Genomic DNA, 124,530 nt, shown 5'->3' on the forward strand with positions numbered 1-124,530 from the left:
AAATATTTTTGGGGAATATTGGGTTATTCTGTGAAGAAGGCAGTGTATCTGTGAGTGCCTGTCTGTGTGTGTGTAAATGATTTAATTAAGGAGAAAAGTTACTAGAGTGTTATGACATAGCAGTTGATAAAGGTTGAGTTGTTTAAATACCAAAGGGAAATTAGGACAACTGTCATAACCTATATTTTCAACTGCCATCTTTGATTTGCACTCTGAATTCAGGAATAAGACCACCAAGCCTCAAGAGGTTTTTTTATATAGAACTAAATTAAACAATTATTAATTTACCAACAAATTAAACACATTCATGTGTCTACAAATTACTACCATAATAACTTTTAAACAAATCCCCAAATTAATCACTCCTAGGTAAATCTTCACCAAGGCAACAATAACCCGTAGACTTTAAACGGACACTAGGCAAAGCACATTTGACCTTACGAATTCAAGATGAGGTTCCTTTTAATGTGGCTCCTTTGCAGACACAGGTGTAGGCTTACAGGCTGGTTAGATCTTAAATCCCTCTGACTCAGAAACAAACTCCTTTCCCAATTTATACCTAGCTTCCCCTTTGAATGTAAATTTTCCATTGTATAATTAAGCTTTTAATTTTAACAATAACATCCTTTGATTCCACCAATTTTATTAGAAAAGAATAAACATATTGCTTGGCATCCTCTAGCTAGGTACAAGATTTCACCCATTCTTTTGAATGGTTTAATTTAAAAATGAAAATTGCCCCTTGACATCTATGTTTCTAAACTTCTCCATGTTTATCTAATTACCACTTCAAACCTACTTCTTTCTATACATGAAAGCACCCAGACTAGCTGGCTTTAATCACATTAAGACACACATTGTCCAACACATAGACGCATACCCCACTACAATTCCATTTTTAAAATAATTTCCAATAACATTATCGACATTAATACCTCTTCGTGACAAGAGACAGGTTGTCTAGGAGGCTTAAGGCATGAAAGGATAAAGGCGGTAGGTTTGCATTTTTAATGAGATATTATGGTGGGTTTGAGATACAAGTAAATAGGTTGGAGCTAACATTTACACTTTTAGGTAAGTTGAGAATTTGTCTGAATATCAAAGGGAGGCCAGAGGTGGAAAGAAACATTTTTACATCTTACAGTAGTTCCATCTGTAAATAGAAGAGGGTTTATTATATTTTACAGACCCAAAAGCAGGGACAAAATAGAAACATGGAAGGTTTTATATTTGGAAGGGTTTGAGTTTCAAAGAGGTGTGAGAACAATTGAACCTGAGATGAAAGGGGGGAAAAACGGTATTTTAGGGATGTTTTATTTTATTTTGTTGTTGGCTGGCTGTGTTAGGAAGATCTCCTGGAAGCAGCTCTAGGCTGGGAGAAGATGCAGTTTGAATCAGCCATCCAGTTAAGCCAGAAATCTCTTGGGTTGCAAAAAGCTGTCTTGTTCTGAAGTCTTGAATTTCCACAGCCAAGTGGAAGAGGGTTTAACAGGTTGCATGGTATGCAACCTGTTAAACTATCCACATGATTGGGATCCAGGGATTCCATTCTTATTATCTGCTATTAGGGGTGCCCCTAATGAGCCAACAGGGTTCAGTCCATTTGAATTAATTTATGGTCATGAAGTAAGGGGACCATCAAACTGATTCAGGAGAAATTAGTGACTCAAAGTTCTGAAACAACTTACCCTGGATTATGTGATGAAATTCAGGGAAGGATTAAATAAGGCATGTGAGTTAGCTAGGAGACATTCAAAGGTATCTCAACAAGTGATGAAGGCAAATGCAAATAAAAAGACAAAGGCTCGCAGTTTTGTGGCTGAGGAAGAGGTATTAGTGTTGTTGCCGGTGGCAGATGAACTCTTGAAGCAAGGTTTAGTGGACCTTACCAAATCGAAAAGAGATTGTGGAGTAAACTATGTAGTGAATACCGCAGATAAACGAAAGGGTCAACGAGTGTGCCATATAAATATGCTCAAAAAATACTTTGATAGAGAGGATAAACAGGAGGAGGTACTGGTAGTTGTAAGTAAGGAAAAGGGGTTAGAGATTATGGATTGTAAAATTACTTGACCTTCCTCTGACTAAATTGGACAATGAGGAGGTGCTTAAGAATCTAAATGTGTTGTTAGGTTACCTTCCAGAAAATTGTCCAAGTGATTTGAAAGAGTTATTGCAATTACACAAAGCAATTTGCGGAAATAAATTGAGGATAACAGGTTTAGCCGTGCATAACGTTAATATGGGGATTTATGTTCAATAAGGCAACACCCATATAGATTAAATCCAGTAAAATTAGCTCAAGTGCGGAAATAAATTGAATTTGTGCTTCAAAATGACATCATTAAGTCCAGTCACAGTAATTGGAGTTCACTCATTGTAATGGTGCCGAGCAGTAAACTCGAACAGGGGACTGATAGGCTGAGGTCAAGCATGCCCCATTCTTGCCCTGGTTCATTAGTTGGACCACACTGGGACTCCAATGCTATAGATGTATACACCTACCTCTGATTTAAATGTGACTTTTGGGCAGTGCAATGGACACAAATTTAAGCTGGCAGCCTTACCTCTATGGGAACAGGACTGGTGTTTAATCTGCAAGTACACATTTCACTGGCTGAAAAAATATCCATTTCCAAAATGAAAATCCATTTGAGGTGCATGCATGTTCGTTGTTCCATTTCTCTCTGTTATTTGTGTAAAATGAAATAACACAGGTGACATCACTGCCAATATGTGGAGAATTCCTATGTGTTAAACTGTACAGAGACACAAGAAATAGGGAGGGATGTGACTGTCACCACAGCCGCCTGGATCCCTAATATGGGTGCACGCCTGCTGCAAGATGCCTGGGTTGCCAATCGGTTTTGCTGTTGTCTTCCCTTCCAGCCCTGTCAGTCTGCCAATTTGCACACTGGCAGGGGTTTCTCAATGAAAGGTCAGTGATCCACACTGCTGCCTGACTTTACACAGCCAGTATTACTGAGAGCTGGAGAATGTGGAGAATTGGGACAAGATCGATGGAGAGGAAGAGGGAGAGATGGAGGTGACGGAGCTGAATGGAGGAGACCCCAGCCCAACTGTGGACAACCGGAAAACTGAGCTTGAGCAGAAATCATCCGGAGAATCATTGTCTTGATGAGCCTGCTGCCTGGGCACCCTCAATCACCCACCCTCACTCACTCACCCTCACTCACTCACTCACTCAGCCACCCTCACTCACTCACCCACTCACTCACCCTCACAAACCCTCACTTACTCACTCACCTACTCTCACACACACCCTCACCCACCCACCCTCACTCATTCACCCACACTCACTTGCTCACTCACCCACTCTCATTCACTCACCCTCAATCACTCACCCTCACTCATCCACTCTCACTCACTCATTCACCCTCACTCACTCACCCACCTTCACTCACTCAACCACCCTCACTCAGCCACCCTCACTCACTCACCCACTCTCACTCACCCTCACAAACCCTCACTTACTCACTCACCTACTCTCACACACACCCTCACCCACCCACCCTCACTCACTCAACCAACCTTCCTCATTCACCCTCACTCACTCACCCACATTCACTCACTCAACCACCCTCATTCACTCAACCACCCTCCCTCATTCACCCACACTCACTTGCTCACTCACCCACACTCATTCACTCACCCTCAATCACTCACCCTCACTCATCCACTCACCCTCACTCACCCACCCTCACTCATTCACCCTCACTCACTCACCCACCCTCACTCATTCACCCACCCTCACTCATTCACCCACCCTCACTCATTCACCCTCACTCACTCACCCACCCTCACTCATTCACCCTCACTCACTCACCCACCCTCACTCATTCACCCACCCTCACTCACCCACCCTCACTCACTCACCCACCCTCACTCATTCACCCTCACTCACTCACCCATCCTCACTCATTCACCCTCAATTACTCACCCACCCTCACTCACTCACCCACCCTCACTCATTCACCCACTCTCACTCACCCACCCTCACTCAGTCACCCACCCTCACTCACCCACCCTCACTCATTCACCCACTCTCACTCACCCACCCTCACTCATTCACCCACCCTCACTCACCCACCCTCACTCACTCACCCACCCTCACTCATTCACCCTCAATTACTCACCCACCCTCACTCACCCACCCTCACTCATTCACCCACTCTCACTCACCCACCCTCACTCAGTCACCCACCCTCACTCACCCACCCTCACTCATTCACCCACTCTCACTCACCCACCCTCACTCATTCACCCACCCTCACTCACCCACCCTCACTCACTCACCCACCCTCACTCATTCACCCTCAATTACTCACCCACCTTCACTCACACAGCCACCCTCCCTCATTCACCCACATTCACTTGCTCATTCACCCACTCTCACTCACCCACCCTCACTCACTCATTCTCACTCACCCACCCACCCCCATCCACACTCATTCACTCACCCACACTCTCTCATCCTCACTCGCCTTCTCACTTGCCCTCACTCACTCACTCACCCAACCTCGCCCTCACTCAGCCACCCACCCTCACCCACACTCATTCACTCACTCACCCTCACTCACCCTCTCACTTACTCTCACTCACTCACCCAGTCTCACTCACTCACCTACACTCACTCACCCACCCACCAGTCTCACTCACCCACTCACACTCTCCCATCCTTATTCACTCACCCTTCACCCATCCTCATTCATTCGTCCAGGTTATTATTGAGCAAGGAAACTGTCATTAACTCTGACCGTTCATGATTACCAACCTCTGCTCCCCACCGAACTGGGCCAAAGTGTACAGAAATCAGTTAGCAATCTCCTCTATGGATTACCAGTACAAATGCACTAATGCAGACATTGTGAGAGAACAGGGTTGGTAAATTCATGTCTGTAAGTAATTCAGGGCTGTGATCCACTGACATGACACCAGCAATGCCTAAAACCCATGAATGACTAAAAAAAAACCGTGTAGTCACTATTAGAGGACCTATAAACTACACCCAAACCTCCAAGTGATATCTTACCTCTGCTATGCCTTATCTCCACCCACACTGATTCCATATCTCGATCTTCTGAACTAAGTTCACATCTCACTATTGTACTAATGTCCTCCTTAATTAGCAGAGCTACTCCACTATAGGATGATGTAAATATGATGCGGATAAAGACTTGGGGAGGGATGTAGCGTAAAGAGTAACATCAAAAGCATACATTATGCTGAAGTAATAATGATGTCAGGTCACATGACTGAGAAGTAAGAGGGACCTGTCAACCGTAATCATGCAACTTAACGGCTGCAATGTTTTGCCATCTATTCCTCATGGGCAAGCCAAAGACTGATTCAAATTTCTTCTTTAACTTTTACTTTTGGACTCAACTTCTCAGTTCTGATCAGCGTGTATGTGTGTTGTGTTTTTATTATTTTTTTCTTGGGGTTTTAGTGTCTAATAAAGTTACTCTTTCTTTGACTCAAGAAAGCCTGGTTAAATTGGCTCCTTCTAAAATATAAATACATTTGGACTGGGAAAAGGTATCCATGGGGGAAGGGGTCCCTTTCAAATTAACCTTGTTGTGGCCAATTGAGGGGGTTGAATAAAGAATGTGAGCCAATTCATTCCTCTTTACCAGGGAGCATAACAAAATTGGGGTCCCATTCTGGAAATTAATAATTTGGGGTGCCTCTTCTGGGATTGTAACAAATTGGAGGACTTTGCCTGTGGACCGGTCATAATATTGGTTAGGCCAGCATTTATTGCTCATCGCTGGAGGACAGAATGCACAAGAAACAATGGAGACTTCTGAGAAAGATATTACAATAATCATGGGTGAATTTAATGTTCATACAGATTGGACAAATCAGATTGTTAGGTAGCCTGGAAGTTGAGTTTATACAGTGTTTTTGGGACAATTTCTTAGAGCAGTATGTTCTAGTGCCAACCAGAGAGCAGGTTATTCTGAACCTGATAATATGCAATGAGATGGGAGTAATTAATTACCTCATGGTAAAGGAGCCTCCAGGTTTGAGGATGAGAAATGTAGGTTCTTAGGAAATGGAGACAATTTAAGTAAGTTATTTTAGTATTTGTGGGTGTTAGGAATGAGTTTTAGCTTTAATGTTTAAGTTTGATTTGTATTTCTGCATCTGTGTGTTAAAAAAAAGTCAAATTGAGTTTTAATTTCACTTTAAAAGATGCCTGCATTTCTAATGAGAGGTTTATGACTGTTGCAACTAAGGTAAATAAGCAAGAGTAGAAGAACTGGGCTGTTGCCTAGCAACAGGGGTCCAGAGAGGCAGGTCCCTCCCACAGACAAACACAGAAAAGGTAGAAACAGAAGTTTGATTCTGGAAGCTGTTTGAGTTCAACTGGTTTTGAAAGTAGCTGCTAGGACATACAGGAGTGAAGGAGACAGATAGCCAGTCACAAGCTAAAGAAAAACCCCAAAAATCCAGGAGAGTTGAACAGGAGAAAGTCCCAAGAAGAAAAGAGCATTCAAGAAAGGGAGTGAAATCTGACACCTAGCTAGTAGAGACCAATCAATCCTTATATTACTAATAAAATTGGTACTATGAAAGGGGTTTTATTGTTAGAAAAGGTGGAGTTCAAAGGGGCTAGTGATACATTGAGAAGTTACATTCAATGAGATGTGCTGGGTATAACTTAGGGCAGTTTTATGTGTGCAGGGCAGAGGCATTTAACAGCAAAGCCTGTAAGCACTGTGTCTGCAAAGGAACCAAAGTGAAAAGGACCTTATTTTGAAATTGTAAGGTGAAAACGCCTTGTCTGGTGTCTGCTTGAAGTCTATGGGTTGATGTTGCCTTAACGGAAATTAGTTTTGGAGTTTGTTAAAACTTATGGTGGTAGTACTTTGTAGCCATGTGTACCTACTTAACTTGTGTAAATTAATAAATGTCTCATGTAGTTTGATATACAAACCTCCCAAGAACTGGTGGTCTGATTCTTGAACTTAGAGCTGCATCTCAAACATACCACTTAAAAATATAAGTTATGACAACTGTTTAAAGTTTCCCTCTGGGATTTTTAAATAACTCTGCTTTACCAACTGCTGTGTCATAACATTAGATATTCATTTGATTTGCTGTAGCCTCCAGGGCTGTGGGCCAAATGCTGGAAAATGGGATTAGTGTGGTCAGATCTTTGTTGTCTGGCACGGACACAATGGGCTCCTCCTGTGCTGTAGATGTCTATGAGTCCATAAGATAGTTTTTGTAACTTGTGTTATCCTTACAAATCTGTATATATTTGTAAAGGTATAGATGTGGGTGAAGGAGCATTGTAATGTAATTCATCTTTCCTTGTTTAATAAATGTTTTATTCTTTTGTTAAAAGTTCATCAGTTGACTCCTGCGACTCTGTTCAGTAGCTATTCTCTATGTATCTAAACATCAAATAAAAGTTAAGACCTATCAAGCTGGGTTCCACTCTGGGATCAGACTTGCCCAGGGGTAACCTCAGCTGGGATCATAACAAGGCCTAAGATCTTAAACTTCAATAAACACAATCACAAGGGTATGGAGACTCAGTGGCCTAAAGTGAACTGGGAAATGGGTTAAAAGGTAGGCCAGTAGAGAAACAGTAACAGACACTCGCAGCAAAAAAATATTCCATTAGGAAAGACAGATATTATGAGAAGGATACACCATCCATGGTGAGATAAGAAAGTTAAGGACAGTATCAAATTGAAGGAGACAGCATACGGTAGCACAAAGATTATTGTTAGGCCAGGAGATCGGATAGGTTTCAGAAACCAGATTTTAAAAAATAGGAGGGAGAAATTAGGGCATGAAAGAAAGCTATTCATGGATATAAAAACAGATAGTAAGAGCTTCTATGGCCAGAATTCTCTGGCTGCATTGGCATTGGGCACAATCTGCTGAAAAGACCAAAAATCGGTTTCATGTCGGTGTGAAATCACAGCGGGATCAGCCAATGGTGTCTACCATGGCAAAACGCCAATCCCGCTGGAGGCTGGCGAGAACCCCATTTGCATCTTGGTAATAGGAGGTAAAGTAAGGCCCGAATGGAGTCGTCCCCCCATGTCAGGTTTACCATTACACTGGCAGGAAAACACACCGGCCCAGAACACCTCTGGACAAGCGTGATGTGCAGGAGTCGGGCCTCACCTTTATGGCCTTGCTCAGATCACGGACATCCAAGGAGCAGAAGATGCTGGAGCCCTACAGGAGGAACACAGGTATCGCATGCTGGGTGGATCCTTATGCACATGGTTCCATGGCAAAGCAGCACACGGAAGGTGGGAGGTCTCCGTTGATGTCTCAGGCCTGCTTCAGAACATCACAGTCTTGGCCATGGGCTGCTACGGATGATCAGCGAGGAGGGGAGAGGAAGGTCCAGCTGTGAGTGGGAGATGAAGGTGAACCAGGGGTTGGGGAGGTGGTGAGTTTGCGAGGAAGCTTTAGGTGTGACTGGAACAGAAAGGTGTACAGGGGATGCTGAGATTGGGAGGTGGGGGTCAAAGGCATTAGGGGTGGGTGAGGTTGGAGTGGGGGGCTGAAGAAGGTGCCGGGGGGTAAGGTTGGGAGGGGGAGGAGAGAGTATGGAGGGAGGAGCATGTAACGGGGAGAATGTGACAAGTGGGGAGATAGGTACAAAGGGAGGGTCGTGAGGTATAAAGGAAGGATTTCAGAGGGGGGAAGGAGTTTGGAGGAGGGAAGGAGTCTTGGGGGGAGGTGTCAGAGGGGAGGAGGGAATAAGGGTGGAGGAGAGGGTAAGGGTGGAGGAGGGAGTAAGGGTAGAGGAGGGAGTAAGGGTGGAGGAGGGAGTAAGGGTAGAGGAGGGAGTAAGGATGGAGAAGGGAGTAAGGGTGGAGGAGGGAGTAAGGGTAGAGGAGGGAGTAGGGGTGGAGGACGGAGTAAGGGTGGGGGATATGCAGGTGAATGTGCAAGAGAGGTGTCTGTGGAGTCAATGACTGCCTCCTGGGGGGCAAAGAGGGTGGGTGTGGTAGAAGGGAATGGTGAGTATGAGAGGGGGCAGAGGGAGCCAGTTGGGTGGGAGGGTGAGGGTGTGGTGATAGGGGTAGAAAGGACGTCAAGGGTGGGTCTCGGAGGTAGACACTAACCCTGGAGGTGGGAAGGAGGAGGTTGGAAAGGTCAATGTGGATGGGGGTGGGATTCTCAGGAAGGTAGGGAATGTAAACGTTCACCTGGACATCCTGGAAAGACAAGGGTTCAGGTCGGTAGGTGATGATGGGGAAATGGAAGGTGATGCCGGGGGGTCAATGTGATGGGGGAAGGGACGTGGGTGTCTGGGAGTAAGGAAAGGACAGGGGAGCTGATCAGAAACTTAACAACTACCATGGCTGTAGAAATCAAAAGTGGGCAGAGCCTCATGTTGGATGGACACAGGTGCTGCATGGGAGTGAGGTCAGTGGGTGGGCGGAGATGCAGGTCGGCTCAGATGGCCAACTGAAAGAGAACCCCAGCCGGCAGCATTGAAAATGTTCAAGACATTGATGAGTATAATGGAGGAAGGCTCCTTGTGTGTGGGAGAGGCTCACACGAGGCTTCGAAAGGCCCTGCCACACGTACACTTCTCCGTCCAGAATCATTCGTGGTGCGGCTGCTGCAGCTGAACAGCTCGTGGGGGTTGGGTGTTGGGGAGGACGGGAGGCAGCAGGAGGACTCGCGGAGTCTGGCAATGAAACTGAAAGACAGCATTACACATTGTTCAGTGAAAATGTGTATATTTTCAGTTTATAAAGTGACAAAATGTGTTCACTTGTGATCAAAATTTCTTAACTTTTCTAACCCTACCACTTCTTCTAGGTGCTGCCCTGACATCCGCAGCAGGGGTGGAGACAGCCTGTGCAGTGGTTGGCCCTGTTGCCTCTGATGACTTCAGGGTGGGTCCTCTGGAGAGCCGAGGCCTTGAGGGACCCGGCTTGATTTGGCCGTCCTCCTGTGGGCCAGCTGATCCCTCTGAGGTGACAGAAGACGGGGTTGAGGGGGTCACAGGCAAAGGGGACTCGGAGAAAGAAGACAGCCTGTGAGATTCCTAAGTGGCTGACCCAGAAGGGTCCAGCTGCTGCTCTTCCTCGCTTCGATTGCCTGAGGGCCCCAGCTTGACTCCTTGAGGGTAAGGAGCATCCTGAGGGACATTGAGGTGCTCCATTTCCCCTTTGTATTGCAACTGCAGGAAATCATCCTTGGCTACCGCGATAGAGCGCTTGTCTACGCGCATTTCCATGTTCTGCTGGACCAGGGTCTCCGTGGCATCTGCTATCCTTCCCGTGGAAATTTCAGTTTGTTCATATGTGGGTGCCCCTTCATCAGACAGCAGGGGGACATACTCCTCTGACCCGTGAGCCACTCTGTTGAGGGCTTCCAACAGCTCTGCGTGATGTTCCCCCGCCTTCTGCTGACTCTCCATGATGAATTGGGAGGCCGAATTCAGAGGCTTGCCATCTGACTTGGACCTCACAGGTGCCTCTTTTTCAGCAGTCCCTTCGAGTTCCAGGGAGCACGGCTGAACCTGTCTCTTCCTGCTGTGGACACGTGTCCGTGCGGTGACCACCAGATTGTGAACCTGAGCCTGCTCTAGATCTAGGTCCCACTGAGCTGTGTGTGTTTCTGCACTGGTGGAGGGTGTGGGTGAGAGCTGTGATGGGTCTTCAATGAGGGTGTCATCAGTTTCTTCTTCTGGGGTGTATTTGGGGCTTGACTTGAGGACCTGGCTTATGGACACCCTTGGCTGCTACCCAGATGTGCTTGCGAAAGCAAGTAGAGATAATTAGTGTATGGCAGGGGGCTGCGGAACAGGGGAACTGACTCACAGCACGGGTACCTGATGGATATTGCACTGCTGCATCCTCTGTTGGTTAAGCACCGCCGACCTTACCATCAGCACAGGAACGGTCCAGATCGTCACCAGCTAGCTGGATGGCTCTGTTTTCAAAGTCTGTGAGGACCTTGATGTCAGGCATTCCTCCACCAGCCTGTGACCTCTCCCTTTTGTTGTGTGCCAACTTATCCTGCATAAATACCGATGGAGAGGGTGTAAGCAGGATGCCCGCCAGGCCAGGTCATAAGGATGCTTGGCATGTGTGTGTGGATGGTGGGTGGTGCCATGGATGGGATGAGGACACAATCCACAGGGCAGATGAAGGTATGTGAGAGAGAGTGAATGGTGATGTCCCTTGAACCGGCAGTGAGTGAGATCCCTGTGGATGTGTGATGGGCTTGTGAGTGTGCGAGTTGAGGGAGATGAGAAGGGTGACTTACCCTGGTGGAATGGAGGAGATCATTCATCCTCTTTCAGCACTGGGTGGCTGTCCTCTTTTGCAGGGTGTTGGCGCTGACCACTGCGCCACCATCTCCCATGCTGGATTGGTGACCTTGCTGGCTGGTCATCACCCAGAGCGTGGGTAGAGGACTTCACGCCGGGCCCTCACTGGGCCCAAGGGAGGCCTCACTAAATTTGGGGGCAGCTTGTTTCCTCCCTTTGGCTTTGCAGCAGCTTCCAATCTCTTAGAGAGAGTTAGCTCTGTGCAGGTGCACCATTTAAATATAGCACCTGGACTACTGAAGGCCTGGGGTGACAGCAAGGCGGATGAAAGAGAAGCCTCCCTGCCAGCGATCCAGCATGTTTCCCGGGAATGCATTATTATTGAGGCAGGGCACATCGGGAATGGGATGGTATGGCGTGCAAAGCCGCCATTGTGGTTGGCGAGTAAAATGTGCTTTTTCCCGCTCACTACTGAACTTTGTGCAACTCTGGGATGATTCCGTCCTTTAAGTATTTAAGAATGAATAGAGTAATTAAAGTGAGTGTTAGTCCCTTAGAGAGTGAGAATAGGGAATTAATAATGGGAAATGAGGAAATGGTGGAAGGGTTGAACAGATATTATGTGTCGGTCTGTAAAAGACACAAAAATCATCCCATGAATTCTTGAAAGTCAAGAGGTAAAAGGAAGGGAGGAACTTACAACAATCACAATCACCAGGGAAAAGTTACAGGGAAACCATCTGGAATAAAGGAAGCCAATTCCTCCTGACCAGAAGGCCTGCACCTTAGGGTCTTAAAAGGAATGATTGCAGACATAATAGCTACATTGGTTGTAATCTTCCAAAATAGACTAGATTCTGGAAACATCCCAGCAGATTGGAAAATCACTAATATGATACCTCTATTCAAGAAAGAAGGGAGACAGGAAGCAGCAAACTATATGCCAATTAGCCTAAGATCTGTCACAGGGAAAATGCTGCAATCTATTATTAGGAATATAATCAGTGTCATGCACAGAATGATGTGTTTTATTATTGTCTGTGATCAAAGTTGTTTTTATTTTTTCATGCGATTTGGCTATCGCTGGCTAGTACAGCATTTATTATCCACCCCTAATTGCCCTTGAGAAGGTGGTGGTGAGCTGCCTTCTTGAGTCGCTGCAGTCCATCTGGTGTAGGCACACCCACTGTGCTGTTAGGGAGGGAGATCCGGGATTTTGACTCAAAGCAGATCAAAGCATTGTTATTGCAAGGGGAATTGAGTATAAAAGTAGGGAAGTATTGCTACAAGTGTAAAGGGCCTTAGTGAGACGACATCTGGACTACTGTGTACAGTTTTGATCTCCTTAAAAAAGGATATAACTCCATATTGCTGAAAAAAGAGACATGTCTAAGCTTATTAGGGCACTTTGTAAGAATACTGATATAAGGGGAAAACAACTATTTATACTGCATGTGAAGAGTATGCTGATTGGTTGGCAAGTGGTGTTGCCATGGAGAATGCACCACTGATGGTGACAGACAGTAACTGCCAAACATTGTTTGAAATTTAAACCACCCAGCTTGATCCTGATTGGTCAAGGCATTTCCCTGAGGAATGAGTTAGTGAATGGCTGTCACTTATTTTGTTTAGCTGAAACAGGTACAATGTATGTACATGTTCTTTCTGTCTGCAAAGAACTGGGCCCTGTGTATTAATATTTGTAGCTTCAGTGTACGCAAATGCGCCATTCTGAGCCCGACTGACAATCTTAAATTGGTTGTCAGCGTAATCCTTAGAACACTGAGGATTATTTAGCAAATGCTGTCAAATCGCAGAATCACATCGAATGTTGGAGACTTGTATTTTGAGTTTTGCAAACATGGGCTGGTTAGATACAGTTCATACTCTCCCATTCCAAACTTCGGCTGGGACAGGCTGTTTACAATGATCCGCCAGTCTTTGGAATGTATGGCCTACATGCCTGGCATCACTGGCACTGAAATTCATATACCACATTACTCATTTGTGTGCTAGGCGGAACATCTTTTTGGCTTGATGGCAGCTTCCTGTTAGTGGTGAATACCACTCGTATTGCTACTGCATAGTAGCAGAGTGAAACAGCTAGCTTCGCCTGTTGCTCAAATGTTTGAGATTCCTTGCCCTTCCAGGGTAATTTGAGGTAGGCTGGGCACTTTTCAGGATCAAAAGTGACAGCCTTAAGCCCATTCATGAGTTTGAACAATGTACAGGTGATAAAAACACAATCATTTTCATAATATTTTTCTGCTTTATTGTGAAGTAAGTTTATGAAGGTCAGTGTAGTTGGGTCTCTGTGATTTAATTACATTTGGAGTCAAGTAGATTGCAAGTTTGAAATCATCAAAAGGAGCTAGGTGCTTGACATGCTAATGAGTAAATGTAGATGCTGGCTTTGCATGTAAGTTATAGGTCATAGAGGTCTACAGCACAGAAAAAGGCCCTTCGGCCCATCGAGTCTGCGCCGGTCAAACAAGTACCCAACTATTCTAATCCCATTTTCCAGCACAAGGCCCATAACCTTGTATGCCATGGCATCGCAAGTGCACATCCAAATACTTCTTAAATGTTAAGAGGGTTTTTGCTATACAACCCTTTCGGGCAGTGAGTTCCAGATTCCCACCACCCTCTGGGTGAGAAATTCTTCCTCACTTCCCCTCTAAAACTCCTGCCCCTTATCTTAAATCTATGCCCCCTGGTTATTGGTCCCTCCACCAAGGGGAAAAATTCCTTCCTGTTTACCCTATGCCCCTCATAATTTTATACACCTCAAACATGTCCCCCCTCAATCTCTTCTGCTCCAAGGAAAATAACCCCAGTCTATCCAATCTCTCCTCATAACTTAAACTTTCCAGCCTTGGTAGATCTCCTCTGCACTCTTTCTAGTGCAATCACATCCTTCCTATAATGCAGATTCCAGAACTGCATGCAATACTCTAGCTCTGCACGCAACACTCTAGCTGGGTGGAAGGTATGAAGGGAATTTGCATTTTTAGATAAATGAAGAGATTTGGATTTCAAAGGGATCTTAGTCTGTTTACAACTAGCCAGATAAGCAAGGCTAAGGAATGTGTTTATTTTCCCCAAAGGTTAGTGGCAATATTGGCAACATGAAAGATTTTACATTATGAGGAAGATACAGTTTCAAAGACACATGGAACAACAGGATTTATGTATTATAAAGAGAGCAACATATATAAAGGAGAATGAAAGATCTAATAGGAGTGTGTGAAAAGCCTTAATGAAGCTTCCAGCATTTGTGCATAAGTCTGCTATATAACAAAACTGAAGTTGGGGAAAAGCCATGGGCATTCCACTGTCAAGTGAGTATTGTTTTAGCTTGCTCGTTCTTTTTAAAATCTAAGATCTATTTTGGACCATTGCCTTAAAGAGAATATAACTAGGAGTTAGGTTAATTAAGAATTTTAGGAGTAATTATAATAGTAAGTTTTGTAGTTTTATGTATGTGCTTGAAATCTTTTATATTTTGTTAATAAATACTTTAATTTAATTTTTAAAATCTCTAAATTTTTCAAATCTTGGTGGACTTATTACTTCTGAATTCAGTGCACGCATCTTGTAATAAATACAAATTGCAAAACCATTGTGAAAGCATGACCAGGTTTCCCTTGTGGATTTGGTCTGCCTGACACACATCATCTACATGTCATAACAACAGCGCAAAATGATCTGACCAGGGTAGCCATTATCCTGCAGGATGCCTTTAATGCACCGTTTCAGCATCAAGCTTGCATGGTGAGCAAATGTCTCAGGCCCTATGTACAAGGTTGCTGATAAGACCAATCTTATAGCGTGTGGAACTGTAAGAATTCCAGTGTGTGTATTGACCAGTGAAGGTAGGCTTGTGATAGACCAGAGGCCCCCCTGGCAGATTTCTTAACTAATACGTCAAGGAAAGGGAGCCCATTTGACTGCTCCATTTCAAAGGTGAGTTTGAGTGCAGGATGCAGCCCATTAAGACACGTAAGGAAATTATTACATGTAGCTGCAGATTTAAATATAGCAAACGTATCATCCACATATCGGAAAGTAGGAGGTTATGTGTCATTCCATCGAAGACACGTTTCTCATGGAACCCAACAATGATGATTGCAAGATTTGGTCCTAGAGGGGATCCCATGGCAACCATTTATTTGGATCACGTCTATTTGGGCATACATGGTGTGATTAAAACTGAACTCAACTGCGCGAGTTGCCGAGTTCATATGTTTGATGAACACTGATTCTTGCAATGGTGGCGGATCTAGATTGCCATACTATGGTGCTCCAGCGCGAATATCTTTAGCTTCCTTAAGTGGAACATTGGTGAATAGGCTAGCAATGTCAAGTGAGCACATGTACAAAGCACTGCTATCGATACGCAAGCCCTGTATGGCCTTCGCAAATGTGAAGGAGTCCATCCCCGCATATGTGGAAAACTTGGTCAAAACTGGTTGCAACAATTCACCCAACCATTTGGACAGTTCATGTTGTGCAGAATCAGTCACTGATAAGATGGGGCATGAAGGGAAATTTCCCAACTCCCACTACCTGCCTCTAACATGAAAATCAAGCCGATTAATTCTATTTCCCTCCAAAGATGCTGTTTGACCTGCTAGGTATTTGCCGCATTTTTCTGCTCTGATGTTACTGCCAGTGCTAATCTGGTCTTACTCCATTTAAAATACATTGACTTTATTTCATGTTGGAAACTCCTCTGACTGATGCACGACTTTCCATCATGACCTCCTGGAGACCTTCCATTCCTAATCCGACCTTTGCAGATTCACTTCCTATCAATCAGAGAACCTTTCCTTTATTCCTAACCTCTGACTCCTAGTTACCGACCAATTACCAGTCCACATCACAAGGTTACTTCAAATTCCATGAGTTTTCATTTTTCCTAATAATGTCTTGCGTGGAACCTCAGTAGATGCCTACTTAACTACTATTCATAAATGCTCTGTACCATGCTAATGACCTACTCAAAAAAAAATATTAACTAAGTTAGTCAGCTGTGATCTGCTCTTCACAAATCCATACTGGCTTTCTTTAGTCAGCTGATACTTGTCCAAGTGCTTGATCAACAATGAAACCTGACTAAATAAAACATGCGTCACATATTTGTTGTCCCAACAGAGACTACAAACAGGTCATTATAACCTGTGCATTTATACTTAATCTATGTCAGGTCAATGGTCTTTTATATCTCATAATACTGTTCCAAAAAGAATTTGACTTTGGGATCCATAGAAGTCCAATTATTCCACAAAAGAACATAGTCATGTGGTATTGAATTAACTACTATATATCACTAGCCAGACTTCAGCCAGTCTCATTTGATTGTCAATATGAGGGCTATCATTTTCATGTTGATTGTATCCCTTGTGGGTGAGTTCAAAGAAAATGTTTGTGGTACACATAGCAATTGTATTTTTATCCTCATTTTAACATTTGATATTCAATATTAAATTATGCTCACTCTTTTTCATTTATTCTTCTAGGTGGCCAAAAGTTAAAGTATGGTAAGTGTCATTTTTCTAGGTTAAACAGAACATCACCTTGAATACCAGCTTCACTTAGGAGGTTTTGCATGTCAGTATCTTACTGTTATTTTAACTTGCCTGTAGAACCCAGTTTCAGCGAAGGTATGATGAATGTTTACACATATGAGGGTGTTATTCTGACTGGGCTTCCAGAAAGTGGCTTGAACAGAGCTGGTGTGAGAATTAACTGTGGACTGAACATTATTCCAATGGGGCAGAACACCTACCTCCTTAAGGTAAACCAATCTAGGAATATATTTGTAAATGTCATATCATTAAAAAAAATTTGTATGGGCATTTCACAGATGGAAGCAGGCAAGGTATTAGGGTTTATAATGTTACAATCAGGTGAGGATGGGTGCCTTGACCTTTCTTTCTTACTCCTCGATTGATCGTAACAGATTTTTAGACACTTATAAGGGTGAAATGCCAATTCAGCGTATATACTTAACTATTTATGTGCCGATTGCAAAGAATTCATTCCAACAGGCATTCTTGAGTTTAAGTACAAAAAGGGTTAGTTTTATTGTGCAAAAAAATCTATCCAGGCAAATATATTAAAACATTTTTAAAAAGTAAACACATGTCTCAGCTGCTACAACAATCACTTTTACAGACACACACAAAGATGCACACATATGGAGACACATACACAAATGCAAACACACATGTACACATGTAAAAACACACACGCAAACACACACACACAAACACACATAAAAACATGCAAAATTATGTTATACAGTAGAGGAAGTTAACCTTTTGCCAAAGTAAGATGCAATGATAAGAGACAAAAAATAGAGCTCACTGTTTATGAGTCCTTCACTGTTGTTCGTGGTTGAGGCAGTTCTTTAGATGATGGTTCTGATTTTTTTCTCTGGAAATGCTGCTTTGGAATTTTGAAGTGTCCTTCAGAATTTCTCTCTCTGTTGACCCCAGTTTGATATAAGCCGGCAGAGTTCCTTTTGACTCAAATTCTCTATCTCTGTGATGTATTCCAAAAATATAACAGAGATAGGGCTCTAAAGTTGAGAACAATAGGGAGAAAGAGAAATGGTGTTAATGGTCCATTCTGAAGACTTCCTCAAGGTATCACAGAATCACAGTGTTTTTACAGTGCAGAAGGAGGCCGTTTGGCCCATCAAGTCTACACTGGCTCTCTGAAAGAGCATTCCACCTAGTCCCACTCTCCTGCCTTACCCCCATAACCTTGCACATTCTCTCTTTTCAGGTCTCGATCGAACCTGCCTCCACCACAATTTCAGGAAGTTTGTTCCAGATTCCAACCACCCTCTGGTTGAAAAAATTTTTCCTCACATCATATTTAGTCCTTTTGCCAATTATTTTGAATTTGTGCCCTCTAGCACTTAATGTTCTCTTGAGTGGGAACAGTTCCCCACTATTTACTCTGTCTATACCCTTCAGACCCTATCAAATCTCCTTTCAGCCTTCTTTTCTCCAAAAGAAACAGTCTCAACCTCTCCAATCGACCCTCATAGCTACAGTTTCTCATCCCTGGAATCATTCTTGTGAATCTCCTCTGTACTCTCTCCAATACCTTCACATCCTTCCTCAAGTATGGTGCCCAGAACTGGATGCAGTGCTCCTGATGAGGCCTAACTAGTGTCTTATACAAAAACAGAGACAGAAATACCTGGAAAAACTCGGCAGATCTGGCAGCATCGGCAGAGAAGAGTACAGTTGATGTTTCGAGTTCTTATGACCCTTCAACAGAACTAAGTAAAAATAGGAAAGGGGTGAAATATAAGCTGGTTTAAGGGGAGGGGGTGGGTGGGGAAGGGGAGGGAAGTTTTGTTGGGAGAAGCAGCCAGTGATAGGAGGAGATAATCAAAAGATGTCACAGACAAAAGAACAAAGAGGTGATGAAGGTGGTGATATTATCTAAAGGAATGTGCTAATTAAGAGTAGCAACTTTTCATTTCTTCCCCCTCTTTTTTGCTTTTTCCAATTATTTATATAGATTTTTCTTTTCCCACCTATTTCCATTATTTTTAAATGTATTTCCACTTATCTTTTATGCCCTTTTAGTATTATTTCACCCCACCCTCACTTGAGCTATCTGTACCTTGTTTGTCCTGCTTCCTGCTCTCTACTCTTAATTAGCACATTCCTTTAGATAATATCACCACCTTCAACACCTCTTTGTTCTTTTGTCTGTGAACTTTTGGTTATCTCCTCCTATCACTGGCTGCTTGTCCCAACAAACCACCGCACCCCCCCCACTTAAACCAGCTTATATTTCACCCCTTTCCTATTTTTACTTAGTTCTGTTGAAGGGTCATGAGGACTCGAAACATCAACTGTGCTCTTCTCCACCAATGCTGCCAGACCTGCTGAGTTTTTCCAGGTATTTCTGTTTCTGTTTTTGTTTTGGATTTCCAGCATCAGCAGTTTTTTGTTTTTATCTCTGCGTTTAATTGACTGCCACTTCTCTTCAAGAAATGCCTACCTTGAAGAAGTTTTGTTCTACTCTCCGTCAGGATTTTCGAATCTCTCTTTTGCCTTGTTCACCTTCATTGCGTTCCATTTCTCTCCTGGTGTTTGACAAGGTGTTTACTAAAATCCGCTTTCACAGCCATATCTCCTTTCTCAGTGACTGTCTCCATCTCCAGCTCACCCAACGTGGATTTCAACTGAAATTCCACCCCTCATGATTCGAACCCACCCAGGATAACAGATATCTCGGGGACATACAACGTTCCTCATATTGCTGTTCCCGTCACATTCTGGGATCCACACTCAGTGCCATGCACCGCCATATAAACACGTTCGACCTCTCCCTCCAGCAGCACTGCCACACCCTATTTCTAAGCTGCGCATGCCCCAACTTTCATTTTATTCTTCGTCTCATCCGAGACCTCAACAAGAAACTTTTTCTCTTTCTCTCAAGTGCTAATGAACGCAAGCTGCAACAACTCATCGACACCAACCCCCATCCATGACCCTCCACCCCTGCCCGTCCCTCCGTCCCCACCCCATCTTCCAATCCCAGCCCCGGCCGTATATTCACTAAACCCCCTAACCTTTCCCTCTCCGACACTGGACGTACAGTGCTCAGCAAAGGACTTAGTTTCATACCCTTACGCCCTCATCTCAATGCATTTCGGGCTCGGCATGATGCTGAACTCTTCTTCTGCCGCCTTCTTTGCTCACTTCTTTGGGCAGGAGTCATCTGCCCGTTCAACGGATCCTTTTACCCACCTCCAATATTCTCCCTCTACCTGAACCCCTTCCTCTGGATTCTTACCTTCTCTTGATCATTTCATTGAGAACTGTCGGCGTGACATTAGTCATCTCAATTTCTCTGCTCCTCTCACCCACTCTAACCTGTCTCTCTCTGAACTTACTGCACTCCATTCTCTCAGGTCCAACCCTGACATTGTCATCAAACCCGCTGACAAGGGTGGTGCTGTTGTTGTCTGGCGCACTGACCTCTGCCTCGCAGAGGCTGAGCGTCAACTCGCAGACACTTCCTCCTACCTCTCCCTGGACCATGACCCCACCGCTGAACATCAAGCCATTGTTTCCAGGACTGTCACTGACCTCATCTCCTCTGGAGATCTCCCTTCCACAGCTTTCAACCTGATAGTCGCCCAACCTTGGACGGCCCGCTTCTATTTCCTACCCAAAATCCACAAACAGGACTGTCCCGGTAGACTGATCGTGTCAGCTTGCTCCTGCCCCACGGAATTCATTTCTTGTTATCTTGACTCCCTTCTCTCTCCCCTTGTCCAGTCCCTTCCCACCTACATCCGTAATTCCTCTGACACCTTACGTCACGTCAAAATTTCAGTTCCCTGGCCACAACCGCCTCCTCTTCACCATGGACGTCCAATCCCTCTACACCTCCATCCCCCACTGGGAGGCCCGAACAATCCCCATCCACCAATACTCTCCTCCGTCTGGCTGAACTTGTTCTCATACTGAACAATTTCTCCTTTAACTCCTCTCACTTCCTCCAAATAAAAGGTGTGGCTATGGGTACCCACATGGGCCCCAGTTATGCCTGTCTCTTTATGGGGTATGTGGAACATTTCCTTGCTCCAGTCCTACTCAGGGCCCCTCCCACAACTCTTTCTCCAGTACATCGATGATTACTTTGGTGCTGCTTCATGCTCTTGCTTGGACTTGGAAAAATTTATTAATTTTGCTTCCAATTTCCACCCCTCCATCATTTTCACATGGTCTATCTCTGACATTTCCCTTCCCTTCCTTGACCTCTCTGTCTCAATCTCTGGTGATAGACTGTCCACCAATATCCATTACAAGCCTACTGACTCCCACAGCTACCTCGACTACAGCTCCTCACACCCAGCTTCCTGAAAGGACTCCATCCCATTCTCTCAGTTCCTTCACCTCCGTCGCATCTGTTCTGATGATGCTACTTTCAAAAACAGTTCCTCTGACATGTCCTCCTTCTTCCTTAACCGAGGTTTTCCACCCACGGTAGTTGACAGGGCCCGCAACTGTGTCCGGCCTATCTCCCGATCATCCGCCCTCACGCCTTCTCCTCCCTCCCAGAAACATGATAGGGTCCCCCTTGTCCTCACTTGTCACCCCACCAGCCTCCGCATTCAAAGGATCATCCTCCACCATTTCCGTCAACTCCAGCATGATGCCACTACCAAACACATCTTCCCTTCACCCCCCCCCGGTGGCATTCTGTAGGGATCGTTCCCTCTGTTACACCCTGGTCTACTCCTCCATCACCCCCTTCTCCTCAACCCCCTCCCACGGCACCTCTCCATGCAAACGCAGAAGATGCAACACCTGCCCCTTCACTTCCTCTCTCCTCACCGTCCAAGGACCCAAACACTCCTTTCAAGTGAAGCAGCATTTCACTTGCACTTCCCTCAACTACTGCATTCATTGCTCCCAATGCGGTTTCCTCTATATTGGAGAGACCAAATGCAGACAGGGTGACCACTTTGCAGAACACCTTTGGTCTGTCCACAAACATTACCCAAACCTCCCTGTCGCTTGCTATTTTAACACTCCACCCTGCTCTCTTGCCCACATGTCTGTCCTTGGCTTGCTGCACTGTTCCAGTGAAGCTCAACGCAAACTGGAGGAACAACACCTCATCTTCCGACTAGGCACTTTACAGCCTTCCGGACTGAATATTGAGTTCAACAACTTTAGATCTTGAATTCTCTCCTCCATCCCCACCCCCTTTCCATTTCTTCCCCTTCCTTTTTGCTTTTTTCCAATAATTTATATAGTTTATTCTTTTCCCACCTATTTCCATTATTTTTAAATGTATTTCCACACATTATCTATACCTTTTATGCCCTTTTAGTATTATTTCACCCCACCCCCACTAGAGCTATCTGTACCTTGTTTGTCCTGCTTCCTGCTCTCTACTCTTAATTAGCACATTCCTTTAGATAATATCACCACCTTCAACACCTCTTTGTTCTTTTGTCTGTGACATCTTTTGGTTATCTCCTCCTATCACTGGCTGCTTGTCCCAACAACCATCACCCCCCCCCCTCCACCCCTTAAACCAGCTTATATTTTACCCCTTTCCTATTTTTACTTAATTCTGTTGAAGGGTCATGAGGACTCAAAACGCCAACTGTGCTCTTCTCCACCGATGCTGCCAGACCTGCTGAGTTTTACCAGGTATTTCTGTTTCTGTTCTTGTTTTGGATTTCCAACATCTGCAGTTTTTTGGTTTTTATCTTAGTGCCTTATACAAGTCTGTTTCCATCTGTTTCAAAAAGACAAGCTTTTCATCATAGCTTTTCACAAGGGGGTTTCAGTTATGTGACAACTACTATTGGTATACAATGGAGGGTGATCCATGTTATTAAAGGAGCTTTTATCTCCATTCTCAAAGCAATCAAGACGCTAACAAAACAGATAGGGATCCTTAACACTCTCGTTGCATCATGGCTGTGTTAGTCTTTTCTCATTCCTGGTAGTTTCTGTGGCCAGGAAATTGAGAGGTCCATTGTCCTTACGTTTTGTAGAGAGTTTAGAAAATGGCAGGTGTGAAGTCCATCAGGGGAACTGCCTGCAGCCATGTCTCCTGGAAAATCCACATTCCAAGTTTCCAGACCTAGCCAATACGTAGGTCAGGTGACCTCTACAACCATTTTAAAGTCAGTGTCTATGCTTAGCAAAAGTCTTTTAAAAGTAGTTCAAGATTTATCTAATCAGCTGATGAAACTAAAGGTTAACAGTCCACATCACACATGACACATCGCCATGACAATAGGGCCTTGAGGATGGAAGGAAGGAAATGGTTAACTCATCTCATTATAGACACAACATTTCCTTCTGCTGTGGCACAGGCCCATATTTCCAATGCCAAACAAACAGGCGTGTTTGAGGCCAGTTACTGCATTTTCCCCGCATCACATAACTTTACCTTTTCAAGAAGATTGTTGATTGGGTGGGATGAAGAGGCGTTGGATGAGGCTTTTGTGCAGCATAGAACGATTGGATCAAATAGCCTGTTTCTGTGCTGTATCATTAACTCCATGCGAGATTGGCTGATGACTGAGAGGGTTCAATTTCATAGACCTGAAAAATAGACGTGGGTGATTTCAATGCGGAATTAACCTGAAAAATAGACGTGGGGGATCTCAATGTGGGATTCACCTGAAAAATAGATGTGGGGGATCTCAATGCGAGATTAGCCGACACCCATGTCTTGTGATTCTGGCATCGTGCCAATTTTGTGCAATCTTCTAATGACCCTGATTGCAGTGTGCAGCCAGTGCTAAACATGTCATTGAGTGACTGCATGCTTCAACAGTGAACAAAGATCAGGGGAGACTAGTGATAGCTCAACCTCTGTTGTATCTCTCAAAGGAGATGTGTTTTGTGGCTGTATCAGGTTTCTTTTATTAATTTACAGGATGTGGGTGTCACTGGCTGGGCCAGCATTTATTGCCCATCCCTTATTGCCCTTGCGAAGGTGGTGGTGAGCTGCTGTCTTGAACCGCTGCAGTCCCTTTGGTGTCGGTACACCCACAGTGCTGTTAGGGAGGAGGTTCCATGATTTTCACCCAAGGAATTACTCTAGATGATTTTGACCCGGTGACAGTGAAGGAACGGTGATACATTTCCAAGTCAGGATGGGGAGTGGCCTGGAGGGGAACTTCCAGGTGGTGGTGTTCCCATGTGTCTGCTGCCCTTGTACTTCTAGATGGTAGCGGTTGTGGGTTTGGAAGGTGCTGCCTAAGGGGCCTTGGTGAGTTTCTGCAGTGCATCTAGTAGATGCTGTGATTGGGAAATTGAAAACAGTGAGAGGAGAGGCAGTCGAGAGATTGAAAACAGCGCGAGAGGAGAGGTGATTGGGAGATTGAAAACAGGACGAGAGGAGAGGTGATTGGGAGATTGAAAACAGGATGAGAGGAGAGGTGATTGGGAGATTGAAAACAGCGCGAGAGGTGAGGTGATTGGGAGATTGAAAATAAAAGGAGGGGAAGCTGAAGAGGAGCGGTCAGCGTGTGATCAGTCCAGTGAAGGAATGGATCTTTGAGGCTTTGGCTCAAGCAGAGCAGAGGCTGAGGAGGAGCTTGCTCCCAGTGGGGTAGGGCCGGGTAAGTTCCTTTAATTACATTAGGAGTAGGTAATGGAGGCAGCAGTTAGGGCAGTCGAGTGCTCCGAATGCAGCATGTGGGAAGTCTGGGACAGCACAATTGTCCATGATGAACCCACCTGTAAAAGGTGTATCCAGTTGCAGCTCCTGAGAAACCGAGTTAGGGAACTGGAGCTGGAGCTGGATGAACTTCGGATCATATGGGAGGCAGAGGCAGTAATAGACAGGAGTTTCAGGGAGACAGTCAACCCTAAGAGACAGGAGGCAGGCAGCTGGGTGACTGTCAGGAGAGGGAAGGGGAATAGACAGAAAGAGCAGATCACCCCTGTGGCCGTTCCCTTCAACAATAGGTATACCGTTTTGGATACTGTTGGTGGGGACGACCTACCAGGGACAAGTTGTATTGGTCGCGTCTCTGGCACCGAGGCTGGACCCTCAGCTCAGAAAGGAGGGAGGGAAAAGAGGAGAGCAGTAGCGATAGGGGATTCAATAGTTAGGGGGATGGATAGGAGGTTCTGTGGGAGAGATCCCGGATGGTCTGTTGCCTCCCTGGTGCCAGGGTCCGCGATATCTTGGATCGAGTTCTCAGTTTTTTCAGGAGGGAGGGTGAGCAGCCAGATGTCATGGTCCATGTAGGGACCAATGAGGTGGATAGGAAGGAGGAGGAGGTCCTGTAAAGAGAGTTTAGGGAGTTAGGTGCAAAGTTGAAGGACAGGACCTCCAGGGTTGTGATTTCAGGAGTGCTACCCGTGCCACGTGCTAGTGAGGCTAGAAATAGGAAGATAATGCAGCTAAATACATGGCTAAGGAGATGGTGCAGGAGGGAGGGCTTCATGTTTCTGGACAATTGGGCTCTGTTCCAGGGAAGGTGGGATCTGTTCTGATGGGACGGTTTGCACCTGAACTGGAGGGGGATTAACATCCTTGCAGGTAGGTTTGCTGCTCTGGGGGGTTTAAACTAGATTTGCAGGGGGAGGGGAACCAGAGTGTTAGAGCAGATAGTGAGGTGGAGGAGGATAAAGGTCAAGCGGGGAATGCATGTATAGACAGAAATCAAAGGTTTGTACGTGATAGAAATGTTCTCAGGTGCATCTATTTCAATGCAAGAAGTATTGGCGGAAAGGCAGTTGAGCTTAGGGCGTGGATTGGCACGTGGGATTACGACATTATTGCTATTAGTGAGACTTGGTTGCAGGAGGGGCAGAACTGGCAGCTCAATGTTCCAGGGTTCCGTTGTTTCAGACTTGATAGAGGGTGAGGGATGAAAGGGGGAGGAGTGGCATTACTAGTCAGGGAAAATATCAAAGCTGTGCATAAACAGGACAGCCCGGAGGGCTCGTCTACAGAGGCCATATGGGTGGAGCTGAGGAACAGGAAATGTGTGACCACACTAATAGGGGTGTATTATAGACCGCCCAATGGTCAAAGAGAATTGGAGGAGCAAATCTGTAGAGAGACTGATTTAAGAAACAGAAAGTTGTGATGGTAGGAGATTTTAACTTTCCACATATTGACTGGGACTCCCATACTGTAAAAGGGCTGGATGGCTTGGAGTTTGTCAAATGTGTTCAGGAAAGTTTTCTAAATCAATATATAGAGGTACCAACGAGAGAGGATGCAATTCTTGATCTCCTATTAGGGAACCGGACAGGTCAGGAGACAGAAGTATGTGTAGGCGAACATTTTGGGTCCAGTGACCACAATGTCATTAGTTTTAAGCTAATTATGAATAAGGATAGGTCTGGTCCTCGAGTTGAGATTCTAAATTGGAGAAAGGCCAATTTTGTGGAAATGAGAAAGGACCTAGGAAGAGTGGATTGGGATAAGTTGTTCTCTGGCAAGGATGTGTTCAGTAAGTAGAAGGCATTCAAAGGCGAAATTTTGAGAGTGTAGAGTTTGCATGTTCCTGTAAGGATTAAAGGCAAAGTTAACAGGCATAGGGAACCTTGGTTTTCAAGGGATATTTGCGATCTGGTTAAGAAGAAGAGAGAGGTGTATAGCAGGTATAGGCAACAAGGAGCAAATAAGGTACTTGTAGAGTATAGAAAATATAAGAAAACACTAAAGAAGGAAATCAGGAGGGCAAAAAGAAGACATGAGTTTGCTTTGGCAGATAATGTGAAGGGTTTCTACAAGTATATTAAGAGTAAAAGGATAGTAAGGGACACAATTGGTCCCTTTGAAGATCAGAGTGGTCGTCTATGTGTGGAGCCTCATGAGATGGAGGAGATCTTAAACAGTTTTTTTGCATCAGTATTTACTCAGGAACCTGACATAGTGTATAAGGAAGGAAGGGAAACAAGCAGTAGTGTCATGGAACATATAGAGATTAAAGAGGAGGAGGTGCTTGCTGCCTTACAGCAAATAATGGCAGATAAGTTCCCTGGGCCTGACATGATATTCCCTCGGACCTTGAGGGAGACTAATGTAGAAATTGCAGGGGCCCTGGCAGAAATATATAAAATGTCCTCAGCCATGGGTGAGGTGCCAGAGGATTGGAGGGTAGCTCATGTTGTTCCGTTGTTTAAAAAATGCTCCAAAAGTAAACCAGATAATTACAGGCCAGTGAGCCTGACATCAGTAGTAGGTAAATTATTGGAGGGTGTTCTGAGAGATCAGATATACAATTATTTAGACAGTCAAGGGCTGATTAAGGATAGTCAGCATGGCTTTGTGCGTGGTAGGTCGTGTTTAACGAACCTTGTAGAGTTTTTCGAGGAGGTTACTAAGAAAGTAGATGAAGGAAAGGCTGTGGATGTTGTCTACATGGACTTTAGTAAGGCCTTTGACAAGGTCCCAAATGGGAGGTTAGTTCAGAAGGTTCAGAAACTTGGTATCCATGGAGAGGTTGTAAACTGGATTTGAAATTGGCTGTGTGGGAGAAGACAGAGAGAGGGAGTGGAAGATTGCTTCTCAGACTGGACGCCTGTGACTAGTGGTGTGCCTCAGGGATCTGTGCTGGGACCATTGTTGTTTGTTGTGTACATCAATGATCTGGATGAAAATGTGGTAAATTGGATCAGCAAGCTTGCTGATGACACTATGATTGGTGGCGTTGTGTACAGCGAGGAAGGCTTTCAAAGCTTGCAGAGGGATCTGGACCAACTGGAAAAATGGGCCAGAAAATGACAGATGAAATTTAATGCAGAAAAGTGTGAGGTGTTGCATTTTGGAAGGACAAACCAAGGTAGCACATACACAGTAAATGGTAGGGCACTGAGGAGTGCGGAGGAACAAAGGGATCTGGGAGTTCAGATACATAATTCCCTGAAAGTGGCGTCACAGGTAGACAGGGTTGTAAAGAAAGCTTTTGGCATACTGGCCTTCATAAATCAAAGTATTGAGTATAGGAGTTGGGATGTTATGGTAAGGTTGTATAAGACATTGGTGAGGCCAACTTTGGAGTATTGCATGCAGTTCTGGTCACCTAACTACAGGAAGGATATCAGTAAGATTGAGAGAGTGCAGAGAAGATTTACTAGGATGTTGCCGGATCTTCAGGAGTTGAGTTACAGGGAAAGATTAAACAGGTTAGGACTTTATTCCTTGGAGCGTAGAAGAATGAGGGGAGATTTGATAGAAGTTTACAAAATTATGAGGGGTATAGACAGACTAAATGCGAGTAGTCTCTTTCCACTTAGATTTGGAGAGATAAACATGAGAGGACATGGCTTTAGGGTGAAAGGGGAAAGGTTTAGGGGGAACTTTAGGGGGAACTTCTTCACTCAGAGAGTGGTGAGAGTGTGGAACGAGCTACCATCTGACGTGGTAAATGCGGGCTCACTCTTAAGTTTTAAGAGTAAATTGGATAGATACATGGATGGGAGAGGTCTGGAGGGTTATGGACTGGGTGCAGGTCAATGGGACTAGTGGAATAATATTTTGGCACAGACTAGAAGGGCCGAATGGTCTGTTTTTCTGTGCTGTAGTGTTCTATGGTTCTATGGATCGACACACTATGGTTACTGTGCATCAGTGGTGGAGGGAATGAATGATTGTGGAAGGGGTGCCAATAAAGTGGGCTACTTTGTCCTGGATGATGTCAAGCTTCTTCAGTGTTGTTGGAGCTGCACTCATCCATGGAAGTAGAGAGTATTTCATCACACCCCTGACATGTGCCTTGTAGATGGCGGACAGGCAATGGGGAGTCATGAGATGTGTTACTTACCATAGGATCCTAGCCTCTGATCAGTGTTTACATGGCTAGTCCAGTTCAGTTTCTGGTCAATGTTAACCCCCAGATGCTGATAGCGGGGGATTCAGCGATGGTAATGCCATTGAATGTCATGGGGCGATGGTTACATTCTCTCTTCTAGGACATGGTCATTGCCTGGCACATGTGTGGCATGAATATTATTTGCCACATGTTCGCCAAACCCCGGACATTGTCCAGGTCTTGCTACATTTGGACATGAACTGCTTCAGAATCTGAGGAGTCACAAATGGTGCTGAACCTTGTGCAGTCATCAGCAAACATGCCCACTTCTGACCTTATGATGGAGGGAAGGTCATTGATGAAGCAGCTGAAGGTGGTTGGGCCTAAAGAACTCCTGCAGTGATGTCCTGGAGCTGAGATGATTGACCTCCAACAAATTCAACCGTCTTCCTTTGTGCTTGGTATGACTCCAACCAGCGGAGATTTTTCCCCCTGATTCCCATTGACTCCAGTTTTGCTAGGGCTCCTTGAAGCCACACTCGATCAAATGCTGCCTTGATGTCAAGGACAATCATTCTCATCTCACCTCTTGTGTTCAGCTGTTTTGCCTATGTTTGAACCAAGGCTGTTATGAGATCAGAAGTTGAGTGTTCCTGGTGGAACCCAAACTGGGCATCAGCGAGCAGGTTATTGCTAAGCAAGTGCCACTTGATAGCACTGTTGATGGCCCCTTCCATCACTACTTCAGTGAGATAATTGAACTTTTTTTGTGCACTGCATCCAATTACTGATGTTGGAGAGTAAACTGATGGGGCGTTAATTGGCCGGTTTGGATTTGTCCTGCTTTTTGTGTACAGGACATACCTGGGCAATTTTCCACATAGCCAGGTAGATGTCAGTGTTGTAGCTGTACTAGAACAGATGACTAGGGCAGCGGCAAGTTCTGGAGCACACATCTTGAATACTATTGCCGGAATATTTTCAGGGCCCATAGCCTTTGTAGTTTCCAGTGCCTTCTTGATATTGCATGGAATGAATTGAATTGGCTGAAGGTTGGCATCTGAGATGCTGGCGACCTCCAGAGGTGGCTGAGATGGATCATCCACTCAGCACATCTGGCTGAAGACTGCCGCGAATGCTACAGTCTTGTCTTTTGCACTGATGTGCTGGGCTCCTCCATCATTGAGGATGGAGATATTTGTGGAGCCTCTTCCTCCAGTGAGTTGATTAATTGTCCACCACCATTCACGAATGAATGTGGCAGAACAGCAGATCTGATCCGTTGGTTGTGGAATCGCTTATCTCTGTCTATCACTTGCTGCTTATGTTGTTTGGTACGCAAGTAGTCCTGTGTTATATCTTCCCCAGGTTGACACTTCATTTTTAGGTGTGCCTGGTGCTGCTCCTGGCATCCCCTCCTGCACTCTTCATTGAACCAGGGTTGATTCGCTGGCTTGGTGGTAATGGTAGAGTGGGGGATATCCCAGACTATGAGGTTATAGGTTGTGGTGAAAGACACAGTAGATGATGTGGAAAAAGATGTAATAATGGCACAACATGGGAGATCCAGTCAGGCCCTTGCTCGAAGAGGTGCAGGAGAGAGCTACCAGAAAGAAAAAAAACAGTTCGGACCAGTACTCTTATTTCCCAGTTTTTACTGGTGTTCCATTTTAAGGTATACAAGACCAGTTCGGACCAGTACTCTTATTTCCTAAATTTGACTATTTTCGTGTTTAGGTAGGACACCCTCCAAACAAACTCTCAGAAGGCATTAGGACCAGATAATCATGGCACTCAATGCCAGAAGTGCAGTCTGTAGGCCTGGATACAGCGGCGCAAAGAAATTTCAATGATCTCACTGAAATAATGAAAGTCAATGAAAATATCTTCAAATGCCATATCCTAACAACTGCCTCACACACTGCTCAAGGAACTACCCACCCCAATCGCTCAGCTACCAACAACGTCTATCAGTTAGGACCCATACCACACATCCATATGCTCGACCACATCCTCACACACTTCGCAGGTGGGATTTTCAGGTCCCACCCAACCCAGGACTGGAATTTCCTGCCCAAAGTCAACAGACCTTTTCCTGGTTTGTAAAATGTTCTGTCCTGCCTGTGACAACTCCCACGGCGGGTGGGACTGGAAAATCCTGGCCAGCATTTGCTCAAAATCTCACGCCCACACCTCACAGCCAGGGCATATTTCAACCAAGACAATCACATCAACCAAACAGACTGTATGCTGCTCACTCACACACTTCCCTTTCTCTCTCAGGGTGATGTGGCAATCAACCAGAAGCAGCAGGCGCTTAACTGGCAGGGAGCAGGCAGGGCCTGTTCTTAACCCCATGGAGGAGATGCAACTGACTCGCCATCCCTGGGCTGGCTATTGCTGAGGCCATGATCAGAGGGACTGAAATTCTAGAAGATGATGGTATCCTCATACCTAATCCTTCTTCCCACAGCCCACTTACCTCTCAACACAGAGTCTCTTCTGCTTTACAAGCTGCAGCTGGTGTAAATATGTGCCTCTTACTTTCATACATATGAATTAGGATCAGGAGTAGGCTACTCGGACCTTTGAGCCTGCTCCATCATTCCATAAGATCATGGCTGATCTGATTTGCAGGAGTTCATCAGGGTAGTCTCCTCGGCCCAACCATCTTCAGCTGCTTCATCAATGACCTTCCTTCCAAAATAAGGTCAGAAGTGGGGATGTTCGCTGATGATTGTGCAATGTTCAGCACCACTCGTGGCTCCTCAGATACTGAAGCAGTCCATGTCCAAATGCAGCAAGACCTGGACAATATCCAGGCTTGGACTGACAAGCGGCAAGTAACATTCACACCACACAAGTGTCAGGCAATGACCATCTCCAACAAGAGAAAATCTAACCATCTCCCCTTGACATTCAATAGCATTACCATCACTGAATCCCCCACTATCAACATCCTGAGGGTTACCATTGACCCGAATTGGAACTGAAATAGTCATATAAATACTGTGGTTACAAGAGCAGGTCAGAGGCTAGGAATCATGCGATGAGTAACTCACCTCCTGACTCCCCAAAGCCTGTCCACCATCTACAAGGCACAAGTCAGGAGTGTGATGGAATACTCCCCACTTGCCTGGATGAGTGCAGCTCCCACAACATTCAAGAAGCTCGACACCATCCAGGACAAAGCAGCCGCTTGATTACCACCACATCCACAAACGTTCACTCCCTCCACCACCAATGCATAGTAGCCACAGTGTGTACCATCTACAATATGCGCTGCAGGAATTCACCAAGGCTCCTTCGACAGCACCTTCCAAACCCACGACCACTACCATCTAGAAGGACAAGGGCAGCAGATAGGTGGGAACACCACCACCTGGAAGTTCCCCTCCAAGTCACTCACCATCCTGACTTGGAGGGGAACTTCCAACACTATTGCTGGTGGATTGAGATGTGGAGATAAAGCCAGTAGTGCCTCATACTGGCCTGTGACAGGGTCCTACCTGTAATACATTTGCACTCCACGATTAGCCATTAGCATAAAGCTTTTGTCAATTGCATCCTACCTTCAAGGTAAAGTCAGAGGTGCACAAGAATCTCCTGTCACCTGTTTCATGTTTGTTTAAAGGTGGTGAACATAAAGGTTGTGTGTAAGGCCAGCAGTTTTACTTGTTGAAATTTACAGCACGAGGAAAGGGAGGATGATAGCCTGCATGGAGGCTCAGGACCAGCAATGGTGAGTCAGTGGTGAGGGGCAAATGGAATGGGATGGGGAGGATGAAGGAGAGGAAGAGGGGTCTGGGGCAGGTCAGAGGGTGGGGTCAGGGGCATGTAGGATTGAAATGGGAAGGGCTTGGAATCCTGGGTGCGGTGGGGAGAAGGGTGGTGGGAACAGTCAGCCAAGGTCAGAAAATGAGGGGCCTGGAAGGCGGTGTCAGTACTGTCCATGTGTGTGTCCAGCTCAGAATGTTGGCTGGCAGAGTCCTCACAGGGCTTTAAGTTCACCGACAACATTTCAGTTATCCCGGCTGGGAGGGATCTCAGACAATCTCCTTTACGATGAATAGAAGGGAGGGCCAGCTGAACCTTCAAGTTCAGCCACATCCTAGATGGTGAGTACAACATTGGACACCAGTGAGAACATTCAATAAAGAGTGAATAAAAAACACAACATTGTTTCTTCTACAATAAAGGAAATGTCCCTAACTCCCCTGCAATCATCAATGTGTGCAACCCTGATGTGTGTCAATACATTTAGCTCTCTGACTAAGTTAGTCTCATGATACATGCATGAATAAAGCGAAACCAACGTAAAGTGAAATATTTACAGTATGAAATATTTACATTCAATTTTGAGATACATCCTTGTGCTCCCAATAATTCTTATGTTAATGGCAATGGAGTGGGGAGAAAGCTTTAGCCATGATCTAGACCCTCCCTGTTTGACCAGGAGGCTCTTTTCTAGCCCACCAATAGCTGCTGCATTGTCAGCTGGCAGTGGATTTCACCTCTGGAAAGCTCCCCTGGCCGCGTGATTGCACATGTTTCTCCTGTGTGCCTGTGGCCCTTTACATTTCAATTATAATCATGGGGGAAACGACAAAAAGCAAGAGCAGGAGTAGTGAACACTTCCAGCTACACCATCAGGAACGACACGCTGTTGACAAAATCCCCCCCCCCTCCAACTATCGTCACTGAGTTTCAGGTCGTGGAACTGCTCCTTGAGCGCCCTGAGTGGATATGTCTTCCTGTTGAGAGAGCTTCTTCTCCTCCTCCCTCTTCCAGCAGCTTGTCCTATTCTGCATGTCCTTGGCTCATTCTCCAGGTCATACTATATTTCAAGGGGAAAGTCTACAAGTGTATCCATGGCTGGGAGCAACTAGTTTGTGCACAAGCCTCAAAGTCGGGACCAAGTCCTTAAATACCTGTCACTTCCATCATTTTTTTGCGTTAGCAAAATTAATCAGCTGAAGAACATTTGTAGAATCACTGCAACAACAAGTGGAAATCAATCAACAACTAATCTGGGAGTAGATGGTGATTCCCTTATCAAGCTCAGTGGTTCTCAAACTGTGGGTTTGGGGCTGCGAGATCCTCCCACTCCGAGACTGTGCCCTGCTCTATTTTTTTGTGCCTCGACCCCTGCCGACACATGACAGGGCCCTGAATTTGTTCCAGGAAGGATTACTTTGTGTGATTGGCATTAAACAAGGTGGTAAATATTTAAATGGTCCTTCACTACTGAATGTAACAGTAAAGTAAGCGTCAGGTACACACAAGCCAACTGGCTATAATGCTTCCATGTTAAGCAGTACAATTTATTGTGATTCAAATTGTTGAACAAATTTTAGATCTCTTTGTATTTGTGAATCTGGGGCTGGTGGGGTGCAGCCAGTTTGGGGGAATGGTGGGGTAAAGAGGGGTGCTTGATCGCTGGCAGCAGTTCCCATGAATGTAATCTTGATTGCACTCACAAAATGCTGGAAGTATATTAGGTGTGTGTGATCAAGAGTTCATTGGCTGGAGTAATGAGTACCCAAATGCCAATGCTGTCATCAAATACAAGCATTGCATAATGATTAATGTCATGATCTAAGTTCCCTGCATACTTCTGGCAGATACTCTCTGCGTACCATAACACTCTTAACAATATGGTGCCTGGAGTGACTCACACTAGAAGCATGTGCTCATGCCACAGACAAAGTTATGACTTGTAACATCAATTTCTTGGAGGTGCAGATCTGAATTTTATGCCAAATGTGTTCAGTACAGGACATGATAGTCATCGGTGGAACTGATTATCATTAACTACTTATAAATGCTGTCTACTAGATACAACAAAAACAGAAAATGCTGGAAAAACTCAGCAGGTCTAGCGGCATCTGTGGAGAGAGAAACAGAGTTAACGTCTCGAGTCTGTATGACCCTGAGGGTTCCAGTATCCGTAGTAATGTGCTTATATCTTACTGTCTACTAAAAAGTTAGCTTTCAAGCAAATATATATTGGTTTCACTTTATTTCATGTTTTCTTCCTAAAGACCATAATTAATCAGGAACAGAAACATTTTTGCCTGTTCTGTTCTTTGTACCGAGTGTCCTACTATTGTTGTGAACACTGAACTTTGCGAGACACTTATGTTCCGAAATATGCCTTTAAATTCAAAGTGAAAGAGAAGTATGGAAAGGGGGTAATTTGAATTCCTGGTAAACGCCTCAGTTTGGAGAAGTGGCCATGTGACTTCAGGCTGCCATGTGGCTGAGAGTTGAGAAGGTATAGAAACTCAAAATAGAAACTCATGAAAGTGTTGAGGCAATTTATAGCACCTCTCACAGGAAGGACACAGCTCACAGAACAAAATAAATCTGCTGCTGAGAGACAGGCAGGAAAGAATTGGAACACTCCCAGGAACAGGTTTTCACTGTTCTGGAGGAAATGATGGGAAGCAGAAGTAAAACTCTCTTTGGGGAAAACAGTTTTACCAGAGCTGACTAAACAGTTCAAAGGGGTCAGATGTAGAAATCTCTGGAATTCTGGATTGTCAGGTCTGTTATGACCTGAGGGAGAGGGGGATTCATTGAGGTGTGCCTTGCTGGTGATAATCGGATCCGGAAAACTCAAGCAGAGTGGAATAATTGCCAAAGGACACTGGAATTTTTGATCTGGCATAGTGGGGAGTGGTGAACCTCTGCTGGAGAGCTAGGAGCGAATTTGTAGAATGCTACATATATGCCAGAAGTGTGGTATATCATAAGGCAGACTCTGGTTGTGTTAGTTAGTTAATGTAAAATGTGTTTTTTTCTTTAGTTTGATGTATCAGTTGCCTCTTAAATAAAGTTTGGCCTTTATTGATTTTAATTTGTTTGTTACAGTAAAAGCCTTAAAAAGTTAAATCTTGTCCTTTGGTTCTTTCTGTTGGTATTGTGGGAAATTCATCTCTTTTTACAAGTTAAAAGCAAAATACTGTGGATGCTGGAAATCTGAACTAAAAACAAAAAATACTGGAAACACTCAGCAGGTCTGGCAGCATTTTTGCTCCCTGACCTGCTGATTATTTGCAGCATTTGTCTTTTAATTGTTAAAAGTTACCAGTCTCTAGGGGGATTGTAACACTATTGGCTGCTTTGGTTGCAGTAACCTGGATGTTGCTGCCATTTGTGAGGTTAGAAGCCCATTATCTGATGATCTCATCATTGTCTACTTCATTCACCATACACGTTGTGCCATTGAATTGGTTATTTTGGGGAGAAATGCTGGTTTTGCAGGTAATAATACAAAGTACAGTTATGGGTGAATTACAATAGCATTAATAGAGATTTCTTGTTGCATTGGAGTTCTATATGCATGCAATGTCTCACTGTTTATCATGTATCCTGTGGTACCCTATTCCATATATTTTGTGACTGTGATCAGGATTAAACTCATGGAGAACGCAAATTGGCCTGTAGAAGTTAGCTTTATCACAGAGCAAAATTAAAAATTATTGGGAAGTGGCCCAATTGTAAAAGAAACATCGGAATTTGTATAGTATGTTTTCAGTCAATATTGTCCCTCCACGTGTTATAAAGCAGAATTCAGAGAATCACAGAATTGTTATGGTGCCGAAGGTGGCCATTCAGTCCATCGTGCCTGCACTCTCTGAATGAGCAATTCACCTCGTGTTATTCTCCCACCTTCTCCCCATACCCCTGCACATTCTTCCTTTTCCGATAACAGTCTAATTCCCTCTTGAATGCTTCAATCAAACCTACCCCCACCACAATCTCAGGCAGTGCATTCCAGACCTTCGCCAGTTGCTGCGCAGACATGTTTTTTCTCACATCGCTTTTGCTTCTCTTGCCAATTACTTTAAGTCAGCGCCCCCTCATTCTCGATCCTTAAATCCCATCTCTGAGCCCACCTTTGATTATATCCCGCCCCCCCCCTGCCGATTTCTGAATGGGGTTCATTTCCCTCTGCCCAACCCTGTGCAAAATACCTTGGGAGGTTTTGCAGCATTGAAAGATCCTGTTCTTCACTGACCCTAAAGCAACCTTTGAGTCTGTCCGCGCCGCACAGCTTTCGGCACCTGTCATAAACACACAGCTTCTCAATTTGTTTTCTCAGATCACACGCCCTCAGATTCTGGAGTACAATGGCATTTGGCCGAGTCATTCCTTCTTCTCGGCCCACAAACTCACGCAGAGACTGGCTCCAGAGCTGTTGAAGCCTGTGACATTTGAGTACAACAAGGGCCAAGTGGGAAAGATCCAAGCCCCTGCGGACTTGCTTGAAGATATCCTGAACATCCACAGGGGAATCCTCAACATTTTTCAAATCACCATGAAGAAGTCGCAAAATTTCTATGGGTTGCAAGAGGTACCGTTTTATCCCATTACGTCGGCAGCCCTTGCTCCGGTACTACTTTGCATATTACATAAAAGTGACACAAAAACATATGAAACAGGAACAGGTGCAGACTGTCCAACCCCTTGAGCTGGCTGCACCATTCAATATGATCATGGCTGATCTTCCCTCTCAACTTCGTTTTCCCATCCTCTTCCTTGATTCCCTGAGAGACCCAAAATCTGTCCATCTCAGCCTTAACTCTATTCAACGATGGAGCATTCACAATCCTCTAGGGTAGAAAATTCTGATTCACAACCCCCTGACTGAAGAAATTTCTCCTCATCTCAGTCCTAAGTGATAGACACCTTATATTAGGACTGTGCCCTCATGTTTTAGATTTCCCAGCCGGATGAAGTGACCTCTCAGTGTCTACCCCATCAGGCCCCTTCAGAATCTTGTATGTGTCAATGACATCATCACCTTTCTATGTTCTGAACCCTGGGAACTATAGGCCCAATTTACTCAACCTCTCATCCCAGGGACCAATCTAGTGAACCTTCGCTGTACCGCCTGCAATGCAAGTATATCCTTCCTTAAACATGAAGACCAAAACTGCTCACAGTATTTTGGAGGTGGCCTCACAAAAGCCCGATAGAATTTTAACAAGACTTCCTTGTTCTTATACTTCGATCCTCTTGAAATAACAACATTTCTTTTCCGAACAACAGGCCGGAATTGAAGGTGTTTGCCTCACAAATTACATCATTCAGGAAAACAAGAAAGCTCACCGAATTACTATCACCAAGTCAAAAGACTTGAACAACTGTCAGGAGAAGGTTATGATATTCACTGGTGCAGCCTACGCGGATCCTGTCTGCCAACAGGTAAACCTCATCAATTAAGTTTCCTGCTCTCCTGATAAAGCCAGTTATCTACAAACCTCATAATAATGACAAGGGATAGAGCTTCCGATTGGTTACAGCCAGGAAACTATGCCCAAAGTTTGTTCAATATGGTGCTGGTTAAGTTGGGCTTCAAGCTTTCGTTAAAATTAATTTTCAAAATCTGAAAAAACTTGCATGAACTAGCAAAACTGGGCATCATAATAAAGTATAAGTATTTCTTTTTGCTTTTTATAACGTACTCCTTAATGCATCTGGGAGTCGTAATCTGATGCAGTTTTATTCATACACTTGAAAACGGGCTTATCTTCAACAATGAGCGTTTTCATTAAGGATGTCCTATCCTTCGCCTTTAAGTGACTTGATTTAAAATCATTGAAACTACTTTAGGAAACACTGTTACAATCCATTTAGTAGTTTCCCAAGCATGCAATAGTCGGTTTGTTAGTAAATGGAATACCTTTTGATATGACGTGCCAACCAATGTCAGCACACTTAACAAAGTGAGCGTAGTTTGCAGAGGCTTTCAAACCAGTACAATTGGCAGAATCTGGGAATTTCAACATGAGGGTACGGCCAGTTTGTAGGCACTGCCTGATTTGTGCAAACTGAATTTGAACTAGGTGGAAAAGATTGCAGTAAACACAAGTGCAGGTGCTTTTTGTGTGTAACTCACTTACGTTTATAATCCTCCAATCTTTAGTCCTGATTCAGCCACTACTACCCAGACTGCACTGATGTTACTGATGTAAATGAGTGGAAAATCTATCCCAGGATCATTATATATCCTGACATATTTCTGTAGTGAAAACAACGCTGTTTCATCTCTAGGGTATGTTGAAGCAGTTAAACATCTGACCTTTTCTGACTCTGCCCCTGCCTCAGCACATCTACAGCTGAAACCCTTATCCATGCATTCTTTACCTCTAGATCTGACTATTCCAATGCCCCTCTGGCTGGCCTCCCATATTATACCCTCCATAAACTTGAGGTCATTCAGAATTCTACTATCTTGTTCTAAGTCACACCAAGTCCTGTTCACCCCTCACTCCTGTAATCACTGATCTATGTTTGGTCCCAGACAAGCAATGCCTTGATTTTAAAATTCACATCCTTGCCTTCAAATCCCTCCACTGCCTCAACCTTCCCTGTCTTTTTAATCCCCTCGAACCCCAGAACCCTCTGAGATATCTGCGCTCCTTTAATTCTAGCCTCTTAAGCATCCCTGGTTTCAATCACTCCACCAATGCTGGATGTGCATCAGCTGCCAAGGACGTAAGTTCTGTAATTCCCTTACTAAATCTCTCTGCCCCCCTACCTTGCTTTCCTCCTTTAAGACTCTCCTTCAAACTACTGACCAGGCTTTTAGCACCTGTCCTAATATCTCTTTATGTGAAACACCTTGGATCATTTTATTACACTAAAGTTGCAATATATTTACAAATTGTTGCTGAAGCTATTATTAGAGGTGCACAGAATGGTAACATGATATTATTTCCTACCTTCAGAGAAGCAGGAATATACGTGCATCTGCTACTTTCACCCATGTCCTGAAACCTACAGCAACTGGGGCAATCCTTCAGGAAGCCAGGGTTCGGGAAGTGCATCAGTTTACCCCATTCCATGAAGGTGAGGGAACCGCTATATTGGAAGCAAGGTTAGTCTTTGGATATGGCCCCATTAACCCATTTGCTCTCATTCCTTCACTTCAGACAGTGGTGTAGTGATAATGTCACTGGACTAGTAACCAAGAGACCCAGCCTAATGCTCTGGGGACATGGTTTCAAATCCCACCATAGCAGTTGGTGGAATTTGAATTCAATTAATAAAACACCTGGAATCAGCAAAGCTGATGGTGATAGTGACAATAATCATCGATTTTTGTGAAAGCCCATCTGGTTCATGCAGGTCTGGCCTACATGTGACTCCAGACCCACAGCAATGTGGTTGACTCTTAACTGCCCCTCTGAAATGGCCCAGCAAGCCACTCAGTTCAAGGCCAATTAAGGATGGGCAGCAAATGCTGGCCTTGCCAGTGAAACCCACATCCCATGAAAAAATAAAGTATTCTTCCTTCTGTTTTGAAATTCAATCAGAATGTAAGGTGTACTCAAAGCTCAGAATGGGTTCTGCTAAAAGCTTTGCAGCATTTCCCACCTCTGAAAATCTAATCCTGATGTTTTCCCCTGTATAATATTATTTGAATTTCACCTCTTGCCACGTTGCCTATAACTTCCCTTCATTTGATTTACAGGCAACACCTCACACTTGTTAATATCAAGGCTGCAGTAATGCGTGAGCTGCATGTTAAGTTTGTGGACCGAGGAACATTGAAATATCACTTTGACGAGAATGTACTTCGCAAGCCCATGAAATTAATGAAAGCCCAGAGTGTGGAAAAAGTGGTAAATGTCACCAAAGATATTATTTGTGTCTTACTCCATCTGGGGAAGCTATGAAGACCATGGCCAGGGTTTTCCCGCTGGCTGGTCACAGAGCTGCCTCAGGGAGCTGAAGATTTTAGTAAATAAAGAATTTAAAAATGTTAATACCATGTCCCCTCATGTGACTCTGTCACATGATCAGGGACATGTTAGAAATTGTTTTGAAACATTTTTATATTTCTTTTAGTCACCGAACGAAACCTCATCCCGCCCGTGGGTGAGGTTTTGCAAAATATCCAAAGGCCGCTTGGCCTTTTTTGCCTGCCAACTGTAAGGCAGTGAAAGGTTTAATTTAATTAGAGGTTTAATGGCCTTAACAGGCTTGTTAATAGTGGGTGGGCGCGCTGCCAACTCCCATGCGCACCCACCCACTGAAATATCCCGCGTCATTTTACGCTTGTTCGGGTCGGGTACGCGCCTGCCCAATGAGCGCAATATTCTGCCCCACAGGAACATATGAATCAGGAGCAGAAGTAGCTCATACAACCCCTCGAGCCTGCTCTGCCATTCCAGAGAATCACCACGGAGCTACATGAACAACTCCATCTTCCCCGTATACTTTGATTCCTTTAGCACTCATGAACCTATCAGTCTCAGTCTTGAATATACTGAATGACTAAGCAAACACAGCCCTCCAGGGCAGAGGATCCCAAAGATTCGCTACCCTCTGAGTGAAGATTTTTTTCTTCTTAGCTCAGTCCTAATTCCCCGCGAACCCCGCCCCCCCCACCTCCCTTATTCTAAGACCATGGGCAGGATTTTCCGGCCCTGTCAGCAGCGGCCATCGTCACGGGCAGGATGGGAAAATTTGGAGAGTTGACTTTTGGTTGCTCTCCGAATTTTTCTGTCCCACCAGTGATGCTGCCCACTGCTGGTGGGACTAGAAAATCCAGGCCTATGATTGTTAGTTGCAGGCTCTCCAGGCAGGGAACACATCTTAGCAACTAGCTTGCCAAAGAATTTCACCTCTCATTCTGTAGGAAAAATAAGCCTATTCTACTCAATCTCGCCTCGTCGGACAACCCCCTTAGCCCTGAGATCAATCACATGAATCTCATTGCACCCTGTCTAAGGCAAGCATATCCTTCCTTAGGTTTGGGAGATCAAAAGTTGTATCCAGTATTCCAGGTACGGTCTCACCAGCACCCTATATAATTGCAGCAAGACTTCCTTACCTTTACTCCAACTGTACCCCGCCAACCCCCCCCCCAACCCCTGCATCCCCCTTGTAACATTTCACTTACCTTCTTAATTGTTTGCTATACTGGCATATTAACTTTCTGTGATCCATCTACAGGATCACCCAATCCCTCTGAATACCAACATTTACTTTTTAAAAATATTCTACCTTCCCGTTCTCCCTAACAAAGTGGAAAACCAGCACTTGGAAGTTCCGCTCCAAGCCACTCACCATCCTGACTTGGAAATATATCGCCGTTCCTTCACTGTCGCTGGGTCAAAATCCTGGAACTCCCTCCCTAACAGCACTGTGGGTGTACCTACACCACATGGACTGCAGCAGTTCAAGAAGGCAGCTCACCACCACCTTCTCAAGGGCAATTAGGGATGGGCAATAAATGCTGGCTGAGTCACACCCCATAAATTAATTTTTTTTAAATAATTTCACACTTCCCCACATTACGCTCCATCTGCCACCTTCTTATCTAATCACTTAAGCGGTCTGTTTACAGTGTCATGACACTAACATATTTTTTTTCATTATATTATTGTGGTTTGTTATAAAGTAGGTATATGGGTGTGAGTGTAGATGGTTCTGTCTGTGTGATTTACTTGAATTAGAGTCAGATAGGCTGAAAGCTTGAAATTATCAAAAGGAGTTAGGGGGTAAAAGGCATTTGAAATGCTAATGAGTAAACACGGATGAGGGCTTAGTGTTTAAGGTAGGAAGGAAATTTGCATTTTTAGAATATGTGAAAGAGTTGTTTAGGTTTCAAAGGCATGATAGGGTGTTTACAACTAACAAGATAAGCAAGGCCAAGCAGTATGTTTATTTTTCCCAAAGGTATTGACCACATTGGCAACATGAAAGATTTTTATATTATGGGAAAAGTAAATTTCCAAAGACATATAGAACAACGGAACTTACAGATTGAAGAGAGAGAAACATGTATAAAGAGAATGGAAGATTATGTTGTGGGGCCATGTAAGACCTTAAACGATTGTGTAAAACAGCCTTGGGGAAGCCTCCAGCCACTTTTACAGAAGTTTGCAGTGTACTATAACCAAAGGTGGAAGAAAGCCTTTGGAATTCCACTGTCAAGTGGGTGCTGTGGTAAACTTGCTGGTTTGCTATTAAAATTTAAAATCTATTTTGGACCGTTGCCTTAAAGGGATGTATAGATGGAATTCAAGTTAATTAGGAATTTTGGGATTTGTTATAATATTAAGTAACTGCATTATTTATGTGTTTGAATTTTTTTTTGCTAATAAATGTTTTCATTTAGTTTTTAAAATCTCTAAAGATGTTAGTGGACTCATACTTTTGAATTCAGTGCACAAATCATCTCGTTATAAATACAAATTGCAAAACTGTTGTGATAGCATGGCCGAGCTTTCCTTGTGGATTTGTTCCGCCTGGCACACATCATCTTCCATGTCATAACAGCAGCTTAACAGCTTGTGACATATGAAAAAGGCTGAAGTGTGCCCTGATAAAAGTCTTTAAAATTATGAAGTGAGTTGAAAGTGCAGATATAGGGATACTTCCACATGTGTGGAAACCAATGTTTGGCATTATTATTGTAAGGCAATCCCTCATAATGCCAAAGGGGAATTTAGTACCAACTAAGGGAATGGTGGGAATGTGGTATTCACTACCCCATGGAACAGCTGAGTTAATAGCATAGATGCATTCAAGGTGAAGCAAGGTGTGTACGTGAGAAAGAAAGGGATAGAAGGATATGCTGATGGGAAGGGATAAAGAAACTGTTGGTGGAGGCTTGTGTGGAGCATAAACCAGTTGGACTAAATGGCCTGTTTCTGTGTTGCAAAATTCTAAGTAATTCTCTGTAACTTTCCGATTTTTGTAGATTCTAGAAACCCTGAAAAACTTGGAACTGCACAACCAGGAGAAAGTCAATTCTGACACACCCGCTAAATTTCTGCAGCTTGTGCAGCTTCTTCGTTCCACAACAGAAGGAACCATCGCGTCCGTGTGGCAAGGTTCCCACAGCAACCAGTTCCGGTAAATAACTCACTCTGACACTGCTAAGTGACTGCTGCTTCACACAGAAAATGGGAATATTTATTGAACAGCATGCTGTTCTTCCCTTCAATAAAATCCTGGCTGATCTGTATCTTAACTCCATTTACCTACCTTGATTCCTAATAGTATTGGTTTAACAAAAATGCATCAGAGGTTTAAATTTGCAATTGACCACATTTTTTGTGGTGGGGGGGTGGATGGTGTGGGAGAGTTACAGATTTCCATTGCCCTTTGTGTGAAGTATTCTTCCCTACAGCCCCTCAATGACTAGCTCTAGTTTTCGGTTCCCCCAGCTGTGGAAGTATCTATTTTACCAAAGCATACAAACTCACAAATTAGGGGCAGGAGTAGGCCATTTGACCTCTTGAGCCTGCTCTGCCATTCAATAAGATCATCAAGGGGAAACATCCTGTCAGCATCCACCCTGTCAAGTCCCCTCATGATCTTATATGTTTCAATAAGATCACCTCTCATTCTTCCAAACTCCAATGGATACGGGCCCAGTCTGTTCAACCATTCTTCATAAGATAAAACACCAGCCTTTAATCATTTTTAATATCTCAATTTGTTCAGCCTTTAATCTTCCACAGTCAGGGGAATACCAGCCTAATCTATGTAACCAATCCAATCCAATCCTTTTGGCCTGGGCGTCATTCCAGCGAATCTGAGCTGCAGCCCTTCCAATGCCAATTTATCATTCCTGCGGTACTCAGACAGAACACAGTGCTTGAAATGGTGCCTAGCTCCATGGGACTGTGACAAGCACAGGAAGATAATTGCCAATGGAAAGAAAATGAATTATTTTTCACTTGCTTAAGCAAGGAGCCAACATAGACACAGTGAAGCCAAGCAACCACCTCGTGTTCCAGAGGTGGCTATGGTTCCAGCAGTCTGGTGGGATCCTTGCTTGTACAGGTGAAGATGTTGCATCAGGTTAGAGGGAACTTTACTGAATTGAATTGAGAAAACACTCCCCTGGATTTACTGTTTTGTCAACATGACCATCCCTCGCGTTGATCACTGCGACATTTTCAGCAACTTAAAATGGCCTAATGCCATTTTAGTTAGTTGAACAAATGACGGCTAATTTATGAATACAGGAACAGGAGGAGGCCATTCAACCCCAACAACCTACAGCTATAGCTACAACACTGGCATCTACCCTCCAATGTGGAAAACTGCCCAGGTATATCCCATCTACAAAAACTGGAAAAACCCAATGCGGCTAATTAGCGCCCCATCAGTCTACTATCGATCATCAGCAAAGTGATGGAAAGTGTCATCGACAGTGCCATGAAGTGGCACTTACTCAGCAATAACCTGATCACTGACGCTCAGTTTGGGTTCTGCCAGAGTCACTCAGCTCCTGACCTCATTAAAGTCTTGGACAAACATGGACAAGAGCTGAACGCCAGAGGTGGGGTGAGAATGACTTCCCTTGATGTCAAGGCAGCATTTAATGGAGTGTGACATCAATGAACCCTAGCAAAACTGGAATCAATGGGAATCGGAGGGAAAATGCTCCACTGGTTCAAGTCATACGTAGCACAAAGGAAGACAGTTGTGTTTTTTTATTCATTCATGGGATGTGGGTGTCACCGGCTAGGCCAACATTAATTGCCCATCCCTAATTACCCTGGAGAAGGTGGTGGTGAGTTGCCTTTTTGAGCTGCTGCAGTCCAAGTGGTGTAGGTGCACCCACGGTGCTGTTGGTAAGGGATCTCCAGGATTTTAACCCAGTGAAGGAACAGTGATATATTTTCAAGTCTGAATGGTGGGTGACTTGGAGGGGAACTTCAGGGTGGTGGTGTTCCCATGTGTCTGCTGCCCTTGTCCTTCTTGATGGTAATGGTTGTGGGTTTGGAATGTGCTGTCTAAGGAGCCTTGGTGAATTCCTGCAGTGCACCTTGTAGATGGTACACACTGCTGACACTGTGCGTCGGTGGTGGAGGGAGTGGATGTTTGTGGAAAGAATGTCAATCAAGCGGACTACTTTGTCCTGGACGGTGTCAAGCTTGTTGAGTGTTGTTGGAGCTGCACTCATCCAGGCAAGTGGGAAGTATTCTATCACACTCCTGACTTATGCCTTGTAGATGATGGGCAGGCTTTGGGGAGTCGAGAGGTGAGTTACTCGCCGCAGGATTCCTAGCCTTTGACCTGCTCTTGTAGCCACAGTATTTGTATGGCTAGCCCAGTTCAGTTTCTGGTCAATGGTAACCTCCAGGATGTTGATTGTGGGGGAATTGACCAGGTCTAGCTGCATTTGTGCATGGACTGCTTCAGTATCTGTGGAGTTGGAAATGGTGCTGAATATTGAATGATCATCAGCAAACACCCTCACTTGTGACATTTTGATGGAAGGAAGGTCATTGTTGAAGCAGCTGAAGATTGTTGGACCTACCCTGAGGAACTCCTGCAGTGATGTCCTGGAACTGAGATGATTGACCTCCAACAACCACAACCATCTTCCTTTGTGCTCGGTATGATTCCAAGTTTGCTAGGGCTCCTTGATGCCACATTCAGTCAAATGCAACCTTGATGTCGAGGGCAGTCACTCTCACCTCACCTCTGGAGTTCAGCTCTATTTTGTTTGAACCAAGGCTGTAATGAGGTTAGGAGTTGAATGACCCTGGCAGGACCCAAACTGAGTGCCAGTGAGCAGGTTATTGCTAAGCAAGTGCTGCTTGATAGCACCGTGGATGATCCCTTCCATCACTTTGCTGAAGATCAAGAGTAGACTGATGTGGTGGTAGTTGGCTGGGTTGGATTTGAACTACTTTTGTGTGCAGGACACACCTAGGCAATTTTCCACATTGCCGGGTAGATGCCAGTGCTGTAGCTTGGCTAGGGGTGTGGCAAGTTCTGGAGAACAAGTCTTCAATATTACCGGAATATTGTCAGGGCCCATAGCCTTTGCAGTATCCAGTGCCTTCAGACATTTCTTGATATCATGTGGAGTAAATCAAATTGGCTGAAGACTGGCATCTGTGATACTGGGGACCTCTGAAGGAGGCTGAGATGGATCATCCACTCGGCACTTTTGGCTGAAGATTGTAGCGAATGCTTCAGCCTTATCCTTTGCACTTAAGTGCTGGGCTCCTCCATCATCGAGGATGGGGATATTTGTGGAGCCTCCTCCTCCAGTGAGCTGTTTAATTGTCCACCACCATTCACGACTTCATGTGGCAGGACCTCAGAGCTTAGATCTGATCCATTGGTTGTGAAATCACTTAGCTCTGTCTATCGCTTGCTACTTATGCTATTTGGCATGCAAGTAGTTCTGTGTTATAGCTTCACCAGGTTGACACCTCATTTTTAAGTGTGTCTGGTGCTGCTCCTGGCATGTCCTCCTGCACTCTTTATTGAACCAGGGTTGATCCCCTGGCTTGGTGGTAATAGTAGAGTCGGGGACATGCCAGGCCATGAGGTTACAGGTTGCAGTTGAGTACAATTCTGCTGCTGCAGGCACTTCATGGTTGTCCAAGCTTGAGTTGCTAGATCTGTTCGAAATCTATCTCATTTCTATTGTTGGAGGTCAATCATCTCAGCTCCAGGACATCACTGCAGGAGTTCCTCAGGGTAGTGTCTTAGGCTCAACCATCTTCAGCTGCTTCATCAATGATCTTCCTTCCATCATAAGGTGAAAAGTGAGGATGTTCACTGATGACTGCACAATGTTCAGCACCATTCGTGAATCCTCAGATACTGAAGCAGTCCATGTCCAAATGCAGCAAGAACTGGACAACATTCAGGCTTGGGTTAATAAGTGGCAAGTAACTTTCGCGCCACACAAGTGCCAGCCAATGACCATTTCCAACAAGAGAGAAACCACATTTTCCCTTGACATTCAATGGAATTGCCATCGCTGAATCCCCCACTATCAATATCCTGGGGGCTACCATTGACCAGAAACTGAACTGGGTTAGGCATATAAATACTGTGGCTACAAGAGCTGGTGGGAATTCTGTGGAGAGTAACTGATCTCCTGATTCCCCAAAACCTGTGCACCATCTACAAGGTACAAGTCAGAAGTGTGATGGAATACCCTCCATTTGCCTGGATGAGTGCAGCTCCAACAATGCTCAAGAAGCTGGACACCTTCCAGGACAAAGCAGTCCACTTGTTTGGCACCCCATTCACAAACATTCACTCCCTCCACCACTGACGCACAGCGGTAGCAGTGTGTACCATCTACAAAATGCACTGCAGGAACTCACCAAGTCCCCCTCGACAGCACCTTCCAAACCTGCAAACTCTACTGCCTAGAAGAACAAAGACAGAAGATACATGGGAACACCACCATCTGCAAGTTCTCCTCCAAGCCACAAACCACCCTGACTTGGAAATGTATCGCTGTTCCTTCACTGTCGCTTGGTACAAATCCCATAACTCCCTCCCTAACAGCACTGTGGGTGTACCTACACTACATGGACTGCAGCGGCTCAAGAAGGCAGCTCACCATCACCTTCTCAAGGGAATTTAGGGATGGGCAATAAATGCTGGCCCAGCAATTAGGGATGGGCAATAAATGCCTGTGACACCTACATCACAGAATCAAGAATCACAAAATCACACAGTGCAGAAGAGGCCCTTTGGCCCATCGAGTCTTCACCTGACCTGAGAAGCACCTGACCTACCCACCTAATCCCATTTACCAGCACTTGGCCCATAGCCTTGAATGTTATGACGTGCCAAGTGCTCATCCAGGTACTTTTTAAAGGATGTGAGGCAACCCTCCTCCACCACCCTCCCAGGCAGCACATTCCAGACTGTCACCACCCTCTGGGTAAAATAGTTTTTCCTCACATCCCCCTAAACCTCCTGCCCCTCACCTTGAACTTATGCTCCCTTGTGACTGGCCCTTCAACTAAGGGCAAAAGCTACTCCCTATCCACCCTGTCCATGCCCCTCATAATCTTGTACACCTTGATCAGGTCACCCCTCAGTCTTCACTGCTCCAACGAAAACAACCCAAGTTTATCCAACCTCTCTTCATAACTTAAATGTTTCATCCCAGGCAACATCCTGATGAATCTCCTCTGCACCCCCTCCAGTGCAATCACATCCTTCCTATAATGTGGTGACCAGAACTGCACACAGTTCTCCAGCTGTGGTCTCACCAAGGTTCTATACAACTCCAACATGACCTCCCTACTTTTGTAATCTATGCCTCGATTGATAAAGGCAACTGTCCCAAAAGCCTTTTTCACCACCCCACTAACATGCCCCTCTGCCTTCAGAGATCTATGGACACACACACACACCAAGGTCCCTTTGTTCCTCAGAACTTCCTAGTGCCATGTCGTTCATTGAATACTTCCTTGTTAAATCATGTGAAAGAATAAAAAAAAAACCTGTTCCATCACTGAATTAAAATCATGGCCATTCTGTATATGAATGCGACAAGAGAAATTAAGCCAAATACATAAAAGCAAGAAACTGCTCTCATTTTGTATTGAATCACTAGGCGCTGGATTCTGTTTGCACTTCCTGCTGTTGGAACACTTGATGCACTGAGATTTCTCAAAACAGCGATTCAAAATATGGACATCACAATGGCTGATGCCACTCAGGCTTTAGGTGTTGTTATGCATCAAATCACAGCCAATCTTCAAAGTCTATCGCTAGTCAAAGTGAGTATGAACACATTTACTCATAGATACATTGAAAGGTATAGCAGCGAAGGAGGCCATTCAGCCCATTGTGCCTGTGCCAGCTCTTTTAAGGAGCCATCCAATTAGTCCCGCTCCCCATTCTCCAAATTTCTTTATATCCATTCACGGGATGTGGGCTTCACTGGCTGGGCCAGAATTTATTGCCCATCCCTAGTTGACCTTGAGAATGTGGTGGTGAGCTGCCTTCTCGAACCATTGCATTCCATGTCATCCATGTCCCCTTCACATTCTGTCAAATTCCTGTTTGAAACTTTTATTAAATTTGCTGCCACTCTTTCAGAACAACTCACTACATTAAAAAATCACCTCATTTACCCTCTGGTTCTTTTGCCAATTGCCTTAAATCTGTGTCCTCAGGTTACCAGCCCCTCTGCCATTGGGAACAGTTTCTCCTTATTCAATCTATCGAAAACCTTCATGATGTTAAACACCTCTATGTCACCTCTTAACCTTCTCTGCTCTAAGGAGAAGAATCCCAATTTCTGTGGAGATAATTGAAGTCCCTGGTCCCTGATATTCTTGCATCTTTCAAAAAACAGGCAGGGCAGAAAAGGGGTTTCACTGCTCACTTTTGCCCTAAGAGGTACTAGCTAACCTGATTGCTCTCTCTGCAGGAAATACTGGAAATTCTTCCAGTGGAACAGTTCTCCATTCCTCGTCAGGTTGTTCACCTTGGATATGGCTCTATGGTTTTCAGGTATTGTGTACAGCAGGTGACATGCCCTGATAACCTACTGAAGGTGAGTTGATGTGATGCACTGACCATCAATTACTGAGCTGTGCTGATGTGACTTCTACACGTTCCTCACGGAGGCTCTCTTCTTCCAGCCTCTCCATGACTTGCTCACTTTAGCTACTGCTCAGGGCAATGAGGAGGACATCGCTCTCAGCCTCAAGTCGATCGGCAATGCGGGGCAGCCAGCGAGTACCAAGAGTGTCATAAAACTATTACCAGGATTCGGCACAGCGGCTGCCAGTCTCCCACTCAAACTCCAGGTCGATGCTATCATGACGTTGCGTAACATTGCAAAGAAAGACCCAGAAAAGGTAAAGCAAAAAGTCAAGCTGTTCCATCCAACTTAAGAACAAATGATAATGGGGTTAAAGGTGGTGGTGTTCACCTTTTCTCTTATTTTCTGTGTATGGGATGAATTCACTTGTGTCTTGGCAACTTTTTCATTTCAAGTCAAACCTGTAAAAGTTTGAAATTTGTTGTTTTTTTGTCTTTCTCAATTTTCTAATTCATTTTGTGTTTCATTCCATCTCCCCCCCTTTGCATTCCATTGTCCTTTTGACATATTGGAACATATATAAGAGCACGGTAAGGCCATTCAGCCTCTTGAGCCTGTTCTGTCATTTAATTAGATTATGGTTGACCTATCCCTCAATTTAGTTTATCCTCCTTGCAGCTTTGTCCTTTAATAAACAAATATCCATCAGCTACAGTCAGATGCATCAATTGACCCAATATCCCATGATGGGAGCTGGTGGAATTTAAATTCAGTTAATAAAATCTGGAACTGTAAGCTCATCTCAGTAATGGTGACCATGAAACTGTCGTCAACTATTACACAAGCCCATCTGGCTCGACTAATGTCCTTTAGCGAAGGAAATCTGCCATCCTTACCTGGTCTGGCCCACATGTGGCTCCAGACCCACAGCAACGTGGTTGACTCTTAACTGCCCTCTGAAATAGCCTCAGTTCAAGGGCAATTAGGGATAGGCAACAAATGCTGGCCTTGGCCAGTGACACCCACATCCCATGAAAGAATAAATGAAAAAGTCCACTGTCTTTTCGGGGAGATAATTCCAGATGTCTGTTAGCCTTTGGAATTCCTTCCCTACATATCTCTGCCTCTCTACCTCACTTTCCTGCATTAAGGGTTTCCTTAAAACCTACCTCGTTGACCAAGCTTTTGGTCATCTACCCTGGTATCTCCTTATGTGATTCGGTGTCAGAATTTGTTTCCTAATCATTCCTGTGAAGTGCCTTGGGACATTTCATTATGTTGAAGGTGCTATATAAATATACATTATTGCTTTGGCTTTTCCATGAAAAAAATAATTCTTTAATTCCCTTCTAAATGGCCTTGACCTTATTTTAAGATTATCATTGTTGTTCTTGATTCCCACACCAAGTCATATAGTATTGACTAGGCACTTTACAGCCTTCTGGACTGAATATTGAATTCAACTACTTTAGATCTTGAATTCCCTCCTCCATCCCCACCCCCTTTCCGTTTCTTCCCCCTTCCTTTCGTTTTTTTCCAATAATTTATATAGATTTTTCTTTTCCCACCTATTTCCATTATGTTTAAATCTTGTATGCCCTGCTACTTTTTCCACCCCACCCCCTCTAGAGCTGTACCTTGAGTGCTCTGCCATCCATTCTTAATTAGCACATTCATTTAGATAATATCACCACCTTCAACATCTCTTTGTTCCTTTGTCTGTGACATCTTTTGATTATCTGCTCCTATCACTGCTTGCTTGTCCCTACAACCACAACCCCCACCCCCACTTCTCTCCCCCCACCACACCCCTGCCACCTTAAACCAGCTTATATTTCACCCCTTTCCTAATATTCAATCAGTTCTGTTGAAGGATCATGAGGACTCGAAACATCAACTCTTTTCTTCTCCGCTGATGCTGCCAGACCTGCTGAGTTTTTCCAGGTAATTCTGTTTTTGTTTTGGATTTCCAGCATCCGCAGTTTTTTGTTTTTATCGTATAGTATTGAATCCTTTTATCATTTAAACACTTTATTTATATTGCACCTCAGCCTTCTAAATGCAAGAGAATTTGATGCAACCTGTCTTTGTAGCTTAGGCCTTTAAATCCCCCCTTGAGTCTCTCACTAATAATATTTTATATTGTATATTCTAACTATTTCCTATTCGGCAGTCTGCAGACCATTTAACCCATTAACTCCCGAAATGATTGGAGTATCTCCCTCTTGCTCTTTATATTTTTCAACATATTTAAAAGGCTTTCTTATCTTGCAGTCTTCAATTCTGACACTTGCGCAACAAGTCTTTACAGTTTGACTTGTTTTGTATTTTCCGACATTTTGCATTTTATTCCAGACTTCCAGCATTCACAGTTTTTTTTTTGTGTTTATTTTACTTGATATATATTTTGTTTATTGTTAATTGGCAAACATAATACACTGTTACCTACAGGAGTTTAGAAAGATGAGGTGATCTTATTGAATCATATAAGATCCTGAGGGGAAGTGGCAGGTAACTGTACTTCTCTCCGCAGATGCTGCCAGACCGGCTGAGTTTTTCCAGGTATTTTTGTTTTTGTTCAAGATCCTGAGGGGACTTGACAGGGTGGATGCTGAGAGAATGTTTCCTCTTGTGGGGAGACTAGAACTAGGGGACGCAGTTTAAAAATTAGATGGAGATGAAAGTTTTTTTTAAGATAGAGATGAGGAGAGTTTTTTTCTCTCAGAGGGTTGTTAGCCTGTGGGATTCTCTTCCCCAGCGAGCAGTGGAGGCTGGGTCAGTGAATATATTCAAGGTTGAGTTGGACAGACTTTTAATAGACAAGGGTTGGGATTTTACAGCCTCGTCGTGGCGAGACCTGCCTCACAGGAGATTCAGCGGCCCAGCAGGACTGGGTGATCCCATCGGCAGGTGGGACTGGAAAACCCCGCCCAAGGGAGTCTAGGGTGATGTAGGGAACAGAGGAAAGTAGAATTGAGACCACGACCAGATGAGCCATGATCTTAAGTGGTGGAGCAGATCTGAAGGGCCCAAATGGCCTACTCCTGCCCCTAAGTCCTGTGTTCCTATGTAACCTCTCCAGTCCAGAAATCGATTGTTCAGAAACACCAGCTGTCTGGAATTTTTTTCAGCAGATCCTAGCATTCCATCGACATCACTGGGTAAATTTTTAGTACGGTACTTTGGGAGTGGAAACATGGAATGTGGATAAGTAAAACAACTTATATTACTGCTTTTTCATGTTTAATGGCTTTTTTCCAGACAAGTATTTAAATCTACGGTGTTTATTGGTTCACACATTTGTGCTCAGCATTCTAATGTCATTCTCTAATCCAGAAAATCACTGGGACATCATACAAAATGGGACATAAAATGTCGGCACCATCCACGTTCTGCCTTGAGAACACTGGCGGTTTAATAACTATTTCTTTCTTTCTTTTGACACAGGTACAAACCATCACTATACAGGTGTTCATGAATCGAAGGAATCATCCTGAATTACGAATGTCTGCTTGTGCAATATTCCTGTGCACCAAGCCGCCTTTGAATTCGTTGCTGGTCCTAGCCAATTCACTGTTAAAAGAGCCCAGTTTGCAAGTGGCAAGCTTTGCTTATTCGCAGTTCAGATCTCTTGCAAGAAGTTCACTCCCTTCTCACAGTTCCCTGTAAGTGCACAAACTTCCCACCATTGCAAGAATTTGAACTCATTCACAGATTAATGAACATGTTATCTCTATGGTTAAAATGCATCTACTATTCATTTTAACAGGTTGGCTGGCTGTAATTTAGCTGCAAAACTCTTGAGTCCCAGATTTGACCGACTTGGCTTGAAATTCAGCCAGGTTTTTCATCCGGACTTATTCAGCTGTAAGTATGCTGCCAAGAGGCCAAAAGAAAGGTTTCTCTCTCCCACTGAAAACATTACAAGTTTAATGGAACACCCTCTTTAAAGGAAAGATCTAATAGGAAGAGAAAATAGTCCAAAGAATAGCAGAGAGAATACAGGAGCCCGAAAAGTTCCAATCAAGGGTCTTGTTACTCCAGATATTTTACCTTCCATGTTTAAGATTATGTAAAACAGCAAATAAGTCACAACGTGGAAACAAGCCACCCCAGCTCAACCAGCTCATGGAAACATTTACCCTCCGCACAACCAGTCCACTTTTAAAAACTCATTCACGGGATGTCACCAGCATTTATTGCCCATCCCTAATTGCCCTTCAGAAGGTGGTGGTGAGCTGTCTTCTTGAACCGCTGCAGTCCATGTGGAGTAGGTACACTCACAGTGCTGTTAGGGAGGGAGTTCCAGGATTTTGACTCAATGACAGAGAAGGAACGGCCGATATATTTCCAAGTCAGGATGGTGAGTGGCTTGGAGGGAAACTTCCAGGTGGTGGTGTCCCCGTCTAACTGCTGCCCTTGTCCTTCTAGATGGTAGTGGTCATGGGTTTGGAAGGTGCTGTCAAAGGAGCCAGGTGCTTCCTGCAGTGCATCTTTTAGATGGTACACACTGCTGCTAGTGTGTGTCGGTGGTGGAGGGAGTGAATGTTTGTGGATGTGTTGCCAATCATGCGGGGCTGCTTTGTCCTGGATGGTGTCAAGCTTCTTGAGTGTTGTGGGAGCTGCACTCATCCAGGCAAGTGGAGAGTATTCCATCACACTCCTGACTTGTGCCTTGTAGATGGTGGACAGGCTTTGGGAAGTCAAGAGGTGAGTTACTTGTTGCAGGATTTCTAGTGACTGACCTGCACTTGTTGTCACAGTATTGATATGGCTAGTCCAGTTCAGTTTTTGGCCAATGGTAACCCCCAGGCTGTTGATAGTGGGGGATTCAGTGATGGAAATACTATTGAATGTCAAGGGGCGATGGTTAGATTCTCTCTTGTTGGAGATGGTCATTGCCTGGCACTTGTGTGGTGCGAATGTTACTTGCCGCTTGTCAGCCCAAGCCTGGATATTATCCAGGTCTTGCTGCATTTGGACATGGACTGCTTCAGTATCTGAGGGGTCACAAATGGTGCTGAACATTGTGCAATCATCAGTGAACATCCCCACTTCTGACTTTATGATGGAAGGAAGGTCATTGATGAAGCAGCTGAAGATGGTTGGGCCTAGGACAATAACCTGAGGAACTCCTGCAGTGATGTCCTGGAGCTGAGATAACTGGCCTCCAACAACCACAACCATCTTCCTTTGTGCTAGGAATTACTCCAATCAGTGGGGAGTTTTTCCCCTGATTTCCATTGACTCCAGTATTGCTAGAGCTCCTTGATGCCACACTCGGTCAAACATGGCCTTGATCTCAAGGGCAGTCACTCTCACCTCACCTCTGGAGTTCAGCAATTTTGTCCATGTTTGAACCAAGGCTGTAATGAGGTCAGAAGCTGAGTGGCAACATTTACCCTCCATACAAATATTCTACTCACATTTAACTCCCCCTTTTGTTTCCAAGTTCCTTTGAACCCTTTCCCTTCCTTCACCTCTCCAATCTCATCTTAATGTTGGTGTGGATCCTGCCTCACTCACTATGACTGGAGCTGAATTCCACAGCCTCATGATTAGAGTCATACAGTTATAGACATAGAGGTCTACAGCACAGGAAAAGGCCTTTCAGCCCATCAAGTCTGCGCTGGTCAAACAAGTACCCAACTATTCTAATCTCATTTTCCAGCACTAGGCCCATACCCTTGTATGCCATGGCATCGCAAGTGCACATCCAAATACTTCTTAAATGTTATGAGGGTTTCTGCTTCTACCACCCTTTCAGGCAGTGAGTTCCAGGTTCCCACCACCCTCTGGATGAAAAAATTCTTCCTCACATCCCCTCTAAACCTCCTGCCCCTTACCTTAAATCTATGCCCCCTGGTTATAGATACCCTCACCAAGGGGAAAAGTTCCTTCCTGTCTACTCTATCTATGCCCCTCATAATTTTATACACCTCAATCATGTCACCCGGCAATCTCCTCTGCTCCAGGGAAAATAACCCCAGTCTATCCAATCTCTCCTCATAACTAAAGCTCTCCAGCCCAGGCAACATCCTGGTAAATCTCCTCTGCACGCTCTCTACTGCAATCACATCCTTCCTAAAATGAGTATTCCAGAACTACATGCAATACTCTACCTGTGGCCTAACCAGCACTTTAGAGTTACAGCATAACCTCCCTGCTCTTACATTCGATGCCTCGGCTAATAAAGGCAAGTATCCCATATGTCTTCTTAACCACCTTATCTACCTGTCCTGCTACCTTAAGGGACCGGTGGACATGCACACCAAGGTCCCTCTGATCCTCAGTACTTCCCAGGGTTCTACCATTCATCGTGTATTCCCATGCCTTGTTTGTCCTGCCCAAGTGCATCACCTCACACTTATCTGTATTAAATTCAATTTGCCACTGATCAGCCCATCTGACCAGCCCGTCTATATCCTCCGTAATCTAAGGCTATCCTCCTCACTATTTACCACCCCACCAATTTTTGAGTCATCCGCGAACTTACTGATCAACCCTCCTACATTCATTTATATATATCACAAATAGCAAGGGATCCAGCACTGATCCCTGTGGAACCTCACTGGACACAGGAATCCAGTCACAAGACACCCCTCGACCATCACCCTCTGCTTCCTGCCACTCAGCCAATTCTGGATCCAATTTGCCAAATTGCCTTGCATCCCATGGGCTCTTACCTTCGTTATCTGCCTCTCATGTGGTACCTTATCAAAAGCCTTGCTGAAGTCCAAGTAGACAACGTCAAGTGCATTGCCCTCATCTACACACCTGGTCACCTCTTCAAAAAATTCAATCAAATTGGTCAGACATGACCTCCCCTTAACAAAACCATGCTGACTGTCCTTGATTAATCCCTGCCTCTCCAAGTGTAGATTAATTCTGTCCCTCAGAATAGCTTCCAATAGTTTCCCCACCATTGAGGTTAGACTGACTGGCCTGTAGTTCCCTGGTTTATCCCTTCCTCCCTTCTTGAATAATGGTACCACATTGGCTGTCCGCCATTCCTCTGGCACCTCTCCTGTGGCCAGAGAGGTATTAAAAATTATTGCCAGCGCCCCTGCCATCTCCTCCTTTGCCTCACTCATCAGCCTGGGATACATTTCATCCGGGCCTGGAGATTTATCCACTTTTAAGCCTGCCAGACCACTTAGAACCTCCTCCCTTTCTATGCTAATTTTTAAAATTATATCACATTCCTCCTGCCTGATTTCCATACCCAGGTCGTCCCTCTCACCTGTGTAAAGTTGCTCTTTCAAAGTGCCAGCACAGATATGATGGGCCAAGTGTCCTCTTTCTTTGCTGTATCATTTTATGATTTATACTCTTATTACTATCATAGATGAGTCTTACTTACTTCTATAGGTAAGATTGAACTATTACCTCAACAGCACCTTCCCTGACTATGTTCAGAGGTTTTAAGAGCATGACCTAGAAAATGAACAGATAATCCTTTACTTTAGATTTATCCCACAAATCTATGTGATTCTTCTTTAACACTGACAGTTTGACATTCAAAAATAATGTTTTAAACGCTGAGACAAATGTATTAATGCACTAAATCAACAAGCGACTAATAGCAATAATCTTATATAAACAGAGAAGGAATAATAGCTTAACTCCTTCTACATGAAATCATTTCCAACATCTTTACTAGGATAGATGATCAAATGTCTTTCTACTTTTCTGGAAGAATTTGGTTAACTTTTCCCATCAGTGATTCTGTATGAAAACTTCTACTTTCTAGCGTCCAGATAAAACTCAAAGATTTCTGAGTCACACAGAGCTAATAAATGCACTTTTGCCGTTCACTGGATATTGAAGAACTGACTCCCAAATTCAAAAGGAGCTGTGGAGTGAGTCCAATATCCCCATCAATCATATAGTGTTTATGCCTGAATGGCATAGCTAAGCTCTTCCATCAAGCAATTTTGGTCATGGCCAGTTAGCAATCTCGTCACAGTATCATTCAGGCAATCTTCTTTAAATTCCATAAATATTGTGACTGAATCAATGTCATGGTGAAAATGGACAAAAAGCGTCATTTTAACTGCAAGTTGGATCTGAACTGTGCATCCATCTGTCTCTTTTTGGCACTGTCTGACTTACTGCATATTTTCATCATTCTAACTGCAGTTTAAACCACATCTTCAATCTTCAGCCACCCTGAGTATAAAAGTCTATCAATGCTTTACACAGAAAGTTGATCTAAATTCTAAAGGTCGAGGTAACTAAGAGACCCTGGCTTTGGTGGATAGATCATTGCAACTATTGATTCTGGTTTTTTTTTATTTGCTCATGGGGTGGGCACATCACTGGCTAGGCCAACATTTACTGCCCATCCTTAGTTGCCCTTGAGAACTGAGTGACTTACTGGGCCATTTCAGAGGGCACTTAGAGTCAACCACAGCTGTGGCTCTGGGGTTACATGTAGGCCAGACCAGAGAAGGACAGCGTTAGTGAATCAGAAGGGTTTTTATGACAATTGACAATGGTTTTTATTGAATTCAAATTTCACCATCTGCCGTAATGGGATTGGCACCCGGGTCCCCAGAGCGTTACCCTGGTTCTCTGGATTACTAGCCCAGTGACAATATCACCACATCACTACCAACTCCTCCAGAGGCACTTGCAGTGAAGAATTAAAATGAACTGTTGGGATTATATAACTGGGGATGTCAGTTAGAAGTTTAAGGAGATAATGGTTGAAGGTGTATCTGGCCTCACTGAGGAGGTAATGAGTTGTCTTATGTTTCCAAACTGTGGAAGATGCAGAATTTGTAGGGGGCACCAGAGGGCAGATGCTGAATGTTGACCTTGGAATAGTGAGTTATTGGAAAGGATTGTCACCTTCAGATATAAATCTTTCTCGAGAGAATAAGTAGGGACAAAGTAGAGGTCTCCAAGATTTTCATGGATATGGACAAGTGGGATCTAGGAAAATTCTTGCACCAAATGCAGGATTAATTGACACATTCTCAAATTAAGGGTGTCAAAAGTAAATAGGAAACTTTGCTCACTTGGTTTTTTTCAATGGGGTTAACGGAGCTATGAGATAGATTACCAGTAGAGTTCCAGGAATAGAAAACCACGACAGGTATTGATAAATAAATTGGTTGAATTCCAGCTGGGATAGAGGATGCAGGGTTAGTAGTTCCAGAGATATGCTAAGGAAGTTGATGATTTGGAATGGTAGGATAGATGGATCAATGGCCTTTCTCTGCTCAAAACATTACAATGTCACAAATTTTAAAATTGTCACCCTTGTTTTAAAATCCCTCCATAGCCTCATCCCTCCCTATCTCTCTTCTCTAGCCCCACATCCTCTGGGTATCTGCTGCCCTGCAATTCTGGCAGCCATGCTGTCAGCTGTGAGGCGCTAAGCTCTAGAATTCCCTCACTGAACCTCTCTCTCCTCCTTTAACTCAATGCTTAAAACCTACCACTGTGGCTTGGTGCCAAATATCGCTTGATTATGCTCCTGTGAAGTGCGTGGGAACAATATTTGCTCTAATTTTTATGTGGAATTTGCAGGCAATTTGCTTAAGTGCACGGGCCCTTTGAAATTGTTTGGCATGACCATACATGCATGGTAATCAAGGGGACTGACATGTCTGCAAAGGTTAGGTTGTGGCACAGTCAAGCTTAAAGGGAACAGTACTCCATTAAAGGCTCTGGATAAATGCAGATTGCTGTAACCATCATTTTTTTTTTTCTTGATAATACATTTGAGCAACTGGTTGGTTTTCTGTTTATTTTCATGCTGTAGATAAGCTGATGTCAGGACTATCCGCTAAAGCCATTCTAATTAACAATGTCGGTGGCCCCATCCCTACATTAGCAGCAGCCAAAGTCACGGGCCATACTTTGGGATTTTCCAGCAATCTTGCAGAGGTAATGCGACACCCAGCTGGAGCAACCCCAGTTGATGCGAATCATTATCTTTTCCAAGGATTCATTTTGCCTGTCCAAACTTCGTTTCTTAAGTACGTTTTCGTTTTAATCCACAAAGGTTGGATTACGAATGGAAGGTCTCCAGGAGGTCATGATGAAAGGCAGCGCATCAGTCAGAGGAGGTCCTGATGTGAAACAAATTCAACATATTTTGAACGGGGTAAGACCAAGTTAGCACTGGCAGTAATATTAAAGCAGAAAAACGCTCAGCAGGTCAAACAGCACGTAACAAAAGAGAAACAGGGCTAATGTTTCAGATTGGTGACTTTTTGTCAAGGCTGCGAGATGTACATACGTACATTTGAATTCGGAGCAGGAGTAGGCCACTCAGCCTCTCGAGCCTCCTCCAACACTCAATAAGATCATGGCTGATCTGATTGTAACCTCAACTTCTGCCTACTCCCGATAACCTTTCACCCCCTTGTTAATCAAGAACTTATCTAGGTCTGCCTTAAAAATATTCAGTCTCAGCTTCCACCACCCTTTGAGGAAGAGAGTTCAAAACACTCAATACCCTCAGAGAAAAAATTCTCCTAATCTCTGTCTTAAATGAATGACCCCTTATTTTAAGCAGTTCTAGATCCTCCCACAAGAGGAAACATCCTTTCCACATCCACCCTGTCAAGATCTCTCAGGATCTTAAAGGTTTCAATCAAGTTGCCTCTCACTCTTCTAAACTCCAGTGGATACAAGCCTAACCTGTCCAACCTCTCCTCATAAAACAATCCACGCATTCCTGGTATTAGTCTAGTAAACCTTCTCTGAACTGCTTCTAAAGCATTTACATCTTTCCTTAAATAAGGAGACCAGTACTGTATATAATATTCCAGATGTGGTCTCTCCAGTTCCCTGTACAACTGAAGCATAACCTGTCTACTTTTGTAATCAATTCCCCTCACAATAAATGATAACATTCTATTCACTTTCCTAATTACTTGCTGTACCTGCATACTAGCCTTTTGTGACTCATGAGTTAGGACACCCAGATCCTTCTGAATCTCAGAGATCTGCAATCTCTCACCATTTGGATAATAAATTTCATTTTTATTCTTCCTGCCAAGATGGACAATTTCACATTCCCCCACATTATACTCCATTTGCCAGATCTTTGCCTACTCACTTAACCTATCTATGGGCCCTTAATAGCCTCTACATGTCCTCTTCACAATTTATTTTCTTACATATCTTTGTGTCGTCAGAAAGTTTAGCAACATTTCCATTGTCTCTTCATCCAAGTCATTTATATAAATTGAAAAATGTTGAGGCCCCAGCACTGATCCCTGTGGTCACCTCCTGCCAACCAGAAAAAGACTCATTTATGCCAATTCTCTGCTTCCTGTTGGCTCGCCAATATTCCATCCATGCCAACGTTACCCCCTACACCAGGGGCTTTTATTTTCCACAATAACCTTTGATGTGGCACTTTGTCAAATGCCTCCTGGAAATCTAAGTACAGTACATCCACTGGTTCCCCTTTATCCACAGCACATGTGACTTCTTCAAAGAACTCCAATAAATTGGTTAAACATGATCCCCCTTTCACAAAACCATGTTGACTCTGCCCGATGGCCTTGAATTTTTCTAAGTGCCCTGTTATAATATCTTTAATAATAGCTTCTAACATTTTCCCTATGACACGTGTTAGGCTAGCTGGCCTGTAGTTTCCTGCTTTCTGTTTCCCTCCATGTTTGAATAAAGAAGTTACATTTGCCATGTTTCAATCTAATGGAACTTTCCCCCAATACAGAGGAAGATTTAATCATTTGTGAGAGATGTAATAATATTTTTTATTCCTTTCATGGGACGTGGATGTCGTTGTTAGGCTGGCATTTATTGCCCGACCCTAATTGCCTTTGAGAAGGTGGTGGTGAGCTGCTGTGCCACAGTATCCTAATGCCTTGTGAATTGTTAATACTGTGTTTTCTTCTTCAGTGTCCAGATTGGAAATCCTTGCCAGAAAAAGTACCTCTAGCCTCAGCATACATGAAACTGTTTGATCAAGAGATAACTTTTGTGGAGTTCAGAAAGGATGATATTCACAAAGCCATTCAAGTAAGACTAAACTGTGGCAAATACATGACTTGTTAAAAAAGTGCATTTGACTGAGCTGGTCTGAGGGTAATCTTGCCTGACGGGTATAAGTCCATGTGAAATGCTGTATTTTTTTCTTCATAGTCACTCACCGATGAAGGTGGAAAACACAGCACACTGAGGAAACTTGTAAACCGGCTCCAAAAGCCGATTGAACTGCAGCCTGCAGCGGCATTACTGACAGCTGAGCTACGACGTCTTGTGCCCACGTGTATGGGTCTGCCCATGGAGCTGTCCTTCCTTTCTGCCGCTGTGGCAAAAGCCAATCTCAATGGTAAGGGTTTTTGACACATTTTTCTTTATTAGAAAAGCCTCTTAACCATGTAAATCCTCCGTCAGCTCGCAGGGCATGTGTTCACGTCACCAACCTCTCAATAAAGTCTGCTTATTGTCGTCATCCCTCTGCACTCCACCATTAGGCTAGAGTTCATGCTTTGAGTTGAATGCCAGGCAAGTTCTGATCGCAGTGCTATTCTTGGGATGTTAGGCGTGTTTACCATTCCTCACGGCGCCCTGATCTCTAAAAGGCTTGCTGGACCATTTCAGGAAATGTTAACAACCTGCCATGTGTTATGGATTAGAGTTTTGGGTGGTCCTGTCTAGACGGCACTGCAAAGCTGCCTTCTCTGATGAACCAGCTGGCTTCTCGCCACAATCCATTAGCTTCATTGGTCTTTCTTTCTGATGCCAGGCCATAAATTGGCAGATTGATTGAATTGGCTTTCACATTGTACAATTCCTTATTAAATGTGGAGGCACGTGCCAACATTGGGAGAGCTGTCCCACAGACGAGCAAACACCACCCAGACATACCCACCGGCAGGATAGACCTAGCAGAGGTGGAAGCACAGTGGTATTCAGTCAGAGGGCCTACGGAGTCCTCAACATTGAATCCGGAGCTGAGGAAGTTTCATATGGTATCAGACCAAACACGGGCAAGGAAATTTCCTGCTGATTACCACCTACTGCCCTCCCTCAGCTGATGAATCAGTGCCCCTCCATGTTGAACACCACTTGGAGGAAGCACTGAAGGTGGCAAGGGCGCAGAATGTACTCTGGGTGGCGGAATTCAATGCCCAACATGAAGAGTGGCTCGGTAGCACCACTGTAGACCAAGCTGGCCAAATCCTGAAGAACACAAGGGCCAGACTGGGCCAGCAACAGGTTATGAGAGAACCAACAAGATGGAAAAACCTACTTGACCTCATCCTCACCAATCTACCTGTTGCAGATGAATCGGTCCTTGGCTGCATTGGTAGGAATGACCAACGTACAGTCATTGTGGAGACGATGTCCCATCTTCACACTGCAGATACCCTCCATCATGTTGTGTGGCCCTGCAATTGTGCTAAATGGAATAGAGTTAGAACAGATCTAGCAGCTCAAAACTGGGCATCCATGAGATGCTGTGGGCCAACAGCAGCAGCTAAATTCAACCAAAATATGTAACTTCATGGCCTGGCAAATCCCTCATTCTACTATTACATCAAGCCAGGGAATCAACCTGGTTCAATGAAGAGCGCAGGAGGGCATGCCAGGAGCAGCACCAGGCATACCTAAAAATGAGGTGTCAACCTGGGGAAGTGCCTTGCATGGCAAACAGAAAAGCAGCAAGTGATCGACTGAGCTAAGTGATCCCAGAACCAATGGATCAGATCTAACCACTGCAGTCCTGCCAAATCCAGTCATGAATGGTGGTGAACAATTAAACAACTCACTGGATGAGGAGGCTCCACAAATATCATCATCCTGAATGATGGGAGAGGCCAGTACATCAGTGGAAAAGATAAGGCTGACGTTTTGCAGCAATCTTCAGCCCGAGTGGATGATCCATCTCAGCCTTTTTTTCATTCATTCATGGGATGTGGGCGTCACTGGCTGGGCCAGCACTTATTGCCCATCCCTAGTTGCCCTTGAGAAGGTGGTGGTGAGCTGCCATCTTGAATCACTGCAGTCCATGTGCTATGGGTACACAGTACTGTTAGGAAGGGAGTTCTAGGACCCCAGAGGTCCCCAGCATCACAGATGCCAGTCTTCAGCCAATTCAAATCCCTCCACATGATATCAAGAAATGGCTGAAGACACTGGATACTGCAAAGGCCATGGTTCCTGATCCTGACAACATTCCAGCATTAGTACGGGCACCTTGTAACCAAGCCCGTAACCAAGTGGCTCTAGAATGGCTACAATGGTGACATCTACCTGACAATGTGGAAAATTGCCAGATATGTTCTGACCACGGATAGCAGGACAAATTCAATCTGACAAATTACCACTCCATCAGCCTACACTCGACTATCAGCAACGTGATGGAAGGTGTTGTTGACAATGCATTTACTCATCAATAACCTGCTCACTGGTGCCCCGTTTGGGTTCTGCCAGGGCCACTCAGCTCCTGACCTTATTACAGCCATGGTTCAAACATGGTCAAAAGAGCTGAATTCCCGAGGTGAGGTGAGAGTGACATTAGGGCTGCATTTGACAGAGTGTGGCATCAAGGAGCCCTAGCAAAACTGGAGTCAATGGGAATCAGGGACAAACTCTTCATTGGTTGGAGTCATACCTAGCAGAAAGGAAAATGGTCGTAGTTGCTGGAGGTCAGTCACCTCAGTTCCAGGGCATCATGGCAGTATTTCCTCAGGGTAGTGTCCTAGGCCCAACCATCTTCAGCTGCTTCATCAATGACCTTCCTTCCATCATAAGGTCAGAAGTGGGGATGTTCCCTGATAATTGCACAATGATCAGCATCATTCACGACTCCTCAAATACTGTGGCTACAAGACCAGGTCAGAGGTTGGGAATCCTGTGGCAAATAACTCATTGGCTGACTCCCCAAATGCTGTCCACCATCTACAAGGCATAAGTCACGAGTGTGGGGAATGCTCTCCACTTCATGATCTTGTTGAATGGCAGATCAAGCTTGAAGTGTCACATGACCCCCCTGCAGCTCTTGTTTCTGTTACGATCAGTTCCTGGGCAAGGACCTCCAATTTGTTAACTACCCAAATGGGGCCACGATGTTGTTACACTCCCAGGTGAGGACTGAGCTTGCCCCTCTTTTTTATTCAACCCCCTTGGTTGGTCACAACCAGGTGAATTTGAACAGGAATCCCCCCCACCCGCCCCCCGGCTTTGGATACCGTTTCCCAGTCCAAATTTATTTCTTTTATAGAGGGAGCCAATTTAACTGGGCTTTCTTGAGTCATAAAAAGACTAAGTTTATTAATTACTAAAACCCAAGAAAAATAATAAAAATGCAACACATACACACACAGATCAGAAATGAGAAGTTAAGAGTCCAAAAAAAGTTTTAAAAAATATAAGATTCAGTCTTCAGCTTGTCTGTGAGGGTAGATAGTGACACGTTGTGGCCGTTAAGTTGGGTATTCTGGTACAGCTGACTTTGGCAGTTTAGAAATTGGCTTGGAGACACTTGGATCTGCAGGGTAGTGAAGAAGCTGTCCTATTTCCTTTTCCATTGTGGCTTTTACTGAGCATTGCCTCCAGCAACAGACAGAAAAACTTCACCTGTACCCGTAGAGGTGACCAATTGGTCACTTTCACAGCAGCTCAGCAGCTAGCTTTTTAACCCATTTTCCCTGTGTATTCCACAAGGGGAAATAGTCATCTTGCATCTATCTTGGTACTATTTGCACATTCTGAAATATAAGTCAACACGAGATGGATTTTGTGGTGATTGCTGAGATATATAAATCTGTCTTTTGTCTCCGCAACCACAGGAGATTAAAGTTTAGTCTTTTGCATCTTTTCTGTCTCCCTTTCAAGTATCTCAGCTTGAAGAAGGTCCTGACACCTTTCCAGATGCGACATTCCCTGTTCTCTCAGAGCAGATCTGTCAGTATAACCCACGTAGGAATTTTCCAGAAAGTGGTCACTTTACATTATCAGCCATCTTTTGCTCAGCATCCTTGCTTGTATTTCTTTAAAGACTCACAAGCCTTCCTTAAGAAGTTCAATATGCCTGTAAGTAACTCGCGGCAGTAATCAGCTTTTCATAACATTCCTTCTATCCTGATGTTCTTAAAGGTGCTATATAAATGCAGTTATTTTTATAGAAGCATGTGTTTATATATCAGGAAATAAATAATGGAATTCTGATTGACATTTCTCACTCCTTTTTCTCAAATAGTTGATGCAAAAGTCCCTTCCTCCATCTCTTCCTTTTCTCAATTGCTCAATGCTGACATTCAGCTGAAGGCTCAGCTAAACCCAAGGTATGCACTTCAAAGCTTTTATTTAAAGGTATCTTAGGTTTTAAAATTGGATGTAATATAATCAAAATTACCTTAAGAATTATTGTTCACCAAAGTGATCTCAAGTTTCAGCAGTCTCCCCAAATTTCCAGTGTCCGGTCCAGTTTAATGTTTCTCTGTCTTTTTTCTTCAGTGTGGCTATGTATAGCAAAGCCATCATGGAAATAAATACACCCTTCATCCAGTCTGGTTTGGAATTCGAGGCAAAAATCCATTCTGCTTTCCCTGTGGACGTATCTGCAAAGATAAATGTTAAAGAGAGGAATTTGAAGATTGACAGTGCAGCAGCTCAGGAGGAAAATCGGATAATATCTTTCAAGTAACGAACACTGCATTTATTTTTCTCTCATTACCTTTCTTTACCCTTCTTGTACAAAAGGCAGTAGTTCATTCTAGAATATGGAAGAAGTTTGGCTTTGCTATAGCCCGGTGCTCACTGAACTACATTGGCTCCCAGTCAAGCAACACCTCAATCGTACCCTTGTTCAAAGGCACAGTTACCCAGCATCGGTAATGGGACCTGCTGAGACCCAACCCCTGCCCTTGCTGCTGACCTCCTCCCCCTCTGCAAGTCCACCCCACAAACTGCCTCCTGTCATCACCCATCTGTAGCCTGGGTCCCTTAGTGATTCTGGGCCCTGGGTAGGTGCATTACCATTAGCAGCCATTGCCTCCTTGGTGGCGCTGCCGAGCAATGGAGAGCTACCAGCCTCTGATTGGCCTGTGGCTCTCATTGGGTGGGAATTCTTCCCCCCAAAGGAATCTTGGCTCTTAATCCAGTGTGCGTTCCCGAAAAGTGGTGATGTGGGGCACTCACTGGCTCTCCAGCCAGCAAGCAAGATCACTCATCACCTACGTTAAATTCTGCTCTTTAGGTGGCTCTATTTTGCTTTATAATGCTCCTTATGTGAAAGCATTATATAAGTATACATCATTGCGCTGCTGGCTCTCCCTATGTAAGTGTGGACACTGAATATTTGTCGATGGAGTTCGACAAACCCAGGCTCAGTCCTATCGTCTCACAATGAGGAAATTGCTAATGGATTTCTTCACACTTTTGCCCAGTTCAGTGGGGTGCAGAGATTGATAATCATGAGTGGTCAAAGCTAATGACTCTTTCCTTGCTCATCAACGGCCTGGGATTAAACCTGCAACCTGCTTGCTCAGTACAGCACAGTTGATCTCAATTGATAGGGGGGGAGGTGTTTGGCTGTGGGAGCTGGTTGGAAGAGAACCTTAGTTTTCTGGTTGTTAAGCGTAAGCCCATTTTCTCATGTGGTTCACAGAAGGAGTTGACAATAACCTGGAACTCAGTTTCTGAGTGAACGCATACACAAGTGTCATCTGTATACTGAAGCTCTATGACTGAAGTTAGAGTGGTTCTGGTTTTGTATTGGAGGTCATGTAGATTGAACAGTATCCTGTCTGCATGTTGATTATCTGTGGGTAGCTTGCTAGAAGTGAGGTGCAGTATTGCAGCGAGGAAGATGGATGAGAGGGTTAGTGCTATGACACAGCATTGTTTGATCCCAGGGTTTGTAGTGGTTCCATTGGTGAGGATTATGACTTGCATGACATTGTGGCTTAGGCGAAAGATGGTAACAAATTTATGAGAGCAGCCAAGTTTGAGGAGAAGACTCCATATGCCTTCGCATGTTTGAAGGAGCCAATGACTTTTGTGAAGTCAAAAAAGGCCACATACAGTGGTTGATGATGTTCCTTTCATTTTGGATTTGCCAGTGAGATCGTGGAAAATATGGACCATTTTCCGTATCTTGGGAACCTCTTTTCGATGAAGGCAAAGACAACAAAATTCATCATCACCTCCCACGTGCCAGCTCAGCCTTCGGCCATCTGAGAAATAGAATATTTGAGAACCATCTCAAGCCCAAGATGAAGGTCATGGTTTAGAAGGGCAGCAGTGATCCTCGCTCCTCCTTAATGCTTCAGAGAGCTAAGAAACCTACAGCAGACAAATACCCCAAATTCAGTGGCAAGGATAGTCCAACAGCAGTGTCCTCTCCCAAGCCAACTGGCCCAGCATCGAGACACTAATCATTCAAAACCAGTCCCACTGGGTGGAACATGTCGTTCGTATGCCTGACATCAGACTCCTGAAGCAACTGCTCTACTCAGAACTCAGTTGCGGCAGGAGGAAGTGGAAATGCTTTAAGGATGTCCTCAAAGCATCCTTGAAGAGATCAAACATCCCCGCCAACTCACGGGAGACCCTGGTTTGTGACCAACCAAAATGGAGAAGGTTCAAGGCTCCGAACACATCGAGAGGCTTCATCAGGAATGGGCAGAGGTGAAGTCGAGGTGTCAGAGGAAGTGCACAAACCTCCAAACAATCCATCTACCCAACCCTTCGAGCACCACCTGTCCCATGTTATGACACAGGAGTTGGTAAAGGCTGAGTTATTTAAAATCCCAGAGGGAAACTTTAAACAACTATCATAACCTATATTTTCATTTGGTATGCTTGAGATGCAGCTCTAAATTCAGGAGTAAGACCACCAGTTTTCGAGGGGTTTTTAAATCAAACTACATGAGACATTTATTAATTTACACAAGTTAAATATATACCCATGGCTACAACTTACCACATCATAACTTTAACAAATTCCCAAACTAATCTCCATTAAGGCCAACAGCAACCCATAGACTTTAAGCAGAGGCCAAGCAAAGCATTTTCATCTTACAAGTTCAAAATGAGATTCTTTTCAGGTTGGTTCCTTTGCAGACACAATGGTCGGCTTACAGGCTTTGCCGTTACATGCCTCAGCACTACACAAACAAAACTGCTATTGGTTATACCCAGCACATCTCATTGAATGTAAATTCTCATTGTATCACCAGCCCCTTTGAACTCCACCCCTTCTAACAATAAAACCCCTTTCATAGTACCAGTTTTATTAGTAATATAAACGTTGCTTGGTCTCCGCTAGCTAGGTGTCGGATTTCACTCCCCTTCTTGAATGCTCTATTCAACAAAATGCAAATGTACCTCTGCCTCTCTACATCTCAAAACTAGTATTAAAAATAATTTCCAACATTATTTACATTAATAGCTTCATGACACCCACATGTAGCAGAGGCTGAAGATCACACATAGGATATATCATCCATCTCACAGCCCATCGAACCAGAGTGGAAGTGAGTAATTCTCAATCCCGAGGGACTGCCTAAGAAGAAGTAGAAGACAAAGTACCAAAATCGCCAACCAAATTTAACCTCCAAATTTCAGGGAGGCTTTTTATTTATGTGATAAGAAACCAAACATAACATTTATTGGAATGTCATGAAGCTATTAATGTATATAATACTTTGGAAAATATTTTTGTTTAAAATAGAGGTTTAATCTGCGGGTGTGTCTTAATTGGGTGTCTAGTCTGGGTGTTTTGATATGTACTAGTTTTGATATGTAAGAGAGATTGCATTTTTTGAATACAGCATTCAAGAAGTGGGGTGAAAACTTCATACCTTTCTAGCAGCTACTAAGCCATATGTTTATATTACTAATAAAATTGGTACAATGAATGGGGTTTCATTGTTAAAATGTAAAGTTCATAGAGACTGGTGAGACAATGAGAATTTGAATTTAATCAGTGGTGGTCAGTATAACTTCAGTAGTTTTTGGGTGTGCGGACAGAGGCAATATAAGCTCAAAAGGCAGCTGCAAGCCTCCAACTGGCTCCACAGTGAAAAGAGCCTCATTTTGAATTCATAATGTGAAAATGCTTTGCCTAGTGTTTAGTTAAATCTATAGGTTGCTATTGCCTTAATGGAGATTAGTTTGGGAAATTGCTAAAAGTTATGGTAGTAGTAATTTGTAGCCATGTGTATATATTTTTAACTTGTGTAAATTAATAAAATGTTTCAATTAGTTTAATGTATAATGTCAATAACTGATGGTCTGATTCCTGAATTTCAAACATAACACTTAAAATTATAGGCTATGAAAGTTGTTTAAAGTTTCCCTCTAGGAATTTTAATGAACTCTGCTTTACCAACTGCATTGGTTATAACATGAAGAAATTGCTCCTTAGAGCAGAGTGATTTAACAGAGGTGTTCAAAACTGAGAGGTGGTTTGAGAGAGTAAATAAGGAGAAACAGTTTCCACTGATAAAAGGTATATAAATCTTTAAAGGACAAGTTGAGAAGGCTTTTAAGAAGTCATATGGGTTTCTTGGATTTAAAAACAGGAGCATAGAGTACAAAAGTAGGGAAGTTATGTTAAACCTTTCTAAATCTCTGATTAGGATCCAGCTGAAGTATTGTGGCCAGTTCTGGGCACCACACTTTGGGAAGAGTGCCAATGGCTTAGAGAGGGTACAGAGGAAAGTTACTGGGATGGTACCAAGGATGAATGACTTCAGTTATGTGGAGAACCTAGAGAAATTGTGATTGTTCTCCTTGGAACAGAAAAGATTAAGAGACAATTTGACAGGGGTGTCATGGGGAGATGGTGTTAATATCACTGGACTAACAACCTAGAGGCCCAGACTAATGCTCTGGGGACATGCATTCAAATCCCATCATGGCAGCTGGTCGAATTTGAATTCAATCAATAAATCTGGAATTGAAAGCTGGTCTCAGTAATGGTGACCATGACAACGACCATCAATTGTTGTAAAAACCCATCTGGTTCAGAATCTGTTATCCTTCTCTGGTCTGGCCCACACACATGACTCCAGACCCACAGCAATGAGGTTGACCCTTAACTGCCCTCAGCAATGACCTAGCAAGCCACACAGTGCAAGGGGAAGTAGGAATGAGCAACAAATGCTGGCCTGGCCAGTAACACCCACCCTCTATGAAAGAATAGAGAAAAAAAAATCTTGAAAGGTTTAATCGAGTAAATAAGGAGAAACTGTTTCCAGTGGCAGGGGGTCTGCAGTATCCAGAGGACACAGATTGGCAAATTAATTGGTAAAAGACCCTTACACAACATGAGGAAACTGTTTTTTAACAAAGCTAGTCTTTGTGATCTGGGACGCGTCATGTGAAAAGGTAGTGGAAGTAGATTCAGTCATAACTTTCAAAAGAGAATTGAATAAATACTAGAAGGGTAGAAGTTGCAGGATCCTGAGGAAGGAGGAGGGGATTGGAGCTAATTGAATAACTCTTTCAATGAGGTAGCAGAGGCACAATGGGCCGAAAGACCCCTTCTGTTCCTGATCACCTTATGATTCTGTTGTTGATGACGAATGCAATGTTTGACCTACAGATCAGAGGTATTCGCTATTTCAAGAAATATTGAGAACCTGTCTGCAGCAAGATTGACGCCGATTGTACCTGAAGCAAAAGAGCCAAGCATTACAAATCAAAAATTCAAGCCTTCTGGGAGATACGTAAGTTTGTTTTATATTAAATAACACGAACTAAACCTTAGCAGTAGAGTCTATTGCTGTCAGCTTCTGCTCTGCATTGTCACACAAAGGTTAGTAGATATCTGGAACCCTTTCCTGCCAAAAGGCTTTGGATGCTGAAGGACATTGGAGCTTTCTAGCCTGAGAACATTAAATTTCCATTAGGTAAGAGGATTAGAAGACAATTTGAATCTGACAAAATAAATATGGTTGCAACATAATCGATTACTTGTGTTTGGCCAGGCTCAGACACGTGCAACGTCTTCCTGCAGTAGACACAGAGATATAAACACAATTATCCTATTTTCCTTGGGATAGACAGATAAATGTATTTGATCCTTTCAATTCAACCCAAACTCAACAAATTGTTAAGAAAAGCTCAAGTTCTATAAAGATTCCTAGTCATGCATGTTGCCATTGCTGATTCATTATGGCATGACAAATGTTATTGTGAACCACACCCCCCCAAAATGGGAGTCTCCAACACCAGATGTAAACGCCAGAGGAGAGTGCAAGAGGAGGACCCTGGGACAGACAGTCAGCACCACCTAGAGGAGAGTGTGAGAGGAGGACCCTGGGACAGGCAGTCAGCAGCACCTAGAGGAGAGTGTGAGAGGAGGACACTGGCACAGGCAGTCAGCAGCACCTAGATGAGATTGTGAGAGGAGGACCTGTTTCTACCTGTCAGAGCTGAACTGTGACATCAAAGGGAAACAGGTAGGTGATTGGTGGGTATCTCTTCTGGGTCTCTTTTGATTGGCCAAGTAGTTTAAATTAGAAGGCATTATTACATCAGAAGAGTGCAGTTAAGAAATTCACTTCTAAAATATTTAACATCCAAATTATTAATTAAATAGAGTAGAGGTGGCTGGTCAGGTGATGTGTTGCAGCTGCAGTATGTGGGAGCCGGTGAACACCGGTGCAATTAACGGTGACCACATCTGCAGCAAGTGTTGGCTGCTTGAGGAACTTTGGCTCAGAGTTGATGAGCTGGAGTCCGAGCTGCAGACACTGCAGCACATCAGAGATGGGGAGAGTTATCTGGACACTGTGTTTCAGGAGACAGTCACACCCCTTAGATTAATTACATCAAATTTGGACCATGGTCAGGGACAGGAGGGTGTGACCGTGAGTGATGGGGATCCAAAATTTAGCTTTGGAGGAGCCTCAGCCAGTGTTCCTGCCAATAGGTACGAGCTTCTTTCTCCCAGTGTGGACGAGGGCACAGACTGCAGGGAGGATAAGTGAACTGACCACAGCACCGTGGTACAGAGCGTCATTCAAGTAGTAGTAATAGGGGATAGCATAGTTAGGGGAATGGAGTTGTATTGCACACCTGGTGCCAAGGTTAAGAGCATCTCTTCTGGGCTGGAAAGGAACTTGGAGTGGGAGGGGAAGAATCCAGTTGTCGTGGTCCACGTAGGTGCCAATGACATATGTAGGACTAGGAAAGAGGTTCTGTCAAGGAATTACAAACAGCTCGGGGCTAAATTTAAAAAAAGAACCACAAAGGTAATAATCTCCGGATTGATAATGGGTAAATAAAATTAGAGGTAAGTGTGTGGCTCAAAGATTGGTGTGGGAGAAATGGGTTCTGATTCATGGGACACTAGCACCAGTACTGGTGAAGGAGAGAGCTGTTCCGATGGGATGAGCTTCATTTAAACCATGCTGGGACCAGTGTCCTGGCAAATCGTATAACTAGGGTTGTAGATAGTTCTTTAAACTAATTAGTGAAGGGGAGGAAAACAAAAACAGAATTACCTGGAAAAACTCAGTAGGTCTGGCAGCATCAGCAGAGAAGAAAAGGGTTGATGTTTCGAGTCCTCATGACCCTTCAACAGAACTAGGTGAATCCAAGGAGAGGGGTGAAATATAAGCTGGTTTAAGGTGGGGGTGGGGGGGAGAAGTGGAGGGGGTGGTGTGGTTGTAGGGACAAGCAAGCAGTGATAGGAGCAGATCATCAAAAGATGTCACAGACAAAAGAACAAAAGAACACAGAGGTGTTGAAGTTGGTGATATTATCTAAACGAATGTGCTAATTAAGAATGGATGGTAGTGAAGGGGAGGGTTCAATTGAGGGGAAGTTTAAATAAATCAAAAAGAAACGAGAGAGCAGAGGTGCAGGGTAGTGAAGAGGTGAACAATAATCAAAGCGTGACAGGATGGGGCAGAAAATATAATCAGTAGTGTGCAGCAGAAATCAGAACCAGAATGAGCAATAATGATAAAAAGTCAAAGCTTAAGGCTTTTTATGCACACAGCATTTGTAACAAGATAGATAAGTTGATGGCACAAGTAGAAATAAATGAATATGACTTGATAGCTATTACAGAGATATGGTTGCAGGGTGACCAAGACTGGGAACTCAATATTCAAGGGGATTTGATGTTCCGTAAAAATAGGCAAAAAGGAAAAGGAAGTGGGGTAGCTTTGTTAACAAAGGGAGGTATCAGTGTTGTGGTGAGTAGTGACATAGGTGCAAAAGATTGTGGTGTGGAATCAGTTTGGAAATAAGGAATAGCAAGGGGAAGAAGTCACAGGTGGGAGTCATCTTTAGGCCCCCAAAGAGTTGCCTCACTGTAGGACAAAGTATAAATTGGAAAATAATGGAGGCGTGTAAGAAGGATGCTACAATTGTCATGGGTGATTTTAATCCAGGACAAATCAGACTGGCTGGGGCAACATGGAAGACAAATTTGTAGAGTGCATCAGGGATTGTTTCCAAGAGCAATACATTGCAGAACCTACCCGGGAACAGTATATTTTAGATCTAGTAATGTGCAGTGGGGTGGGATTAACAAGAGATATCGTAGTTAAGGATCCTCTAGGGTGTAGCGATCATAACATGGTAGAATTCCAAATTCAATTTGAGGGTGAACAACTCGGGACTCAAACCAGTGTCCTCAACCTAAATAAGGGCAATTACAGAGGTATGAAGAAAGAGTTGTCTAAAGTGGGCTGGGAAAATAGACTAAGTAGAAAGTCAGTGGCTGAGCAGTGGCAGACATTTAAGCAGAAATTTCATAACACAGCAAAAATTTCTCCTGGTCAAAAAAAAGGACTCAGTGAGAAGGATGAACCACCTGTGGTTAACAAAGGTAGTCAAGGAGAGTATCCAATCAAAAACAAAGGCATACAAAGTAGTGAAAACTAGTGGTAGGCTGGAGGATTGGGAATTTTTTAGGAACCAGCAGCGAATTACTAAAAAGCTAATAAAGAAGGAGAAAATTGATTCCGAAAGCAAACTGGCAAGAAATATAAAAACAAACAGCAAGAGCTTCTATGGGTGTATGAAAAGAAAGAGAGTAGCTAAAGTGAGCGTGGGACCCTTGGAGGTTACGACTGGAGAATTGATAATTGGGAACAGGGAAATGACAGATAATTTAAACTAATATATTGTATCAGTCTTCACGGTGGAGGACATTATAAATATCCCAAAGATATCAGATAAGCAAGGAGCTAATGGGAGGAAAGATCTTGTAATAGTCTCTATCATGAGGGACAAAGTATTTGACAAACTAATGGGACTAAAGGCAGACAAGTCACCAGGGCCTGATGGCCTGCATCCAAGGGCTTTAAAGGAAGTGGCTACAGAGATAGTGGAGGCATTGGTCGAAATATTCCAGAATTCATTGTATTCCGGGAGGGTCCCAGCTGATTGGAAAACCACTAATTTTACCCCTGTTCAATAAGGGAGGGAGACCAAAAGCAGGAAACTATAGGCCAGTCAGCCTAACATCTGTTGTTGGGAAAATTCTAGGGTCCATTATTAAGGAAGAAATAGCAGGACATTTAGAAAAGCTTAACACAATCAAACAGAGTCAACATGGTTTTGTGAAAGGGAAATCATGTTTGACAAATTTGCTAGAGTTTTTTGAGAAAATAACAAGCAGAGTTGATAAAGGGGAACCGGTAGATGTAGTGTATTTGGATTTCCAGAAGGCATACAATAAGGTGCCACATAAAAGGTTATTGCATAAGATAGGAGCTCACAGTATTGGGGGTAATGTATTAGCATGGGTTGAGGATTGGTTAACACACAGAAGACACAGGATTAATGGGTCTTTTTTCAGGTTGGAAAGACGTAACTAGTAGAGTGCCACAAGGATCAGTCTTAGGGCCTCAATTATTTACCATCTATATTAATGACTTGGAGGAGGGGGCAGAGTTGAATGTATCCAAATTTGCTGATGATACAAAAATAGGTGGGAAGGTATGTTGTGATGAGGACACAGGGAATCTGCAAGGGGATATAGACAGGTTGATTGAGTGGGCAAAAACCTGGCAGATGGAGTTTAATGTAGGAAAGTGTGAGGTCATGCACTTTGGTAGGAAGAATCAAAAGGCAGACTATTATTTAAATGGAGAGAGACTCCAAAAAAGTGCAGTACAGAGGGATCTGGATGTCCTTGTGCATGAAACACAAAAAGTTAGCATGCAGGTACAGCAAGTAATTAAGAAAGCAAATGGAATTTTGGCTTGTATTGCTAGGGGATTGGAGTTTAAAAATAGGGAAGTCTTGTCACAACTGTACAGGGTGTTGGTGAGGCTGCACCTGGAGTACTGTCTACAGTTTTGGTTCCCGTATTTAATAAGAATATATTGACATTGGAGGCAGTTCAAAAGAGATTCACTAGGCTGATTCCAGGGATGATGGGGTTGACTTATCAAGAACGGCTAAACAGGTTAGGCCTTTATGCATTAGAGTTTAGAAGAATGAGGGGTGATCTTTTGAAATGTACAGGATTCTGAAGAGGCTTGACAGGGTAGATGTTGAGAAGATGTTTCCATTAGTGGGGGAATCTCAAACTAGGGAACATAGTTACAGAATAAGGGGACATTCATTTAAAACTGAGATGCGAAGGAATTTCTTCTCTCAGAGGGTAATGAATATCTGGAATTCTCTACCCCAGAGAGATGTGGACGCTAGATCACTGAAAGTATTTAAAGAGGAGGTAGATAGGTTTTTGAAATATCAGGGAGTTGAGGGCTGTGAGGAGCTGGCATGAAAGAGGAGTTGAGGCCTGGGGCAGATCAGCCATGATCTTATTGAATGGTAGAGCATGCTTGAGGGGCCGAATGGCCTAGTTCTTATGTTCTTATGTTTACCGTCGTGGCCTGTTGTCCCAGTTTCTGTCTTGAGACTACCTTGTTAACTTGGGCTGGATTTTACAGCACGGTATATTCCCCACTCCCCCTGATTAAAAAGTCGGGAGGGAACCAACCCACCAAAAATTCCCCGCGGCCACTTGATACCAGAAGCAGCGTTAAATGCCCCAGGTCAAGGTTTCTGCCCCCATCTGGGGAGGAAGTCCAGCCTTCAAGAGCTGTCAGCCAATCCGATTGGCTCTGCAGTCCCAGCAACACCAGATTCGGGCGGTGGCCACAGGTGGGACTACAGGCAGATGCCAAAGAATAGGAGGCTATGGAGCTGGATGTCAAAGTAAGTCCGGGGTATTGGCGGGATCTGGCTGGCAGAGTCCAGTAAGGGGAGTGAGGGGGTGGTGCAGGTTTGAGAGCCAAGGGAAAAAGGTTAAGGGGGAATGAGGGGGAGGTTGGAGCTGCTTCCAATGGGCGCAGGTGACCCCCAAAGGAGCTTACCCCCCGACACCATCCCACGCAGTAAAAGCTACCAGGTCACCCACCTGGTGTGGCCTCCCCTGCCTTGGCTAAAATAGCAGCAGGGGGCAGAATGAGGCACTTAAATGGCCATTAAATGGCCACTACAGGGCTCCATAGGGTCCAGGGCAGGCAGATTTCCCGGCTCCTTCCCCGCCCCGTAAAATGTGGGCAGGAAGCCGCAGGAAGGCCACACGCTGCACTTTACAAACCCCCCTCACCCACCTCCAAACGTGCTGGTGGGGGACCATAAAATCCAGCCCCTGGATTCACAATGTGGCAACAAAAATAAGTGAGCAGGCGTGAATCAAACATCCTGAAACTCAGCAGAAGCTAAACACTAAGCTGCCAGCTGGATTGTGTCCTGACATATTAAACTTTAAAGCAACTAGAGCATGAACAACTTCAAACATTTTCATTATGTTTACCTCCAGTACAAATCCAGATACCATGTATAACTGTGCAATTAAACCAAATCCTAACCCTACATACATATGCACATGACTAGAGTATCTCTTCATCTCTAAGGGACATGGAGTTAAAAAACAGGCTGCAGATATTTGCAGACGACTGTGTAGTTTACATATCAGGGAAAACTCAAGATCATATCAATTAACTGTAGGATGATCTTCTGCAATTGCAAAAATGGCAGGACCAAGGGGAGATGGCATTCAATGCCAAAAAATGCTGTATCATGTATATCACCCACAAAAAGGTCCCACTAACGGATAGCAGCTTTAAGTTCTATAATCAAATTCTTCAACAGGTAGATACACAACCATACCTGGGCCTCCATTTTAAAAGTAATCTTCAACGAGGATTCCACTTTCAGCAGGTACCATCCAAATCAAACAGGGTACTTGGATTTCTGAGCAGGAATCTTTGGTATTACAACAAAAATATCAGAGCTATAGCTTCCCAAACACTTGTCTGTCCAATCCTGGAAAATGTAAGTATGTGTGTGAGATCCTTATATGGAGAGTGATATAAATAAGATTGAAGTGATCCAAAGACACTATTCTGCATGAGTCCGTATGGGAAATACACCAGTGTCACTTCCTGGATTAAAGATTTGGAATGGGAATCACTACAGCAAAAGAGGGAGAAAAATAGACTGACTGTGTTCAATAAAATATGGAATGGGCTGGTGGGAATTGACACTAAGAGTACCTGCTGCCCTCCGGCAATGACAAAACACGAGGTAGCACATCCACACAAACTGCAAAGGACACTCGTTTCCAAGACAGTGTATCAACAATCTTTCTTCCCAAGGACACTCCCTCAATGGAACAAGATGCCACAGGAAATAGTCACAGCCCCGTCACGTGAAACCTTCAAGACCCATCTTTAAAAGTTTTCATCATTAGGACTACCATTTCAGCAGCTCGTTTAGCTTGTGATACCCATATAAACGTTAGCGGAATACGGATATTAGTTGGTGATGCTGACGCAATTAGAGCAGAAATCCAGATCAGCCGTGATCTGAGAGCGCTGCAGCAGGTTCAAGGGGCTGAATGGCCAATTCCTATTGTTCTTACATTAGTGGATGTATAAAAATAGGCAATTGCAGTTCTACAACCACCTTTGCCTCATGTCATGATGGTATAATACTTTTCATATTATTTTTCTGGTTTATTGTAAAGTAGGTTTATGGGGGTAAGTATAGTTGTACCTGTCTGTGTGTGATGTAATTACATTTGGAGTCAAGTAGACTGCAAGCTTTGACTCATCAAAATAAGCTAGGTGCTTGATATGCTAATGGCTGGACATGGATGTTGTCTTAGCATGTAAAGTGTGAAGGGAATTTCCATTTTTAGATAGATGAAGAGAGATTTGGATTTCAAAGGGATCTCAGTCTGTTTACAAATAGCCATATAAGCAAGGTTAAGGAATGTGTTTATTTTTTGCAAAGGTTATTGACAATAAATGGTAGCAACATGAAAGTTTTTATATTGTGAGGAGGACACAGTTTCAAAGACATATAAAACAATAGAATTTACATATTAAAAAAGAAAGAAACATAGATAAAGGAGAATGAGGCTGTGTGTCAGGAGAAGACATAGTGAGATCTAACAGAAGTGTGTGAAAAAGCCTTAATGAAGCCTCCAATATTTATGCAGAAGTCTGCTGTCTACTTGTCTACTATTTACGCAGAAGTCTGCTGTCTACTTGTCTACTATTTACGCAGAAGTCTGCTGTCTACTTGTCTACTATTTATGCAGAAGTCTGCTGTCTACTTGTCTACTATTTATGCAGAAGTCTGCTGTCTAAGTGTGTGAAATAGCCTTAATGAAGCCTGGAGTATTTGTGCAGAACTCTGGGACTACTGAAACCGAAGCTGGAAAAAGACATTTTGAATTCCACTGTCCAGGGTATTGTGTTAATTTGCTGGTTCTGTTTAAAATCTAAAATCTATGTTTGGAACATTGCCTTAAAGGGGCTGTAACTGGAAGTCAGGTTAATTCTGAGTTTTTATAGTAGTAATCTGTAGTCCTATGTATGTGCTTGAAATCTTTTCTTTTATTAACAAATATTTTAATTTAGTTTTTTTTAAAAATCTCTAAAAGTCTTAGGGGACTTATTACTTCTGAATTCAGTGCACACAGCTTGAAATAAATACAAATTGCAAAACCATTGTGATAGCGCGATCAAGTTTCCCTCGAGGATTTGACCCACCTGGCACACCATCTGCTGCATCATAACATTCAGGAATTACCAAATGCATTTCACAGCCAATGAAGTACTTTGGAATGGTAGGCTCTATTATAATTATAAGCTTTTACTTGCAGGTGCCTGAACAATTGTGATATAAAATCACAAGGCAAAATAATCTCATGCTACCCTCACCAGTGAATTTTTTTTTGCTTCCTTATCTACAGCCAGATCTTTGTTCAGGAATAGTAATGGATGAATTTGAATGTTATGATGAAGTAGAGCGACCACCACCAAGGCCCTCAGTGACTAACACTTGTTTAAGGGTGACCACATTTGGCTTTGACGTGTGTCTGGATGCAAAGATGGCAAGTGCAGTTTTTATTCGCCATGGTCCACTGCACAGGCTGATGGGAGTGCACACTGCCAAACTTTTAATCAGGCCAGGTAAAGACATGGAAAATGCTTTCGCCACTTTGTGATCATCATTGCACACAACACGCAACTGATAACAAAACCTTGCTTTTGTTTTCCAGCCCAGTCAGGCGCACACACTGAAAGGCTGCTGCTTGAAGTACAGGCAGGACCCAAAGCAGGTTCCAAAATTATACGGAGTCTGGAGGAAGAGGAACCACTACCTGAGAGAATCCATCGGCAGACAGTCCTGTTCAAGGAACATCGCTCACAGGTACCATATCGTCATCAACACATTTAGTGAATCTTCAGATAACCATTCTGGTTTAAGCAAAAAATATTCATTTCTATGGTGCCTTTCGTGATCTCAGGATGACCCAAAGTGCTTTACAGACAATGAAATATCTGTGTACATATCTGATGTGAAAATAAGAAAGGAGAACAAGTGATGTCCTTGTTGTATCTTTAAAATGTCCTTGGTGGATTGTGAAAAAGGTGCAGGTTCAAGAACATGGACTGTTCTTCCCTTTCTGGATCACAGTATTAGGGCAGAGTCTTGGTATTAAAGGGGAATGGGTGGTGGGGTAGAGGACAATTGGTACATTTCCACCACACCAATGTGGACTTCCTATAGAATGATGATCTGAAGGTAATTGACAGCAATTTGAATCTAATTCAATGTCAGATTAGAGAAATGCATGTTACGGACAGGAAAGGGGTTAATTTAAGCACTAATTTCCCCTCTCATCACCTGTCCATAAACAGAAAGATATTTTTGATTTGTTTCCCTCTTTATAAGCAGTGTTGTATTCACCAAACCCCTGGTTTTTGTGTGATTCAATTTTTAATTAATAACCCCACAGCAAACTCAAGATAGGATGAACTCAAAGGGTTAGTTTATTTTCACACACTCAAAACGGGGGAGGATGGTTTGCAACATTGTCTCGACATTCTGACAGTAAAGAGAATGATAGAGGAAAGAAGGATTTTTGCACAGGGAGCACAGTGAACATAAATATTGGCACATGTGGGTTTTAGAGTCCAGAATCAAAGTTCAATGAGATATTCCTTCAAGTAGGTCAGCAGGTTGAAAACTGATGCTGTATAATTCACTTTTCTGATGGTGTTTCCTTCACAAGATGAGATAGGCATGCAGAGATGAATCAGTCTTAGAGGCAATGGCACAGAACTTCCAATAAAAGCAGTGTAGATGGGTCCAGGTGTTCAACCTGGGCAGAGCTCCTTTCTTTGTGGCTTATAGTCAGATGTTAAAAGGCAGAATGAGACAATATTAACTTGTTCAGAAAACCAGAGGCCTAGGTCACATGGCCCCTACCCATCAACCAGATCTTGAATAAAGGATATGTATTCATTGTCTGGAAATCAGCTGGGTCCCAAAGAATGCTAAACATTCCAGCTATTATGAGCTGAAAGGAAGGTTTGAGGGGCCTTTTGTTTTAGGACACCCTCTGTCTCATGTTGGCATGCCTCAGTTATCAAATGATGATGGCCTTTGCATAGCTCTCTTCGAAGTTCGGCTGTGCAGTCCACCAGTTGATCATTATTTGCTCCTCAGAGATAACAATGTCCAAGTGGCTTATTTTGTTCTGGGGTCACAGACAAACATAGGTTCAGCCATTTTGAGGATCTTTGTTCAGCTAAGATCCAGTTTTGAAATTAAGAAATAGCAAATGAGGAAATATTTTATGAAAGCATCCAACGTGAGGTCTTAGTTCATCACATGAAGCTAATCTTACGTTTCACACAATTACCATTGTGGGGCCTATATGTCAAACCTCTAGAAGGAATTCGAACGTGCTTCAAACGTTCTTCATTTCTACTGCTTTCACCTCCGCAGTGGGACACACACACACACACACACACACACACATCTGTCCTATTTCCTAAAATAGAGACTTGTTTACAGACTGGAATCCAAAATCAGACTTGGACCAAAAGCTCCTCATCCAGTTCAATTTCCAAAAGCTCCTCAGGAAGCAGGACCACATCTCGAAGCTCTTTGTTGTCGAATGACCGATTACTCAAGGGGCACCACAACATTGACCAGAAGCAAGATCGACAGGGTCGTCCATCCAGAAAGCGAAGCAGTGGCACAAATCGTCGTTCCAGCTCCAGCTCCAGCAGATACATGTCCTCCGGCAGCACACAGGTACAGATTCTTTTACTTATCGATTTTCAGAAGCTTCAGTTTTGAACCGCTATTTTGAAATGGTTGAACAATTGTAGGGGGACATGGGTAGTAATATTTAATGTTTGAAGCAGCTTATTCCATCTTTATCTCCAGGGTTTGATTGGGTAAAGGGGTGGGGAAGGTTAAATGCTTTAGTCTCTGATCTTGATAGTTGCCTGCCTACAGCTATTGAGCTGCTACTGCCCTAACCTCCCCTTCTACTGGGATGTGGTTTAAAGTTTCTTTCTGGGAGGTTGGTGGGTTGTAGAACATTTTGGGTTATCTCAATAGGATAAAGCCAAAACAATGAGATTTAGTTGCAGCCAATCCCCATTACAATCCCGTAGTGACCAATAACTTTTACCCAGAAAAAATTGAAGAATAAGATTTCATATTTAAGGCTTTTACTCTAACAAACAAACAAACAAAAATCAACCCAGATGAAACATTACTTAACAGGCAACTAATACAGCAAACTAAAGAGTAAAATACTTCTGCATTGATTAACTAACACAAGTGAAATGTGTCTTACTAAATGCTTTCACTGAGCATTGTACTTCTGGCATGTATGTAGCATTACAGGAACCATCCCACAGTCACTACCAGGTCTCCAGCTTATTTCCTCCCACTAGAGCAAGCTGAAACTTCCAGTTTCCCCTCTCCAGTCATTCTGCTCCGTTCAGGTTTTCTGGATCCAGAGGCACACCTCGGCAACTCCCTATTCCTTAATCATTCTAGAGTCCCATCTGTTCTGTTCCCTTCATTTTGAACAGAAACCAAACTCTCACAAGCATCCTGCCTGGTTGTTAACGCTTCTTCACTGCTTCTCCACAGCAGTAGCTGCGTTTATCATGACTCCATCCCCCTTTTCAGAACATTCTGTTTCCCCTTAAGCTAAAGGGGGTATTTTACAACATAACTGTGTTGTAAAGTTCAGTGTGTGTGATAGCATATGTCTTCTATGAGTTTAATCCACGAGTTAGCTAATACTCCCCAGCAATGCAGGTGCAATTTTTTCCTATTTAATCATCTTAAATTCCATTCTGGGTGATTGCACATGCTCATAGAATTACATAGGACAGGAGGTCCATGGTGACAAATGCACACATTCTAGTCGTGTCCTATACCTAACCATGCTGTGCAGCAGTATGACAGCCTGTAAAGACCAAGAATGATCCAGCCATCTAGTCTATGCCCAATTATGGAGGCGGTGTCATTGTGGTATTGTCACTAGACTGGTAATCCAGATATCCAGGGTAATGCTCTGGGGGCCTGAGTGTGAATCCCAGCATGGCAGATAATGGAATTTGAATTCGATAAAAATCTGGAATTCAAATGACAATACATTGTCATAAAAACCCATCTGGTTCACTAATGTCCTTTTAGGGAGGGAAATCTGCTGTCCTTACCTGGTCTGGCCTACATATGACTCCAGGTTGGCCCACAGCAATGTGCTTGACTCTTAAATGCCCTCTAAATGGGGCAATTAGGGATGGGCAATAAATACTGGCCTAGCCAGCGACTCCAACATCCCATGAGCAAATATAAAAAAAAACTACAAATCGACTCAGCAAAAAAATACAAAAAAATGCTGGTAAAACTCAGCAGGTCCGGCAGCATCTGTGGAGAGAGAAACAGTGTTAACGTTTCAAGTCTGTATGACCCTTCTTCAGACTCAGCCAAAATGAGCTAGGGCTGCAGAGATTGGGAGATCAGCCACAGTCATCCTATTCCTCTACCGTATTCATGGGTCTCATTGCTAACTGCAAGATTACTGCAATTTCACCAGTTCAACGATGCATTTGTGTAACCATCTGCACCATACCACAGAGCAGTATGTAAATATGTCTTTAACTTTTTTTTTTGGAAGGTTTGTACGCGATAAAATAAGATGAAGTTTCCTTGCAGTTTATATATTGCTTAGGTTGCTGGGCAATGAATTGGAATTTTGAGTTGGCAGCCACATAACAGACATATTCATTTATCCAGTTTAACATTCACTTTTGTGGAATTTATGGCTCCTTATTACTATGCCTGAAATTGTAGGAATTATTAGGTTAAGTTAGCAATTCAGGCTGGCATTTGGGGTGGGGGTGCTATGCTCCAGGCCAGAGGCTGCGACTACATCGGAAGGATGTTCTGACTGTCTTTAGTTAGAGCTGGGACAGAGGGAAACAGCAAATTAAGTCACCGCTATTATTTGGTCAAGTGTTGTTAGTTGCGACATATAAATAAACCTTGTTTTAACATTTCAGATAACATGGGCTTCTTGAACCAGGTTATTCAGGATTGGACATCTTAGGCTGAATTTCTGCCCATTATTGGGCAGTGGCTTAAATTTTAATTTATTTTTCATGCATGGGACGCGGGCATCGCTGGCAAGGTCAGCATTTGTTGCCCATCCCTCATTGCCCCCTGAACTAAGCGGCTTACTAGGTCATTTCAGAGGGCAGTTAAGAGTCAACCACGTTGCTGTGGGTCTGGAGTCACATGTAGGCCAGACCAGGTAAGGAAATCTCAGATTCCCTCCCCTAAAAGGCATTAGTGCACGAGATTCTTTTTCACAACAATTAGCAACAGTGCCGACTAGCTTTTAATTCCAGAATTTATTGATTGAATTTTAATTCCACTGGCTGCCATGTTGGGATTTTAACCCACGTCCCCAGGTCATCAGCCTGGGCCTCTTGATTACTAGTCCAAGGACATTACCAGCGTTACACTTTCTTCCCTCTACTTGTAAAAGAGATAGCAGGAAAGTTCATGAAACCTGTTGCCACCTCGACCTTAACTTTCCTCATCCCCACTCCACATTCAGACCCCCACCGGGAAGGTTAAATGGCTAGCCGTGTTCCCCATGGACTGTCATCATTCAAAATTCAACAGCAGAGTGGGGCGTTGTTTCCTTTGCCAGCTGTAGGTGACTGGTTCTTGTAGACACTGGTATAATGGAGGCGAATACTGCCTGAGGTCTCTGGAGGGAGGAACGTGGCCCAGTAATGGCCTCCTCTCCCATTTCTACACTGGGCCACAAGTACATACTTGCTGGCAAAGGGCTCGATCCAGTTCCAAGCGGAGAGCAGAATACAATAAAATGCTCTTTAATTTCCACCCCCTTGCTTCCGGGCAGCTGTTGATACCGTCTTGGGGACTTCGCTGACAAGCCATAGTTAAAGAACTCCAACTCAGGAAACCGGGTCAGGATCATAGCTTTATCGGAGTAACAGATGGAAGTCCTGTCCCAGCTGTCTCGGGGTTATGAAAATCTAGGCCTTGGTCCCGAAGGAAGGCTTCATTTTTACCACCATTATATATCTAACAAAGTGGTGATGAATACCACGTGAGCATCTTTGGGTGGACTCTGCAGAACAGAATGGCTAACTTTTTGTAAAATGCATTTTCACAGGGAATAAACCAGGGCCTCATGGAAATTGTATTCAAGTCAACTCAAAGCAGTGAGGTAAGATGATGATCTGCCACGATATTTCACATTTACTTTTATTGCTTGTGTATTCCCATTCCAGAACACTATCTAAGCTGACACTTGAGTACTTTCGTTCGGATGTGATGCTAAAGTGAGGCCCCATCTGCCTTCTTAGATAGACATAAAAGATCTCTTGCCCACTATTTCAAAGACGAGTCCTGGTGCCCTGGACAATATTTATCCTTCTCTGTTTGTGCACCTGCTGCCTTTGTCCTTCCAGTTGGTACAGGTTGCAGGTTTGGAAGGTGCTGTCAAAGGAGCCTTGATGAGTTGCTGCAGGGCATCTTGTAGATGGTACACACTGCTGCTACTGTGCATCAATGGTGGAGTGCATATTTGTAGATGGGATTCCAATCAAGCGGGCTGCTTTATGGTGTCGAGCTTCTTGAATGCTGTTGAGCTGCACTTATCCAGTGGAGAGTATTCCATCACACTCCTGACTTGTGCCTGTAGATGGTGGACAGGCTTTGGGGAGTCAGGAGGTGAGTTACTCGCCGCATGATTCCTAGTCTCTGGTCTGCTCTTGTAGCCACAGTATTTATATGGCGGGTCCAGTTCAGTTTCTGGTCAATGGTGACCACCCCCCCACCACCCCCCGCCCTCTCCGCCCAGGATGTTAGTAGTTGCTGTTAAAATATTTAACACAAACAAAATGCCATTTAATTAATATAACTTTCAAAGATGTGATAGTGTTGTTCTCTGCTTCGTTATCTGTTCCTCAGAACATGAATCTGTCATTTTTCACTTTGTAAATCTAGCAGAGCAGCAGAAGACAATCAGCTGGGAAAAAGCCAAGTTCCAGATTAAGACATGGACTGGGTAGCTCTAACAGAAGGCAATCTTCTGAGCAGGTTAGTCATGCACTCAACAGCCTTTATCTCTGGTGGGTCAGAATGCAAACGGGTGGAAATTATCTACAGTTACATAAAACTCTGGTTAGATCACAATCTGGACTGCTGTGCTCAGGCACTGCACCTTTACTGTATACAGTGAAACCTGTAAATTGTTGACACCATAGGGTCTGCTTTACTTTCAAGATGGCCATTGAATGGAGTGTAAGCATGTTCAGTCGAATGGGAAGTTCTTCACCCAGTGACTGAGAAATCACTGTCCCTGAGATGGAGAAATCTAAGCAATTAGCCACACAGATAGGGTGGTTTCTCTGCCACTATGCATGCTGGGTAAGGAGCTCTCCATTCCACAAAGGCCATATCCTGCAGAAAACCTACTGTTGCATCACACTGACCAGTAGACACTGACCTCATGAGGGTTAGGGGCAGTAAGGAAGCAAGCTTCAAGGGGAAACACCAGTCACCCTGATTCAGTGAAAGGATCTGAAATATTGAAGACTCATTGCAGATTCATCTGAAAGTACTGGGGCTATAGTGGTTAAATTACAAGGAGAGTTTTCAGTGTTTAGGCCTGTATTCCCTGATGTTAGGATGGTCTAATTCAAGTATTTAGATAATTCATTAGATAACAACTAAATGAGATAGAGCAGAGAGAGAGAAAAGATTTGTTCCGGTTGGGGGAGTCCAGAACAAGTGGACGTTACCCTACAATTAGAGCTAAGCCATTCAGGGCTGTGGCCAGGAAGCACTTCCTCACATTTAGGGGAGTGGATATCTGGAACTCCACACCCCACCCCCCTCCCCAAATTTTTTTGAAGGCGGGGTCAGTTGAAAATTTTGGAACTAAAATGAACAGATATTTCTTAGGCAACATGATGAAGGGTTTACAAAATTAAGGTGGATGGATAGAGTTAAGATACAGATCAGCCATGAATTAATTGAATGATGGGATAGGTTTAAGGGGTGGAATCGTCTTGCCCCACACCTTGTTATGTTGGCTGCTTATTCATTTTTTGTTAATGATTGTTTGCAATTCCAGCGTGATCTCATTGGAGACATAAGTGCTCCGTCACTCATCATCCTCGCTCAAGCTAAAAGGACTGATGGAAAACTGCAAGGTTATCAGCTCACTGGATCCGTGCAAAGTTCCGATGGCAGGCCTAAAATGCACCTTCGTATTGTTGATCTGAAGGAAGACAGCAGATGGAAAATGTGTGTGGATGCTGCCATCCCTAAAGCACACAAAGCCATGGTAATGTATAAATCACAGAACAATTAAGCACTAAAGGATGCCATTTGGTTCAATGTGCCTGTGCCTGGTTTTTGAAAGAGCTGTCCAATTTGTCCCACTTCTCCATGTCCGCTCCCCATCCCCCTGCAGATTTTCCCTTTTTAACGACTAATCCAATTCCCTTTTGAAAGAAACGATTGATCTTTTTTCTCCACAGCCATTTCAGGCAGCACTTTCCAGGACACAGCAAATCACCTACCCGCCCTCCCCACCGCCTCCCCCCACCAATCTTCTGTGTAGACCACAGGGTCCTTACCAGTTTCTCACTGCTCGTTTGCTTGCATGTGTCTTAAATCTGTATCCTTGAGTTTACAGCAAAGGCAGTTTCTCTTTATTTACATACGAGCATATGAACAAGGAGCAGGAGTAGGCCATTCAGCCCCTCGAGCCTGCTCCACCATTTAATAAGATCATGGCTGATCTGATAGTAACCCCAAATCTGCATCCCACCTACCCTGATAACCTATCACCCTCTTGCTTACCAAGTATCTATCCAACTCTGCCTTAAAAATATTCAAAGACTCTGCTTCCACCGCCTTTTCAGCGGGAGTGTTCCAAAGACTCGCGACCCTCTGAGTGAAAAAATTTTGCCTCATCTCTGTTTTAAATGGGCAGCTCCTTATTTTTAAACAGTGACCCCTAGTTCTAGATTCTCCCACAAGTGGAAACATCCACTCCACATCCACCCTGTCAAGACCCCTCAGGATCTTAAAGGTTTCAATCAAGTCACCTCTCACCCTTCTAAACTCCAGTGGATACAAGCCTAACTTGTCCAACCTTTCCTCATAAGGCAACCCACCCATTCCAGGTATTATCCTGGTAAACCTTCCCTGAACTGTTTCCAATGCATTTACATCCTCCCTTAAATAAGGAGACCAGTACTGTACACAATACACAAAATGTGGTCTCACTAGTGCCCTGTAAACATTTTTTTTATTGGTTGGATGTGGGTGTTGCTGGCCAAGCCAGCACTTATTACCAGTTTCTCTTTATTTACATACAAACCAAGGAGAAGCAGGATCAGGAGTAGGTCATTCAGCCCCTCAAGCCTGCTCCTAGTTCAGGGGTGTTTAAGAGTCAACCACATTCCTATCACATGTAGGCCAGACCAGGTAAGGACAGCAGTGAACCAGATGAGTTTTTAACAACAATCAACAATGGTTTCATGGTCATCACTAAACTTTTCATTCCAGATTTTTATTGAATACAAATTCCACCATTTGCCATGGTGGGATTCAAACCTGGGTCCCCAGAGCATTACCCTGGGTTTTTGAATTACTAGTCCAGCGACAATACCACTACGCCATCTCCTCCCCTTTAAAACTGAAGCATAACCTCCCTACTTCTGTATTCAATTCCCCTTGCAATAAATGATAACATTCTATTAGCTTTCCTAATTTCTTGCTGTACCTGCATACTAACCTTTTGTGATTCATTTACTTTTATCAAACACTCTTACAAATCCATCATGTCTTCTGTGGACTGTCTGAAATACTCCACTCTTTCACTGGGTGATGTTCTGGCACAGGCTTGGCAGAGAATCCAGGGATTGGAGCAGAAATCAGGCAAATTCCAACCTGGGGCAATGGATGCTTCTCCCATCTCCACACCTGACAGTGGTTTGAGGTGTACAGCTGGGCCCCACCAGGAATAATGTCACCTGGCTCACTGCAACACAGGTTAAGGATGATCAAAGAGTCCGGTCTGGATGACTTCTTTAGGCAGGTGCGTGTGCCTTCGACCGGCCTGGGTTCTGACACCCCTCTTTGATGGGTGGGTGCACCTGTTGCAATGCAAGTCACAAGAACTGGAATGTTTACCTAAGCAATTCCTACAGTGTCTTTTTTTTTAAATTTCCTAGATAATGTACAGATGGGGTGAAAACTGTCAGAGGTATAAGATTTCTTATAAAGCATCAATGGGACATCTTCAAAATCACCCATCTATGAAAATTAAAACTCAGTGGTCGGAAATTCCTGAAGTGATGATAGTTGCTGGAAGGATGTAAGCATTGTATTATATAATTGTCTTTACTGTTTTCCATGTACACTCTCTATAACACTAAGACAATGCTCTTTTTAACTAGGATTGGGTCAGGAGCTGCTTATCTATTAGGATTTTCCAATAAATTTAAAGTTAATCCTTCTCGTCAGATCACCTATCTGATAACCCTAACATCACCACGGACCATTGATACAATTGTTAAGCTACCGAAGGTACGGCTATCTTTATTTACTTTCACTTAACTGTCCTGCAGTTCACATTTTCTTAATTTGAGAGCTGTGATTTCTTTACCTGTTGTGATGGTGAATCTTTTTGCTTCACTACCAGTTTACAATCTATTATCAAGGCTTCGAGCTCCCTTTGCCAGTTCACGTTCAAACAATGGCTCCAATCATACGGACTCAAGGATTCAAAAGCTTCGCTGAAATTCCACGGCTACTTCTGACAATGAATCAACGTAATTATTATTTGTGTCTAAAAGCAAAATACTGCGGATGCTGGGAATCTGAAGCAAAAACAGAAAATGCTTGAAAAACTCAGCAGGTCTAACATCATCTGTGGGGAGAAAGGCAGAGTTAACGTTTGGAGTCCATATGACTCTTCTTCAGAAGCTAGCACTGAAGAAGTCATACGGACTCGATATGTTAACTCTGTCTTTCTCTCCACAAATGCTGTTAGACCTGAGTTTTTTCAGCATTTTCTATTTTTTGCTTGTAATTATTATTTCTACTTGTACTCTTGAGAAAGGTTCTGCACTTGATTTCACCTGATAGAATAAGAACAGGCTTTGTTGAAAAAGTCATGTAGAAAAGCATTGCTAATCTGAACGTCAGTTCATGGTGTGATATGTCAAACAAGGAAAAAGTGTTTGGTGAATTGGTACATCAAAGAGTGAGCTCAATGATGCCATCAGACCAAGTGAAGTCCTCCAAGAGAGCACAGGTCTCGAGTACAATGTTGTAGCTCCATCTCTGACCTGTGTCATATGTGAGTTTGTCTTCTCCACTGGGAGAGAGGGGTTGCTGAATTAAAGAGAGCTCTTCCTCTTTAGAACACTTACTGTTTCCCCAAAGTATGAAGTGCAACAGGTGGTTTGAAGAAACACGAGGCTAGATTTTCCTGTACAACAACATTTTGCATCAATACAGCACCTTTAGCAGATATAAACATCCCAAAACACTTCACTGAAATGAAAAGCAGTGAAGTTACATTTAAATTATATAGAACCCTGTGTAAACTACATTTAGTGCACAGATTTTACCTACAAATTACAAAAAGGATATAGAAGCACTGGGGAAGATACAAAAAAAGATTTACACATATGACCTTGGTTACATCACACTTGGAATATTGTGCACAATTCTAGTCTCCATTTAACATAAAGGGCATAGAAGCACTGCTGCTATAAAGGTTTACAAGGATGATACCACAACTGGGAGGTTAAAACTATCAGGAAAGATTGAACAGGCTGGAGCTGCAATTTCTAGAAAAGAGAAGGTTGAGGGGTGGCATGATAGAGTTCTTTAAAGTTTTAAGGAGGACTCAATCAACCATCTTAAACATTCACTCCCTCCACATTGCACAGTAGCAGCAATGTGTACCATCTACAAGATGCACTGCAGCAACTCACCAAAAGGCTCTTTAGACAGCACCTTCCAAACCCGTGAACTCTACCACATAGAAGAAAAAAGGCAGCAGACACATGCAAGTACCCCTCCAAGTCACTCACTATCCCATCTCGGGAATATATCTCCGTTCCTTCACTGTCACTAGATCAATATCCTGGAACTCCCTTCCTAACAGCATTGTGAGGGTACCTACACCACATGGACTGTAGCTGTTTAAGAAAGCTGCTCTTCACCATCTTCACAAGGGCAGTTAGGAATGGGTAACAAATTCTGGCCTTGCCAGTGATGCCCACCCCCTATGAATGAATTTAAAAAAATAACTCAATCCCAACCCTAGTAACAATGCTAAATACTGGCAGTGATTGTGTATGACATGTGTTCACTAGGAAAGAAGTTAATGGATTGTTGATCAGAATCTGTCAGGAAGGTAGGGGTAAAGCTTTCTGGAGACCAACATTTCAGTAATTTTGTTTCTGCAGGGGAGTGTATTGCAGAGAATGAGCGAGTTGTTACATTCGATAGCAATGAACTAACGTATAAAAGACTTAATGATTGTCACTACGTCCTGACCAAAGATTGTTCACCTTCTCCAAAGTTTGTTCTGTTGATGCGACGTGCTGATAATCAGCAGAGAAAGAAGGCAATAAAGCTACTCATATCAGTGCCCAATGTGTAAGTAGCCGTCATCTTAATCAGTAATCAAATATTAATGTCCTTAATGTACAGATGATTTGTAGTATAGAATCACAGATTCAGAGTTGTTACAGTACAGGAGCAAGCCATCCAATTCCCTCTTGAATGCCATGTATATAGTATAGGATATATAATATCTCATATTTACATATATAATATATAGGAAATGGGTGGGGGAGATGTTGGCAACAGTACACAGGAAGTTAGGGATTCACCTCATTTTTACATCTTTCGAAGACTTGCAGTAAGATCTAAAGGGGAGGATGTGACGGTGTCTGTTTGCTTCTGTGAAATGCCATTTGTATTCTGTGTAAGGTAATCCGAGTAGCAGATTGTACACGGTCCATACATGAGCTCAGAACAGATTGTATGTGGTCCATACATGAGTTCAGAACATGGTCTATGCATCATCATCATCAAAGATTTTTTAAAATTTAAAATCAACTTCCCTTGCCACCAAGGTCCATATTGAGGTAAGTTATACATTCAATCATTTTTCCAAGAAAAATATTAAAATACAAGAAATGATGGTAAAATGAAGTGGCCCAGCCAGCGAAACCCTCATCCCGTGAATAAATAAAGAAAAAATAAGGCATTGATAATTAGGTTAGAGTCATTAGATTAGTTCTGGGTTCAAAGTTTAACAATTATTCGAGTTTATTCATTCTGCGGATGAGATAAGGCATTGGACTATTCTTAAATCTTACCATTTTGCACCGTAATGCAGTCAGTTGTTTTGAGTTGCATGTGATTGGTATGGATTTTATATGGTACATCTCTGTGACTGGTGGAGCTTGTACACGGTCCGCATGTGTGATCAGTACAGATTGTACATAGTCATGTATGTCATTGGTATGGATTTTACATGACCAATGTATAGGAACAGGGACTTACTAAAATTAACATAAGCAAAATAACAGTGTTGAAGAAAATAATAGCACTTAGAGTAACAAATCCCTGGACCAGATGGTTTCCAATCCAGTGTTTAAAAGAAGTAGGTTAGAACATTGTAGGTGCCCCAACCGGAATCTTCTAAAGTTCTCTTGATTCTGGAATTGTCCTTCAAGGTTGGAAAATTGTGCATGTCACTCTGCTTAGCCTGAACTCTGTTGTCAGCCTATAATTAAGGATAAATTGAACACCCTGCACTTTTCAGCTAATCAGAAAGTCAGCATGGATTTATAAAGGACAGGTTATGCCTGGTGAACCTTTGATTTCTTTTTTGAAGAGGTGACTAAAGTAGTGGACAGGAGAATGTAGAAGGATGTTAGTTTTATGGCATTCAATAAAGCCTAATGAGAAATTGTTCATTAATGTTGAAGTTTATGATATTGATTGAGTGGCAGTAACAACTAGAATGATAGGATAGAAAGCCACATAGCCAAGTTTGTTGATAACACAATGGTAGGTGGAATTGTAAGCAGTGTAGACGGAAGCATAAAGTTACAAAGAGATAGTAATAGAGGATCAACCATGATCATATTGAATGACGGAGCAGGCTTGAAGGGCCGAATGGCCTACTCCTGCTCCTAGCTTCTATGTTTAAGCAAATAGGCAAAACTTATTGACAAATGGATTTTAATAAAGGCAAGTGTGAGGTCAGCCAACTTTGGATCTAGAAAGGATAAACAGTGAATAGTTTAAAACAATGGAAGACCAAAGAGACTTTCCGATCCCAAGTCAAGTAGCGGGAGTTGAGAAATTTTCTGCTCACCACGCCCATCTCAGGACAGTGTCCCAAATGGCAAGATCTTCATTCTGAGGCGTGGCTGCAGGATATGGAGTCTGGCCCACCAAATCCAGAAGCAGATTGGAGGCAGCCACAGGGGACACTGAGTGCCAAGGTGGGCTTCTCTGGTACTTTGTCCAGTTGTTTTCTTAAACATTAGGCCCTCTGGCTCCCACCCTCCACCCTTACGTGCCCCCATCCACTCCCCATGCCCACATAATTGCCCTTTTTTAAGTTTAAAACACTAGTCTTAGATCCACTCTTCCCCCTTTCAAACTGGATGTAAAATTCAATCATATTGTGGTCGCTGCTACCCAGGGGTACCTTTACTTGGAGGTCATTAATTAATCCTGTCACATTATACAATACCAAGATAATATAACTTGCTGTCTGGCTGGTTCCAGAATGTGCTGCTCTTAAAAAAAAACATTTTGAAAGCATTCTCTGAACTCTTCATCCAAGCTACCACTGCTAATCTGATTTTTCCAGTTTATATGTAGATTAAAATCACCCATGATTGTTGCCATCCCTTTACCACAAGCACCCAAAATTTATTCTTGCCTACTTTGTCCTACATTGTGGTTATTGTTAGGGAGCCTGTAGAACATTCCCACTAGTGACTTCTTTACCCTACTATTCCTCATCTCTGCCCAAACCAATTCTATATCCTGATCTCCTGAACCAAGGTCATATCTAACTATTGCACCAGTGCCATCCTCAATCAACAGTGCTACTCCTCCACCTTTACCTAGCTTCCTTTCTTCTCAAATGTCATGTACCCCTCAATATACATGACCCAATCCTTGTCATCCTGCAAGCCATGTCTCTGTAATGGCTATCAGGTTATATTTATTTACTTCAATGTGTGCTATCAATTCATTTACTTTGTTATGAATGCTATACATATTCAGTTACAGAGCCTTTAGTTTTGTCTTTTTATTATCTTTGTAGTCTTGACTACAGGTGTATTCTTAGCTTTTATCTCACTTTCCCTTCCTGCTATTCTACAACTCTCATTTCCCATATAACTATCATGGTCTCCTGCCTGCACTCTATCCCTTTATTTGTCACATCCAGCCAAGCCCTCTCTACTTCCCTGGTTACGAAAATTGCGAGAACACACATCCCAGCACGGTTCAGGTGTAGACCATCCCAATGTTACAGCCCCCCACTTTCCCCAGTACCAGTGCCAGTACCCCATGAACCAGAACCCACTTCTCCCACCCCAGTCTTTGAGCCACACATTCATTTCTCTAATCTTATTCACCCTAAACCAATTTGCATAAGGCTCAGGCAATATCGAAGAGATTATTACCCTTTGAGGTTCTGCTACCTAATTTGGTACCTGGCTTCTCATACTGACTATGCAGAACCTCTTTCCTTGTCCTGCCTGTGTTGTTGGTACCTACGTGGACCACAATGACTGGATTCTCCGCCTCCCACTGCAAGCTCCTCTCTAATCCTGAGCAGATGCCCTGAACCTTGGCACCAGGAAGGCAACACAGCCACCTGCACGCACGTTCTTTGCTGTTGAGTACATTATCAAACCTCCGCACTATACTGTCCCGAATACGACGACATTCCTGTTTGCTCTCTCTACTTGAATGGCTTTCTGTATCATGGTGCCATGGCCAGCCTGCTCATCCACCTTGCAGACCTTGCTTTTGTCCACACAGGTTGTGAGCACCTCAAACCTGTGTGACAATTGCAATGTCTGAGGCTCCACCACCACTGACTGCTATGTCCCATTACAGAATCACGGTGCTGAAGAGGCCATTTGGCCCATCGAGTCTCCACCGACATGTGAGAAAGGCCTGACCTACCTACCTAATCCCATTTACCAGCACTTGGCCCATAGCCTTGAAAGTTATGATGTGCCAAGTGCTCATCCAGGTACTTTTTAAAGGATGTGAGGCAACCCACCTCCACAACCCTCCCAGGCAGCGCATTCCAGACCCTCACCACCCTCTGGGTAAAAAAGTTTTTCCTCACATCCCCCCCTAAACCTCCTGCCCCTCACCTTGAACTTATGTCCCCTTGTGACTGACCCTTCAACTAAGGGGAACAGCTGCTCCCTATCCACCCTGTCCATGCCCCTCATAATCTTGTACACCTCCATCAGGTCGCCCCTCAGTCTTCTCTGCTCCAACAAAAACAACCCAAGTCTATCCAACCTCTCTTCATAACTTAAATGTTTCATCCCAGGCAACATCTTGGTGAATCTCCTCTGCACCCCCTCCAGTGCAATCACATCCTTCCTATAATTTGGCGACCAGAACTGCACACAGTACTCCAGCTGTGGCCTCATCAAGATTCTATACGACTCCAGTATGACCTCCCTACTTTTGTAATCTATGCCTCAATAAATAAAGGCAAATGTCCCATATGCCTTTTTCACCACCCCACTAACATGCACCTCTGCCTTCAGAGATCTATGGACACACACGTTCCTCAGAACTTCCTAGTGTCATGCCATTCATTGAATACTTCCTTGGCAAATTACTCCTACCAAAGTGTATCACCTCACACTTATCAGGGTTAAATTCCATCTGCCACTTATCTGCCCATTTGACCATCACATCTATATCTTCCTGTAGCCCAAGACACTCAACCAAACTGTTAACCATCCAGCTAATCTTTGTGTCATCCGCAAACTTACTAATCCTACCCCCCAACATAGTCATCGATGTCACTTATATAAATGACGAATAATAGGGGACCGAGCACAGATCCCTGTGGTATGCCACTGGACACTGGCTTCCAGTCACTAAAGCATCCTTCTGTCATCACCCTCTGTCTCCTACAACTAAGCCAATTTTGAATCCACCTTCTCAAATTACCCTGTATCCCATGTGCATTTGCCTTCTTTATAAGTCTCCCATGTGGGACCTTGTCAAATGCTTTGCTGAAATCCATATAAACTACATCCACTGCACTACCCTCACCTACACACCTGGTCACCTCCTCAAAAAATTCAATCAAATTTATTAGACATGACCTCCTTCTGACAAAGCCATGCTGACTATCCCTGATCAAACCTTGCCTCTCCAAGTGGAGATAGATTCTCTCCTTCAGAATTTTCTCCAATAGATTCCCTACTCACTGATCTGTAGTTCCCTGGCTTATCTCTACAACCCTTCTTAAATAGTGGAATCATATTAGCTGTTCTCCAGTTCTCTGACACCTCCCCCGTGGCCAGAGAGGAATTAAAAATTTGGGTCAGAGCCCCAGCGATCTCCTCCCTTGCCTCCCTCAGCAGTCTGGGACACAAATCATCCAGACCTGGAGATTTGTCCTCTTTTAAGCCTTCCAACACCTCCAATACCTTGTCACTTCCTATATCAATTTGCTTAAGAACCTCGCAGTCCCTCTCTGGGAGTTCCATACCTTCATCCCCATTCTCTTGGGTGAAGACGGATGTTCAACACTCTACCGATGTCCTCAGGCTCCACCCATAGATTTCCCCCTTGGTCCCTAATGGGTCCACTCTTTCCCTGGTTATCCTCTTCCCATTATACTTATGGAATATCTTGGGATTTTCCCTACTTTTACCAGCCAGAGCTTTCTCATATCCCCTCTTTGCTTTCCAAATTGCTTTCTTAAGCTCCACCCTGCACTGTCTGTACTCTACTAAGGCCTCCGCTGATTTGCTTCCCTTGTACCAGCTAAAAGCCTCTCTTTTCCTTCTCATTGTATCCTGAATATCTCTGGTCATCCATGGTTCTCTGGGCTTGTTACTCCTTCCTATCACACTAGAGGGAACATGTTGAGCCTGTACCCTCCCCATTTCCTTTTTAAATGCCCCCCATTGCTCTTCAGTAGATTTCTCCACAAGTAGCCTTGGCCAGATCCCCCCAGTCCACCTTGGCCAGATCCTGCCTTATTTTACTAAAATCCGCTCTCCCCCAAACCAAAATATTTTTTTGCAACTTGTTTATTTCTTTGTCCATAACAAGCTTAAACTGTACCATGTTGTGGTCGCTATCACTAAAATGCTCCCCCACCACCACCTCCGCCACCTGTCCGGCTTCATTCCCCAGAATTAGGTCCAGCAATGCACCATCCCTTGTTGGACCCTCAACATATTGACCTAAAAAGTTCTCCTGTACACATTTCAAGAAATCATTACCTGTCTCACTCATAGGCACTTCCTCCTGTTCCTCACTGCTGACCAAAACAGACAACCCTATTCTAAGAGACATGACCATCTTCTGGAACAAAGTGTCCAGGTATTTCAGCCCCTCCCTTATGTTGCACAGTGTCTGATCTGGAATTCCTTAAGCTGCTTACACTTCCTGCAGACATGTTTGCCCTGGATCACCTTGGCATCCAAAAGCACCCACATTCCAAAGCTGCAACATAACACCTGTCCTGCCATTGTTACTTATTTTATTTAGTTAACTTAATTTTATTACTCACTTAATTAACTTAGAATAATTCCAATGTATAGCACACCCCTTTCCCCCATGCACCAAATTCCCACGTGAACCGAATTCGCTACTCACTCAGTCTCCATCTCCCTCCGGTGTAATTGCTTGACTCTTCACGCACCCTTAATGATTCCTGCTATTTGGGGAATCTAGGACAGATATTGCAGGAGTGAAATGAGGAAAGACTTCTACACACAAAGGATAATAGAAGTTTGGAATTCTCTTCCCTAAATGACAATTGATGGCAGGTCAGTTACTAATTTTAAATCTGAGATCAATAGACTTTTATTAACCAAATGTATTAAGGACTGTATTGCAAAGGCTGGTATATGAAGTAAGGTTTCAGATCAAGCATGATCTCATTGAATGGAACAGTCTCGAGGGGCTAAAGAACCCGTTTCTGTGTCTACATACATGATCCATGTCTGTAATCTGTATAGATCATACATGGATGAACATGGGTGAACTGAATGGCCTTGCTTTTTTAATTCCTTGTTGGGATGTAGATATTACAGCCAAGGACCAGCATTTATTTCTCATCCCTGGTTGGGTCATCTTTAACTGTTGAAGCCTATTTGATGAAGGTAAGTTGTTTATACAACTGAATGGCTTGCTTATCCATCGCAGCAGCCAGCTAAAGATTCAACCACATTATTATGGGACTGAATCACATTTAGACCTAGGTCAGGTAAGGACAGCAGGATTCCTTCTGTAAAGGGCTTTATTGAATCAGTTTAATTATTACAACAATGCACCAGCTTCAAGGTTACTCTTACTGCTATCAGCTCCTGATTTTAAAAACTGAATTCTCCAACTTCCGTTGTGTGACTTGATGTGACATCCATTGTATTGTTGATTCAAGCCTCTAGTTTACTCATCCAGTAACATAACGAATCTAACTTCTCTTTTGCTCTTTCTTTCTTAATTGTGCTATTATATTCCAATAGAATTTCTATTTTATCTTTAACAGTGTAATTGAAGCATATCCTACACAGGATGGAATAAAATTCATGGTGGACAATGTTGAAACCAGTCTGAGTAACCAAGGAAAGATTATCCAAAGTGAGTAACTCTTTTACAAATGGATAAAATCAGACGCTTCCTAACAATAACAGTGCAGAGTTGGACTATATAGCGCAGAGGTATTGCTTAGTAAAACAGTGGCACCAATTTAAAAATTTGAATATCACTGAAAAGAGAGACATGTTGCCTAAGCTTTACATTTTGCACGCATCAGGACAAACACAAGAATGCCAAATTTCAAACAATCACAACAATTTATACTACAGGAGAAAAGGATAGTAATTGGTTGACACGTTGACCAAAGCGTTGTAATAGAAAAAACAACCAGGAACTATAGACTCCCCAGGCTTCTGAGTAATTCAAAAAAGGCACAAGGCTTAAACACATTTCTTTTGTTTGTGGAAAACCGGACTCTATGTATGAATGTGTGCCACTTGTAGCAAGCGTAAATGAGCCACTTTACCAGCTCTGCTGATTATCTTGCCAGTTGTTCCTAGCAAGTGCTGCAACATACCTCCTGTAAAATGCCCAATCACAGAAACATATTCTAAAATTGTTAGAAAATTCCAGAATAGAAACTTTGGCCAGAATGTGGAAATTGTTATCACAAGGAGTAGTTGTAGTGAATAACACAGATGCATTTAAGGGGAAGCTAGATAAAGACACGAGGAAGAACAGAATAGTTGATGGGATGCAGTAAAGAGGAATGAGAGTAGACTCATGTGCAGGATAGATGGTAGTATGAAGCAATTGGGTCAATTGGCCTTTTCTGTGCTGTACATTCTATGTCATATTAGTCAACAGTTTTTCGCTTCTCGGCCTTTTGGGTAGTCGTGAAGCGATGGCTATAACCAGTCGAGCCCATACCATGGGGTACCTAACACCGTTCGGGTGACGGTTAAGGACAACGAAGGAGGAGCACCTATGGATCGGGCCTTCTTCATCAAGCGGATCCTGTTGAAGGCGTGTGGATTTGAAGTGGAGGAGATCTACTCCCTGCAAGACTTCCCCAGCGCTGGATTTTTCGACGTGACTTTCAAGCATGTGGCAGCTTGCGTCAAGTTCCTGAAGGTGTTTGAGGAGAAGAGAGACCAGCCGGAGATGAAGATCCTGACGGTGGAGCCGCTCTTTGCTCTGCCATTGCAACGGGACTGTGTGGTGACTGTGCATCTCTACAACCTCCATGTCCCTGCCACCGACGTGTTCACCTTCCTCGCCAGGTACCTTGACAAGGTTGGGAGCTACACCGAGGTTAGAGATGCCTTCGGGATTTGGACATGCAAACGCCAGGTCAAGGTCACGCTCAAGACCGATGGTAAGGGAACCATCTTCCACCCTCCTTCCAGCTTCACTATCGGAGGAAGTCGTGGCTACCTTGTCTACGCTGGGCAGCCCAAACTTTGTCACTCATGCGATAAGTCTGTTCATGTGGCGGCCAACTGCAGCGCCGTCCTCTGCAAGAACTGTAAACAGGAAGGGCACCAGACAAAGGACTGCAAACAGATTAATTGCTGCAACCTGTGTGACGAGGCAGGTCACCTCTGCAGGACCTGCCCCAAACGCTGCCTCACTTATGCACAGGCAGCCAAAGCCAACGAGAGGGAAGCAGATGAAATGCTTCGTGTCAATACTACCAAGGACACTTGCAACCCTCCAACCACCAAGGCCCCCAGGGAGAACAACGGGACAAAGGAGGACACAGAGAGAGACAAGGTGGAGGAAAAGATTGAGGCAGCAGACAGCCAATCAACAGCACTGCCCCCTGAACCTCCCACTCCTCAGGAGAGCGAATCAATGGAGGAGGAAGCAGCGGAAAATCAGCAGGGGGATTGCCAGCTGGTGAAGAGAGCCAAAGGGAAGAAGGGGCTAAGAAGGGACCAAGCCACTTCCCAGACAAGTGGCAAGAGGCGTCTCCCATCCGACACGGATGACCAGGGCAGCTGCTCTTCGGACGAAGATGGGCCAGGGTGGCACCAACAGAAGAAGCGGCAAATCTCTAGAGAATTGGAGGATGAGACACCTGAGCTCCAGAACATTGGAGACAATGAGGAGACCAGCGCACCCCAACTTTGCCCACAACCCGAAGAGGCCAGTGTACCACAACCCCAGGAATCTGGGAGCAGTGAAGCGCTCAGTGCACCCCAACTCTGGGAAGCCGGGAGCAGCAACGCCCCAGAGGGGGAGAGGATTGGAGAAGCTTCTCCAACAGAGGACATTTCAAACCCCGCTCTCTGCACGGACCCCCAGATGCCACCCGAGCAGAACATCTCCAATGGGGAGGTTCAGGACGCTTTCCTCAGCCCATCCAAAGTGAGGCAGTTTGTGAACACTATGGGTATGCAGGAGCAGACCAAAGGTCTGGAACTCTTAAAGACAACAGGTTTGGTAAGTGACTAACTGCTTTAAAATGGGTGTAAAGATTGTATCCATAAATGTGTGTAGCATTAAATCTACTACGCGATGTGTTGCGACCTTGGACTACCTTGCCAATGTCAAAGCTGACCTGTTGTTTCTGCAGGAGTGTGCGATACCGCACCTCAGCTCCTACAGGCAATGGTCACGATGGTGGGTCCCATGGGCCATCGATCTGGTCGGGAGGAAACGACTCTCGTTCCTCCGGCCTGGGGATTCTGCCTCGGGGAGGCAGCTTCACCGTCTCCCAGGTTAAAGAGGTGGTGGGCGGGTGCCTCCTCGTAGCAGACGTAATGTACAAGAATGCTCCACTCCGATTAATTAATGTCTACGCCCTGTCACAAGGGGCTGAGCGGCTGGAGGTTTTTCAGCAGCTCCCACTGCTGCTGGCGACCTCCAGGCCAGTCATTCTGGGCGGTGACTTCAACTGCATCATCGATGCGGCTGGACGATCCGGCAGGGCCGACAGCAGATTGGACGCTACGTCCAGATCCCTGATGGAAACAGTTAAGGATGCCAAGCTGCACGACATCTTCAGCAACCCTGCAAACGGACCGCAGCATAGATACACCTGGTCACGGCCAGACAGGTTCGTCTGTTCCAGGATAGACTTCCTGTTTGTGTCCCGTGTGTTCGTAGTCAGATCCACCGACGTCAAGCCAGTGTTCTTCTCTGACCACTGCTTCTGTCACTTACAGGAAGACCAAAGGGTGGGCAGGGGGGCATGGAAGCTAAATTTGCAACTGCTGACCCCAGAGAACATTGAGGAGCTCAAGAGGGATTACAAAGGTTGGAGAACCGTGAAACCCCACTTTGAGTCCCTGACACACTGGTGGGAAGCGATCAAGGGAAACATCAAGAGGTTTTTCATCCTCAAAGGCACCCAGAAAGCTAGAAAGGAACAGAGGGAAATGTCCCGACTCCAGAAAAACATGCAGAATCTACTCCAGCTGCAGTCGATGGGGGTCGATGTCAAGGAGGAACTCCAAGAGGTGAAGAGCCAGCAAGCCTCGTTCTTTGCCTCGGAGGCCTCCAAGATCATCTTCGGTTCCAGAGTCTGCTCCGTGGAGCAGGATGAGACGTGCTCACGTTTCTTCTTCCAAAAGGTACACAGAGAGAGCTCTGTGATCAGCAGCCTGAAGGAAGAAGACAGCTCAGTAAAGTCATCACAGTCCGACATTTTGAGGATCAGCAAATCCTTTTATGCCGGATTGTATGACGTGAAGCCCACAGACAGCACGGCCTCCCAGTCCTTCCTGTCCTCTATCACCGACGACAGTACACGGGAGAGCCTGGACAAACTGCTAACTCCTGACAAACTCACTAAGGCCCTTGAGTCCTTCGAGAAGAGTAAAACTCCCGGAAGCGACGGCTTGCCAGCGGAGTTGTATTCGGCTCTGTGGGACTGGATCAGCCCAGACCTGCAAGAAGTGCACGAGAGTATGCTCCTGGCCGGCAGTATGTCAGAATCCATGAGGAAAGGCATTATCACCCTCATCTACAAGCACGAGGAAAGGGAGGAAATTAGAAATTGGCGACCTATTTCACTGTTGAATGTGGACTACAAGATTCTGTCCAAGGTCATCGCCAATCGGGTCAAATCCGCTCTGGAATTGGTGATTCACCCTGACCAGACCTGCACTGTGCCGGGCAGGAAGATCTCTGACAGCCTCGTGCTGCTCAGGGATACGATTGCCTATGTACAGGACAGGGGTGTGGACACCTGCCTCATCAGCCTGGATCAGGAGAAGGCCTTTGACAAAATATCGCACACCTACATGGTGGATCTGCTCTCCAAATGTGGTTTGGGGAGGGAATTCACAATTGGATCCAACTGCTCTACACTAGCATCAGTAGCGCAGTCTCAATCAATGGGTGGGAATCAGATAGCTTTCCTATTAAATCTGGAGTCAGGCAGGGCTGCCCTCTCTCCTCTGTCCTGTTTGTGTGTTGCATAGGACACTTTGCTGAGTCCATCAGGCAGGATCTGGGCATAAGAGGAGTGACGATCCCAGGTAGTGGAGGCACTCAGGTCAAAGCCTCCTTTTACATGGACGATGTCGCCGTCTTCTGCTCGGATCCCCTGTCGGTGCACAGACTGATCTACATCTGTAACCAGTTCGAACTGGCCTCAGGAGCCAAGGTAAATCGTGGGAAGAGCAAGGCCATGTTCTTTGGGAACTGGGCTGACCGATCCTTTGTTCCCTTCACTGTCAGGGCTGACAGCCTGAAGGTGCTGGGGATACGGTTCGGAGGGACCAGGGCACGCGTTAGAAACTGGAAGGAGCAAGTGTCTATGGTGAAAAGAAAACTGGGCATGTGGGAGCAACGCTCCCTCTCCATTGCGGGTAAGAACCTGGTCATCAGGTGAGAGGCACTCTCGCTGTTGCTGTATGTGGCGCAGGTCCACAGGTCCAGCCCATTCCTCACTCCTGCGTGATGGCGATCACCCGAGCCATCTTTCGCTTTATCTGGAGGTGGAAAATGGATTGTGTCCGCAGGGATGCGATGTACAAGCCTCTAGATAAAGGCGGACAAAACGTGCCCAACATCGCCCTCATACTGATGGCCACCTTTGTGTGCGGCTGCATCAAGCTGTGAGTAGACGCTCAGTATGCAAACAGCAAGTGTCACTACGTGCTGAGGTTCTACCTGTCCCCGGTGTAGCGAAGGATGGGTCTGGCCACGCTGCCGCAGAACATTCCAAGTAGTTGGACCGTGCCGTACCACCTGTCCTTAGTGGAAAAATTTATGCAGAGAAACACCTTTGACCACAAGTCCATCAGGCATGTAACACCCTAGAGGCCCTGCGGGAAAAGTGGATGGTGGATCCTGTGGGATGGTTCCCGAAGCAGACTGTCAAAGTCATTTGGCAGAATGCCTCATCGCCAGAACTTTCCAACAAGCACCAAGACGTAACTTGGCTGGTGGTGAGAAAGGCCCTCCCCGTCAGATCCTTCCAACACGCCAGGAGTCTCACCCCCTCTGCATGTTGCCCTCGAGGTGGCTGTGGTGGGGACAAGACCGTTGTTCACCTCCTTGTGGATTGTGCCTTTGCAAAGAAGGTCTGGAGAGAGATGCAGTGATTTCTGTCGAGGTTCATCCCGAGCAGTTCTGTGACACAGGACTCTGTGCTCTACGGGCTGTCCCCAGGGACACACACCGAGACAAACATCAACTGCAGCCGGAGGATCATCAGCTCGGTGAAAGACGCTCTTTGGTCTGCCCGAAACTTGTTGGTCTTTCCAGCGCAAAGAGTTGTCCCCGACCGAGTGTTGCAGACTGGCACATTCCAAAGTCCAGGACTACGTGCTAAGGGACCCACTAAAGCTTGGGGCAGCCGCCGCAAAGGCACAATGGGGAAAGGTCGCTGTCTAAGACCTTTCTGCCACAGTGCACCGAGGGACCAGGAATTGTTGAGAGCCCCTCGGGCTGTACAGCTCACAATGAATGTCTGCATTGAATAATAGTTGTATTATAATTGAATTGAAGTACCTCAATGTGCAACATGATGTATGTTGATAACTCGAATCCCATTGTCTGATTGTCTACATTGACCATATCGAAATGATTGTAATATTCATTGATTGTATTGATGCACCTTGTGATCCATGTGTAAAAGTTGAATCTGACTGTACTTTTGTGATAGTGATTTTGAAATGTTTTGGGATGTTCTTCCAGATATTTTATGAATAAATTATATTTTTCCAAAAAAATTGGTCAATAGTTTTACATTTTTTTTCAATAAATAGGTTTAACATTTGTAATTCTCTTGAACATTCACTTTAGATGTTCCATTTCCAGAATTCATGAAAATGTCTCATATTGGTGGCTGCAAATGGGAATAGTCAACTCTCAGCAGCTGAAAGATTTAGTTGATCATGTTTTTTTTCTTAGCTCAAGGCATTGTGCAATGAAAATACCTGCCTAGTAAAGAGCTCAACGAGCAACACAATATGCAAGTCTGTGCAAAATGCACATTTAAAGTTGAATAAAGATAAGGACATGTGAACATTGAAACATGGGTCTATTCAACTCCTGAAGCCTGGTCCACCATTCAATTAGATCATGGTTGATATACATCGCAACTCCAATTTCCACCTTAGCTCCATAACCTTTAATATCTTTACCCTACAAAAAAATCTATCAATCTCAGTTTTGAAAATTTCAGTTTTGACAACATTTTGGGGGAGAGTGTTCCAGTTTCCCACGATCCTTAATTTGAGCAAGTGCTTCCTGACAGCCCCCCTTATATAACTAGCTCCCATTTAAACTTATATTCTCTTGTTCTAGGCTCCAGCAGCAGGGGAAATAGTTTTTCTCTATCAATCCTGTCAAATCCCTTATATATATTAGATACCTCAATTAGGCGATCAGATTGTGGAATTTTGTAACACATGTTTGAATAGCTGTTGCAACTAAACATCTCCAGCAAAGTTTCCCCATTTCTAACCAAATTCTTCCATTGACTGAACTTCCTTCAACTCAATCCCAAATGAAGAAATCCTGTTTTCCAAATGATGGAGTTATTGATGTGGAAATAACGTTAGTCTGAATAGGCTGCCACCATCCATTGACGCAACTTCAGTCCATGAGCGTTTCCCTCCACATGTTACTCAGCATCCAGTTTAGTGTCCAATTTACAACCAGCTTCCAGCAAGGGGATTTGAAAGGTCTTTTTACTACGTTCATTTAGTAGCAACAAGTAGTCTATATAAATTGTCAGAAGATCAAATTGTCTGGTTGAACAAATGGATGTCTATCCTCTTCTAGATCTTGTAACTATTCGTCAGAATGGGACTGGAATTAGTTTAGAAGCACCCTCAATCAGTATTGACCAATTGTACTTTGATGGATACAAAGTGCAGGTAACTCATGATTATTAACAAATTACACCTTCAACTATAACTTTAGTGAACTGTAGTTGATATATGGATGTTTTTTGCCTGTGCGTAGGTTGTACTTGATCAGATGATGAGTAAGACGTGTGGTATTTGTGGAATTAATAATGGCGAGCAAAAAATGATGATGCCAAATCAAGAGGAAGCCAGAGATGTTGAGGGTCTTTTTGAATCATGGACATATCCAGGACAATCCTGCACAGATGGTAAGAGAATTACAACTCATTTTAAATCATCCTAATTTCTTCTGGCCCTACAACCCTCTAAGATCTCTGCATTCCACTAATTAATTGCTCCACATTGGCAGCTATACCTTCAGCTGCCTGGTCCCCAAGTTCTGGAATTCTCTCCCTAAATCTCTTTACTTCACTTTCCTCTCTTAAGGCACTCCTCAAAAACTACCTGTTACGGACAGGAGGAGGATTAGTTTAAACAGCCCTGATTTCTCCTCTCACTACCCGTCTGGAAACAGAAAGGTGCTTTTTGATTTTTGACTTCCTCCTTTATAATTGGCGGTGTGTTTTCCCCAACCCCTCAGTTTGGAGTGATCCAATCCTCTACTAATAACACCACAGTAAACACGAGATAAGGTAAAATAAGAGGGTTGGTTTATTTTATGTACACACCACAACGGGAAGGGATTTTGCAACATCCATAGCTTTTTGCATTCATACAATAAAAAAGAGATAAGGCAAAGAAAGAGGTACAAGGTAAGATCACGGTAAGAATAAGAGTTATGGTTTCACCTGAGTCCAGATCCCAGAATCAAAAGTCCAATGATGTATTCCTTCAGAGGTTAGCACGCTGTAACTGCTGCAGGGTAATCCGACTTTCTAGAAGCGAGGATTTGTACAATGGGAGAAAGCACATAGAGATGAATTTTGTCTTGAAGGCACAGATGCAGAAGTTCCAGAGTTCCAGTAGTTCACAGTGTAGATGAGGGCCAGGCATTTCACCTGGAAAGAGCTCTTTCTGCTGCTATCTCTTAGATGTTAAAATGATACACTGCCGTGTGGAACTGAACCGAGGCAATATTACAGGTTCTAGCAGCTTGGGGGAGATCATGCGACATACCTCCCACTTCTTATTTGTTAGGGACATGGACAGGGTGGATAGGGAACAGCTGTTCCCCTTAGTTGAAGGGTCAGTCACAAGAGGGCATAAGTTCAAGGTGAGGGGCAGGAGGTTTGGGGGGTGGCGGGGGAGGTGAAGAAAAACTTTTTTACCCAGAGGGTGGTGACAGTCTGGAATGCACTGCCTGGGAGGGTGGTGGAGGCGGGTTGCCTCACATCTTTTAAAAAGTACCAGGATGGGCACTTGGCACGTCATAACATTCAAGGCTATGGGCCAAGTGCTGGTAAATGGGATTAGGTAGGTAGGTCAGGTGTTTCTCAAGTGTTGGTGCAGACTCGATGGGCCGAAGGGCCTCTTCTGCACTGTGTAATTCCGTGATTCTCCTGGGTGTTGGACAAAGGATGTATTTTCCCAGGTCTGGAATCGTGAACTGTTTAATAGAGGAGTCAAGGTCCCTTTTGGTCGTTTGCAGACAGACTGTCTCCATTGGCCGGAGCCCTGCCTTAGAAATGCAAAGGGAATTGTTGTATTTCTTTGGAGTTTGATTGTCGCAGTAACAGGGGCATTTGCACCTCTTTAATAGATAACAAGATCCCTGCTGGTTTCTGAAGGTCAGAGATTCCTCTGGTAGGAGTCACGACTAGTCAGGGTAAAGCATTGTCCAGTTTTCAAATAAAAAATAATAATTTTATAAAGTAGCCAGGTTGACATAGAAATATATCTGGCTGGGACACAGTACTTTGAGCAAGCTTTTAGTCATCTGCCCTAATATCTCCTTAAGTAGCTCGGTGTCAAATTATTTATTTTAATGTTTAGCATAAAGGGAATTCATAAATACAAGTTGTTACATTTTGTCTCTCAGCCATATTATCTGCATTTTTTCTCTACAACAACACCATACTTTGTTGAATTTCAGATTGCAAAGTTAGACGAAATTTTGTGGAACTAGGAAAAACTGCCCAGTTTGAAGGGCAGGAATTCAAATGTTACTCAGCTGAACCAGTACAACGTTGCCTGGAAGGATGTTCGCCGATTGAAACACTCTCTCGCATTGTCAATTTCCAATGTGTACCAGCCAGTAAGTCTCTAGTACTAAAGTATGTTCTTTAATCAAGAAAAAAAAACAGTAAAATCAAATTTGTGACAAGGAAAAGAGACATTAAATAGTTAGGGAATTCTATTTATTATTATATCGATGAAATTCTCTTGTTTCAACAATGATTAGGATCTGACAAAGTGCACAGATTAACACATTCCTTCGATCCTGTGCGGTTTTAACATGTTAGTTATTGTACTGATTGGGTTTGCCTTCCAATGCACATTCCCTATACTGTATATCACTTATACTTACTGCAGTCTACACGGACATAATTTTTTCAAATCAGTGACAATGAAGAATATGGCATCATTTCTGAACAATATGTGAAATTGAACTTTATATATAGTGAAATTATATAAAAATATATAGTTATTCCCTCTTCCATGACATTAGATATGGGGGTTCGAGACCGAGGGTTTCCCCCTTTGAGGTGGGAGTCAGGAATCAGCTCCTTTCCCCACATTGCCATCTGCCTCTTCAGTGGCCTTGCCCACCCACCATATTTTCACCCTGCAGAATCATGGTCAGCTTGAAGTCAAGTTGCTCGCTCCCAAAGCAGAGACAGAAATGGAGGTGAATGAATGCTGAGGTTGGTTGCTTAAAAGGCCCATCTCCATTTGTTGTTTCATCGGCCCAGTTCTATAGATGAGTGTGAGGCCCGCTAACCCTCAGTCCTCGACACCCCTCACCCCATGCAATTTTAACATGTTATTGTACTGCTTGGGTTTGCCTTGCCAATGTACATTCCCTATACTCATCCCCCATTCCCACCTATGCCTTCTACCTCCATTGGCCTCTCCATATCCCTTCATACCCCCTCACCCCCAATCCCACGCAGTCACCCCCCATAACCCCTCACACCCATATTTGCTCACCCACCCTGCATGCTCACTCACCCAGTATCCCCTATGTACAGAATTCCGGAACCTATAACAAACAACCCTCGATAAAAACATTGAGAAGTCTTTGAGATGCTTATAAAACTGTTCAGATAAATAGTCATTCAAAAACCACTTCAAAAACATTATTACATGCTCATAAAACTGTAAGTATAAACAAAGTCATGGTCCCTTTGACAACTGTGCCAAGCTGAATCCATTAGTGGCATTTGGAGCATGCATAATGAGATTCTGTTGACTGAATTCATCAACAGCCCCTGATGAATTTAATCCATTAGTGGAGTTTCAAGCTCAGCCAAGCATTCAAAATAGGATTCCACTTCACAACTGTGTTACCAAAAACTCCTGAGCTTAATAGATTAAAGCCTTCGAAGTAATTGAAAGAGCTCAGCCATCTGTTCAAGCTTCAAAGCAGGGGAACACACTTCTGAACTGTCACTCAATGAAAAGATTAAATCACAGGGTACAATTGACATTGTCAAATCCAAATAAAACTCTTTAATGTTCTCCAATGCATCAGAATTATCTCCTATGTTCACGATGTTGATAAATATAATAGGCACTTAACTTGTAAGAGCAAGGCTCTATCATCAATCACTCCATTAAAAAGACATTTAACTTCTCTTGCAGCATTTCATTATGACATGTGAAGTTAACACCTTTTGAACTTACCTGTAGAAAGGTTCCCAGGTCCATGGTTTATGACACTTTTGATCTGTTGTGAACTATGCTGCCTTTAGCAGCTGGCCCCAACTCCATCAAAATTGCAAGGGGTCCAAAATGTCTATTCCTGCAATGGAAGTGGAAGATTGGGAGTACTGCATGCAGGCTTACGAACCTCCCCGTTTCATATGCCCCTAAAAATTGACAGCGATTGGAATGGTGACAGGTCTTCCACATGAGGGAACCGCTCACCTTTATCTCTGCCCGCCCGACACAGGTTTGCCCCACGTCAGGATGGTAAAATCCAGTTCCAAGTGTTTACTCTGCAAGTCAAACAAGATCAGAGGGCAAAGATTAATTGGACCAAGACAGAGGAAGGTTATCGGTAAGGGAAGAATGGATAGGATAGACGAGAAGAGGAGGGGTAAAGGTAGAAGTGGAGGTAGCGGAAAGGAGAAGGGAGTGTATTTGGGAAAAGAGGAAGTGAGAATGGGAGGAGAAGGCATAAGAAAGGACAATGGCAATAAGATCAGGGGAACTAAGATGAGGAAGCTACCTCAAGATTCTCTGCTCCTCAGCTTGAAGATCTCTTTTTAATCTGGGAGGGGTTAGATTGACAGAAACCATGTACTTTCTCTTGAGACCTGCCTGCCACCTCAGAATAGTGAAATGTTGGACATATTCACATGGCCCATCTGCCTCCAATCATTTCACCTCCACACCCCACAGTTGGTCACCCAAAATGTCCATCCTTCCATACCAGTCAGAAAGTGAACAATTTTTGAGTGCCAGTCAAACAACCTTTTCCCATCGGTAATATTTTTTATAATTAATCAGCAAAACTTTGCAAAGAAAGTTAAGAACAATAAGAATTCCCAGCAGGGTCTTGGAGAATAATCACTGGCAGGAAAAGTATTTGTTTCTGATTTTAATTCCCTTTGAACACTTTTATTAATAGTTTTAAAGATCATTGGGTAATTCCCGCATCAATCTTGTCTAAATTCAATGACTAGGATTGACTTTATGCTCATAATCTGTATGTAACTATCTTCCACTCACTGCATTTTCCTGGAGAATGTTTTGTGTAATTGGACTCCTGTGTCCTGATGTAAGTTCTGCCCCTCTTCTAACTCATTGGCTGACAATAGATACTCTGAGGCAGACAACACAACGAGTGGGATTTTCCAGCTTCGACACCACAGTCACAGCGGGAAAGGAAAACTTGGGGAGCTGTTAAAAGTCAACGGCTCTCCAAATTTTCCCATCCCATCCCACTCATGGCAATGCCTGCCGGTGTCTGGGCCCCTCTAGCCTGCTCTGCCATTCAACTAGATCATAGCTGACCTTCTACCCTCAATGCCATTTTCCCCTCACTATCCCCATATCCCTGGATATCTTTAATGTCTAGAAATCCATCAATCTCTATCTTGAGTATGCTCAATAACTAATCCTCCACAGCCCTCTTGGGTAGAGAATTCCGAGGATTTACCACCCTTTGAGTGAAGAAATTCCCCCTCTTCTCAGTCCTAAATGACCTGTCCCGTATTCTGATATGGTGTCCCCGGTTCTAGATCCCTCCAAGTCAAGGGAAACATCCTTCCTGCATCTACCCTGTTGAGCCCTTAAGAACTTTGTACATTTCAACGAGATCACCTCTCATTCTTCTAAACTCCAGAGGAAACAGGCCCAGTCTCCTCAATCTCTCCTCATAGGACAATCCCACCATCCCAGGAATCAGTCTGGTGATCCTCTGTTGCAATCTCTCTATGGCAAGTGTATCCTTCCTCAGATAAGGAGACCAGAACTGTACATAATGCTCCAGGTGTGGTCTCGCCAAGACTACACAATTTCAACAAGACATCTTTACTCCTGTTCTCAAATCACCAAGGCCAACATACCATTTGCCTTCTAATAGCTTGCTGTACCTGCATGTTAGCTTTCAGTGACTCATCAACAAGGAAACCCAGGTCCCTTTTGACATCAACACTTCCCAGTCTCTCAACATTTAAGAAATATTCTGCATTTTTGTTTTTCCTACTGAAGTGGATAGCTTCATATTTTTTCACATTACATTCCATCTGCCATGTTCTTGCCCACTCACTTGGCCTGTCTAAATCCCCTTGAAACCTCTTTGCATCCTCCTCACAACTCACATTCCCACTTTTTTTTTGTGTCATCAGCAAATTTGAAAATATTACATTTGTTGCCCACATCCAAATTATTGATATATAGATTATGAATAGCTGAGGCCCAAAGACTGATCCTTGCAGTACCCCATGCGTCAGAGCCTGCCAACCAGAGAATGACCTGTTTAATTCTACTGTTTTCTGCTTGTTGACCAATTCTCAGTCCATACCGATATATTGCCCCCAATCCCATGTGCTCTATTTTTGTTAAGTAACCTCCTGTGTGGGACCTTATTGAAAGCCTTCAGAAAAATGTAATTACCACATTCACCATTTCCCCCTCATCTACTCTGCTAGTTACATCCTCAAAAAACTCTAACAGGTTTGTCAAACCTGATTTCTCTTTCATAAATCCATGTTGACCCTGCCCAACCCCACCACTATTTTCTAAGTGACCAGTTATCACATCCTTTAATAATAGATTCTAGCATTTTCCCTACAACTGACATCAGGCTAACAGGTCTGTAGTTCCACATTTTCTCTCTCCCTCCTTTCTTAAATAGTGGGGTTCCAATCTGCAAGAAACCTTACAGAATCTTTAGAATTTTGGAAGATGACTACCAATGCACCCACTATCTCTACAGCCACCTCTTTCAACACTCTGGGATATAGATCATCAGGTCCAGGGATTTATCAACTTTCAGTCCCATTCATTTCTCCAGTACTACATTTCTACTAATACTAATTTCTTTCAGCTCCTCATTCTCACCAGTCCCATTTGGTTCTCTCGGGTTCCTGGGAGGTTTTTTTTATCTTTCAGCATGAAGACAGACACCAAGTAGTTGTTTATTTTCTTTGCTATTTCCTTATTCTCCATTATAAATTCTCCTGTCTGTGCCTGTAGTGGGGCCACCTTTGTCTTTGTTAATCTTATCCTTTTTATCCACCTGTAGAAGCTTTTACAGGCCGTTTTTTTTGTTTTTCGCTCATTTACTTTCATATTCTATTTTTCCTTTATCAGTTTCTTGGTCTTCCTTTGCTGAATTATAATGGTCCCAATCCTCAGGTTTACTACTTTTTTTTGGCAATTTTATAGGTCTCTTCCTTTGACCTAATGCAATCTTTAACTTATCTTTAGTAGCCATGGTTGGATCACCTTTCCTGCTGGGCTTTTGTGCCTCAAAGGAATGTAAATTTGTTGTTACCCATGTATTAATTCTTTAAATGCTAGTCATTATCTGTCTACCATCAGATCTTATAATGTAGTTTCCCAATCCACCACAGCCAATTTGTTCCTCATGTCTTCGTAGTTTCCGTTTAGATTTAAGACCCTAGTTTTGGATTGAACTACATCCCTTCCCAATTTAAAATAAAATTCCATCATATTATGGTCACTCATTCTTAAGGCTCCTTTACTGCCAGATCATTAATTAGCTCTTCCTCACAGCACAACACTAAATCTAAAATAGCCCATTCTCTAGTTGGTTCCTCAACATAATGTTCTAGAAAACCATCTCGTATACATTCCAGGAAGTCATCCTCCTCAGCGCAAGTGCTAATTAGGTTTACCTGGTCTATACTGATGACCCCAGTTCACTGATGGAAGTTTGTTGAAGGCTGTGGCTGCTGCACAACCATCTATGGCAATGTGTGTGCAAGCGCAAATCGATTCTCAAAACTTGACTTGCAATGGTTGATGATACACATTAGTTGCTGCTTTTATACGTAACGTAACAGCAACACATTTGCACTGGAGAGTTGCAGTGTTACCTGCAGATAAACGTCGACAACCTTGCATTTCTTCTTCCCTGGACAAAGCCTGACATTTGGAATTTAAGTGCATTTTAAAAATGAATCTGTGAGCCATTCTGCAATTTAAATATATTACTCCATGATCTCCATTGATGACGTTCACAGAGGGTCATGTTCAGTGCAGTCTGTAGATTGCATGGGGTGGGATGGGGATAGTTGGACCAGGGAGAATTATAGAGAGGCAGCTAAGGAGAGTGGGGAGGAAAAGGAAGGTTGGGTATAATAGGACAGAGGAGTTAAAAGGCCAAGGACTAGGGTGGGGTGGGAGGGGCCATAGATGGGTAGGCTGGAAAGAATTGGTCCCAATGGATTATACAGTGAATCTGGAAGCTCAGAGGGCAATGGCCACATTGCTTTAGCCAATGACACTAGTGCGGTAAGTCTGGTTAGAATGGGAAAGAGAGGGTGGGAGTAGGAAAGGACGGCTAGAGAGGGAGAGAGAAGAGAAAGAGCAAAGGTTAAAAATCTCATCAGCCCTGCTTCAGAAGCACTAGATCAGCAAAACCAAAGATACAAACTTTTAAAGTCTGAGATTCACGCAGACAATTCCTGCCTGATTAATCACATAACTGGAATGGGATCATTGAATGGTTACAGCACAAAAGAAGGCCATTCTGCCCATCATGTCTTGTTCTCAGTAAGAGCAATTCAGCCCATAGCCCTTCAAATTTTCTCTCTCTTTAAATAATTATCTGAAGAGTTGCCTCTGGTTCTTAGCTTTTCCTCCGGCTCTGGACTAACACCAATACCATGCATGTTTTAAAATAAGACAACGTTAAGGAGAGCAAAAACAAAAATACCAGGAAAAACTCAGCAGGTCTGACAGCATCTGTGGAAAGGGATACAGTTGATGTTTCGTGTCTGTATGACCCTTCATCAGAACTAAGACATATAGAATATATGTCTATATGTCTTAGTTCTGATGAAAGGTCATACGGACTCGAAACATCCACTGTATCCCTCTCCGGGTATTTTTGTTTTTGCTCTAGATTTCCAGCATCCGCAGTATTTTGCTTTTAACCTTAAGGAGAGGTTGGACTGTTAGAGTGGGACATCCATGGGAGAAATTTTATCCTAAGCCTCCTAACTGGGATTGGATCAACCTCCGGTTTTACACCTCCGTATGACTTTAATCCTATCAAGGTGCAACGTTTCCGCTATGGTTCAACAATCAGAGTGACAGGTTTGCATGAGAAAAACTCATTCTAAAAATGGTGCTAGGGTTTTATAATAACAAGTTGATCCAAAAAGTGTGATGGAAGGACAAATGTGCAGAACTAGTGACAAAGAAAGGGTGGGAGGTGGTGGTGTAGTGGTAACATCACTAGCAATCCAGAGGCACAGACTCGGGGGACCTGGGTTCAAATTCCTGCCATATCAAGCTGGTGGAATTTAAATTCAAATTAATTTTTAATAATTGAAAGCTGGCCACTCTGAATACAATTACTAAAATTGCTGCTGTCCAGACCCACAGCAATGTGGCTGACTCTGATCTGGCCTAGCAAAACACTCAGTTCAAGGGGGCAACAAATGCTGGCCTTACCAGTGATGCCCACACCCTGTGAAAGAATTTTAAAAAAGCTGGGGGGAGCAGACTGATTGGACAGCTCTTGAAAGAGTCAATACAGAGACACAATGGGTATATATATATATAAATATATATGTATATATATATATCACAGCAAACATGAGAAGTCAAAAACTGCACATTTTTAATATATTATGGATTACATACGCACATGGAAGTATTTCCTTTAAACTAGTTCTTCTCATGCATGTTTTAATGTATTAACAGATCGTCCTGTGGATGCAGCTTTCATATTCAGTTTCCGAAAGAAGTCTGTGGATATGAGTCACCCTGTGGATTTGCACGCTGACTGTTCATGTCACTGTACTGATGTATGAACCCTTTCCACATGACAGTGGAACAACAGTGTTCACCATTCATCAATGTTATTAATTCCTCGACTGTAACAATTACAAACGTAAATCTCCATGTTATACTAATTCTTTTAAAAAACATGAGCTACAAATTTGATATTTGACAGGAACTGCACAGCTGGTTATTCTGGATGTTTTAATCTATTCCAATAAAATCTTTTAACTCTTGCGAAGTTGAATTAACAAATATGCGTCAATTATTTACTTATCTGCTTTATTATTTATTCACGTCCCGACCCAGGACTTGAGCACAAAAATCTAGGCGGACACCGCAGTGCAGTGCCGAGGAGTGCTGCACAACAGAGGTGCTGTTTTATGGATGAGATGTTAAACTAAGGTCCCATCCGCCCTATCAGGTGGCCATAAAAGATGCCACGGCACTATGTTAAAGTGGAGCAGGGGAGATATCCCTGGCATCTGGGTCAATATTTAAATCTCAAACATCACAAAAGTAAAGCAGATTATCTGGTAATTTCCACATTACTGTTTGTGGGAGCTGGCTGTGCACAAATTGGCTGCCATATTTCCAACAACAGTGACTACATTTCAAAAGTACTTCATTGGCTGTAAAGTGCTTTGAGAGGTACTGTGGTTGTGAAAGGCGCTATAAAAATGCAAGTCTTTCCTTTATGCTTTGGTGATGTAAGTAACTGGTTTTATATGAACACTGACTGATTACTCTTTAATCAGGAATATTGTTCCGTGGCCATTCCTAGTTCTTTCAATCTATTTTTCTACTAATTGTTGTCATGAAGTTATTAATGTATATACTTTGGAAAATATTTTTCTTTTAAAATGGAGGTTTAGTCTGTGGGTGTGTCTTAATTGGATTAAAGCCAGCTAGTCTGGGTGCTTTGATATATACTAGCTTTGATGTGTAAGAGAGACAGCATGCATTTGCATTTTTTGAATAGAGCATTCAAGAAGAGAGGTGAAAACTTGATGTCTTTCTAGCAGCTGCCAAACAATATGTTTATATTACTAATGTTGGTACAATGAATGGGGTTTCATTGTTAAAAAGGTAAAGTTCAAAGAGACTGGTGAGACAATGAGAATTTGAATTCAATCAGTGGTGGTCGGTATAACTTCAGTAGTTTTCAGGTGGGCAGAGCAGAGGTAATATAAGATCAAAAGGCAGCTGCAAGCCTCCAATTGGCTTCACAGTGAAAAGAACCTCATTTTGAATTCCAAGGTGAAAATGCTTTGCCTCGTGTTTAGTTAAGTCTAGGGATTGCTGTTGCTTTAATGGAAATTAGTTTGGGAATGTGTTAAAAGTAATGATAGTAGTAATTTGTAGCCATGTGTATATATATTTTGACCTGTGTAAATTAAGTTAAAGGAAACACTAACGTAAAACCTCGAAAACTGATGGTCTGATTCTTGAATTTAGAGTCGCATCTCAAATTTAACACTTAAAATTATAGGTTATGACAGTTGTTTAAAGTTTCCCTCTGAGACTTTTTAAACTCTGCTTTACCAACTGCATCGGCCCTAACAATTGTCCCCATTGAAAATAATTTGCATTTATATAGCATCTTTAACATTGTAAAACATCCCAAGGTGCTTCACAGGGGCCATTATGACACCGAGCCAGAAAAGGAGATATTAGGACAGGTGAAAAGGGTTTTTATGGAGGCCCTTCAAGGATGAGAGGCAGAAACAGAGAAAACAAGAGTCAGAGACATAGAGGTTTATGGAGGAAATTCCAGAGAAATTGGGCTCAAGTAGCTGAACACATGGCCAATGGTGGAGCAACTAAAATTGGGATGCTCAAGAGGCCAGAACTAGAGGAGTGCAATACGACTGAGTGGCATGCTAGGCCACTTCAGAGAAGTCAAAAGTCAACCACATTGCTGTGGATCTGGAGTCACATGCAGGTCAGACCAGGTGAGGACAGATTTCCTTCTCCAGAGGACATTAGTGAACTAACTGGGTTTTTATCCCAGATTTATTCATTAATTGAATTTAAATTTGTGCAGCTGCTGTGGTGGGATTTGAACTTATAATGCTGGAGTATTATCTCAGACCTCTAGATTATTGGCTCAGTAACATTAGCATCCAGTCTTCTGTACTCCTCAGCATCTTCGTATCTTTGGTTGATGTTCTTTTCCTGGTTCGTCTTGCTGCTCCCCAGTTTTTTTTCCACCAATCAACATTCACATTGGTTTAGCAATCCATCATTCTTTGTTGGTTCCCCATCTCCATCGAATGGTAACTTCTGCACTCTACTTAACCCATCTTTTGAAAATTTCTCACTCTTCACAGGCCAGGGGGTAATGGATGGTTCATGGCAGGAAGATATAATAGTGAGTGAGTAAGTGAGTGAGAGAGTGAGAGAGACTAAGTTAAATTAAAGGCAACTGGTGAAGGCTTTGATGTATCAGAAGATAAAGTAGGTTTGAAATATTAAGTAAACAAACATGGGTAAGTTTTAGAATGTAAGAAGTAAAGGGAACATTTGTATTTTAAATAAACCAGGCTAGCTTGAATTCAAAGGACCTTGACCAAGTTTCACCTAGCCAGAAGTTGTTAAGAAATAGTGTTTATTTTTCCCAAAGATAACTGGTAAAATTGGTACTATGAGAGATTTTTTATTTTTAGAGTGGTAAAGTCCAAAGACATAGTGAAACAATGGGAATTTGCATTCAAAGGGGAAAATATGTATAAAGGAGAAAAGGCTGTGAGTAAGGGAAGGCATTCTAAGATCAAAAATAAGTGTGAAAAGCCTCCAGCATCTAAGCCTCAAGCTGCTGTCTACAAAGAGCCAAAGTTAAGAAAACTCACTTTAAATTGGATTGTTCAGGGTATTATCTTTCTTTGCCTGGGTCTTTTAAAATCTGTTTGTCTTACTGTTGCCTTAAAAGTGTAACTGGGGGTTAGATTAACTAGAGGATTTAAAAGTTATCATGGCAGTAATTTGTAGATGTGTGCACTTAAAATCATTTCTCCTATTAATAAAAGTTTTAATTTAGTTTTGTAAGAAAACTATAGGACTCAGTGGGCTTATTACCACTGAATTCAAGGCACGCATCTCAAAATTTATACAAATTGCAAAACAGTCGCAGCAGTTGTTTCAAGTTTCCCTTCGGGATTTGAGCAGCTCAGCATTTACCATCGGCTGTGCCGTAACATTCATGTACCAGCTCATCAAGAGAGGGAGGTCACAGACCAGTTCTGCTATAGGTAAGGGCTCAATGGAGTAGTGTACAGGAGTATGCTGATGCTCATGCACACAGAGGCTGGGTGCATTGACTGGCCTGCCAGACTGTCTCCTGTCACAGCGAAGGAACGTGGAGGAGTGTGGCTCTAAGTTGACGGAGGGCATCCTGCAGAGCTTGGTCTCTCCACAGCCTCTGCTCCATCTCCCTGTCGTCCTACAGCTCCCATACCTGTTGCAGCCTTTATGTGGCTAGGACACCAACTCCTGTGTCCTCCTTGTGAAGATGTAGCAAAGCTCCCTACCAAATCCAGGAACTCATCACAACACCTTTAACAGCACTCGACAGAACTTCCAGACTTTTCAAATACAGAAAATTAAATCTTAAACCTTACCTACGAGTTGGATGCCTGGTCTTTTAGGCAATGCCAGTGCTGATCCCTCTTGCAGTTTAATGCTTGTTCTTTGATGAATGACAAGCAAATACATACGCCGGAACTAAATATTCCAAATCTGGAAGTTGAGCGTCATATCAGCGGAATTACAGATCCAAATTTTACACCTCATAGTTCAAGCATACATCAACCATGATCTAATTAATTAATAGAACAGCCTCAGGGAATTGCTGCCTATTTCCATTTTCCTGCATTACCTTTCAGTTTAATCTAATACAGCTTTATTTTTTTTTTAAAACTAATTTCATGGGATATGCCTATCGCTGGCTAGGCCAGCATTTATTGCCCATCCCTAAATTCCCTTGAGAAGGTGGTGGTGAGCTGCCTTCTTGAACCGCTGCAGTCCATGTGGCTTGGTGCAGTCAGAGTGCTATTAAGAACAACCAGGATTTTGACCCAGTGAGAGAGCGAAGGAATGGCCACAGTTCCAAGTCAAGATGGTGTGTGGCTGAGAGAGAGGCTTGCAGGTGGTGGTGTTAGGAACATAGGAGCAGGAGTAGGCCATTCAGCCTCACAAGCCTGCTCCATCATTCAACTAGATCAGGACTTGTCATCTACCTCAATGCCATTTTCCCACTCCAATATCCCTGGGTGTCATTAGTGTCTCTGTGCTGAACATACTCAATGGCTGAGCTTTCACAGCCCTCTGGGGTAGAGAATTCCAAAGATCCACCACCCTTTGAGTGAAGAAATTCCTCTTCACCTTAGTCGTAAATGGCTTGCTCCTTATTCTGAGACCAGTTGCTCTTGATTTTAGCTACCCGCCCTCCCATCCCTTCCACCAGCTAGGGGAAAACACCCTTTCTGCATCTACCCTGTCTTGCCTCTTAAGAATGTTGTAAGTTTCAAATAAATCACCTTTCATTCTTCTAAACTCCAGAGAATACAGTCTCCTCAATATCTCCTCATAGGTCAGGCCCACCACCCCAGGAATTAGTCTGGTGAACCTCCGCTATACACCCTCTACGATAATCCTTTTTTTAGGTAAGGGGATCAAAACGGCACACAATACTCCAGGTGCAGTCTAACCAAGGGTCCTATACAACTTAAGACATTTTTACTCCTGTGTTCCCTGCATCTGTTGCCCTTGTACTTCTAGGTGAGAGTTCACGAGTTTGGAAGGTGATGCCAAAGGAGCCTTGGTGAGTTGCTGCAGTGCACCTTGTATATGGTACACACTACTGGCACTGAATATCAGTGCTGGAGGGAGTGAAATACATGAATTGGGTGCCAATCAAGCTGTCAAGCTTTTTGTGTTGTTGTTGGAGTTGCACTCATCCAGGTAAGTAGAGAGTATTCCAACACACTCCTGACCTGTAGATAGAGGACAGGCTTTGAGGAGTCAGGAGGTGAGTTACTTGTCACAGAATTCCTAGGCTGTGACCTGTTCTTGTAGCCACAAGGTGGGTGGTGCAGTTCAGTTTCTGGTCAATAGTAACCCCATGATGTTGATACTAGGGGAATTCAGCAATGGTAATGCCTTTGAATATCAAGGGGAGAAAAGCAGGGCTGTTCTTCAGTATCCTGGCTGATATTTACCCTTAATTTCCTACATTCCAATAGTGAGAACACTTCAAAAGTACTTCAAGGGTGTCTGGTGGTCAAGAACAGGGCTATGTAAATACAAGTCTTTTGTTAAGAAACAAATTATATGGGCATTTATCTCATTGCTGTTTGTGGAAGCTTGCTGTATGCAAATGAGCTGCCACATTTTCCATATTACACAGGCTACACTTGTGAAGTTCTTCATTCAATGCAAAGCATTTTGAGATGTCCCAATGTCAAGAAAGAATATATAGTGCTTTTTACAACCTTCTACTATCTCAGTGCTTTACAGTCAATTGTGTTTTTTTGATATGTCGTCACTGTTGTAAAGTAGGAAACACAGCAGTAATTTTGTGCACAGCAAAAATCCCACAAACAGCAATGTGAAAATGACATAATCTGTTTTTGAGAGACATTGATTGAGGGACAAATATCAACCAGGGCACAAGGGAGAACATCTCTATCAAATAATGCCATGACATCAACCCATTTAACGTCTCATCCAAAAGGCAACAGTGCAGCATTCACTGTTGTATTGCACTGTCGGTATTGATTTTTATGTTCAAGCCCTGGAGTACAACTTGAACCAGGAACCTGTGGCTCAGCAGGAAGTATGCTACCAACTGAGCTGTGCCTGACATGCACCTGAAAGGCACTATAAAAAAAGCATGTGCTTTAATTTTAGAGAAAGCAAAGCACGGGAGGGGGTGCAGAGGAGATTCACCAGGATGTTGCCTGGGATGAAACATTTAAGTTATGAAGAGAGGTTGGATAGACTTGTGTTGTTTTCGTTGGAGGAGAGAAGACTGAGGGGCGACCTGATCGAGATTATGAGGGGCATAGACAGGGTGGTTAGGGAGCAGCTGTTCCCCTTAGTTGAAGAGTCAGTCACAAGGGGGCATAAGTTCAAGGTGAGGGGCAGCAGGTTTAGGAAGGATGTGAAGAAAAACTTTAACGCAGAGGGTGGTGACGGTCTGGAATGCACTGCCTGGGAGGGTGGTGGAGGCGGGTTGCCTCACATCCTTTAAAAAGTACCTGGATGAGCACTTGACCATAACATTCAAGGCTAAGGGACAAGTACTGGTAAATGGGATTAGGTAGGTAGGTCAGGTGTTTCTCACGTCGGTGCAGACTCGATGGGCCGAAGGGCCTCTTCTGCACTGTGACTCTGAAAGCAGAATTGTAACAGCAGCCTTCTTCCAACTTCCCAGACACCTTCTAATCCCTTTGAACAATGGAATAAATAGAAATAACATGTGCATATTCTGGAAAAGTGCAAACGAGTACATAAAATGATGGGTGGAGCCAAAGTATTGGTGTAATCGAATAATTGTTAGCACTGAACTATCGGACTTTGGCATCAAACTGGGTTCAGAGATCAAAATGAAACTGGCTAATCTTTTTATATCCCTTTCCCCACAAAAATTTCTTCCAACTTCTCCTATTACTATTGCTGGGGGAACAGTTCTGTGGGTATCAGCAGACATTTGGTGCCTCACACAAATGACCATTCTTCCCATGAGAGTATTAAACAAAAAAAAATAGATATGGATTTAGAGAGCACCATTCACAACCTCAGGATGTCCCAAAGCAATTTACAGCCAATGCAGAATTTTTGAAGTGTAAAGAGGAAAGACGTGAAGACATTGAAGAGAGTGTGGAAGACGTTTACGAGAATGATTCCAGGGATGGGAAACTTCAGTTATGAAGATAGCTTGGAGAGGTTGGGACTCTTTTCCTTGGAAAAAAGGCAGCTGAGAGGAGATCTGATAGAAGTATTCAAAATCATGAGGGGCATGGACAGAGTAGATAGGGAGAAACTATTCCCCATTGGCAGAAGCATCAGGAACCAGAGGGCACAGATTTAAGGTATTTGGTGATATGCTCCTATGACATGATAAGAAATCAAACTATGTAAATCAAACTTTATTCTTTATTGCTTATTTAAAAGTGAACTTTGCTCAAACAAAAGATGGCTGCCAGAAGTCACCTGCTGCCTGGAATTGTAAGGTGACCACTAAGGCACTGTATGGATTGCACTGGAGACATGTCCTGACATGGTGCTCATAGAATCTCACACTTGGGACTGTCAAAGTCCATTTCAAAAAGGAACTGTTGAAAGGAAAAGAACGTCATTTCCACCTTTATAAGCTTACTGCTCTAGCAGAGACTACTAAGCTACCCAGAAGAGGGTCAATAACTCGTTCAGAGGCTAAGGACTGGGACGTTATAAGCCACAAAACAAAAGCCAGATCCAGATAAGAGAGAAACATCCCTTTGTGACATCGTTGTGGAGGAAGGAAGTCACATGACTTGAATGACCATTTTGAAACATCTATACACAGTTGAGAACTTAGGAGCAGAGCAATCTGCTGATTTAACTCCAACCTGCAAATATCTGACAGCAGGATTGCAGGCTGACCAAGCAGTCTGCAACAAGTCCTCCACGAATCCTGTTTATCTAGAAGCCACTGGCTACCGCCGGCCAAGTCTCTGAATAGCAACCTCATCTCACTGCATCACCATCATCTTTACCATTTCTGTGGTTCTTTTTACTTTAAAGTATTCATGGTTGTCAAACCCCTCTTTCCTATCCTGCGTGAGTGCACGAGAGCAAGCGCGCGAATGAAGTAGCGATCATTCACCCACCACCACCCCCAGGTTTGAATGTGTGAATAAACCAAACTTCCAATTTAATCCTAAGGCTTTGCTGTGAGTCACTTTAAAAATTTACCACACAAAGGGTTTTTGGAAAAAAACACTACAGCCTATATTTAAAACAAGAAACATCTCTGCTTATGGACAGACTGAGAGAATAAAGTTCAATTTTGCCCCTCTCT

At 43.6% G+C, this 124,530-nt stretch overlaps 1 protein-coding gene across 1 annotated transcript; it reads left to right on the forward strand.

Annotated features, from left to right (window-relative positions):
• The first annotated feature begins 1,773 nt into the window (after positions 1-1,773).
• LOC121288987 (vitellogenin-like) lies at positions 1,774-116,497 on the forward strand. Its single transcript, XM_041207848.1, has 35 exons — positions 1,774-2,059; positions 16,816-16,836; positions 16,942-17,093; positions 36,700-36,951; positions 37,650-37,805; positions 39,332-39,480; positions 40,078-40,228; positions 43,318-43,472; positions 48,961-49,126; positions 49,783-49,908; positions 49,997-50,215; positions 53,347-53,564; positions 53,669-53,766; positions 59,675-59,799; positions 59,918-60,019; positions 61,792-61,924; positions 62,051-62,224; positions 66,101-66,185; positions 66,358-66,543; positions 71,456-71,579; positions 77,986-78,168; positions 80,099-80,318; positions 80,408-80,559; positions 82,213-82,455; positions 85,880-85,933; positions 87,848-88,060; positions 89,961-90,103; positions 90,186-90,315; positions 90,431-90,560; positions 92,211-92,403; positions 99,554-99,645; positions 106,792-106,886; positions 106,975-107,125; positions 108,910-109,071; positions 116,388-116,497. The coding sequence occupies exons 1-35, from the start codon at positions 1,774-1,776 to the stop codon at positions 116,495-116,497; spliced, it is 5,349 nt and encodes a 1,782-aa protein (XP_041063782.1).
• The last annotated feature ends 8,033 nt before the right edge of the window (positions 116,498-124,530 follow it).

The sequence above is a fragment of the Carcharodon carcharias genome, chromosome 16 (assembly GCF_017639515.1).
Source record: "Carcharodon carcharias isolate sCarCar2 chromosome 16, sCarCar2.pri, whole genome shotgun sequence".
NCBI lineage: Eukaryota > Metazoa > Chordata > Chondrichthyes > Lamniformes > Lamnidae > Carcharodon > Carcharodon carcharias.

Excerpts from the sequence above, each read along its gene's own strand:
- LOC121288987 (XM_041207848.1), top strand. The coding sequence starts at position 1,774 with ATGAAGGCAAATGCAAATAAAAAGACAAAGGCTCGCAGTTTTGTGGCT. Across the intron at positions 36,952-37,649 it reads ATTTCTATGGGTTGCAAGAG|GCCGGAATTGAAGGTGTTTG; the intron begins GTACCGTTTTAT and ends TCCGAACAACAG. Across the intron at positions 50,216-53,346 it reads CAAAGAAAGACCCAGAAAAG|GTACAAACCATCACTATACA; the intron begins GTAAAGCAAAAA and ends CTTTTGACACAG.